The sequence below is a fragment of the Hemitrygon akajei genome, chromosome 1 (assembly GCF_048418815.1).
Source record: "Hemitrygon akajei chromosome 1, sHemAka1.3, whole genome shotgun sequence".
NCBI classification, from domain to species: Eukaryota; Metazoa; Chordata; class Chondrichthyes; order Myliobatiformes; family Dasyatidae; genus Hemitrygon; species Hemitrygon akajei.
In genome coordinates, this window is record NC_133124.1 from 162866389 (window position 1) to 162988284 (window position 121896).

The 121896-nt window shown below is 48.0% G+C and overlaps 1 protein-coding gene across 1 annotated transcript; it reads right to left on the reverse strand.

Annotated features, from left to right (window-relative positions):
* Positions 1–35272: 35272 nt before the first annotated feature.
* Positions 35273–118991, reverse strand: LOC140725358 (von Willebrand factor A domain-containing protein 7-like). The gene is made up of 18 exons (XM_073040785.1): positions 118815–118991; positions 117159–118466; positions 77236–77415; positions 75786–76061; positions 69354–69447; positions 67439–67570; positions 66694–66874; positions 65786–65955; positions 64990–65102; positions 64186–64369; positions 63592–63734; positions 58692–58827; positions 58098–58250; positions 57269–57361; positions 51726–51994; positions 47639–47772; positions 42176–42329; positions 35273–36479 (listed from the first exon to the last, which is right to left on the reverse strand). Exons 1-18 carry the CDS (start codon positions 118989–118991, stop codon positions 36087–36089), a joined length of 4290 nt encoding a protein of 1429 aa, XP_072896886.1. The 3' UTR covers positions 35273–36086.
* Between the last annotated feature and the right edge of the window lie 2905 nt (positions 118992–121896).

Here is a 121896-nt window from a genome sequence, read left to right on the forward strand (position 1 = left end):
TCCCCATCTCTGTGACCCCCTCCGGCCCCTACACCCCTCCCCATCTCTGTGACCCCCCCCCCTCTGGTCCCTACACCCCTCCCTGTCTCTGTGACCCCCCCCCTGGTCCCCACACCCCTCCCTGTCTCTGTGACTCCCTCTGGCCCCCACACCCCTCCCCATCTCTGTGACCCCCCCTCTGGCCCCTACACCCCTCCCTGTCTCTGTGACCCTCCTCCCCCCCTCAGGCCCCTACACCCCTCCCTGTCTCTGTGACCCTCCTCCCCCCTCTGGCCCCCACACCCCTCCCTGTCTCTGTGACCCCCCCTCTGGCCCCTACACCCCTCCCTGTCTCTGTGACCCTCCTCCCCCCCTCAGGCCCCTACACCCCTCCCTGTCTCTGTGACCCTCCTCCCCCCTCTGGCCCCCACACCCCTCCCTGTCTCTGTGACCCTCCCCCCTCTGGCCCCCTACACCCCTCCCTGTCTCTGTGACCCTCCCCCCTCTGGCCCCCTACACCCCTCCCTGTCTCTGTGACCCTCCTCCCCCCCTCAGGCCCCTACACCCCTCCCTGTCTCTGTGACCCTCCTCCCCCCTCTGGCCCCCACACCCCTCCCTGTCTCTGTGACCCTCCCCCCTCTGGCCCCCTACACCCCTCCCTGTCTCTGTGACCCTCCCCCCTCTGGCCCCCTACACCCCTCCCTGTCTCTGTGACCCTCCTCCCCCCTCTGGCCCCCACACCCCTCCCTGTCTCTGTGACCCTCCCCCCTCTGGCCCCCTACACCCCTCCCTGTCTCTGTGACCCTCCCCCCTCTGGCCCCCTACACCCCTCCCTTTCTCTGTGACCCTCCTCCCCCCTCTGGCCCCCTACACCCCTCCCTGTCTCTGTGACCCTCCCCCCTCTGGCCCCCTACACCCCTCCCTTTCTCTGTGACCCTCCTCCCCCCTCTGGCCCCCACACCCCTCCCTGTCTCTGTGACCCTCCCCCCTCTGGCCCCCTACACCCCTCCCTGTCTCTGTGACCCTCCCCCCTCTGGCCCCCTACACCCCTCCCTTTCTCTGTGACCCTCCTCCCCCCCTCTGGCCCCCACACCCCTCCCTGTCTCTGTGACCCCCCCCCCCCCGGTCCCTACACCCCTCCCTGTCTCTGTGACTCCCTCCGGCCCCCACACCCCTCCCCATCTCTGTGACCCCCCCCCCTCCGGCCCCTACACCCCTCCCTGTCTCTGTGACTCCCTCCGGCCCCTACACCCCTCCCCATCTCTGTGACCCCCCCCCCTCTGGTCCCTACACCCCTCCCTGTCTCTGTGACCCTCCTCCCCCCTCTGGCCCCCACACCCCTCCCTGTCTCTGTGACCCTCCTCCCCCCTCTGGCCCCTACACCCCTCCCTGTCTCTGTGACTCCCTCCCTGTCTCTGTGAACCCCTTCAGTGCCAGAATCACATTCACTGATCCGATGACGTACTGTCGCTGCCTCTTCCCGATTCCACATCTGAGATCCTGAATTCCACACTCCTTGGCAGAGCCTCAGTTTGTTGTACCTACAGAGACTTGTCTTAAATTTCTGGTCAACTGTAAACACAACTAGAAACCTGCTTTGACATTAACACATACACATCTCCAGAGAAAGGCACTGTTCAAATCCTCTCTGCGGCTGAAGTCCCAAGAAATCACTACAGAATTAACCATTCGAAGGATTGTCCATTATTTACAGAAATAGATCACCACACAAATCCCCCCTCTCCCAACTCGTCACCCCAGCGGAGTAGAGTCTATTTGCAACATCTGTGTCATTGCTCTCAAAGCAAGGTGCCACACAGCGATATGACCAGGCTTCAGTTCCCGATCGAGCGAGGGGTAAAGACTCAGACCCCACTCTTCACCCTGCCCAACTGAGGCCCTGAGGTCTTTCATGTCGAGTAGAGTGGGGCTTGGGTTGATGTTGCCCCTTTTCCGCCCCTCCTGCAGTGCGCTCTCCTCACCAACTCTCCCAAATTGTGACTCTCCCTCCTTTCATCCCCTCCCACATTGTGGCATTCCCTCCTCACGACCCCTTCCACAGCGCTGTGCTTCCTCCGCACCTCCACTCCCCTCCCTCATCACCACTCCTCCCGAGTGCTGCGGTCCCACCTCGCAGCCCCTCATGCAGTGCAGCACTCCCTCCTCACCACCCCTCCACAGTGAGGTGCTCCCTCCTCACTGCCCCTACCACAGCGCTCCCTCTTTACTACCCCTTCCAGAGTGCGGCACACCTGCCTCACAGCCTCTCCCTCCTTACCGTCTCTGTCACAGCAGAGTGCTCCCTCCAATTCAATTTTGTGACTGTGTTTTACCCACAACGTGTCTTTTTATTGGAACATCAGCCAACGCCCCATCTGTGTGGTGACAATCCCTCCTCACTTCCTATTCGCCTATACGCCTTCTTGCTTCTCCAGACTGGGCTGGGCTGTTAAAGGCACAGTCCCTGGGTGAGGTTTAACCACATCTTTCCTACACTGGGCAACAAGAACTGCACAAATACTCCATGTGAGATCTCACGAGTGTCTCACACAGCGATAACGTGACATGCTCAGTGCCCTGACTGAAGAACGCCAGTGTTCCAAGCTCAGCACTGGTCACAACATCTACGGGGATGTGAGAATGAAGATCACAGAAACCAGCCTCCCCTCCAAGGACACTGTCTACATCTCTCACTGTCTCAGTAAATCCACCAGCATAATCAAAGACCCCACCCACCCTGCCTGAACATTCTCTCTTCTCCCCCTTCCATTGGGCAAGGTACAAACGCCCAGAAGCATATACCACCTGGGTCAAGGTCAGCTTCTACCCCACTACAATAAGACTATTAAAAGTTCCCCTAGTACGATAAACTGGAGACCTGACCTCACATTTGACTACGCTATGACCACGTTTCCCTGCACTGCACTGTCTCAGGTAACTGCTGCACTTTACTCTGCATTCTGCCTTCATTTACCTTGTTCTACTCCAAACCACTGTGTAATGACACGATCTGTAGGAACCGTCTGCAAAGACAAGATTTTCCCTTTTCCTTGGCCTATGTGACAATAATAATCAATAGTTCAATGATTCCAGTCAATATCAGAAAATGCAGACAATATACAACCTGACATCCTTGAAACAGAAAACCTCAAAGAATGAATAACAGAAAAAAAGATAAAACCCCAAAGCCCCCTGCCCCACCCCATGCACAAGCAGCATCAACCCCACTCCCCCTCCCTCTCCCCCAAATTATTCCAGCATTCTCACCACCCACCATGCAAGCAAAAGCAAATCCCCCAAACAGAGACCATGGTCTACAGTCCGTCAAAAACAAACTGTTACAAAAGCGATCACATTTACAATTCCTGTACCCAGAGCTCCGGTTGATGAAGGCCGGTGTACCAGATGCTTCCTTTCCCTCCCTGTCCTCCAGCAATGCTGCTTTCAGGTCATTATGTACCTGTACCTGTGTTCTACATCACTTCCCCGGTCCCGGCTGTTTACTCTGTAAGTCCTACCCTGGTTTAACTGACCAAAGTAGAATAGCTCACACGCGGCTGAGTTAAGTTTCACCTGCCATCCCTTGTTCACTTTCCCTGTTGAGCTGGGTCTTAGACAACGGTGTTCTCTGTCCACCACACTGACAATTCTGGTGTCACCTGCAAACGTAGTTATTTATTTAGAGATACAGCATTGGCCCTTCGAGAAACTCTGACCCAGCAACTCCACAACCCCGATTAACACAAACCTAATCATGGGACAAATTACAATGACCCAGTAATCTACCCAGTACATCGTTGGAAACCGAAACACCCGGAGAAAACTTGAGAGGGTCTTCATTTTCCCTGGTGTTTCACCACACTGATTACTACACGGGACAAGTGATTTGCTTGGCTCGATTTACCGACTGAATTACCTCGTGTTGGGTTACACGTCTGAAGTGTAGACCGATCCGGGGCGTCAACTTCCAATCTCAGTTTGTCAATCCAGAGGGTGGTATGAGTTCTGTGTGGGCTGTGGGCTGCGGGATCTCAAGGAGTGACACAGTCGGAGAGGGAGGCAGTAGAACTGGTGACAACCAGTGGGCAACGGGAATGATGGAGGCTCAGTTTGCAGTGCTGATCTTAGTGTGGTGGAGGGGGTAGAGGGGTTGGAGGGTGTGGAGGGAGTGGAAGGCAAGGGGGGTGGATGGGGTACAGGGTTGGAGGGTGTGGAGGGGTGGAGGGTGTGGAGTGAGTGGAGGGGTTGGAGGGGATTGAAGGGGTGGAGTGTGAAAGGCTTAGAGGGGTTAGAGGGGCTGGAGGGGGTGAAGGGGCTGGAAGGGATGGAGGTGTGGAGGGGATGCGGGGAGGGGTGGAAGAGGTGAGGAGTTGTGGGGTTGGAGTAGGTGGAGGGATGGAAGAGATGGAGGGGAGGGGAGGGGCTGGAGGGGTGGAAGGTGTGGAGGGTATTTTTTCCCTCCAAACATACCTTTGCTCATTGTGGCCAAAAAGTTCTAGTTTAGCTTCATCAGTCCACAGGACTTGTTTCTAACATGTATCAGGCTTGCTTTAATGTTCCTTTGCAAACTCCTGATGCTGAATTTTGGCTGCAATGGGCAAAGGTATGTTTGGAGATAAAATGGTGCAGAATTTCATAAAAAGTACACCTCTCCACCTGTTAAGCACGGGGGTGGATCGATCACACTTTGGGCTTGTGTTGCAGCCAGTGGCACGGGGAACATTTCACTGGCAGAGGGAAGAATGAATTCAATTAAATACCAGCAAATTCTGGAAGCAAACATCACACCGTCTGTAAAAAAAAGCTGAAAATGAAAAGAGGATGGCTTCTACAACAGGATAATGATCCTGAACACACCTCAAAATCCACAATGGACTACCTCAAGGGGGGACCAGCTGAAAGTTTTGCTTTGACCTAAACGTCATTGCAAATCCGTGGATAGACCTCAAAAGAGCAGTGCATACAAAACGGCCCAAGAATCTCACCGAACTAGAAGCCTTTTGCAAGGAAGAAATGGGCAAAAATCCCCTAAACAAGAATTTACTGGCTACTGTTGGGGTTAATTCGAGACTGCCATTACAGGTCAGGAGTGGCTCACGTAATAGCAGGAGGCCGGAATGCGAGGGAGGGGGGAGCGAAACTGGGGACCCCGCTACATCGAAACTACTAGTGTCACGCGATTCAGTAAACAAAAGAAACAGGTAACTCGTGAGCATATGGCTGCGGGCCAATAAGATGGACACAAGTGCCCGATATTACCTAATATGCAGCGGGGGGTTGTGCTGGGGGGGAAAGGGATATAAATAAGAGAAGATTGTAAGGGGAAGTCGGAAAGCGCGCCTTCTCCAGCGACTCCGTCGATTCGCTGTGCCAGTTACGATTCTGCCAATAAAGCCACGTTTTGCTATATTCCGATGTTGGTTGTCTCTCTTCCAAACGAACACAGGGCATAACTTGAGCCCAACATTTGGTGACCCCGACGTGGGGAGGGAGAGACAACACAGGCTGGCGGGTCCGACAGCAGACAACTTGCGGCCGCAAGCTCGACTAAGGTCAGGAAGTGCCTGTTATATCGAAGACTTCCACTAGATAGTTAAATCACTGAGTTAGATCTTGTCTGCTGACGGACCCTCACCAACCCCAAATTACCCTGGGAGAGATCATTCCCGGTGCAGAATCGTGACTGGTAAGTACTAACTCTTATCTGTTTTTAGGAAGATCCTCCGCCCGTGGAAAAGTCTTCTGAGTGAGGGTACCCGCCGCCCACGATGGGCATAAAAGTCTCAGGAGTGAGGAGGAGAAGAGAAAAGTGTCGCGGTACACCGTAGTACACAGGGATACTGACGGCGCCTACCTTAGACTGGTTGTTAAGAGGAGACATCTCCCACGCGAAGGTCAGGTTTTGAAAGGCGACCGTCCCACATTTGATCCTCTCTGTGTACTAGGGAGCCATGGAGCACTTCAATTTCGAGTTACCGAAACTCAGCCATTTGTGTGTTGAGTAACAGTATATGAGAGTTTTTAGAAATATGGTAAAATTGATAACTGTGCGAGTTCAATAATCTAACAGTGAGCAGCCGCAGGGGTCGGACACCATCAAGGTAGGAGTGGAAGTGTTCCTCCGAGGCCCGGGGAAGCTCACCTGGAACGGAAAACGGTGGCATGGTCCATACCCTGTCACCGAGGTCTCCAACAGGGCATTAAAAGGTAAGAAGGGAGGGGAACAATAACTGGCATCATTTTCTACTGGCTAATTAAGACCTCTGGCAAGTGGGGAGCGTTTCTGGGACAGTCGGCTCTAGGACTGTATATTTCAATTACTATCTTTATTACGTGTGGTTGTTGTTGCGGGACTATAGATCGAGCCTTGACCGGAAAGGATGGAACTCCACCGGCGTACCAGGCACCCTTGTTCCCGGTGGAAGGGGAGGAAACGGCCCTCCCGGAAAGCGGACGCGCTATGGGAGGACACGGACTGAAATGGACCATGGCAAGGGGGGGATTGTGAATTTGTTCTTGAATAAGTTTTCTGAAATGTTGCATGCTACTTGTAAAAATTGCGGATGTTTAGGGAACCCCTACCCATATTTTGTGACCCTAGGTCGGACAAATCAGGATAAGCAAATATAGAGGACACGCCAAAGAGTGCCGGGGGACGCTCACCTCCCTGCCTGATCCCGGCAGCCGCGGAAAAGCTTGTAAGGGATGTGGCCTCTGGGAGGCCAAGGGAGGGAGTGTTAGGGTTAATTCGAGACTGCCATTACAGGTCAGGAGTGGCTCACGTAATAGCAGGAGGCCGGAATACGAGGGAGGGGGGAGCGAAACTGGGGACCCCGCTACATCGAAACTACTAGTGTCACGCGATTCAGTAAACAAAAGAAACCGGTAACTCGTGAGCATATGGCTGCGGGCCAATAAGATGGACACAAGTGCCCGATATTACCTAATATGCAGCGGGGGGTTGTGCTGGGGGGGGAAAGGGATATAAATAAGAGAAGATTGTAAGGGAAAGTCGGAAAGCGCGCCTTCTCCAGCGACTCCGTCGATTCGCTGTGCCAGTTACGATTCTGCCAATAAAGCCACGTTTTGCTATATTCCGATGTTGGTTGTCTCTCTTCCAAACGAACACAGGGCATAACTTGAGCCCAACACTACAGAAAGTGATACTTGCCAAAGGGGGTGTTACTAAGTACTGACCATGCAGGGTGCCCAAACTTTTACTTCGGGCCCTTTTCATTTTGTTATTTTGAAACTGTAAAAGATAGAAATAAAAAAGTAATCTTACTTAAAATATTACAGAAATGTGTCATCTTTAACTTCATGCCTTTTGGAAATAAGGTCATCTTTTACTCACTTAGCTATTCACAGTAACAGAACTTTTGACCGGAGTGCACAAACTTTTGCATGCCACTGTACCTAATGAAGGAGCCTCTGAGGGTTCTCTGCATTGTATTGTTGCTTTTCCCTGATACTACCCTGATGTACTGTACAGTTGCGATGATATGATCGGGATGGATGGTATGCATCCATCTTTCAATGTTTTCCATTGAAAACAAATCTTTTCATTGTACCTTGACAAATTTGACAACACCAAAGCAATTTACCAGTTTAAATTTACACACCTTGGTGCTGAGCCTACATGTATGTCGCTCTAGTCCCCACAGACTATTGGGAGCCAGATAGACCGAGGAATGAGAAAGATGGTGAATCTACCCAGTAAGGACACCATCTTTCTCATTCCTCGGTCCTACAAGTTCCTGGTTGGTTGACCCCTCGTATCTCCTTCCCTGAATGCTGTCATATCATTCTCCCTAATCAACAGTGTCACACCCTCACCTGAGTCTCCTGTTTAGACTTAATGTTTCCTCGGTAAAGCTGCCAGCACAATCCCAGACCCGACCCGTCCCCGATATTCTCTCTTCTCCATCCCCTCCCATCAGACACAAGGTAAAAAAGCCTGAAAGTGTGAAAGCATCTCCCTCTCCTTTCTTGATCTCACTGTCCTTATCTCTGGAGACAGCTTATCTACTGATGTCTATTATAAACCCACGGACTCTCACACCTACCTGGACTCTACCTCTTCCCACCTTGTTGCTTGCTAAAACGCCATCCCCTTCTCTCAATTCCTCCGTCTCTGCCGCATCTGCTCTCAGGATGAGGCTTTTCATTCTAGAATGAAGGAGTGGTCCTCCTTTTTTTCAGAGAAAGGGGCTTCCCTTCTTCCACCATCAATTCTGCCCTCAACCACATCTCTCCCATTTCATGCACGTCTGCTTTTACCCCATCCTCCTGCCAGTCTACCAGGGATAGGGTTCCTCTTGTCCTCACTTACCATCCCACCAGCCTACGTGTCCAGTGCATAATTCTCTGGAAATTCTGCCATCTCCAGCGGGATCCCATCACCAATGACATCTCTCCCTCCCGCGCCTCTCGCCCACCTGCTCCACCCCACTTTCTGCTTTCTGCAGGGATCGCTGTCTATGCGACCCCCCTTGTCCATTTGTCCCTCTCCCTCCTGGCACTTAATCCTTGCAAGTGGAACAAGTGCTACACTTGCCCCTACACCTCCTCCCTCACTACCATTCAAACTCCAAACGGTCTTTCCAGATTAGGCAACCCTCCACCTTTGAGTCTTATTTGTTACCAGAGTGGAACTTTTTTTTGGAGAAACATCAGTGAAACTAAAGAACTGATTGCTAAAGGGGAAGGAGGGTGTACTAAACATTCCTTCCACAGTGAGCTTATGTTTCCCTGGCCCCATGAGCACTTTCTTTGTTGGGATTAGCGTAAAGTCTGTTTTTATTTACACCAGTTTTGTGAACAGAGATTTGGGGATGGCTGAGACATCTGCCCCAGTGTCCATTTTGCAGCCTTGTCTACTTGAATCTGGACCCCCCACGGAAAACTCTCTCTCTGTCTGAATCATGGTCTTCTTTGGTCTCCTGAAGAACTGTTTTTGAGTGACATTGGCTTTTATGATGGCCAACTCTATTGCATTGGTGGCATTTCACTTCTTTTGCTGGACAGAGCACTTTGATGTGAAATGGAAAGTTGCCGCATCTACTGCAGTTGGACATTTTATCTGCTCTTTATTTTGCTTGTCTGGTGTTTGAACTGAGCTCTACTGTCTCCTCTTTCTGGAATCTTTCTGACTGCACCTTGTTGTGCCCTGCTTTTTGTACAACTTCTACTTTACCTCAGCATCATTTTCCTGCCTGAGTTCTGCCTACAGCTGACAAGCATTCTCACTCTGCCTGACCATAGTAATTGCTTTCTCTGATGTGAGATTTGAAGTCTCTCTGGCAACTTGGGTGTCTAGCCTGACAACAATCCTGTCTCTAAGGTGATCAACTCTCAGCTTTCCCTATGAACAGTTGTCTGACAGCAAACAATGCCTCGATTCCCTGGAATTGCAAACCAGTGAGTCTTACTTCAGTCAACTCACACAAAATGCTGGTGGAACGCAGCAGGCCAGGCAGCATCTATAGGGAGAAGCACTGTCGACGTTTCCGGCCGAGACCCTTTGTCAGGACTAACTGAAAGGAAAGATAGTAAGAGATTTGAAAGTAGTGGCGGGAGGGGGAAATGTGAAATGATAGGAGACCGGAGGGGGTGGGATGAAGCTGAGAGCTGGAAAGGTGATTGGGGAAAGTGATACAGGGCTGGAGAAGGAAAAGGACTTCAGTGGTAGGCAAGAGGGTTATTAGAGACAGGATTTATGAGCATTTGCAGAACCACAGTCTGATTACGGATTGTGAGGAGCAGGTTATGCCTCACGAGCAGGATTGATATTTTGAGGATGTGATAATGGATATTGATGAAGGTAGCACTGTGGATGTGGTGTATGTAGATTTTAGTAAGGTGTTTGATAAGGTTCCCTGTAGTAGGCTCATTCAGGAGGCATGGCGTTCTGTGTTGACTGAAGGCAGAGGATGGTTATAGATGGAGCATACTCTGCTTGGAGGCCGGTGACCAGTGGAGTTCCACAGGGATCTGATCTGGGACCCCAGCTCTTTGTGATCTGAATCTGGATGAGGAAGTGGAAGGGTTGGTCAGTAAAATTGCAGATGACATGAAGGTTGATGGAGCTGTGGTTGCCGTAGGTTACAATGAGAAGATGCAGGGCTGGGCTGAGAAGTGGCAGATGGAATTCAACACAATAACTGTGAAGTGATTCATTTTGGAAGGTTGAATTTGACGGCAGAACACAGGATTAGATAGATAGATAGATAGATACTTTATTATGGCAGGATTCTTAGCAGTGTGGACGGACAGAACGATCTCCATGGTCCCTGTCTATAGATCCCTCAAAGTTGCCAAGCAGATTGATTGGATTAAGGCGGTATGTGGTGCATTTGCCTTTATAAGTGGGGATATTGAGTTCCAGAGCTGCAAAGTAATGTTACACCTCTGTAAAACCCTGGTTAGACCACACATGGAGTATTTTGCTCAGTTCTGGCTGCTCATTATAAGAAGAAAGAGGAAGAATTAGAAAGAGTGCTTAGGGGATTTACCAGGATGTTGACTGGATTAGACAGCATACTTTCTGAAGAAAGGTTAAATGAACCTTATGGTCTTCTCACTGAAGAGAAGCAGGAAGAAAGGTCACTTGACAGAGAAAATGATTAGAGTGATAGATCGAGTGGTGAGCCAGACTTCTTTTCCTCAGGGCAGAAATAGCTATATGAGGGGAATAATTTAAGCTGATGGGAGGAATGTAGAGGGATTGTTAGAAGAAGGTTTTTTTTTACACAGAGAGGGGTGGATGTGTGGAATGCATTACCGGGTTGGTGGTAGACGCAGGTTCATTAGGGACATTTAATAGACTCTTAGATAGGCATATGGATGATAGAAAAATGGAAGGATTTGTAAGAGGGAAGGTTCTGATCTTAAAGTAAGTTTAAAAAGTTGGCACAACGTTGAGGGCTGAGGGCCTGTACTGTGAAGTAATGTTCAATGCTGTGTCTCTGTCGATCTTATTCTCTTCTATTTATAAAGTGTGGGATCTTTCCAAACCACATCCAGCCAATTTTGATTAACTTGACACATTTGCCACTTATGTTTGCTCCTCTGCCACATTAGAATCACACCATCTAGACAAGCACATTTAGACAGACACTTGCACAGCAAGGCATTAGAACGATGAGTTGTTAATGAAGAAAAGGAATTGTACAAATGGTGAGAAAGACTATCAAGGTCATGATGGGTCAAATGGCCTGCTGTATTTCCTCCATTCTCTCCTTTCACACGTTCCCAGGGTCAGATGCAGTATGGAGGGAACCTCACTCTGTGTCTGACCCCGGGAGTGTGTGATGGGACGGTGTGGAGGGAGTTTCACTCTGTGTCTGACCCCGGGAGTGTGTGATGGGACGGTGTGGAGGGAGCTTCACTCTGTGTCTGACCCCGGGAGTGTGTGATGGGACGGTGTGGAGGGAGTTTCACTCTGTGTCTGACCCTGGGAGTGTGTGATGGGACGGTGTAGAGGGAGTTTCACTCTGTGTCTGACCCTTTTTTTTAAATTACAAAATCCTTTATTACAAATATCGGTGCTATACAATATATACAAAACAGTGGCAATCACAATAACTAAACTACAACTAGACAATAGACATTACACCAAAATGTTGCCATCTCTATCCACGATGGCATTTACACCCCGCGGAGCCCAACGGTCTCGAAACTCCTCTAAGGTCGCCGTGGACTGCGCATGTTCCTTTTCAATATTTACCCGGGCACGAACATACCCTCTAAACATTGCCAGGGTGTCTGCCCGAGGAGATCCTCCCGCCACCCGTTTCCAAGACCTTCGGATGGCGGATTTCGCCAGCCCCAGGAGCAAGTTGACTAGGACATCCTCATCCCTCCATGCCCCCTTCCTTACTGGATGACCATATATAAACAGGGTGGGGCTAAAATGCAGCCAGAAGGCGAGAAGCAGCCCACGCAAATACGCAAAAAGAGGCTGCAGCCTCGCACACTCCATGTACATGTGGTACACGGTCTCCTCCAGCCCGCAGAAGTGGCATGCGGGTGGGAGATCCATGTACAAACTAAAAAACTTATTGCAGGGCACCGCTCTATGCAGCACCCTCCAGCCGAGATCCCCCAGGTGCATGGGAAGAACCCCCTCGTAAAGGGACTTCCAGTGGGGACCCGCCTCACCTCCGGGTGGAAAGACCGACCGCCATGGCGTGTCGGGACGGTGGACAAGGGCAAGGAAGTGGAGGGTGTGGAGCAGCAGCCCATACAAATACCTCCTACTTGCATCTCTGAATGGGACTGTGGGTATCGATGAGAGACGGCTCAAGTTGTGTGGACACGGCTCCCGGAGAAGATTGCGGGGTCTGGGCCCGACAAGCAGCTCGGCCTGAGTCGGTCCACACAACTAAGCCGCACTGACATCCACTGAGGTAGGGCAAGGGTCCGCCAGGACCCCGCCCTCCGCCTGAGGAGGGGATTCCCGGCCTGAGGCGACCATGTTCCAGACTCTCAGTAGGTCCTGATAGAAGCCGGGCAGACTCCGCAAAGCAGTACGGCTGACGCCCGCCGGTGGTAGCCGCATGTCTTCGTGAAGACAGCAGCCCCTCCGGAGGAAGAAAGTCGCCAACACGTGCCACCTGGGAGGGTGCTCGGCGTCCAGGAATCTCTGCAGAGTCCTGAGGCGGAGAGCCGCCAGTCGCGTTCGAACGCACACCAGCGACTGTCCGCCCTCTCCCACTGGGAGACTCAAGACCGCTGCAGAGACCCAGTGTTTCCTGTTGCCCCAGAAGAAGTCCACTAACTTCCTCTGCATTCTCGCAACAAACGGGGCAGGAGGGGCCAAGGTGACCATCCGATACCACAACATGGAGGCCACCAGCTGGTTTATGACCACCACCCTGCCTCGATAGGAAAGCACCCTGAGAAGGCCTGACCAGCGCCCCAGCCGGGCCATGACTTTCGTCTCCAGGTCCTGCCAGTTCGCCAGCCAGGTCTCCCCAGAAGGACTCAGGTAGACTCCCAGATAGAGGAGACGTCTAGTGCTCCACTCAAAAGCTCTCATCTCCTCCGGCAGGGAGTCCACCTGCCACTGACCCACTAAGAGTCCGGAACATTTCGCCCAGTTGATCCTAGCGGAGGATGCTGCCGAGAAAACTTCTTGGCACTCGCGCATCCTCCGCAGGTCATTGGGATCTGTCATCATGAGGAGTACATCATCGGCGTAGGCCGACAGGACGACCTCCATGTCCGGTTCACGCAGAACCAGACCTGTCAGCCTTCGCCGTAGGAGGCTCAGGAATGGCTCGACACAGCTCGCGTACAATTGACCGGACATGGGGCATCCCTGACGTATTCCTCTCCTGAAGGGAATGGGCGCTGCCAGTGATCCATTGACCTTAACAAGGCACTCCGCGGCAGAGTATAGGAGCCGAACTCGGGCCACAAAATGTGGTCCGAGTCCAAAGGCCTGCAGAGCGCCCACCAGGAAACTGTGGTCTACCCGGTCAAACGCCTTCTCCTGGTAAAGAGAGAGAAACGCTGCCCGGGACCCAGTCTCCTGCTGCAGGTGGATCAGGTCCCGTACTAGGTGGACATTGTCCTGGATGGAGCGGCCCGGGACCGTGTAAGATTGGTCAGGGTGAATCACCTGTCTCAGTACTGAACCAAGACGGTTGGCCATTGCCCGGGCGAAGATCTTGTAGTCCGCGCACAAGAGGGAGACCGGGCGCCAGTTCTTTAGCAGGCGAAGGTCTCCCTTCTTGGGCAGCAGGACCACAACAGCTCTCCGCCATGAGAGGGGCATTTCCCCGGTGGCTAGGCTCTCCTCTAGAACAAGGCTGTAATCGACCCCCAGGACATCCCAAAAAGCCGGATAAAACTCCACACTCAGACCATCTAAACCACGGGATTTACCCCTCCGGAGTTGCCGAAGGGCAGTAGACAGCTCCTCCCGAGTCAGGGGAGCGTCCAGACGTGCTACGTCTTCTGGGCTGACCTTTGCTAAATCCTCCCAGACCTCACTGCACGCCCCCGCATTTGACGGATCTGGTGAGAATAAGGACCGATAGAAAGTGCGGATTTCTTTGATAATTTCCTCAGGATCCGTGATGGAGGAGCCATCAGCAGCCAGTAGCTCCACCAGCTGCTTTTGAACTTCCCGTCACTTCTCCAACGAGAATCTTGCAGCATTTGGATCCGCGACCTCACATATGCACCTCGGGACTGCTGAAGCTGCAGATGCCTGAGTGCGTCCTTCTTCTCCTGGTATTCCTGCCACATTTGATGGTCTCCACCGGTCGGACCAAGACGGAACTCAAGGTCAAGCAACGCTCTCTCAAGCCGCTCAATCTCAGAGCCCCGCCTCTTTGTCGACCCCCTAGTGTACTCCCGACATAAAAACCGGATGTGGGCCTTGCCCACATCCCACCACAGCCGTAGGGAGCTGAACTCTCTCCGTCTCTCTCTCCAGGTGGCCCAGAACGCTCGGAATGAATCCCGGAATCGGCTCTCCTCCAGCAGCCGGTTGTTAAAGTGCCAATACCCGGATCCCACCCGAGGGTGCAGAGGAGTAAATTCCATCCACACAAGGTGATGATCCGAGCACGACACCGGCCGCATGGAGGACGCCGACACGCGGGAGACATAAGCCCGAGAGATATACAGGCGGTCTATCCGGGAACCCCCCTCTCTAGATCTTCTGGAGAAGGCGCTAGAGTCGGGGTGAAGATTCCGCCAGCTGTCCAGCAATTCAAAGGAGCCGACATGCTCCTTTAACTTTTTCGCCGATGCTGGGTCGCGTTGGAGGCCCGAGCGGTCCTCCACCTCGAGGGTACAGTTGAAGTCTCCCCCGAGGATGCGGCAGTCCCCAGGATCGATGGAACTCAGCAAGGTGGACAGCTGACAGAATAGGCGCGTCTGCATCACCCCGCGCCTCGGAGCATACACGTTGATAAAATGCAGCGGTACTCCATCGAGGCGCACAGCCAGGTGGAGCAGACGGCCGGGCACAACATCTTGGACTCCTACGATTTCTGGCCGGAAGGTTGGGGCCAACAGGATCGCCACCCCGCTAGAGTTGGAGCTGAGGTGACTCATGTAGACCCCGCCCTGCCACTCCAGGAGCCAAGCGGACTCGTCCCCCGGGGTGGTATGGGTTTCCTGCAGGAAACTCACCGCGTATCTCCCATCCCTGAGGACTGAGAGATTGTTATATCTGCGGAGAGAGCCCCTGCTACCGTTTACATTTAAACTAGCTATGGTAAGTTTCATATCGGGAGCACACTAGGCCTCAGCACCAGTCCCCTTCCCGCTGAGAGCGGTGGCGCCCTCAGCCGCACAATCCCGAAGAAAACCAAGAGCATTCTTTGCCTTCCGGCCCCGACTGCTACCATCGCTACCCTGTGACCCACCATCTCCCGAAGGAGCCAGGCTGTTTCTCACCCTGATGTCCCTCACCAGGTCATCCAGGAAGGATTTCAGCTGCCGTCTGTCATTCCCTGACACAACATTCTTCCTCCCCTTCCCTTTCCCCTTCCCCTTCCGTCCGAGGATGACTCGCAGGGACTTCACCAGCCTCGGCACACTAGGCCAGCGAAGCGAGGCGAGTTTAGGCCGATGCTTTGCACCCACGGAGGAGTGAATGAACTCTCTGATCTCCTCCACAGGTATCAATGGGGATTTTTCAGGAGGGGTGAGGATGTCCATTGTCTCACTATCAATAGCATCTCCCTCCAACCCCTCACTGCAGACAGATTCCCCATCTTCCTCCTCATGTGGTGTATAAGGTGGCTGCCCCTGTAACCCACACTGCACAGCGGGTACCTCCCTCAAACCTTCCCGCTCCACCGTCGCATCAGTCTTATCCACAGTTGCGACGATGGAGGGAAAGTCCCCAGGGACTCCCTGCAGGCCATTAGTCGATGGGGTCGGCATGCAGGGTATATCACCCTCCCCAGGAGACAGATATGAAGGGGACCCCAGCAGCTCTGGTCCAATGGATTCACCGGCAGCCTGATGCTGACTGTGAGAGAGCCTGGTCTCCTCTCCACTTGTCCTATTTAATACACTTGCCTCCAGGGAGGCGCTTACTGCTAAGTCCTGGGTGGAGGGCTCCAGGTCTGTTTTAGGTGCGCAAACAGGCCCAGCACTAGCTTCCTGCACAACCACACCACCCACCACAGGACTGGTGGCTACATCCGGGGATTCAGGGTTAGACACAACTTCCACCCGGATTCCCACCCCTTTCTGGGACTCCCCCTCATCTACATTCTCTGCCCTCTTGGGGGAACATTCCCTTCTCCTCTTCAAGCCGGAGGAGCACACAGGTGCGGGATTCACCGATGGGCCGGCACTCTCCGCTTCCATCACCCCGCCCGACTGTGCACTTCCCCGAGCCTCCCTCTCCACCTCAGGGCAAATGGGCGTGAGCTCTGCGGTCTCGGGGGCCGACTTCTTCATGTGTTTGGATTTCTTCCTCCCTTTCCTTCCCCGCACAGGCTCCACCCCGTCCCTCGCCTGAACCTCCCTGCACGTAGCCCCAGGAACACTCGCCTGAACCACAGGGGTAGGAGCAGAGACTGGAACAGACGTAGGAACAGGGACAGGGTTAGAGACAGGGTCAGGGGCAGGAGCAGGGGCTGGCACAGGTGTAGGAGCAGGAATGGGATCAGGGGTAGAGTTAGCTGGGGCACTGGTTCCCGAACTGGACTCCCTGGGTTTTCGGGTGTTCGGACAATCCCTCCGAAAGTGCCCCACCTCCCCGCACGCATGGCACCGTGGGCGCTCAGAGCTCCAATACACCTGATAATCTACCCCCTCGTGCCGGACAGTAAACCGGCCCTCAACTTCGTCCTCCTTTTCCAGCTGCATGAATACCTGTCGCCGGAAAGAGATTACGGTCCGGAGGGTGCGCCTCCTGAATTTGTGCCTGATGGCAGTTATTTCTGACCGTACTTGCCCCAAGCGTGTTAGTGCGGGAAGCAGGTCTTCGTTGGGGATGAAAGGCTTTACGTGGCCGAGGACGATGCGTTGTGTGGGAGCTGTCACTAGCTCCATCTGTAAAAAGATGTTCTCCACCGTGATCCCTCTACTGAGGGCCCGATGCACCAACTCATCATTCCTCAGGTAAAACACTGCCTTCCCGAACTCTTTCTCGGTGGCCAAAACACCATCTCTCCCCAACAAGTCCTCCATAGCCTCCGCGCACTTTCCCAGGGTAGTTCCAGTTCGCAAAATACATTGCACCCCGCGTTCAACTTTCACCGTCCGAAACAGGGCTTTGTCCGAGGCTGGAGAGGCAGCCGCCTTGGCATAACTCCCCGAAGGCCTGCGACTCCCTGTAGACTGGTCCGGCATGTTACTTCTGTGTCCGAATCGAGAGTGATACGGTGGTGGTGCTGCTTATAAAGTCCTGGAGCGAGTTGAGTAACTGGCGGGAAAAGTTTGTACTCGACAATACCTTGCTGGCTCAGTGCCAGAAATTCCCACGCCAGGAAAGGCTCCGTTAGTCCTGCAGAACTTCCAGGCCGTGAGAGGTCGAGACGTCTCAAACGATGTTTCGGCTCCGACACCGAACGAGAATCCCGACGATAAAGATGGAAGGAGGTTGTCCCGATGTCAGTGGGGGAACAACGGAGTTTGTCTCCGGTATTTGGGGCGACCCGGATTCCCGGCGAGTTGCCAGCGGCCACAGCTGGGAGCTACGCAGTTCGAAGCCGTCAACGAACCTTGTCCAAACTGGCAGAAAAACTCCAAACGAAGCTTCCACACTAAACCAGCCGCTCACTTAGATGTTCAAGAGACGTTTCAAACCAATTTCCAAGTAAATCAGGACCTTCATAAAGCAGTTTTTCCTCGATTTCTCCCAGCGCAATCAGAACAGCTCCTCTCTGTGTCTGACCCTGGGAGTGTGTGATGGGACGGAGGGGAAGGAGCCTCACTCTGTGTCTGACCCCGGGAGTGTGTGATGGGACGGTGTGGAGGGAGCTTCACTCTGTGTCTGACCCCGGGAGTGTGTGATGGGACGGTGTGGAGGGGGTTTCACTCTGTGTCTGACCCCGGGAGTGTGTGATGAGACGGTGTGGAGGGAGTTTAACTCTGTGTCTGACCCCGGGAGTGTGTGATGGGACGGTGTGGAGGGAGCTTCACTCTGTGTCTGACCCCGGGAGTGTGTGATGGGACGGTGTGGAGGGGGTTTCACTCTGTGTCTGACCCCGGGAGTGTGTGATGAGACGGTGTGGAGGGAGTTTAACTCTGTGTCTGACCCCGGGGGTGTGTGATGGGACGGTGTGGAGGGAGTTTCACTCTGTGTCTGACCCTGGGGCTGTGTGATGGGATGATGCAGTAGGAGCATATAACAAGATGTTTCTCACCTAACTGGGGACATCCTGAGCCCTCACCTCCTCAATTCCGGCGGGAGACATTCTCTTAACCCACTGTTGTTGGTGTTGTTTTCGCTCTGATCAGATACACCTTCACACACAGGCAAAAGACAGCAGAGTTCGTCGTTGCCACACCAGCAGTGTTCAACAGCTCACTGGACAACAGAGCCGAATGATCTTACCATAGAGACCTTGAGTCGTTCATCATGGAAACAGGCCCACTGGCCCAACTGATCCATATCCAACCAAGATCCCATCTGCCTGTGTTCAGCCCATATCCTTCTGAACATTCCTATCCATGTCTCTTAAACATCATCAGTGTGGAGTAGCTGTCGAAATAACATCTTGGCAGTTCATTTCATATTCCTGCCACCAATTGGGTGTGAATAAGTTACCCCTCAGGTTCCAATGAAATCTCTCCTCTCACCTTAAGCATGTCCCTCTACTTTATTCCCCAGCCCTGGGGAAAAGACTGTTTATTCACCCTCTCCGCATGATTTTATACACCTCTGTAAGGTCACCCCTCATTCTCCTACTTTCCAGCGAATGAAGTCCCAATCTGCTCAACCCCTCTCCATATCTCAGTCCCACGAGTCCTGGCAACATCTTCCGAAATCTCCTTTGTTCCATTGCCACCCCACAGCAAACTAATCAAATCTGAACACGAGGAAATCTGCAGATGCTGGAAATTCAAACAACAACACACACAAAATGCTGGTGGAATACAGCAGGCCAGGCAGCATCTATAAGGAGAAGCACTGTCGATGTTCTCCTTATAGATGCTGCCTGGCCTGCTGTGTTCCACCAGCATTTTGTGCAAATCTGAACACGATAGTCCAAGTGCAGAAAACAGCAGTGTCTTGTTCATCTGTAACATCATGTCCCAACGACAGTACTCAGTGTCCCGTCTGATAATGATCAGCTTGCCAAATGCCTTCTTCACTGTCCTGTCTACCTGTGTCTCCACTTTCACTGAACCATGTACTCAGAACAGATGAGGGGCCCAGTGCATTATTCCACTGCATTCTCATTGAAAGGTTGGTGGGCATTCAGCCCATCCAGTAATCTACTGGCCCTACATTCATCCCCTCATCAACCAACCCATATCTCTCCCTCTTTTGGGAGACGTCTGCCCAACAACTCCCAGCTTATTTACCACTTTCCAAATGGCTTGATTCAAACTCCCCTAAACATGCTCCACACTGAGGTGAACCATCCAGGTCACACAGACAGACCAGCGACATCTCTGAAATGATCCTTGAAACCCCTTTCAAGTCATCTGGGCTTACAGAGATAGGGAGGGTGCAAGAGCTGAAGGGGTCACAGAGACACGGAGGGGTGCAGGGGCTGGAAGGGGTCACGGAGTCAGGGAGGGATGCAGGGGCTAGAGGTGGGTAATAGAGGCAGGAAGGTGCTCTGATTCCAGAAAGTGTCACAGAAACAGGGAGGGGTGCAGGGGCCAGAGAGGGTTTCATAGCGACGAGGTGGGCTGTAGGGACCAGATGAGTGAAGGAGACAGAACATTGACAAGCCTAGATAGAGCAGACAGAGGTTCTCACCGACCGAGCAGTGGTTCTCACCGACCTCCTCTATGCCAGTGAGACCTGGACTGTCTACAGCAGAAACGCTAAACAGCTCAACCACTTCCACTTGAGCTGCCTCCGCAGAATTCTCCACGTACGATGGCAGGACAAAGTCCCAGACTGGAACCGTGCATGGTGCTCCCGGTGTAGGTCTGACCCAGGGACACGGAGACTGGAACTGTGCACGGTGCTCCCGGTGCGGGTCTGACCCAGGGATACGGAGACTGGAACTGTGCACGGTGCTCCCGGTGGGGGTCTGACCCAGGGACACGGAGACTGGAACTGTGCACGGTGCTCCCGGTGTGGGTCTGACACAGGGACACGGAGACTGGAGCTGTGCACGGTGCTCCCGGTGTGGGTCTGACCCAGGGACACGGAGACTGGAGCTGTGCACGGTGCTCCGGGTGTGGGTCTGACCCAGGGACACGGAGACTGGAACTGTGCACGGTGCTCCGGGTGTGGGTCTGACCCAGGGACACGGAGACTGGAGCTGTGCACGGTGCTCCGGGTGTGGGTCTGACCCAGGGACACGGAGACTGGAGCTGTGCACGGTGCTCCGGGTGTGGGTCTGACCCAGGGATACGGAGACTGGAGCTGTGCACGGTGCTCCCGGTGTGGGTCTGACCCAGGGATACGGAGACTGGAACCGTGCACGGTGCTCCCGGTGTGGGTCTGACCCAGGGATACGGAGACTGGAACCGTGCACGGTGCTCCCGGTGTGGGTCTGACCCAGGGATACGGAGACTGGAACCGTGCACGGTGCTCTCGGTGTGGGTCTGACCCAGGGATTCGGAGACTGGAACCGTGCACGGTGATCCCGGTGTGGGTCTGACCCAGGGATACGGAGACTGGAACTGTGCACGGTGCTCCCGGTGTGGGTCTGACCCAGGGACACGGAGACTGGAACTGTGCACGGTGCTCCCGGTGTGGGTCTGACCCAGGGATACGGAGACTGGAACTGTGCACGGTGCTCCCGGTGTGGGTCTGACCCAGGGACACAGAGACCGGAACTGTGCACGGTGCTCCCGGTGTGGGTCTGACCCAGGGACACAGAGACCGGAACTGTGCACGGTGCTCCCGGTGTGGATTAACGCATGGATACCATTTGGGGAAGTGCGTAGGATCCATGTATGATTGCCCCATGGGGTAGGAGGCCACGAGAGACTAACTGACTCAGTCTCAGCAACATCAGCATAATTTTCATCCTTAGGCTTCTGAGCTGTTTTACTGGTGACTCCAGAAATGATAAATCACAGGTCAGGGATGTGACAACCTCCGTTTCTTCACTACACTACAGTACATGTGCAATGGTCCATCTCACTGGCTATACACAACACAGGCATCCATCAATTTCCTTCCACACTGTCCCATCACACACTCCCGGGGTCAGACACAGAGTGAAACTCCCTCCACACCGTCCCATCACACACCCCCAGGGTCAGACACAGAGTGAAGCTTCCTCCACACCGTCCCATCGCACACTCCCGGGGTCAGACACAGAGTGAAGCTCCCTCCACACCGTCCCATCAGACACTCCCAGGGTCAGACACAGAGTGAAGCTTCCTCCACATCGTCCCATCGCATACTCCCGGGGTCAGACTCAGAGTGAAGCTCCCTCCACACCGTCCCATTGCACACTCCCTGGGTCAGACACAGAGTGAATCTCCCTCCACACCGTCCTATCACACACTCCCGGGGTCAGACACAGAGTGAATCTCCCTCCACACCGTCCCATCACACACTCCCGGAGTCAGACACAGAGTGAAGCTCCCTCCACACCGTCCCATCACACACCCCCGGGGTCAGACACAGAGTGAAGCTCCCTCCACACCGTCCCATCACACACTCCCAGGGTCAGACACAGAGTGAAACTCCCTCCACACCGTCCCATCACACACTCCCGGGGTCAGACACAGAGTGAAACTCCCTCCACACCGTCCCATCACACACTCCTGGGCACAGACACAGAGTGAATCTCTCTCCACACCGTCCCATCACGCACTCCCGGGATCAGAGACAGAGTGAAGCTCCCTCCACACCATCCCCTCACACACTCCCTGGGTCAGACACAGAGTGAAACTCCCTCCACACCGTCCCATCACACACTCCCGGGGTCAGACACAGAGTGAAGCTCCCTCCACACCGTCAATTGGTACACACGGGGAAGAGATGAGGGATCTATTGGTAGTGAGCGGTGGAGGGAGTTTCCTTTGATAGCGAGACACCCACTCCTGAGAAATCACCGTTGATACCTGTGGAGGAAATCAGAGAGTTCATTCTCACCTCTGAGGGTGCAAAGCATCGGCCGAAATTAGCATCCCTTCGCTGGTCTAACATGCCGAGACCGGTTAAATCCTTGCGTGTCATTCTCAGACGGATGGGGAAAGGGGAAGAGGAATTCTGCGTCTGGGAACGACAGGCGACAGCTGAAATCCCTCCTGGATGACCTGGTGAGGGACATCGGAGTGGTGGTAAGTAGCTTTACTCCTTCGGGAGATGTTGGGTTGGTTGGGTTGGCACCACTCGGGCCCGGAAAGCAAAGAGAATTCTTGCTGTTTTCGGGGTAGTGTGGGGAAGGGCGCCACCTAGTGTACACCGACATGAAGCTCACCGCAGCGAGTCTGAATATAAATGGTAACAGGCGTTCTCTGCGCAGATTTAATACATTCTCATTTCTCCGGGACGGGACATATACGGTGAGTTTCCTGCAGGAAACCCATACCATCCCGCGGGATGAGTCCGCTTGGCTCCTGGACTGGCAGTGAGAGGTCTACATGAGCCACCTCAGCAACAGCTCTAGTGGGGTGGCGATCCTGCTGGTCCCAACCATCCAGCCGAAAATCGTGAGTCTAAGATGTCGTGCCCGGCCGTCTGCTCCACCTGGCCGTGCGCCTGGGTGGTGTAATTCTGCATTTTATCAATGTGAATGCCCCGAGGGGCGGGGTGATGTAGACGCGCCTATTCTGTCAGCTGTCCACTTTGCTGAGTTCCATCGATCCTGTGTCGTCAGATTGTGCACTAGAGTGGGCGACTGCCCTATGGTTCCAGCAATCTCCAATTTGCTGTGATCTAAAGATGTTCGCGGCCACCCTTGAACAGGTTTCTGACCACCCAGTCAGTGACTGGGCGGCCAGGGGAGGGTCCGATCTATTGTAACCTTTGCAATAGAGTTCTGGGCTCTGCCCTCTGAAAGCAACTGGGATTCAGAAGCATTCCTCATAACCTTTCACTGTGGCTTCTCTGAAGAAGTGAAGGATGAACTTGCCAGTAGGGAGAGGGGGTGCAGCCTGGAGGAGCTCGTTACCATGGCTAACTGGATTGACAACTGCTTGTGCAAGGAGGAGGGAATGCTGTATTCCTTATGCCACTCCAAGTCAGTCACTGAGATCACCAGCTCCTGAGCTTGCCCATTCTACTCAAAAGCCAGAAAATCACCCAATGCACTTAACTGATACCCGAGGAGAGGGAGAGACACATGAGACAGGAGCTTTGCCTTTACTGTGTAGCTATTGGCCAGCTGTGTCTCCTGCCCAGAGCTAGCAATAAAAGTCAAAGCTTGCTACTACCAGCCACCCTCATTTGGAACAAACCCAACGAGAAGACGATTGTGCTCAGCGCAGTTTGCACTCTGGTGCAGCTGATAACTTTCTCGACATCGAATCGGCTCAGGAGCTGTGCATTCCCTTTGAGGCCTGTCCCCTGCCCTGAAAGGTTCAATCGTTAAATGGGAAGATCATCGGCTCTGGAGTAATCAAATACCCAACAAAGCCACTTTGTTTGACCAAAGGGCAAACCACCATGAAACAATTTCTCTGTATCTCCTCGAGTCCTCCCAAGGCCCTCTGATCATTGGCTATCCCTGGCTGTGGCTTTGTGACCCACAGTTCACACTGGATCTCTTCCTCGTTGGAGTCCTGCACCTCTCCTATGTCCCCAGTGTCTGTGAGGCACCAAGAAACTGCTGCAGCAGTTGATGGGGTGAGACCCACAACCAATGTTGACTCCTCATTGGACCTTGAGTGTGTGACCCCTGAATATCATGATCGGAGAGAGGTGTTTGGTGAAGAGTGAGCTACTGAGTTTACACTCAGTGCCTTTGAACTTCTCCCTGTGACTGTTTCCTCTAGAGGAAAGCTCGAAGATTAGCTTCATTCGCCCTTCCACCTCACCAGCCAGTGCTGGTTTCTTCCTTATTTCCAAGATAGACATTGGCCTTCATCCCTATATTAGCTATTGAGATCTCAATAAAATTACCATTAAGAATTGTTATCTTCTCCCACTGATGTCATCTACATTTGAGCTTCTACAGAGAGCCACCAGAAAGACTTCTACTGCTATGCTATAGGTATTTCTTTTTAGCAAGTTGTTCTCGTTTCTGCAAAGCAAGGGAAAAGTTGATGTGGAAGGTTTAAAGTGTTGATTTAAATTCTGAGCTGGTTTTGGCTATTACAACATTGGCTGATAAATGTAGAAATATAACTGTGGAGAGCCAAAGTTATCGTAGGCTTGCGAATGTTCTCTGGAGTGAGGCTTACACCTGATGGGGAAGAAGAATGAGGCTTGGGCTGGGTAGACATCTCAGTTACTGGGTGAATTGCAGTGCTCAGATAGTATGAAAAAAAACAGACTGTAGAGGGCTTAAACGGTCCGACGGCTGGTATGCTGAGGTTATTCAAGGCGGAAAACCCTGGCGCCCCGGTCTGTAATAGTGTCGTGCTAACTTACAGTTGTGTGTTTGTATTGGTTTGTGAGTAGTCCTGGAGCCCTGCACATGTTTGTGTGTGTGTGGAAATGCACTGGTTGTGTGTGAGACATACTGTGCTGCAAGTGTGAATGTGTAAGTGTGTATTTACACGTGAAGTGTGCGTAACCTCACCAGGTTATGAAGCCTGCCAGCGACCCTCACCTGGTTTAGCCTGCCTGTCGTAGGGGTGCACCGGGTGTGGCTGCTATCACATGCAAACAGCTACTCAGCCACAGCTGAGAGCTGAGTGCCTGGTGGGGGCCAAAGGTGAGGGAACTGCCCCAGAATGGACTCAACAAGCCCCTCCCTGTGCAGCTGATACACCCTGGTGTATACCTGTCCTTGCAGGTGAAGTCAGCTCTGGTGGACTGGGCCGATGAGATCAATGGTGAGATCTGACAGCGAGGATGACAGTTCTGCAGTGTTTCAGAGAGAGCAAAGGGCATGACAAGGTGCAGAAGGGGTCATGGTCATCCATTGCAAGTAGGAAGACCCCAGTCTGTGATCACTGCTTGTCTCACTGGACCCTGGTTTCCAGTGTTAAAATGGAACTGCCCCAGTGCAATGGCTTTTCCTCTTGAAAACCTCTCCTGCCCAGGCTTCATCAGATAGGACGGACAACCAACACCACCTTCTCATTACTACCATCAGGGAGGAGGTACAGGAGCCTGAAGACCCACGCTCAACAATGTAGGAACAGCTTCTTCTCCACCATCAGATTTCTGAACTGTCCATGAGCATTATCTCAGTATTCCTTTTTTGCATTGTCTAATTTGTAATTTGTACAAATTTTGTCTTTGCACAGTACTGCTGCTGCAGCACAAACTTTACATTAGTCAGTGATAATAAACCGGACTTTGATTCTGAAACATATTAGACAGAATGTAGAGATTGCTGATGCAGTAGCAGCAATCTTCTGTTGCTCCAACTCTAATGATCCCACTATTTCCAACCTGTCTTGAAACCTCCTCTTTAATTGTGATAATTTTTCCATTATGGCTACATCAAGGGGTGGCAGAGGTACTGAAAAGGACGATCCCCTGCTTCTTCGAATTCTATTATGGATTTGCTGAAAAGTTATACGTGAGAAGACTCTGAGAAGTTTCAACAATTCAGCTCTGAGTTTAAACAAATGGAGGGTAAATTGGACTCTGTACATGATAAACGTATAAAAAAATAATGAAACAATGTTGTTGTCTCTGGAAACAGAAGTGGATGAACTGCAAAAGCTTTGTGAAAAGCAATTGAAGTCCAGAGAAAAGTTAAGACAGAAGATTATCAACATAGAAGATAGATGTAGAAGGGACAACCTACGGGTTCTGGGTCTCGAAGAATTAATCGAAGGTAATCATCCTATGGAATTCTTTGAAAATTTTCTGCAAGAATTATTTCCGGAAAGTTTGGCATCTTTGCCTATGATTGACTGAGTTCACAGGTCCTCCCGTATTCCGTTCTCCTAACAGAGATAGACCAAGATCCGTAATTATTGAATTCATGAATTTAAAACAAAGGATCTGTTAATACGTGAATCTCGTCGAAGAGGCATGATTCCCTATTATGGTGGCAAGATTAGAATCATGGAAGACTATCCGGCGGAGGTTATGCAGGAACGTGCTAAGTTCAAAGAAGTTATGGCTGAATTTTTTAATAAGGGTTTTAAACCCTCCCTTCGCTACCCAGCCCATCTCAGAATCACACTTAAAAATGGTTCTTTCGAATGGTTTCAGTCGACTGCTGAAGCACAGAGGTTTTTAAAATCAGAAGGCTAGCTGCTTAGTCTGTCCTTACATGAAAACACAAGATTAAATGGGAAACTTTTAATTTGCAATTCCTGTCGAAAGGGCATGATTCGTTATAAAGTGGAATATTAAGATTCTCGAAGAATATTTGCTTGAGGTTATGCAGGATTGTGCTAAGTTTAAACAAGCTTTGTTGGAATTTTTTTTATTAAGGGTTAACCTGTCCCTTGGCTACCTTATTTGTTTGAGAGTCTCATTAAAGATGGACCCTTCGGACGGTTTCATTGGAATGCTGAAGCTTAACGATTATTTTTTTCAATTTGAAAGCTAACTGCTTATCTTGTTTTTTTCATGAAGATATAAGATTAAATGTTTAATGACTTTCAGTATGAATAACGGCAATTTTTACTTTTGGCAAACCTTTGTAACCAAATTCCTTTTATATTTTTTTAATACTGTATTTTTGAAATACGAGAATTGATTCTCTTGTCTGGAAATTGTTTAGGCTCGGTTTAAATATAAACAAACTGAAACTATTTGGAGCGATCACCAGGTTTTTTCGGGGGTTGTCTATAGTTATAGATGCTGACTTTCTATTGGTCGACTTTCTTTCTTTGGGAGGTGGGCGGTGGGATGGTTTTTCCTCTCAGAAGCTGTTTTCAAATTTTTTTAGCCAACTTGTTGCTTGGTTACCATTTCTCAAGGCTTATGGATTGGTTTTAACTTACATTTTGATCCTTTCTCTAAATGATTCTAAAATTTGACCAAACTATTAATCTGCTCAGTTTTAACGTGAAATGGTTAAATCATTCTGTCAAACATAATAAGATTTTTGCTTATATCAGGAAATTTAAGGTCCCTATTATTTTTTTTGCAGGAAACTCACAACGCAAATGTGATAATCTACATTTTCTTAGCCATTGGGATGGACTTTGCTTTCATTTGTCTTTTCAGGCCAAATCTAGAGGAGTTTAGATTCTTATAAATTATACACTTTCCTTTGTCCAACATAAAGTAGTCTCTGATACTAATAGACATTTTGTTATAGTTTCAGGAAAACTAGATAATAAATTAATAGTATTTTCCAATGTGTATGCCCCCAATGTAGATGATCCAGGATTCTTTGAGCGTTTTTTTTGTTTCTACCAGATCTGAGTCTTTATTCTTTGGTGATGGGAGGAGATTTTAACTGCTGGTTGGACCCAGTCTTAGACCAATCATCTTCTAAACCAGCGTCTCTTAACAAATCAGCTTTGTTTATTCTATTTTTTTATTGCAATGTGGTATTGTTGATATTTGGCGTTTCTTACATCCTTTAGATAGGGAGTACTCATTTTTTTCCCACATGTTCATCATACATATTCCAGGACTGATTTTTTTTATCGATAGTCAAATTATTTCATCAGTTCATTCCTGTGAATATAAAGAGACTGCTGTTTCAGAACATGCTCCTGTATTTCTATCTTTAAATCTTCTTGGTTTTTCTCAAATAAACAGGTTTTGGTGTTTTAATACAACTCTGTTATCTGATAAGGAATTTTAAAGATTTCTAGAGAGGTATATTATTTTATTTTTTGTAGAAAGGAAGAGACTTCTAATTTTATTGTATGGGACTCTTTCAAGGCCCATATTAGAGGACAAATTATCTCTTATACTGTGTGTGTCAAGAATAAAGCTAATAAAGAAAGAATTGAATTAGCCAATCAACTGAAACAATTAGATCAAAAATATGCTATAGCTCCAGATCCTGTTTTATATAAAAGACGTGTTGAAGGTTAAACTAAATACAATCTTCTGTTAACATACCCAATTGAAACTCAACAGTTCGTTCCTGTGAATATAAAGAGATTGCTGTTTCGGATCATGCTCCTGTATTTCTATTTTTTAAATCTTCCTGGTTTTCCTTAAACAAACAGAATTTGGTGTTTTAATATAACTTCTTAAAGATAAATCTCAATTTTACATTCACGGAGATAAATCAGGTAAAGTATTAGCCAACCAATTAAAAACTTCTGTAGTTAAACGACAAATTAAAGAAATTTACAAAACTAATGGTGATAGGACAACTGTTCACTCTGAAATAAATGATACCTTTAGAGAATACTATTCTAAACTTTATAGTTCTGATTCCCCTAAAGATAATACTGTAATGAACAATTTTCTAGATCAGATAAATATCCTTGCACTTTCTGCAGATAACTGTAAACAGATGGATCAACCCATTTCTTATGAGAAAATTACCGAGGCTATACGTTCATTACACTTGGGGAAGGCGCCGGGCCCAGATGGGTTTTCTGGAGAATTTTATAAGGCTTTTTCTTCATTAATTATACCACAGTTACACTTATTCTTTTTGGATTCTGTCAAATTGGGTAGCTTGCCTCAACCTTTCTTTGAAGCCTCTATTTCGCTTATCCTAAAGAAGAACAAGGACCCAAGTGAATGCTCTTCATATAGGCCAATTTCATTACTCAATGTTGATACTAAAATCCTCTCTAAAATCCTGGCTCATAGGATTGAAAATATTCTACCTTTTATTATTTCTGATGACCAGACTGGTTTTATTAAAAACCTGACATTCCCATTTTAATATACACCATGTATTAAATGTTATTTATTCTCCATCCCAGGAGATATCGGAATGTGTGATATCCTTAGATGCTGAGAAGGCCTTTGATTGGGTTGAATGGAATTATTTATTTAAAACCTTAGAAAAATTTAATTTTGGACCAGATTTTATTCATTGGATTAAATTACTTTATTTATCTCCTTCTGCCTGGGTTGTTACTAATTTTCAAGATTCCAAACCATTTAAACTTCATCGCAGAACTAGACAAGGCTGTCTGTTGAGCCCTTTGCTCTTTGATCTAGCTTTAGAACCTCTCGCTATTGCTTTTCGAGAATCTAATGATATTTGTGGTATTTTAAGGAGAGGTATTACTCACAAAATGTCACTTTACGCAGATGCTATATTGCTGTTTATCTCTAATGTTGAGACCTCATTACCTAGCATACTTTCTTTACTCTCTTATTTAGCCAGTTTTCATGATATAAATTGAACCTACGTAAGAGTGAATTATTTCCTTTAAATAATTTAGTATCAATTAATACTAATCACCCTTTTAAAGTTGTCAGAAATCAATTTACTTACTTGGGTGTAACAATTACTAAGAATTACAAACACCTGTTTAAAGAAAACTTTCTTACTTTATTGAATCATGTAAAAAAGATATCATTAATTTGGTCACCTCTTTCAATATCGCTGATTGGATGAATTAATTCTATTAAAATGAATATTCTACCTAAATTTATATATCTTTTTCAGGCTTTACCTGTTTTTATTCCTAAATCTTTTTTTGACTCTCAATTCTATTTTATCCTCTTATGTTTGGAAAAATAAACATCCTCGTTTAAATAAAATTCATTTTCAAAAAAGTCTAGAGGTTTAGCCTTACTTAACTTTAGGTTTTATTTCTGGGCAGTTAATATACAATATCTTACGTTTTGGCTGTATTATATTAATCGTGTAGACTGTCCAGTATAGGTCTCTTTAGAAGCGAACTCTGTTAATAAATTTTCTATTATTTCTCTTCTTGAATCCTCACTTCCTTTATCTGCAAGTAAACTAACTGATAATTTAATAGGTAAACATACTCTGAGGATCTGGATACAATTTAGAAAACACTTTGGTTTATTGACATTCTCCCTTTCAAGCCCCATTTATTCTAATTTTTTAAAACCCTCTATGATTGATTTAGTTTTTAAGGAATGGGACAGGTTGGGTATTAATTGGTTTTGGGATCTGTTTGTTAGAGGAAACCTTTGTTCATTTGAAACATTGTCGGCTAAATATAGTTTACCTAAAACTCACTTTTTTAGATATTTACAAATTAGAGACTTTTTAAGATCTCAATTTCCTATAAGCTCAGATAAGAACTTACTAGACGTAATTTTTAGTTTGACGCCTTTTCATAATGGTTCAATATCTAAGACTGATGGTATGTTACTGGAGATGAGGAATGTTCCTTTAGACAAAATTAAGAATCTTTGGGAACACGATTTACAGACATCGATATCTGAGGAAACTTGGAATGAAATTTTTAAACTGGTTAATAGTTCATTGCTATGTGCTCGTCATTTCCTCATACAATTTAAGGTGGTACATAGAGCTCATATGACTAAGGATAAGCTATCTCGTTTATATTCAGATATATCTCCCTACTGTGACAGATGTAATAATGGAGAAGCTTCATCAGTTCATATGTTTTGGTCCTGTCCTAATCTTGCAAAATATTGGAAGGAAGTTTTTCAAATTCTTTCCTTACTTTTTAAAGTCAATTTAAAGCCAAACCCTCTGACGGCCCTTTTTGGTATTGTTGCAGGACAAGATATTAAGCTGAAGGCATCTGATTTACGTATTTTGGCCTTTAGTTCTCTTAGAGCTAGGAGGATGCTTTTGTTTAAATGGAAATATGTTCTTCCTCCTACTCATGCTCAATGGTTATGTGACGTTATCTCATGTTCAGATTTAGAGATTTCTGAATCTCGTAAGGACTTTCAAACATTGTGGGGACTTTTTCTGAATTATTTTCAAAACCTTCAATTTGTTGTTTAAACTCAGATGTTGGCTATTATTAATTTTTATTATATAAGAAGGTATTTACCTTCTTTTCTCCTTAATGAACAGTTTCAGTCTTGGTATGGGTTAGATTTGTTTTTCTTTTGTAATAAATTAGTATAGTTTAATATAACTATTGATTAACTTATATGAATACGGGGTAATGTAATTGTTATTATGAACAGAGATAATGTAACTGATGGTTTTAAAAATCTTTTTCTGACCTCTTGTATACACTTTCTTGTACTCTGTATTCATCTATGTAGAAACTAATGAAAACATTGGAAAGATAAACATAATGTAAATTACAGGCAGAAGAAAAGAAAAGCTTACAAAAGGTTCAGAGAGCTAGATAATGTTAGAGATCTAGAAGATTATAAGGCTAACAGGAAGGAGCTTAAGAAGGAAATTAGGAGAGCCCAAAGGGGCCATGAGAAGGCCTTGGCAGGCAGGATTAAGGAAAACCCCAAGGCATTCTACAAGTATGTGAAGAGCAAGAGGATAAGATGTGAAAGAATAGGACCTATCAAGTGCAACAGTGGGAAAGTATGTATGGAACTGGAGAAAATAGCAGAGGTACTTAATGAATACTTCACTTCAGTATTCACTATGGAAAATTATCTTGGTGATAGTAGTGATGACTGAAAAGCTTGAGTATGTAGATATTAAGAAAGAGGATGTGCTGGAGCTTTTGGAAAGCATCAAGTTGGATAAGTCACCGTGACCGGATGAGATGTACCCCAGGCTACTGTGGGAGGCGAGGGAGGAGATTGCTGAGCCTCTGGTGATGATCTTGCATCATCAGTGAGGATAGGAGAGTTCCGGAGGATTGGAGGGTTGTGGATGTTGTTCCTTTATTCAAGAAAGGGAGTAGAGATAGCCCAGGAAATTATAGACCAGGGAATCTTACTTCAGTGGTTGGTTAGTTGATGGAGAAGATCCTGAGAGGTAGGATTTATGAACATTTGGAGTGGTATAATATGATTAGGAGTAGTCAGCATGGCTTTGTCAAGGACAGGTCATGCCTTATGAGCCTTATTGAATTTTTTGAGGATGTGACTAAACACATTGATAAAGGAAGAGCAGCAGATGTAGTGTGTATGGATTTCAGCAAGGCATTTGATAAGGTACCCCATGCAAGGCTTATTGAGAAAGTAAGGAGGCATCGGATCCAAGGGGGCATCGCTTTGTGGATCCAGAACTGGCTTGCCCACAGAAGGCAAAGAGTGGTTGTAGACGGGTTATATTCTGCATGGAGGTCAGTCACCAGTGGTGTGCCTCAGGGATCTGTTCTGGGACCCTTACTCTTCATGAGTTTCATAAATGACTTGGATGAGGAAGTGGAGGGATGGGTGAGTAAGTTTGCTGATGACACAAAGGTTGGAGGTGTTGTGGATAGTGTGGAGGGCTGTCAGAGGTTACAACGGGACATTGATAGGATGCAAAACTGGGCTGATGGAGTTTAACCCAGATAAGTGTGAAGTGGTTCATTTTGGTAGGTCAAGTATGATTGCAGAATATAGTATTGATGGTCAGACTCTAGGCAGTGTGGAGGATCAGAGGGATCTTTGGTCCAAGTCCATAGGACATTCAAAGCAGCTGTACAGGTTGACTCCGTGGTTAAGAAGGCATACGGTGTGTTGGCCTTCATCAATTGTGGAATTGAGCTTAGGAGCTGAGAGGTAATGTTACAGCTATATAGGACCCTGGTCAGACCCCACTTGGAGTACTGTGCTCAGTTCTGGTCACCTCACTACAGGAAGGATGTGGAAACCATAGAAAGGGTGCAGAGGAGATTTACAAGGATGTTGCCTGGATTGGGGAGCATGCCTTATGAGAATATGTTGAGTGAACTCGGCCTTTTCTACTTGGAGCGACGGAGGATGAGAGGTGACCTGATAGAGGTTTATGAGATGATGAGAGGCATTGATCGTGTGGATAGTCAAAGGCTTTTTGCCAGGGCCACAAGAGGACACAGGTTTAAGGTTTTGGGGAGTAGGTACAGAGGAGATGTCAGGGGTAAGTTTTTTACTCAGAGAGTGGTGAGTGCTTGCAATGGGCTGCTGGCAACAGTGGTGGAGGTGGATATGATAGGGTGTTTTAAGAGACTTTTGGATAGGCACATGGAGCTTAGAAAAATAGAGGGCTATGGGTAAGCCTAGTAATTTCTCAGGTAGGGACATGTTTGGCACAAATTTATGGGCCGAAGGACCTGTACTGTGTTGTAGTTGTTGTATATATAATATGAATTTGTGGGAATCAAAATAAGATGAATTGATTAGAAACAAGATAAAATCTGCAGATGCTGGAAATCCAAGGAACACACACAAAATGCTGGAAGAACTCAGCAGGCCAGGCAGCATCTATGGAAAAAAGTACAGATGACGTTTCAGGCTGAGACCCTTTGGTGGGACATGGGGAGAAAATAAGGAGTAGATTTTAAAGGTGGGGGGGAAAGAGAAACACAGGGTGAGAAGTGAAACGGGGAGGGGTGGGGATGAAGTAGAGAGCTGAGAAGTTGATTGGTGAAAGAGATACAGGGCAGGAGACGGGGAGTCTGATACAGAAGGCCGTGGAAGAAAGCAAAGGGAGAGGGAGGCGATGGGCAAGCAGAGATAAGGTGACAGAGGGGATGAGGAATGGAGAAGGGGGGCCATTATTGTAAATTTGAGAAATTGATGTTTATGCCATCAGGTTAACATATTGTTCCTCCAACCTGAGTGTGGCCTCATTGTGACACAAGAGAAGGCCATGGACTGACATATCGTAATGGGAATGGGAAGTGGAATTAATATGGGTGGCCAATGGGAAATCCCATTCTTTTGATAGACAAAGTGTGGGTGCTTGGCGAAACGATCTCACAATCTCCGTCAGCTCTCACCGTTTTGCAAGAAGCTACACCGGAAGCATCTTTCTTTATTCAAAGAAAGGGGCTTCCCTTCCTCCAACATCAACACCGCCCTCAACCGCATCTCTTCCATTTCATGCACGTCTTCTCTTACCCCATCCTCCCGCCACCCTAGCAGGGATATGGTTCCTCTTGTCCTCACCTACCACATCCAACACCTAATTGTCTGCAACTTCTGCTGTCTCCAATGGGATCCCACCACCAAGCACATTTTTCCCTACTCCCCTCCCCCCACTTTGCTTTCTGCAAGGATGGCACCCTATATGACATCCTTGTCCATTCATCGCTCCCTACCGATCTCCCTCCTGGCACTTATCCTTGGAAGCAGAACAAATGCTACACCTGTCACTGCTGCTCCTCCCTACCATTCAGGGCCCCAAACAGTCCTTCTGGGTGAGGCGACACTTCACCTGTGAATCTGTTGGGATCATGTACCGTGTCCGGTGCTCCTGGTGTGGCCTCCTGTAGATCAGTGACACCCAATGTAGATTGGAAGACCACTCCACCGAGCATCTATGCTCCGTCCACCAGAAGAAGCAGGATTTTCCAGTGGCCACCAATTTTAATTCCACCTCCCATTCCCATCCCGATATTTCAATCCCTGGCCTCCTCTGCTGTTGTGATGAGGCCACACTCAGGTTGGAGGAACACCACCTTATATTCCATCTGGGTAGCCTCCAACCTGATGGCATGAACACTGATTTCTCTAACCCGGTAATAATCCTACTCCTTCACCATTCCCTTTTCCCTCTTCCCTCTCTCACCTCATCTCCTTGCCTGCCCATCGCCTCCCTCTGGTGCTCCCCCCACCACTATTTTTTTCTTCGTGGCTTTCTGTCCTCTCCAATCAGGCGCCCCCTTCTCCAGCCCGGTATCTGTTTCACCAATCAACTTCTCAGCTCTTTACTTCAGCCCTCCCCCTCCAGGTTTCACCTGTCGCCTGGCATTTCTCTCTCCCCTCCCCCCACCTTTTAAGTCTACTCCTCATCTTTTTTCTCCAGTCCTGCCAATGGGACTCGGCCCAAAACGTTGACTGTACTTTTTTCCATAGATGCTGTCTGGAACTGTCCATAGGAACTGAACAGTTCCTCCACCATTCTGTGAATGATTTGTATCTGTGAATGAATATCTATTGCTGTATCATTGTATTGTTGACTTTGCCCACATCATGTGCCTTTAACTAGCTTAACAATGTCAAAGCAAAAGGTGAGCATGACAAAAAAAAAACAAAAATAGTGGAAGATCTCCCAGATTGGAATAATCGTCCAGGAAAATCAAACAGCAAATTCAAGATTTGATTTGGAAAACAGGAATTTTAATTTGGAGTTTTGTGTTCGACATCAGACAGTGTACAGCATAGTGAAAGAAAATCAAAGATCCCCACCATCTGGGCCATGACATCTCCCGGCAGCTCCCTACAAGGTTACAAACTAGTCACCAAACACTAACAAACCTCTTCTGATGTACTCTTGAAAGTGTTCTGACTGGTGACATCACGGTCTGGTACGGCAATTCGAATGCTCAGGTCAGTAAGAAGCTGCAGAGATGTGCAAATATTTCCATGCAGAGAATGTGGGTGCATTGAACAAGCTCCCAGACGTAGGGGTTGAGACAGGAGCATTAACAATATTTAGAAGAAGCTTGGACAGGTACGTGGAAAGGAAAGGTCTGGAGGGATGGGGCTGGCTTAGATGCAAATCTCGGTCAGCGTGGATCAGATGGGCCAACATGTCTGTTTCCAGTCTTTGTGACTCTGTGACACTTGGACCGGTAAATGGATAGGAGAGATTTAGAGGGATAAGAGCCAAACATGGGCAAATGGGACTAGACGGATGAGAATCTCGGTCAGCATGGACCAGATGGGCCAAAGGGCCTGTTTCTGTTGTGTAGGGCTCTATGAAATTGGACAGATGCACAGATCGGAAGTGTAAAGGGATATGGGACCAAATGCGCGGCATCTGTTTCCTTAAGAATCGGGAGCAGTATTAGGCCATTCAGCCCATTGAGTCCCTCTGCCTTCCCCAGCTCAACAACTGTGACCTCTGGAAGGTGTGGGAGAGGGAATTTCTCCCTGAGTTTTTGATTGAGGGATGCGTCTGGTGGGGGAGGGGTGTCCAGACAGAGTGCCCAGGGAGCAGGTTGGGCAGATCCTACATTCAGAGCAGCAGAGAAGTGGCAATGATAGAGAGGCTGAGGAGAGTAGCGGCCCCACCGGAAGCGGTGGAGGGCCCGGCCCGACTCCGGGCCTCGATGAAGCAGCTGCCCACATTGCCAGAGGCGTCCACCCCGAGCAGGGTGATGGAGGGGTGACAGCAGGTGGAGTTGTACTCCACCAGTGTCAGCCGGAACTCCCCTTCCTGCTCCTGCTCAGTGGTCAGGTTCCCTTTGTCATGGCGAGCCCGGACACTGGCCCAGTCAGCGCCTCGCTCGGAGAACTCAGCATGGAGGCCCCAGGTCTGCTCGGCGCAGTCCACCTCGTGCTCCTTCTTCGCAGGGCAGTGGCCGGTCAGTGTGGTGGTCCGGCAGGTAGGAGGGTCCGTGTCCACATTCTGTGGGTGTAGAGTCAGGATTAATAAGGGAATGTGGGGTGCATTCAGTGGGCACATGGCACGTGTCACTGCCCTTCCCATAGTGCGCCCTCCTCACCATCACTCCCAAAATGTTCCTCCCCAACGCCACTCCCAAAACATTCCTCCCCAACACCACTCCCAAAACGTTCCTCCACAACGCCACTCCCAAAATGTTCCCACCCAACGCCACTCCCAAAATGTTCCTCCCCAACGCCACTCCCAAAACATTCCTCCCCAACACCACTCCCAAAACATTCCTCCCTAACGCCACTCCCAAAATGATCCCACCCAGCGCCACTCCTGAAATGTTCCTCCCCAACCCACTCCCGAAATGTTCCTCCACAACCCACTCCCAAAACGTTCCTCCCCAACACCACTCCCAAAACGTTCCTCCCCAACGCCACTCCCAAAACGTTCCTCCCCAACGCCACTCCCAAAACGTTCCTCCCCAAAGCCACTCCCAAAACGTTCCCTCCCAGCGCCACTCCCGAAATGTTCCCACCCAGCGCCACTCCTGAAATGTTCCTCCCCAACCCACTCCCGAAATGTTCCTCCCCAACCCACTCCCAAAATCTTCCTCCCAATGCCACTCCCAAAATGTTCCTCCCCAACCCACTCCCAAAATGTTCCTCCCCAACCCACTCCCAAAATGTTCCTCCCCATGGAGAGTAGAGCTCCCTCCTCACTGATCATCCCTGGTGAAAGATTGACATGGATAGAGAGATGGAATGAGAATGAGAGCAGGTGATGGAGAGAATGTAACAGGAACACAGAGAGAGGGAGAGACAAAAGAGGGAGAGAGGAAGGGTGCAGAGGGAGAGAATGGGAGAGGATGAGGAAGGGGAGAGAGGGACAAATAGAGAGAGGGAAAGGGTGGAAAGAGGAAATGTAAAAATGGGAAAAGATATCAAGAATCGGAGACAATGAAAGGGAGAGGGAGACAAAGCGTGTGGGGGACAGAGAGAGGGGTGAAAAAGAGTGGGAGAGCATCAGAGGGAGGGAGGGTGATAAAGAGGGGTATAGAAAGTGGGAGAGTGACAGTGAGAAAGGAAGGAGGGTGAGAGGAAGAGGGGTACAAAGAGAGTGGGACAGGGGCGAGAGAGATAGAGAGTGGGAGAAGGAGTCACAGGGAGAATAGAGGGAGAGTGGGGAGTGTCAGAGGGAGGGAGGGAGGGAATGATAAACAGGGGTACAGTGAGTGGATGAGAGAGAGAGGGACAGAGAGAGAATGAGGGAGAGGGGAGTACCAAGTGCACAGGAGAGCAACAGAGAAAGAGAGGGATGGGGAGAAGGAGAGAGAGGAGGTAGAGATGAAGAGTGAGACACGAGGGAGGGTGAGAGGAAGAAGGGTTCGAAGAGTGGGAGAGAAACGAAAGAGAGAGGGAGAGAGATAGAGAGTGGAGACAGAGGAGTGTGGAGCGACTGGTCGACCACCGTGGGGGTCCCAGGAGGCGGGTCGAGGAGTTTGGAGGGGATCGAATACCAGAAGACTTCAGTAATTGAGCTCCAACGATTGTGCACGAAGTGGTTTGGACTTTGATAAGTTTGGCGCCTTTTCTTTTTTTTCTCTTATTCATATATACTGTATCGTTAGTAATCGCTTAGTTATAGTAATCTTTATAAATTGTACTCATTTAATCGCATAAGGTGTACTGTCTGTTTTTGGGCGAGGCGGGGACATCACACAGCATCCACACCAGCTGATTACCCAGTTTGGCGGGGCCGAAGGCTGCTCCCCCTAGACTAGAACGAGTTTGAGCGATGCCTGAGGTGACCCAGGGGTTACATTGTGGGTGCGATCGTCCGGGATTGATTTCTGTGGAAGCTGTGTGATCGCCCTCTTTAAATTGTGTCTGCGGCGAAGAGCTGGTGTGCTATTGCCGGTTATCTCTGCATGTGTGTTGGGTGGGGTGGCTGCTGTTGGTAGCCCGGGGGTCGTTGTTCGAGTTCCGACTAGCGCTGACGAAATGGTGGTGGTACCATGGGTTGTCCGTACTGTTTGGAGAGTGAGGAGTGACAGGTTGGGATGTTTCAACTATGGTGGGCTCCGCCCGGTTGTTGGAATAATGTCCAGCCCTAAAGGGGCGGAGCAGACCTCTCAGTTCTTGGGTGAGTGGCAGTGCTTGGCTGAGGGAAAGCGACAGGGATTGGTTGAAAGTTTGAGTAGGCGGGCTGGTAGCCTTGTTAGAATTGTCGGGCGCAATTATCTCGAAGTGACAGCTGCCAGTTCTGGGAAAGTGTGGGAAAATGCGTGTGGTTCGACTGGAAGTCAAATGCCGCAGCTGGGGGGCTTATCATATCCGTGGCAGGAGATTGGTGGGAAGTTCTTAGGGTATCCCTTTTGGTTAGGAGGGCAGATAAATTGCTTGCGGAGACAGGGGGATTTGTCAAGGGGATCAGTTGTTCCGTTGATCCGAGAGATGTCGGGAAACTTAGAGGAGGCCCAGTGGGGGAACGGCTTGGGGTCTCTGGGGGAGCACGTTCCCAGCAATGTACCAAGGAACTCCCGCAAGGAACAGACCCTATTCCTGAAGGCTTAGAGGGACCACGCACTCAGGTGTTGTTACGGATGGATGGAGGTCAAGTTAAAGCCATCCTCGGCACCGGGGCACCGGTTAAGTTGCTGTACAGTTTGTTTTATAACCGTTTTTGGAAGCCTTTACCCTTGATGACATTGACGACACTGGAGATTTGGGGTACCAGTGCCGGTGATTATAAAGACGACGGTTGTTGGTCAGTGAAAATGGAGTTCTTAGAGGCAAATGTGGAGGTGACTGAGGTTCGTGAATCGTTGATGCTGATGTGTCCGGACACTGTTGAGACGGGCAGCGTTTCGGTTATGGAGAGAACCAATATCCTGTTAGTGCGCTTGGGGGCCTGCCCGGAGGAGGCGGGTGAGAGCTGTTTGGAGGCATTGTCGATGCACCCAGAGTTTCGAGCTGCTTGTGCGGACGTGTGTAGCAGCATTGGGCCGATACCGAATTCAAACCAGAGCCGGTGGTGGTATGGCCTGGAGGAGTATCTGAGGGTGAGACCCTCTTAGTGGACGCTGCGAAATACCACCAGGGAGGGGAGTTGACTGCTGAAGACACCTCGGTGAGGCAGAGGTTGCGGCGACTGGCCCCTACAGAGTGGCAGACGTAGGCAGCGTGTGTGTGGATTATATTGGGCCGTAGAGGCGATGGCCTATCTGAGTGGTGCGAAGAGGTTTAAGGTGCTGGATCTGAGGAGTGGATGTTGCCAGATCCCGATGAGTGAGGCCGCCAAGGAGAAGACGGCGGTTAAAAGTTTCCTAGGAGTCTTTCCGGTCCGAAAAAATACCACAGGGTATCTCCGGAGCCCTTGCAACCTTCCTGCAGGGCATGTGGAAGACCATGGGGGTGTGGAGGCTTTTGGAATTTTGACGTATGTGGATGATCTCCTGGTATTTGGATTTGCCTCAGGAGAATATGAAGTGAGGTCGTTGCTGGAGCGGCTGAGAACTACAGAGTTAAAGTGTTTTCTGGACAGGTGCCAGGGCTGGCGAAGGTCGCAGCTCGTGAGTGTCTGTCTCTATGGAATCAAGTTTGAAATTAAGACTGAGAGACCGGAGAGAGTGATCTGGACCCATTTGAAAGATGTACAAGTTGGAGAGAATGAAGAAAGTTGTTTGACTGAGGGCCACAGCAAACTGAGAGCCTGGAGAAGGTAGTTTGTGGAGGTGAAGAAATTGCGGACAAATCTCGGAAGGGGGAAGCGGTAGCTTGAAGGGAACCTGAAGATGACCATCAACAGTTCAAATGAAGTGCAAAACCTGAAGGTTGATCTGGAAGAAGTCATGAGGAGAAAAAAAGAAGCTGGAGAGAAGTGCAGTGAATACTGAACTGGAGGGTGACCAATCTTTAACTGCTGCTTTTCAGGTCGGGGTGGAAGAAGCTGTTGGAGTAACTGCATTCCAGATTGAGATGGCCGGGATGCAGGAGTCAGAACTGCTGAGCCAGGGGCCAGAGAAGATGATAATCTCAATTGCAGGAGGCTGAAGAGACTGCAGGAGCAGTGCAGGTCACGTGTTTCCGTTTGGAGAAGATCAAACAGCAGCTACTGATCAAAGAAATGAGGAAGAATACGGATTCAAAGGCTGATGGCTGGATGTGTGGTACATGCTGCCTTTTGCTGACTTTCCCTCGATTGAGGAAGAGACCTTTGGCCCTTCTTCCACTGAGTCAGGTGTAGTGGGGAGGGTTAGCTGTGTGCAGTGTGGGGTATGAGTGAGAGGTTGAAAGAGGAGTTGGTAGTGGACCCAAGGTATCCCCAGCTGTGTCCTAGCCTAAGGGTTTAGGTGAGGGGGGTACGGAGGTCTCAGAAGGGTTAGGGAACGCCCAGATAGTTGGCCTATATAGCTCCTAAGGAACAGGGCGTGAGGTTTACTGTGTGGGGAGGAGATGTCACTGCTGGTGTTTGGGTTATGGTGTGTTGGCAGGAAAGGTGACGAGTTATCTAATAGTCATGAGGACATGACTTTTATTTGGTGGGGGGAGAGTGTAACGGGTTTTTTTTTTCTTTTTCTTTGTTACTGTGTATGTAATCAAAATGGCGTCTTTGTTTGTTACAAGTAGGAATCCTGGCGCCTGTCTTAATGGTAGGAATGCTATTGTCTTTGTTATGATAAGTGCTGGAAGCTTGTTTGGGACTGTAAACTGATTGTTGGTGGGGACTTTTGGGAGTCGGGTGCGATGGAGTGACAGAGAGAGGACGGAGTGCTGGAAGCCGGGTGACGGAATGGACCCCGAGCGGGGGTCCCCGGCCCAAGGTTTTCGGTGATGAGAGGAGACGGAGACAGAGGAGTGTGGAGCGACTGGTCGACCACCGTGGGGGTCCCAGGAGGCGGGTCGAGGAGTTCGGAGGGGATCGAATACCAGAAGACTTCAGTAATTGAGCTCCAACGATTGTGCACGAAGTGGTTTGGACTTTGATAAGTTTGGCGCCTTTTCTTTTTTTTCTCTTATTCATATATACTGTATCGTTAGTAATCGCTTAGTTATAGTAATCTTTATAAATTGTACTCATTTAATCGCATAAGGTGTACTGTCTGTTTTTGGGCGAGGCGGGGACATCACACAGCATCCACACCAGCTGATTACCCAGCTTGGCGGGGCCGAAGGCTGCTCCCCCTAGACTAGAACGAGTTTGAGCGATGCCTGAGGTGACCCAGGGGTTACAAGGGGGAGAATTAATGGGAGACAGAGATGGGGAGGGGGCCGGGGAGAATTCATTGATTGAAATCTTTCCTAAACCCCCAGATGCTTTGGGTGTTGTCTCGGGACCGTCCCCCCAGCTGAAGGACCTCCCCATGTCTGGGGGATGGCCCTGTGTTTGGGGGATCTCCCCATGTCTGGAGGATGGCCCTGAGTCTGGGGAATGTCCCTGCGTCTGGGGGATCTCCCCATGTCTGGGGAATGTCACTGCGTCTGGGGGATCTCCCCATGTCTGGAGGATGTCCTCATGTTTGGGGAATGTCCCTGCGTCTCGGGGATCTCCCCATGTCTGGGGAAGCTCCCTGTGTCAGGAGGACATTCCTCCTGTGCTCAGACCCCTGGTGTGTTTGGTGTCAGCACCTTCATTTACATCCCTCAATTCCCCCCACTGGTGGGACGAGGGTGCTGATGTTGTGGAAATCCCTTCACCCTGGGACGTACCCGCTCTGTGACCGTCAGCTGGAGGACGGCGTAGGTGAAGTCGATGTCGGACTGAGCCTCGAGCGTCACTGTGACCAGGGTTCCAGCTTCCACGTTGGTGGGGGTGGGGGTAGTCAGGTTACCCTCTGCAGACTGGTTCTTTCCGACGTACAGTCTACAGGGGAATGAAGTTCCATCACCTCAATGTACTCCACAATTCCTGATTCAAGCAACCGTGGACAGAACAGTTCCCAAGCCCATGGGGATGAGATTTCATGGGACAGTCACGTGCACCCCACACACAGCATTGTGCCCCACCTCACTGCCCCCTCACAGCACAATGCTCCCTCCTCACCGGCCCTCCCAAGCACTCCCTCCTCTCCGCTAATCCCACAGCGTCTCCCTCCTCACTGCAAATACCACAGCGTCTCCCTCCTCACCGCTAATCCCACAGCGTTTCCCTCCTCACTGCAAATCCCACAGCATCTCCCTCCTCTCCGCTAATCTCACAGCACTCCCTCCTCACTGCAAATCCCACAGCATCTCCCTCCTCAACTAAACCCACAGCATCTCCTTCCTCACCACTAATCCCACAGCGTCTCCCTCCTCACTGCAAATACCACAGCATCTCCCTCCTCTCCGCTAATCTCACAGCGCTCCCTCCTCACTGCAAATACCACAGCATCTCCCTCCTCTCTGCTAATCCCACAGCATCTCCCTCCTCACCGGCCCTCCCAAGCGCTCCCTCCTCACCGCTAATCCCACAGCGCTCCCTCCTCACCGCTAATCCCACAGCGTCTCCCTCCTCACTGCAAATACCACAGCATCTCCCTCCTCACCGCTAATCCCACAGCGTCTCCCTCCTCTCCGCTAATCCCACAGCGTCTCCCTCCTCTCTGCTAATCCCACAGCATCTCACTCCTCACCGCTAATCCCACAGCGTCTCCCTCCTCTCCGCTAATCCCACAGCGCTCCCTCCTCACCGCTAATCCCACAGCGTTTCCCTCCTCACTGCTCCCGGTGTGGCCTTTTATATATTGGTGAGACCCGACGCAGACTGGGAGACCGTTTCACTGAACACCTACGCTCAGTCCACCAGAGAAAGCAGGATCTCCCAGTGGCCACACATTTTAATTCCACGTCCCATTCCCATTCTGATATGTCTATCCATGGCCTCCTCTGCTGTCAAAATGAATCCAAACTCAGGTTGGAGGAATAACACCTTATATACCAGCTGGGTAGCCTCCAACCTGATGACATGAACATTGACTTCTCTAACTTCCGTTAATGCCCCTCCTCCCCTTCTTACCCCATCCCTGACATATTCAGTTGTTTGCCTGTTCTCCATCTCCCTCTGGTGCTCCCCCCTCCTTTCTTTCTCCTGAGGCCTCCCGTCCCATGATCCTTCCCCTTCTCCAGCTCTGTATCACTTTCGCCAATCACCTTTCCAGCTCTTAACTTCACCCCACCCCCTCCGGTCTTCTCCTATCATTTCGCATTTCCCCCTCCCCCCACTACATTCATATCTCTTACTATCTTTCCTTTCGGTTAGACCTGACGAAGGGTCTCGGCCCGAAACGTCGACAGTGCTTCTCTCTATAGATGCTGCCTGGCCTGCTGTGTTCCACCAGCATTTTGTGTGTGTTGTTGTTTGAATTTCCAGCATCTGCAGATTTCCTCGTGTTTGCTCTTTAAATTCACTACTGCGAAGCCTCTGCCAGTGATGCCTACACTGAAGAAGTTTAAATCTTCTCTTCGACGGGAGTTCAGTGAAACTCTCTCTCGCTGCTCCCCATCTATAATTCCTTCAGCCCTTCAACTTTTCGATCATATTTTGACCCAGACCCGCTATTACAGCCACATATTCTTCCTTGGAACGTGTCTCCGCCGCCAACTGACTCCAGTTGGCTTCAGGATCCGTTTTCGAGCTTCTCAATTTGGACCTTCTGAGGAGCCCAGGTACTCACATTTAATTGACTCTGCCTCCCGTTGTTTCTCCTGTCGGGCTCTGAGGGCGACACTCTCCGCCATGAGAAGGTACCTGGCGTCCCTATCACAATCCCTTCCACGCCTCCGGGACACCTTTTTCTCCATTTGCAACGGACCTGTCCGTTATTTCATCCTCCGTTGGATCCATGCGTACAATCGCCGTTACTTTGAGTTTATCACGTCCTGCAAGGATCTCAAGATCTTCCATCTACAGACCCCAGAGCATGGTCTTCGTATCGCGTCCCCGGGCCCGGTAGTCCATCTCGGCTGCCCCAGTGACCCAGGGCATATTGAAAACCCGGACTCCAGCACCATCACCGCGGCTTCCAACGACCATGGACAGATTCAAAGCGATTGTGCAACCACCGACTGCGACTCCAGCCTTGAACTCCAGATCGGGTTTTCACTTGCTGCGATTGTGTCTCCTGTCTCCCCTTCCCCCACCACCACTCTGCAACCCCCTCTCCCTCAGATCCCATCGTCAGCTCCTGGGCCCTCAGAGGCTCCATCTTCCTCTCACCCCAACCCTCCCCTCTCCACTGACACCACCAGCCTCCCTAAACCTTCTGATCCCATCTCTCATCCGTGCCGGGGCTTTACCATCCTCTCCGACTTTCAGCTCTCTCAGGCAGAGCGCTCTGTCCTCAGTAAGGGCCTCACATATGTCCCTCTTCGCCCACACCTCAGCGAGTTCTGCGTACGCCATGATGCCGAACTCGTCTTCCGCCGGCTCCGTCTTCGAGCTTACTTCTTTAGCAAGGACTCTCCTACCCCCACCGATGACCACTTCTCCCGTCTTCAACCCTCTTCCTCTTCATGGACACCCTGCTCTGGTCTTCTGCCTGTTCTGGATCTCTTTATTGCTAATTGCCGACGGGACATCAACCGTCTCGACTTCACCACACCGTGTTTCAATTCCGACCTCTCTCCTTCCGAACGATCTGCTCTCTGCTCCCTGCGCGCCAATCCCAACCTTAATATAAAACCCGCTGATAAGGGGGGAGCTGTTGTAGTCTGGCGTACTGACCTCTACCTGGCCGACGCACAGCGACAACTCTCTGATACCTCCTCTTATTTACCCCTTGATCATGACCCCACTAAGGAGCACCAGGCCATTGTCTCCTATACCATCACCAACCTTATCAGCTCTGGGGATCTCCCATCCACTGCCACCAACCTCATAGTTCCCACACCCCGCACTTCCCGTTTCTACCTCCTACCCAAGATCCACAAACCTGCCTGTCCAGGTAGACCTATTGTCTCAGCTTGCTCCTGCCCCACTGAACTCATTTCTGCATACCTTGACACTGTCTTATCCCCCCTTGTTCAATCTCTTCCCACCTATGTTCGTGACACTTCTCATGCTTTGAATTTTTTCAATGATTTTAAATTCCCTGGCCCCCACTGTCTTATCTTCACCATGGACGTCCAATCCCTATATACCTCCATTCCCCACCGAGATGGTCTCAAAGCTCTTCGCTTTTTTTTGGATTCCAGACCTAACCAATTCCCCTCTACCACCACTCTCCTCCGTCTAGCGGAATTAGTTCTTACTCTCAATAGTTTCTGCTTTGGCTTCTCCCACTTCCTCCAAACCAAGGGTGTAGCCATGGGCACCCGTATGGGTCCCAGTTATGTCTGCCTTTTTGTTGGCTTTGTGGAACAGTCCATGTTCCAAGTTTATACGGGTATCCGTCCCCCTCTTTTCCTTCGCTACATCGACGACTGCATTGGCGCTGCCTCCTGCACGCATGCTGAGCTCGTTGACTTCATTAACTTTGCCTCCAACTTTCACCCTGCCCTCAAATTTACCTGGTCCATTTCCGACACCTCCCTCCCCTTTCTTGATCTTTCTGTCTCCATCTCTGGAGACGGCCTATCTACTGATATCTACTATAAGCCTACAGACTCTCACAGCTACCTGGACTATTCCTCTTCCCACCCTGTCTCTTGCAAAAATGCCATCCCCTTCTCACAATTCCTCCGTCTCCGCCACATCTGCTCTCAGGATGAGGCTTTTCATTCCAGGACGAAGGAGATGTCTTCCTTTTTTAAACAAAGGGGCTTCCCTTCGTCCACCATCAACTCTGCTCTCAAACGCATCTCTCCCATTTCCCGCACATCTGCCCTCACCCCATCCGCCCGCCACCCCACTCGGGATAGGGTTCCCCTTGTCCTTACCTACCACCCCACCAGCCTCCAGGTCCAACGTATAATTCTCCGTAACTTCCACCACCTCCAACGGGATCCCACTACCAAACACAATTTTCCATGCCCCCCTCTTTCTGCTTTTCGCAGGGATCGCTCACTATGTGACTCCCTTGTCCACTCATCCCTCCCATCCCTTCCCACCGATCTCCCTCCTGGCACTTATCCTTGTAAATGGAACAAGTGCTACACCTGCCCTTACACTTCCTCCCTCACCACCATTCAGGGCCCCAGACAGTCCTTCCAGGTGAGGCGACACTTCACCTGTGAGTCGGCTGGTGTGGTATAATGCGTCCGGTGCTCCCGGTGTGGCCTTTTATATATTGGTGAGACCAGACGCAGACTGGGAGACCGTTTCGCTGAACACCTACGCTCAGTCCGCCAGAAAAAGCAGGATCTCCCAGGGGCCACACATTTTAATTCCACGTCCCATTCCCATTCTGATATGTCTATCCATGGCCTCCTCTATTGTCAAAATGAATCCAAACTCAGGTTGGAGGAACAACACCTTATATACCGGCTGGGTAGCCTCCAACCTGATGGCATGAACATTGACTTCTCTAACTTCCGTTAATGCCCCTCCTCCCCTTCTTACCCCATCCCTGACATATCTAGTTGTTTGCCTGTTCTCCATCTCCCTCTGGTGCTCCCTCCCCCCTCCTTTCTTTCTCCTGAGACCTCCCGTCCCATGATCCTTTCCCTTCTCCAGCTCTGTATCACTTTCGCCAATCACCTTTCCAGCTCTTAGCTTCACCCCACCCCCTCCGGTCTTCTCCTATCATTTCGCATTTCCCCCTCCCCCCACTACATTCAAATCTCTTACTATCTCTCCTTTCAGTTAGTACTGACGAAGGGTCTTGGCCCGAAACGTTGACAGTGCTTCTCCTTATAGATGCTGGCTGGCCTGCTGTGTTCCAGCAGCATTTTGTGTGTGTTGTTGGTCTCATCTTTTATATTCTTGGCTAGCTTTCCTTCATGTTCCATCGTTTTTCCCAAATTGCTGTTTAATTGCCTTCTGTGGATATATAAATGCTTCCCAGTCCTCTACCTTCCCACTAACTTTTCCTCTGTAACTCACTCGGCACCCCGTCCTCACCACCCAACGTGATCTCTCCTTGCCGCGCACCCCCCCCCCCCACAGCAGCATGTGCCCTTCTCAGTGCCCCTCCCACAGAGTGGACTCCCTCCTAAAGAAGGCACTCACTGATTTCCACCCTCATGCAGTGTGGCGCTCACTCAGATGCGAAAATGGGGGGTGGGGCTAATGGGGGTGATTTGTGTTCCCACCTCAGAGGGTTTCCACTTGTGACATTTTGATCGTCAGCCAGAGAGATATCGTACACAGATCCCGGACCAGCATTGGAAATGTTGAAGCGGATGGTAATGTTTTCACCTGCGATAAAGCTGGGATCAAACATGACCTGAGACACCCGAGGAAGAAACATCATAAATCAATAACCAATCACCAACATTGATCAAAGATCAATAATCAATCACCAATCAGAGCAAGCTCAGTGTAGAGGGATCCACCTTGTGTCTGAGTGTGTGATGGGACGGTGTGGAGGGAGCTTCACTCTGTGTCTGACCCCGGGTGTGCATGATGGGACGGTGTGGAGGAGCTTCACTCTGTGTCTGACCCCGGGAGTGTGTGATGGGACGGTGTGGAGGGAGATTCACTCTGTGCCTGACCATGGGAGTGTGTGATGGGACGGTGTGGAGGGAGCTTCACTCTGTGTCTGACCCCGGGAGTGTGTGATGGGACGGTGCGGAGGGAGATTCACTCTGTGTCTGACCCCGGGAGTGTGTGATGGGACAGGGTGGAGGGAGCTTCACTCTGTGTCTGACCCCGGGAGTGTGTGATGGGACGGTGTGGAGGAGCTTCACTCTGTGTCTGACCCCGGGAGTGTGTGATGGGACGGTGTGGAGGGAGATTCACTCTGTGCCTGACCCTGGGAGTGTGTGATGGGACGGTGTGGAGGGAGCTTCACTCTGTGTCTGACCCCGGTAGTGTGTGATGGGACGGTGTGGAGGGAGCCTCACTCTGTGTCTGACCCTGGGAGTGTGTGATGGGACGGTGTGGAGGGAGTTTCACTCTGTGTCTGACCCCGGTAGTGTGTGATGGGACGGTGTGGAGGGAGCTTCACTCTGTGTCTGACCCCGGTAGTGTGTGATGGGACGGGGTGGAGGGAGCCTCACTCTGTGTCTGACCCTGAGAGTGTGTGATGGGACGGTGTGGAGGGAGCCTCACTCTGTGTCTGACCCCGGTAGTGTGTGATGGGACGGGGTGGAGGGAGCCTCACTCTGTGTCTGACCCTGGGAGTGTGTGATGGGACGGTGTGGAGGGAGCCTCACTCTGTGTCTGACCCTGGGAGTGTGTGATGGGACGGTGTGGAGGGAGCTTCACTCTGTGTCTGACCCCGGTAGTGTGTGATGGGACGGGGTGCAGGGAGCCTCACTCTGTGTCTGACCCTGGGAGTGTGTGATGGGACGGTGTGGAGGGAGCCTCACTCTGTGTCTGACCCTGGGAGTGTGTGATGGGACGGTGTGGAGGGAGTTTCACTCTGTGTCTGACCCCGGGAGTGTGTGATGGGACGGTGTGGAGGGAGCTTCACTCTGTGTCTGACCCCGGGAGTGTGTGATGGGATGGTGTGGAGGGAGTTTCACTCTGTGTCTGACCCCGGGTGTGCGTGATGGGACGGTGTGGAGGAGTTTCACTCTGTGTCTGACCCCGGGAGTGTGTGATGGGACAGTGTGGAGGGAGCTTCACTCTGTGTCTGACCCCGGGAGTGTGTGATGGGACGGTGTGGAGGGAGCTTCACTCTGTGTCTGACCCCGGGAGTGTGATGGGACGGTGTGGAGGGAGTTTCACTCTGTGTCTGACCCCGGGTGTGCGTGATGGGACGGTGTGGAGGAGTTTCACTCTGTGTCTGACCCCGGGAGTGTGTGATGGGACAGTGTGGAGGGAGCTTCACTCTGTGTCTGACCCCGGGAGTGCGTGATGGGACGGTGTGGAGGAGTTTCACTCTGTGTCTGACCCCGGGAGTGTGTGATGGTACAGTGTGGAGGGAGCTTCACTCTGTGTCTGACCCCGGGAGTGTGTGATGGGACGGTGTGGAGGAGTCTCACTCTGTGTCTGACCCCGGGAGTGTGTGATGGGACAGGGTGGAGGGAGCTTCACTCTGTGTCTGACCCAGGGAGTGTGTGATGGGACGGTGTGGAGGAAGCTTCACTCTGTGTCTGACCCCGGGAGTGTGTGATGGGACGGTGTGGAGGGAGCTTCACTCTGTGCCTGACCCCGGGAGTGTGTGATGGGACGGTGTGGAGGGAGATTCACTCTGTGCCTGACCCTGGGAGTGTGTGATGGGACGGTGTGGAGGGAGCTTCACTCTGTGTCTGACCCCGGGAGTGTGTGATGGGACGGTGCGGAGGGAGATTCACTCTGTGTCTGACCCCGGGAGTGTGTGATGGGACAGGGTGGAGGGAGCTTCACTCTGTGTCTGACCCCGGGAGTGTGTGATGGGACGGTGTGGAGGAGCTTCACTCTGTGTCTGACCCCGGGAGTGTGTGATGGGATGGTGTGGAGGGAGATTCACTCTGTGCCTGACCCTGGGAGTGTGTGATGGGACGGTGTGGAGGGAGCTTCACTCTGTGTCTGACCCCGGTAGTGTGTGATGGGACGGGGTGGAGGGAGCCTCACTCTGTGTCTGACCCCGGGAGAGTGTGATGGGACGGTGTGGAGGGAGCCTCACTCTGTGTCTGACCCTGGGAGTGTGTGATGGGACGGTGTGGAGGGAGTTTCACTCTGTGTCTGAACCCGGGAGTGTGTGATGGGACGGGGTGGAGGGAGCCTCACTCTGTGTCTGACCCTGGGAGTGTGCGATGGGACGGTGTGGAGGGAGCCTCACTATGTGTCTGACCCTGGGAGTGTGTGATGGGACGGTGTGGAGGGAGCTTCACTCTGTGTCTGACCCCGGTAGTGTGTGATGGGACGGGGTGGAGGGAGCCTCACTCTGTGTCTGACCCTGGGAGTGTGTGATGGGACGGTGTGGAGGGAGCCTCACTCTGTGTCTGACCCTGGGAGTGTGTGATGGGACGGTGTGGAGGGAGTTTCACTCAGTGTCTGACCCCAGGAGTGTGTGATGGGACGGTGTGGAGGGAGCTTCACTCTGTGTCTGACCCCGGGAGTGTGTGATGGGACGGTGTGGAGGGAGTTTCACTCTGTGTCTGACCCCGGGTGTGCGTGATGGGATGGTGTGGAGGAGTTTCACTCTGTGTCTGACCCCGTGAGTGTGTGATGGGACAGTGTGGAGGGAGTTTCACTCTGTGTCTGACCCTGGGATTGTGTGGTGGGACAGTGTGGAGGGAGATTCACTCTGTGCCTGACCCTGGGAGTGTGTGATGGGACGGTGTGGAGGGAGCTTCACTCTGTGTCTGACCCCGGGAGTGCGTGATGGGACGGTGTGGAGGGAGCTTCACTCTGTGCCTGACCCCGGGAGTGTGTGATGGGACGGTGTGGAGGGAGTTTCACTCTGTGTCTGACCCCGGGTGTGCGTGATGGGACGGTGTGGAGGAGTTTCACTCTGTGTCTGACCCCGGGAGTGTGTGATGGGACAGTGTGGAGGGAGCTTCACTCTGTGTCTGACCCCGGGAGTGCGTGATGGGACGGTGTGGAGGAGTTTCACTCTGTGTCTGACCCCGGGAGTGTGTGATGGTACAGTGTGGAGGGAGCTTCACTCTGTGTCTGGCCCCGGGAGTGCCTGATGGGACTGTGTGGAGGAGTTTCACTCTGTGTCTGACCCCGGGAGTGTGTGATGGGACAGGGTGGAGGGAGCTTCACTCTGTGTCTGACCCCGGGAGTGTGTGATGGGACGGTGTGGAGGGAGCTTCACTCTGTGTCTGATCCCGGGAGTGTGTGATGGGACGGTGTGGAGGGAGCTTCACTCTGTGCCTGACCCCGGGAGTGTGTGATGGGACGGTGTGGAGGGAGCTTCACTCTGTGTCTGACCCCGGGAGTGTGTGATGGAACGTTGTGGAGGGAGCTTCACTCTGTGCCTGATCCCGGGAGTGTGTGATGGGACGGTGTGGAGGGAGCTTCACTCTGTGTCTGACCCCGGGAATGTGTGATGGGACGGTGTGGAGGGAGCTTCACTCTGTGTCTGACCCTGGGAGTGTGTGATGGGACAGTGTGGAGGGAACCTCACTCTGTGTCTGACCCCGGGTGTGTGTGATGGGACAGTGTGGAGGGAGCTTCACTCTGTGTCTGACCCCGGGAGTGTGTGATGGGACGGTGTGGAGGGAGTTTCACTCTGTGTCTGACCCTGGGAGTGTGTGATGGGACGGTGTGGAGGGAGCTTCACTCTGTGTTTGATCTGACCGTGAGTTTGGTACTGCTGATGGAGGTGACAGATGGACTCTGCCTCCGGAAAATCCTCCCAACCTCCTCCATCCCTTCGAGCAGCACCAAGAACTCTTGCGATGGAAAACTCAGGAACTCTGCCAGGAAAGTGCCGGTCTCTGAGGTCGGAGTCAGGGCCTCCTTACTGAGTGTCCTCCCCTGGAAGTCCAGCAGGGAGATGTTCTTGGGCTGGTGGGATGGGTAGTTCTCTAACCCCGTCATTGTGACCCTGAGTGTGGCTGGTTCACCTGGACCAAGGACCAGAGACGATAATTAAACACTGATTGACAACGATTCCCTTCAGCTTGGATGCCCTGCACGATAACAGACACTGGAGTACAACGAATCCCTGCTGACCACTAACTGCCCATTTATGCTTAACCGTGTTTCATAACCCCCACTTTCCTGTCAACTCCACCCCCCTCGGCTGTACCCCTCACCCTCACACTCCGGGGGCAGGTGGAATTCACAGTTGCTGATTAACCACCCACCCTGCCCCCTACACACACACAGACCATCACGGGGGACGGGTCTCACACATAAACACAGTACCAGAGAGCCTGTGACACTCTGTCTCGGTCCAAGCCAGTGCTCGATCCCTGGAACTGTGTCTGACACGGAGTTCCAGCCTCATCTCCATGGCTGGGGTGACAGGGTTTCATGCCGGACCAGCACAGACCCTGGCTTATCGGATGTCTGGTGAACTTCTCAAATTCTTTTTCATTCATTTTGTGGTTGAAGAGTTACACAAGGGCATCAGGAACCTTCCCATGAATGGCATTAGGAGTCCTGGTGAGTTTAAAGCTGGGGTTCTTAATGTGGGGTTCATGGACCCTCAGGGGTCCCTGGACAGATTCCAGGGGGCCCATGAGCTTGGATGGGAAAAATATTCGGTAGGTCATGTCAGCTGAGATCGGCCCCGTGGTTTGTTCATCCTGCAGCATGTGGGAAATCAGGGATACTTCCAGTGTCCCTGACGACTATATGTGCAGGAAGTGTGTCCAACTGCAGCTTCTGGCAGACCGCATTGAGCATCTGGAGCTGCGATTGGATTCATACTGGAGCATCCGCGATGCTGAGAAAGTCGTGAATAGCACGTTCAGTGAGTTGGCCACACCACAGGTAAAGGCTACACAGCCAGAAAGGGAAGGGGTGGCCACTAGACAGCATAGCAGTAGGCAGGTAGTGCAGGAGTCCCCTGAGGTCATCTCCCTCCTAAACAGATATACTGTTTTGGATACTGTTGGGGGAGATGTCTCATCAGGGGAAGGCAGCAGCAGCCGAGTTCATTGCACCATGGGTGGCTCTGTGGCACAGGAGGGAAGGAAAAGGAGTGGGAGAGCTATAGTGATAGGGGATTCGATTGTAAGGGGAATAGATAGGCGTTTCTGCGGCCGCAAATGAGACTCTGGGATGGTATGTTGCCTCCCTGGTGCAAGGGTCAAGGATGTCTCTGAGTAGTTGCGGGACATTCTGGAATGGGAGGGTGAACAGCCAGTGGTCATGGTGCACATAGGTACCAACGATATAGGTAAAAAACGGGATGAGGTCCTACAAGGTGAATTTAGGGAGTTAGGAGATAAACTAAAAAGTAGGATCACAAAGGTAATAATCTCTGGATTACTACCAGTGCCACGTGCTAGTCAGAGTAGAAATAGGAAGATATTTCGGATGAATACATGGCTTGAAAAATGGTGCAAGGGGGAGGGATTCAAATTTCTGGGGATTGGAACCAGTTCTGGGGAAGGTGGGACCGGTATAAACAGGACGGTCTGCACCTGGGCTGGACTGGAACCAATGTCCCAGGAGGAGCGTTTGCTACTGCTGTTCAGGAGGATTTAAACTAATGTGGCAGGGGGATGGGAACAAGTGCAGAGAGACAGAGGGGAGTAAAATGAGGGTAGAAGCAAAAAGTAGTAAGGTGAAAAGTAAAAGTGGCAGGCAGGCAAATCCAGGGCAAAAAACAAAAAGAGCCACTTTTCAACATAATTGTGTAAGGGCTAAGAGTGTTGTAAAAACAAGCCTGAAGGCTTTGTGTGTCAATGCGAGGAGCATTCGTAACAAGGTGGATGAATTGAATGTGCAGATAGTTATTAATGAATATGATATAGTTGGGATCACAGAGACATGGCTCCAGGGTGACCAAGGATGGGAGCTCAACATCCAGGGATATTCAATATTCAGGAGGGGTAGACAGGAAAGAAAAGGAGGTGGGGTAGCATTGGTAGTTAGAGAGGAGATTAACGCAATAGAAAGGAAGGACATTAGCCTGGAGGATGTGGAATCGATATGGGTAGAGCTGCATAACACTAAGGGGCAGAAAATGCTGGTGGGAGTTGTGTACAGGCCACCTAACAGTAGTAGTGAGGTTGGGGATGGCATTAAACAGGAAATTAGAAATGCGTGCAATAAAGGAACAGTAGTTATAATGGGTGACTTCAATCTACATATAGATTGGGTGAAGCAAATTGGTAAGGGTGCTGAGGAAGAGGATTTCTTGGAATGTATGCGGGATGGTTTTCTGAACCAACATGTCGAGGAACCAACTAGAGAGCAGGCCATTCTAGATTGGGTATTGAGCAATGAGGAAGGGTTAGTTAACAATCTTGTCGTGCGAGGCCCCTTGGGTAAGAGTGACCAGAATATGGTGGAATTCTTCATTAAGATAGAGAATGACATAGTTAATTCAGAAACAAAGGTTCTGAATTTAAAGAAGGGTAACTTTGAAGGTATGAGACGTGAATTAGCTAAGATAGACTGGCAAATGATACTTAAAGGGTTGACAGTGGATATTCAATGGCAAGTATTTAAAGATTGCATGGATGAACTACAACAATTGTTCATCCCAGTTTGGCAAAAGAATAAACCAGGGAAGGTAGTGCACCCGTGGCTGACAAGGGAAATTAGGGATAGTATCAAGTCCAAAGAAGAAACATATAAATTAGCAAAAAAAAGCAGCTCACCTGAGGACTGGGAGAAATTCAGAGACCAGCAGAGGAGGACAAAGGGCTTAATTAGGAAAGGGAAAAAAGATTATGAGAGAAAGCTGACAGGGAACATAAAAACTAACTGTAAAAGCTTTTATAGATATGTGAAAAGAAAAAGATTGGTCAAGACAAATGTAGGTCCCTTACAGTCAGAAACAGGTGAATTGATCATAGGGAACAAAGATATGGCAGACCAATTGAATAACTACTTTGGTTCTGTCTTCACCAAGGAGGATTAAACAATCTTACGGAAATAGTAGGGGACCGAGGGTCTAGTGAGATGGAGGAACTGAGGGAAATACATGTTAGGAGGGAAGTGGTGTTAGGTAAATTGAAGGGATTAAAGGCAGATAAATCCCCAGGGCCAGATGTTCTGCATCCCAGAGTGCTTAAGGAAGTAGCCCAATAAATAGTGGATGCATTAGTGATAATTTTTCAAAACTCCTTAGATTCTGGATTAGTTCCTGAGGGTTGGGGGGTGGCTATTGTAACCCCACTTTTTAAAAAAGGAGGGAGAGAAAAACTGGGGAATTATATACCGGTGAGTCTGACATTGGTGGCGGGGAAAATGCTAGAGTCGGTTATCAAAGATGTGATAACAGCACATTTGGAAAGAGGTGAAATCTTCGGACAAAGTCAGCATGGATTTGTGAAAGGAAAATCATGTCTGACGAATCTTATAGAAATTTTTGAAGATGTAACTAGTAGAGTGGATAGGGGAGAGCCAGTGGATGTGGTATATTTAGATTTTCAAAAGGCTTTTGACAAGGTCCCACTCAGGAGATTAGTGTGCAAACTTAAAGCACATGGTATTGGGGGTATGGTATTGATGTGGATAGAGAATTGGGTGGCAGACAGGAAGCAAAGAGTGGGAGTAAATGGGACCTTTTCAGAACGGCAGGCAGTGACTAGTGGGGTACCGCAAGGCTCAGTGCTGGGACCCCAGTTGTTTACAATATACATTAATGATTTAGACGAGGGAATTAAATGCAGCATCTCCAAGTTTGCGGATGACACGAAGCTGGGCGGCGGTGTTAGCTGTGAGGAGGATGCTAAGAGGATGCAGGGTGACTTGGATAGGTTAGGTGAGTGGGCAAATTCATGGCAGATGCAATTTAATGTGGATAAATGTGAGGTTATCCACTTTGGTTGCAAGAACAGGAAAACAGATTATTATCTGAATGGTGGCCGATTAGGAAAAGGGGAGGTGCAATGAGACCTGGGTGTCATTGTACACCAGTCATTGAAGGTGGGCATGCAGGTACAGCAGGCGGTGAAAAAGGCAAATGGTATGTTGGCATTCATAGCAAGAGGATTTGAGTACAGGAGCAGAGAGGTTCTACTGCAGTTGTACAAGGCCTTGGTGAGACCGCACCTAGAGTATTGTGTGCAGTTTTGGTCCCCTAATCTGAGGAAAGACATTCTTGCCATAGAGGGAGTACAGAGAAGGTTCACCAGATTGATTCCTGAGATGGCAGGACTTTCATATGAAGAAAGACTGGATCAACTAGGCTTATACTCACTAGAATTTAGAAGATTGAGGGGGGATTTTATTGAAACGTATAAAATTCTAAAGGGATTGGACAGGCTAGTTGCAGGAAGATTGTTTCTGATGTTGAGGAAGTCCAGAACGAGGGGTCACAGTTTAAGGATAAAGGGGAAGCCTTTTAGGAGCAAGATGAGAAAAAACTTCTTCACACAGAGTGTGGTGAATCTGTGGAATTCTCTGCCACAGGAAACAGTTGAGGCCGGTTCATTGGCTATATTTAAAAGGGAGTTAGATATGGCCCTTGTGACTAAAGGGATCAGGGGGTATGGAGAGAAAGCAGGTACAGGGTTCTGAGTTGGATGATCAGCCATGATCATACTGAAAGGCGGTGCAGGCTCGAAGGGCCAAATGGCCTACTGCTGCACCTATTTTCTATGTTTCTATGTATTTAATGTACTAATAGAGACACAAAAATGATCACAGATTAGTTTTATATATTTTGATGACTGTATTTCAATAGAATTGTTTTCTTTGTAATCTTGTGTATTTTACATTATATATTGAAATACATAATTCTGAGAAGGGGTCCATAGTCTTTAGCAGACTGGCAAATGGCTCCATGGCATAAAAAAAAGGTTAAGAACCCCTGGTTTAAAAGAACAGGGAGTCTCTATCATCCCTGTCTCTCTTCCTCTCCCCACCCCTCTTCTTCCATCTCTCTCTCTCTCTCTCTCTCCACCCATCTAATCCCTTTCTCTCTCTTTCACCCTCCCAGTCCCATTCTTTCTCTGACTTACTCACCACTCCCTCCCTCTCCTTCTCTCTCCCTCTCCTGCCTTTCCACTTTCTTTCCCTTTCTTCTCTCCCCCTCTCAGGAGATGATGAAGGGTGGGAAGTTGCTCTGGGAACAGATGACGATGGCTCTCATCCCGGGATGTCAGGAGTGAACTCATGTGTGTGGCGATAGGATGTGTGAGGGAGGGGAGGAGTGCGTGTGTGGGTGGGGTGGAGTAGCAGCGGGGGATCAGAATGACGCTGTTGGTTACCTGCCAAGGGTCGGCCAGTCACGGTGACCAACCCGGGGTGGGGACCCTCGAAAGCCTCCACAAACTCGTACAGGAAATCCACGACACTCTGTCCTGGGGGTATAATATAGTATAATATTTTAAATATTGTTGTTTTTTCAGAGCAGGCGGTCAGAACGGGTATTGTAATCTCATAACTGTCCCTGTTTCACTCCTATTACTGTCCTATTTACATCCCAATTACAGGACGTATTAAACTCTTATTATTGTCCCAGTGACTACCCATTATGGGTCCTGAAACAGATACATTATAACCCCTTTATACACTCCCATACTGCCCCCATTATATCCCTGTTACGGGACCTGTTATTTCCCTATTAGAGTCCCTCTATACACCCACATTACATTCCTCATTACACTCCCCATTCCCCATTACACTCCCATTACAGTCATATGGCAGTCCATTATACACCCATTACAGTCTCCTTTGCACACTGTAATCCCTTGGACACTCCCTGCTGGAGGGGGAGAAAGAGGATCAGGATAAAGAGCAGCAGAGCACAGAAAGAGAAGTGAAAGTGAGAAAGAGGGAGGTTGAGAGTGAATGGGAAAGAGAGGGGTGGAAGAGAGGGGTGGAAGAGAGAGAGGACATGAAAGGGGTGATGCATCAGACAGAATGTGGAAAAGCAGAGAAACAAGAGAGAAGGAGAGGCAGAAAGGAGAAAGGTGAGAGAGAGGGTCAGGGAGAGTGAGGGGAAGGAGAGAGAGGGAGGCTGGAAATTGAGTTAATTCAGGACACTGAAGTTCAGAAGAGAGACAGACCGGATTGGACAAGGTGGAGTGCAGACACCTGTCACTTTCACCGTGTACGGGGTCCCCGACTGTACAGTGAGGCTCCATTCGCCGAGCTCAGGCTCTACGTTCAGCGTCATGATGAAGAGGTCTCCCAGGCGCTCAATAGTTGCCAGTGTCCCCGAGGAGTTAGAGTGAGGCTGCTGAATACCTGCAGAGAGAGAGGGAGGGAGAGGCCGGTCAGTCATCGCATGACAGGTCACTCACAACTGGAACAGGATGATTCCTGGGTGGGGTCAGAGATGGAGAGGGTTTAAGGGCCAGAAGGAGTCATAGAGATGTCGAGGGATGTAGGGGGGTATGGAAGCCGGTGGGGGGGTCATCGTGAATGGAAGGGGTGTAGGGGCTGGAGGGGGTCACAGAGATGGGAAGGTGCAGGAGCTGAAGAAGGGAGACCCAGAGAGAGACGGGGGTGTAGAAGCAAAAGGTGGTCACAGAGATGGGGAGGTGCAGGAGCTGAAGAAGGGAGACCCAGAGAGAGACGGGGGTGTAGAGGCAAAAGGTGGACACAGAGATGGGGAGGGGTGTCGGTGCCAAAAGTGGTCACAAAGATGGGGAGTGGAGGGGTGTAGGGACTGGAGTCTCTCCTCACCTCTTGGACTGGAGATGTTGAAGTTGGCCGGACTACCAGACAGGAAGATGGTGACGTTCCTCAGTGCTCCATCCACATGGAAGGGGAAGACGTTTGTGAGGTGATCCGTGTTTCCGTCTCGCTGAAGGATGGTGACCTGAAACAGGATACCATGATCCCCTGACCTTTGCCCTCTGACCCAATCCCTCTCAACTACCCCTCTCTCCTCCACTCCACCTTAAACTGACCAATCTAATCTGTTCAGGTAGGGAACAATATAAAGAAGAGTTTTGCTGTGACTCCATTTCTGGGAAACAATCCCATCAGGACCAGGCCATTCTGCCCTTCAGTTGATGCTAGAAATCCCTCAAGTCGCTATACCCATTAATTACCAACACTGCCACCTATTCACCTTGGAATGAGTTTCCCAAGAGGGAATCCCAAAGCTACCCTGCCTCCCTTCCCAATCTCACAGCTAAGTAACAAAATTCCAATCTGGGATTTCCAACTCCTTCTACCAGGACTTTGCCAACTTTGGTTCTGGCCTCTCCGTGTCCTCCAGCTGCATATTCCCAGACACCTGCCAATTCTGCTCGATTTCCTGATGGGGGCATTTCCCGTTTACCCAATTCCTGGGAAATCAGTGTCGATCAGTGTCAGACTCTGATCCCAAGAATCTCGATGGGACAGCTGTGTCTCATCTCCAGGGCTGCTAATAGTGCCCTGGGACAATCTCTCCCTGTTGTCCTGTGATTCTCAGCAACAGCTTCACTCTCCTCCACTCTGTGAAGGGGACAGAGTGGTATAGGGAGAGGATAGAGAGGAGGGTGAGGGGGAATGGGACAGGGAGGGAAAGAGAGTGGGAGGAGAGGGAAGGGAAGAATGGGGCTGAAGTGTTTGGGAGCTGGAGGTAGGCTGAGAGGCATAGGAGGGGGTTGTGATTAAAGGAGGGAAGAGGGCAACGATGAGGTGAGGAAGTGGGAGAAAGAGGTAAGGGTGGTGGTGAGGGTGAGGAGGACAGTTTTGAGGGTTAGTGAATGAAGAGAATGGGAGGATTTAGTAAGATTGGATGAGGGGGATTTTGGCCTGGTTGAAATTTGAAGACATTTACATCCTAATGATAGAGATTATTCTTTTTTTTCACATGTTCACAAAAAATGTTCGGGAATCGATTATTTTATAGCTGATCCCCAATTTCTGTCCAAAGTCCAGAAATGTGAATATGATGCTATCATTTCCTCAGATCATGCACCTTTAAACTTAGTTTTTGAATCGAATGATGTTGTTATTGCAAATTTGCCCTGGCGTTTTCCAGAAAATTTATCACAAAGTTCGAACTTTGACAAATTTATTGAGACTCAGATAAAAGAATTCTTTTCTTTTTAATAATACAGGAGATGTGTTGAAATTTATTATATGGGATACATTTAAAGCATAACTGCGTGGTCAGATAATCTCCTATTCAGCTAAGCTTAAGAAACAGACAAAAACAGAGTTAGGTAAGATTTCAAAACAAATTAAAGACTTGGATAATATTTTTGCAATCTCTCCTAACATTGATTTATTCAAACAAAGAGTTGAACTCCAATCATAATATTATTATTAACTTATCCTATTGAAGGAAATTTGCTTAAATTGAAAAGTCAATTTTATGTGTTTGAAGATAAAAATAATAAGCTATTAGCATCTCAATTAAAAGCAGCTAGAGCTAAAAGACAAACTTTCAAAATTCATAAGGGAGATGGTTGTTTAGCATGTAATTATGAAGATATTAATAAAATTTTCAAGACTTTTACATTAAACATTATAAATCTCAGTTTCCAGTTGATTCTTCTAACATGATTGCCTGTTTACAAAAGATTGATTTTCCTCGAATTTCTGTTGAAGATCAACAAACTCTTCATGCTCCTATTACTGAGAGAGAAATTCAGAAAGCTATTTTTTCAATGCAATCTGGCAAAGCTCCTGGACTGGATGATTATTCTGTAGGATTTTATTTAAACAATTTGAAAAATTGCTTTCTCCACATATGTTGAAAATGTTTAAAGGTTCATTTTTGATAGGAGAGTTACCTCCCACATTTTATAAAGCTTCTATTTCTCTAATTCTTAAGAAAGATAAAGACCCTAAATCTATATATGAAGACTGTGCTTCATATAGACTGATTTCATTATTAAATGTGGATGCTAAAATTCTTTCAAAATTCATGGCTAATCGGCTGGAAAATTCTATAACTAAAATTATCTCTCAAGACCAAACAGGTTTTGTAAAGGGCCGTTGTTCCTTCTCTAATGTTTGTAGACTGTTAAATGTTATATATTCATACTTTTCTAAGACTCCCCAATGTGTTGTCTCTCTCAATGCTGAAAAGGCATTTGACAGAGTTGAATGGAAATACTTATTTAATGTTTTAGAGAAATTCAGCTTTGGTATTAATTTTAATAAGTGGATCAGAATAATATATAAAAGCCTATTGCAACTTTTATTACTAATAATTGCAGATCTCCTTTTATCGGCTTTTGCGGGGTACAAGACAAGGATGTCCGTTAAGTCCCTTGTTATTTAATTTGGTGCTGGAACCCTTGGTTATTGCACTTCGTGAAACTAAAGATATCCATGGAATTCTCATAAATGGGACTATTCATAAGAGCTCCCTTTATGCTGACAATCTCTTAGTTTATATTTTGAATCCTGAAGAATCTATTCCTAGTTTATTGAAACTATTAAACGAATTTGGAAAGTTTTTGGGATATAGAAACCTTCATAAAAATGAATTATTTCCCCTAAATGATTCTGCTTCTATATATGATGACATTCCTTATAGAATTACGGACTCTTTTAAATATTTAGCTGTTATTATCACTAAAAATCATAAAGACCTTTATAAAGTTAATTTGTCTCCTTTAGTAGATTTTATGAAGCAATTATTTTGTAGACGGAATCCACTTACACTTTCATTAGCTGGCCAAATTCATGCAGTTAAAATGATGATTTTACCAAATTTTATCTATGTATTTCAAAATATCCCTTTTTTAAACCAAGAAATTTTTCGATCAGGTTGACTCTATGATTTCATCTTTAGTTTGGAATATTAAAAGACCAAGAATTGGTAAATATAATTTACAAAATTTTTTTAAAAAGATGGAGGTCTTGCTCTGCCTAATTTAAGAATATATTATTGGGCTGTTAATATACATTATATGTGGTTTTGGTTATATTGGGCTGATAAAAATGAACGACCACCTTGGGCTGATTTGGAATTGAATGCTGTGAAAAAGTTTCACTTAGCCTCGTTATTAGGAGCTTCTCTACCTGTACAATTAGCCAAAATTACTAATTTAAATTTATACCCTGTGATTAAGCAGCCACTACAAACTTGGTTTGAGTTTTGTAACTTTTTTAATCTCAAAAAATTTAGACTTTTTAGTTTAATTTATCGAAATTATTTATTTAAACCTTCATTAAGTGATCCTAACTTTCTTCTTTGGAGAAATAAAGGAGTTTATTCCTTCACGGATCTGTTCCAGGATGGCCGATTGATGGCTTCTGAGAAATTGGTGACTAAGTATTTTCTCACGTATTCACATTTCCTGCAATATCTTCAGGTAATTTTCCATATATACAGGATTCTGACCTGTTAGATATTATTTTAAAAATGAACCCTTTAGTGAAAGGAAAATTTGTAATTTATTGTTACAACAGCACAATTACCCTTCACTTAAGATTAAGCAAGATTGGGACAGAGAGCATAACATGACCCTGATAACAGAGGATTGGTTGTGGATTTTGAAATTGGTTAACTCTTCTTCGATCTGTGCCAGTCACTCTTTAATTCCATTTAAAATTATACATTGTTACTATTTGACAAAGGAGAGACTGTCTAAAATGTTTCCTAATGTTGATAGTCAGTGTGACAGATGTAAAACCGAGACAGCCACATTGACACATATGCTTTGGTCATGTTCTGTATTGAAACATTTTTGGAAATCTATTTTTTTAAAGATTAATTTACAACCTAATAAACTGACAGTTTTGTTTGGTATAATCCCTCTATATATTCAAGGTATTTCTCCATCAGACCAACATGTAATTACATTTGTTACATTATTGGCCAGAAGGGCTGTTTTGTTGTAATGGAAAGATGCTTCTGCTCCTACTTTGATACAATGGTTCTCTCAGGTGATGCTATGTCTTAGTTTGGAGAAGATCAGAAGTCAAACTTTTGATCCTCGATTTGATTTTGAGAAAAGCTGGGGTTCATTCGCCCGCTACTATCATCTGATTTGAGTTAATTAATGTGGTTTCCTTCCGATTTTTCTTTAAATGGATTTGAGTTGGCGGATTGGTGTTTTTCTTCTATGAAAGCTTGTGTGATGTTTTGCTCCGGGGTTGTGCTCCCAATGGGGTTTTGTTTTTGTTTTGTTTAGTTAGTAGGGTTTTTTTCTCTTAGATAGTAGGGGTTCTTTTTTTTCTTTCAAAAAATAATCTTAATGCTATTTTTTCTTCTTATTATTGATATATTGCTCAGCTTTGTTAATCAGTTATTTGCTAATTTAATTCTTCATTGTACATAATGACAAGTTGATTTGATTACTTTAATGTATTTTTGTTGATATTTAATAATAATTAATTTAAAAGATTTCAAAAATGAAATGGGGGAGGAGGGAACAGGAAAGTGTGGAGGAGGTGAAGGAGTGTACATTAGGAGGAGGGAGGAGAGGGTGAAAGGTGATGATGGGTTGAGGGAAGAGTGGAAGAGGAACAAATGTGGAGGGAGTAAGGAGGAGGGGTTGAGGAAGAGGGCTGAGGGTGAGGGAGGAGAGTGAGGGAGGGGGTGAGTAGGGGTTGAGGAGGGGGAGGAGGGATGTATGAATGAGGAGAGGTTGAGGTAGGGAGTCACTGAGAGGGGACTCGATGTTACCAGCTCTCCCGTGATGGATCCCTCGACGATGGCGGTCAGGTTCATAATCTGGTCCCTGCTCACCTGCACCGCCAACCCCCCCCGAGTCCCGGGCCAGACCCTGGTACAGTGCGATCCCGGGATTGGGCTCAGTGCCGCGCCGTCTGCGGGACAGGACGTTGGTCAGGAAGAAGGAAACCTAGGGGTAGAAGTGAGGGGTGAGTCCCAGAGGGTCAGAACACACAACATGCACGTGGTATCGTCACTGGAACATTGGTCACGCTTCCATATCATGCATCCTGCACACGATGTCACAGAGAATACATTTCAGTCTACGTACAGCTGTCACATAAACTTCAATCTTGATACAATATGTAACTTCATGTCCATACATGGACATACAAAAGGATCACAGCCCATGATACCACGTCAGGCAATTGAAACATGGTATGACATCATGGCATTGACCTACAGTGTCATATTGTAGAGTGGACACGATACTACATATCAAAGGCACTTGGTAACTCATCAATCCACACCCGACCCACCCTGGCCCCATCTCCTCATGTTGAGCACGGTGGGTGAAGCTTCACCCCACCCCAGGGCCTGGCCCACATGACCAGTGCCGATATGCAGTTGGCTGGGAGGACAGGACAGCATTCTCGGGCAGAGAGAAGGTTACCTTACACTGGGTGCGCTCAATCAGCGCCTGGACGGTGGGAGCCAGATGAAAATCTTTGGCTGGAGCGTCGGTGAAGACGTAGATGTAGGAGAGAGGCAGCGAGTGGGTGAGGGCCAGCTGCAAGAGAGGGCAGAAGTCAAGGTTTAGAGGGCATGGACGACAGGAAGGGATCCCACACGTAGAGAGACCCGATGATCACACACACTGAACCCACATATCCCAAATGTACAGAACACTCACAGACACCCACAGTCACTTACAGTCACTTACAGTCACACAGTCAATATAGACACTCGCAGACACTTACAGACACACACACACGGACACACATATCCCAAATGTACAGAACACTCACAGACACCCACAGTCACTTACAGTCACTCACAGTCACACAGTCAATATAGACACTCGCAGACACTCACAGACACACACACACGGACACACATATCCCAAATGTACAGAACACCCACAGTCACTTACAGTCACTCACAGTCACTTACAGTCACTCACAGTCACACAGTCAATATAGACACTCGCAGATACTCACAGACACACACACACATGGACACACATATCCCAAATGTACAGAACACCCACAGACACCCACAGAGACGCTCACAGTCACTATAGTCACTCACAGTCACACACAGACAATCATAGTCACACACAGTCACTCACAGACACACAGTCAATATAGACACTCGCAGACACTCACAGACACACACACACGGACACACCTGCAGTGCGGACAGGGACATTTCCGGTACATCTCCCCCTCCCTCGGCCGTTAACTGCTGCAGACGGACAATGAACTGATCGGGGTCGTGTGTCTCAAATACTGGCCCGAACTCTGGGGAACAGAGAGCATCAGTGACAGGAACAGAGTGACGGGGTAGTGGGGGGATGCGGATGGGAGTGTGGAGGTTGTCCCCATTCCCTCTTCATCCAGTCCCCCTCACCCCTCCTCCTCATTCCCACCTCACTCCCTCCTACTCACCCCCTCCTCCTCATTCCTTCCTCACCCCTCCTCCTTAACACCTCCTCCCTACTCCCTCCACATTGGTTCTTCCCCCTTTCCCCTCACCACCTTCCAATCAACCCTCCTCCTTTCACCTTCCCTCCCTCCTTCCCAAAGGACCCACCCTCATTACCTCGTCCCCTTGCTACTATTCAACTTCCCTCACTGAAGCCTCCCTGTCCCTTCCCTCACTGACCCTCACCATATCATCTGACCTCCTCGCCCTCACTCTTAACTCTCCCTCTCTCTTCCTCATGCATATTCCTCATCCCTCCCTTCAATCACATCATTGAGTAGATTTAAAGCAGAGGTTGCTAGTTTCTTGATTGGTCAAGATTTGTGGGGAGAAGAGGAGAGTGGGATTGAGACGGAAAATAAATCAGCTGTGATGGAATGATGGAGGAGAGCAAATGGGTCGAATGGCCTAATTCTACCATTCTTGTGGCATTATGGGGCAAGAAGGTCATCGTAACACACTCAGTGAGCAGGGAGAGGTGGAACTGCACTGGACTCACCCGGATCGTTGAACGGTACCAGGATGTAGGAGGAGGGCTGGAATCGGGAATTCCGGGTCCTCTGCACGATTTCGATTGTCCTCTGCTTGGCTGCCTCGATGCTGTTCCGCATACTGCCTGTGGTGTCAATGACGAAAGAGATGCCAGAGGGAGGGTCCACGCAGAGGAACCTGCAGAGAACAGGGGTGATTCACCCAGGTCCATAGCCAGCCCTACACCATACCCCATCTCTGTGACCCCTCTCTGTCCCGTGCACCCATTCCTGTCTCTGTGACCGCCCTCCAACCCTACACCCATCTCCATCTCTGTGACCCCTCTCTGTCCCGTGCACCCATTCCTGTCTCTGTGACCGCCCTCCAACCCTACATCCATCTCTGTGACCCCTCTCTGTCCCGTGCACCCATTCCTGTCTCTGTGACCGCCCTCCAACCCTACACCCATCTCCATCTCTGTGACCCCTCTCTGTCCCGTGCACCTGTTACTCTCTCCAGCCCCTACCCATCTCCATCTCTGTAACCCCTCTCTGTCCCCTGCACCCATTCCTGTCTCTATAACCACCCTCCCTCCAGCCCCTACAACCATCTCCATCTCTGTACTCCCTCTGTCCTCAGCAACTGCTCCTGTCTCTGTGACAACACCCCAGCCCTACACTTCTCCCCATCTCTGTGACCCCTCTCTGTCCCCAGTGACCCCCTCTAGCCCCTACACTACTCCTGATTTCTCTGTAGCCCTTTTAGCCATAAATCCTCCCCAGCTCTCTGATCCCCACAGCCCTCCCTGGGACTCTCTCTGGCCCCTGTACCCCAACCTGTCTCTGTGACCCCCCACCAGATGCTACACCCCTTTCCATCTCTCTGGACCCTACATTCTGATTCGCTCCGATATTCCCAAGAGGCAGGGATCCGTACTGCAGGAATTTCAGGTCACCGACTGCATCTCGAATATCCAGGAAGAGTTCAAGGGAGGCCTGTGTAGCGATTGCCGCTGCCCGAAGGTGTTCGTGTCCATGAGGAGACGAGAGTGTATCCTTGTTAATCCCACCGAACCCACGCACAGTCTGATCCCATTTCCCACCGTGACTGCACTTGCCTGGAAAGAGGAAAATCCTGGGAATTCACCACATTCTTAGCTGCTGAGAGTTATCTCTCTGACACCCACAGCTCTCCCTGTCTCTGTGACCCCCTTCGGCTCCTTTACCCCTCTCCATCTCTGTGACCCCCTTCTGATGCCAATATCCCTCCCCGTCTCTGTAACCGCCCCCCCACTGGCTCCTACACCCTTCCCTGTCTCTGTGACCCCCCTCCAGCTCCTACACCCTTCCCTGTCTCTGTGACCCCCCTCCAGCTCCTACACCCTTCCCTGTCTCTGTGACCCTCCACCAGCTCCTACACCCTTCCATGTCTCTGTGACCCTCCTCCAGCTCCTACATCCCTCTCCATCTCTATAACCCCCTCTGGCTCCTACACCCCTCTTTCTCTGTGACACCCCTGACCCCTACACCCCTCAGCATATTTTTGATGCCCCCCAGCCCCTACATCCCTCCCTGTCTCTATGACCCTGTCCAGGCCCTACTCCTCTCCCCGTTTCTATGACCGGCTGTCCCCTGCCACATTGTTCCACCTCTGGGGTTTTGCTGTCTGCCTCCACTGTTACCTTCGGGCTTGCTGGAGAGTATGAGACTGAAGTAGCCGGTGGTGATGAGTTTGCGACTGATGATGTTGGACTGGATATTTTCCTGGCAGCTTTCTGGGCTGGAGCATTTCTGGCAGGTCTTGTCACCTCTCCCTGCAGCAGGAACAGGAACACTGGGTCCATTGCCCCCTCAATGTGCCAATTTCCCCCCTTCTCACCATCCTCCTCAAGTCCCCCTCATCCCCATGCTCAGACCCTAAGTGACTACAATGTTCCAAGTGTGACCTCACCAATGTTCTCCAGAACAAAGAACACTACAGCACAGGCCATTTGGCCCACAAACTTGTGCTGACCCTGTAACCTACTTTGTTCAGTCTAACCCTCCCCTCCCACATAACCCTCCATTTTTCTTTTATCCACGTGTTTCTGAACACCCCTAATGTTTCCCTCTCTACCACCACCCTGGCCGTGCATTCTGAGCACCCACCACTCTCGGTGTACTTCTGACATCCCTCCTACACTTTCCTCGACTCACTTTGAAGGGATGTCCTCTGCTGTTAGCCATTATCTTATCACCTCTCATCCTCCTTTGCTCCAAAAAAAGTCCTAGTTCGCTCAACAGTTCCGTATTCTCTAATCCAGGCATTGTGCTGGCAAAATCTCTGCACCCTCTCCAAAGCTTCCACATCCTCCCGAGAATGAGACCAGAACTTCAAATGAGTTGGTTTGATGTGGTGGTGCAGCTCATGGGTTGGGATGGTCTGATCCATGCTACATCTCTAAATAAAATTGTAAAAATATATATTGGCCTCTCCCACCCTCCCTGGCAGCTCATTCCACACACCCACTGCTCCCTGTGTAAAAATCATACCTCTGGTAGATTCATTCCTGCCCCCCCCCCCCCTGTACATTCCTCCAGTACGAGAATGCCCCCTCGTATCGGCTATTTCCACCCTGGGAAAACGTCTCTGACTATCCTCTCTATCTCTGCCTCTTACCATCTTGTACACCTCAGTCAAGTCACCTGTCATCCTTCTTCACTCCAGAGGGAAGAGCCCGAGCTCGCTCAACCCTTTCACATAAGACAAGCTGTCTAATCCAAGTATTGTCATTGTAAACCTCCTCCTATCTGAATGTCTAAAGCTTCCCTGTGCTTCCTGTACTAAGGTGACAAACTGAACACCGTCTGGAGGCGCCAGTGCAGAGGATCGGAGGGAACTGCAGAGGGTTAGAGTCTCAGCGATCTCCATCACGGGAACAATCCTCCTCCCCAGTGAGAAAAAACAACTCCAAAAGGCAATTCCTCAGAGGGTGGTGTCTATCACCAAGGAGCCCCACTGTGCCCCCTTCCCATTGCCACCATCAGGGAGAAGGTCACAACCTCGACTTTTCAGGAACAGCTTCTTCACCTCTGCCATCAGATTTCTGAACGGTTCATGAACCCATAAACAGCAGTTTTATTTTGCTCCCTTTATTATCCTATTTATTTATTTATGCATTTCTTATTGTAATCTATCATAATTCTTCATTTATTGGACTGTACCGCTCCTGCAAAACAACACATTTCACGGCATATATCAGTGATGATAAACCTGATTCATTCATGGATTTGCTCTTGCTCATTCTAACTTTACTGTTCATTTAGAGATACAGCACGGAACAGCCCACCGAAACACACTAACTCGTTACTCACCAATTTAACCCTCGCCGAATCACAGGACAATTTTCAATGACCAGTTAACCTACTAACCCGTGTCATTGGACTGTGGGAAGAACCCGGAATACCGGGAGGAATCCCACATGGTCACGGGGAGAACGTACAGCCGGCACTGGAATTGAACTCAACACTCTAGACGTCCAAAACTGCTGCGCTAGTTGTGAGAAACCATTCACCGTCGTCGGCAAGCGTTAATCCGAAAGGCTGCGGCCCCCTCACCTGCTAGATTCCCGATCGTCCCACTGGAATCGATGAGGTTCCTGTTCGGACTTTTATAGCCCAGCTCCACCCAGTTGCTGTGGCTGTAGAAATCCTGAAGGAAAAAGGCACTTGGAGTGATGTGGACAGTTTAAAAAGAACGAGGTTAAACTAGAAAGAACATGATTTACAAGGACGTTACCGGGACTCGGAGGCCTGAGTTCCAGGAGGAGGTTGAATAGATTAGGACTTCACCTCAGGATATTGAAAGGAGATTTGATAAAGTTATACAAAATTACGAGGATTTAGATAGGGTCGATGCAAGCAGGCTTTTTGCACTGGGGTTTGGGTGAGACTAGAACTAATGTAAACATGACAGATTGTGCAGATGCTGGAAATCCATAGCAACACACACAAAATGCTGGAGGAACTCAGCAGGTCAGGCAGCATCTATGGAAAGGGTGAAGCAGTCGATGTTTCGGGCCAAGTCCTCATGAAGGGTCTTGGCCCAAACGTTGACTATTCTTGCAGTCCTGATGAAGGGTCTCAGCTCGAAACATCGACTGTTTATTCCTTTCCATAGATGCTGCCTGGCCTGCTGAGTTCCTCCAGCATTTTGTGTGTGTCGGTCTAGAACAGGAGAACAGGGGTTAAGGGTGAAGGAGAAGACATCGGAGAGTGAGGGTGACCTTAAGAAATGTTTAAGATGAGGAGAGGCAGAGATAAGGTGGGCGGTTCCAGTCTTTTCCCCAGGTTAGGGCAGTCTAAAACTGTGTGTAATGTGAGAGGGGAAAGGTTGAAAAGGGACCGAAGGTAAATTTTTCATCCAAGTATTTGGAACGAGCTGCCAGAGGAAGTGGATGAGACAGGTAGAATAGTATCATCAAAGAAGCACTAGGACAGGTAGGTACAGGACTGTGCAAAAGTCTTAGGCACGTATATACTGTACAGCTAGGGTGTTAGTGCCAACACTATTTAGTGCTTTTTTGTTATTCTGTGTTATTCAGGACACTTTTTTGTCCTGATTTTATTGATTTATACCTTTACTCCAGAACTGTTATTTGAATGTTTGATCCTGTTTATGCCTACTTATGTTTTAATAATTGATAATGGTTAGTCGGCTGAAATTTATAAGCTGGAATGTAAAGGGATTAAAAGAAGGAAGGTGTTTTCCCATCTTAAGCAACTCAAAACTGACATTGCCTTCCTGCAAGAAACTCATATTTGAATTTTCAACAATTCTCGTCTTATGTCAAGGTGGGTGGATCGGCATTTCCATTGCTCTTTCCCGGCCAAAGCCGGGGGGTTTCTATCCTTATAATCAAAATGCTCCTTTTGAGCTCCACAGTAATATATCTGATACAAATGGTCATTTTATTATTGTTTCTGGCCAATTATATAATACTAAGGTAGTATTAGCTAATTTGTATGCTCTCAATTCAGATGATGTGAACTTTTTTGAACATTTTATTCTTTATTACCTGATTTGAATTTATATTCTCTTATACTGGGTGGTGACTTTAATTGTTGGTTAGATCCAGCTTTGGATCGATCGTCCTCTGTTCCGAGGTTACCTCCTAAATCTGCTTTAGCTATTCATTCTTTCCTCTCTAACTATGTTATCTCCGATGTGTGGCATTTTTTTCATTCTACTGAGAGAGATTATTCCTTTTTTTCACATGTCCACCATACTTTTACTAGAATTGATTATTTTTTAATTGATAATTAGCTTATTTTATTTGTTCACTCTTGTGATTATCAGAGTATATTGATCTCGGATCATGCTCCAGTTACTTTGTCTTTAAATTTCCCCGGTCTCCCTCAAATGAATAAACATTGGCGCTTTAATCCGACTTTGTTATCTGATGGTGACTTTGTAAAATTTATGAAGGATCAGATAACTTTTTTCTTAAACACCAACACGTCATCTGAAATTTCATCCCAGGTTGTCTGGGATGCTATGAAAGCATATTTGAGGGATCAAATAATTTCATATACAGCGAATCTCAAAAGAAAGACCCATTTAGAGCGATTGGATTTGATCAGTCAGATTAAAGTACTAGACCAACTATATGCTCAGACTAGAAACCCTGAATTGTACAAGAAGCTAGTAGAACTTCAAACTAAATATGACCTTATCTCCACACAACCTGTTGAATGTCAACTTCTTGAAAGCATGGGCTGTTTTTATACTCATGGTGGTAAGTCTGGCAAGTTTCTAGTTAATCAATTGAGACGCTCTAAAGCCAAGCAACACATTACAAAGATTCGAATTTAGAATGGGAATAGTACATCGAATCATTCTGAAATTAGTGACTCATTCAAGAATTTTTATTCTTGACTTTACACCTCTGAATCTTTAAATGATAATATTTCCGTTTTTTTAAAAAAAAAGTTTGAGTATTCCTTCGCTCTCCTCTAACTTTAAAGCAAAACTTAATGAGCCAATATCACTAGAAGAAGTATCTTCTGCCATTTCTGCACTGCCGTCGGGCAAATCTCCTGGACCTGATGGGTTCTCTGCGGAATTTTATAAATCATTTTCCTCACTTCTTTCATCTCAGTTACTTTTAGTTCTATCTGATTTGTTTAAACATGGCAAATTGCCACTATCATTTAATGAGGCATGTATTATTCTTTTACCTAAAAAAGGTAAAGATCCAACAGAGTGTTCCTCCTATAGGCCGATTTCTTTGTTAAATGTTGATGTTAAAATGTTGGCCAAAGTTTTGGCCCACAGATTGGAGAATTTTTACCTTCTATTATTTCTGATGACCAAACCGGTTTTATTAAAAATCGTCTTCCCTTTTTTTATATATGGTGTTTATTTATATTTTGTATTCACCCTCAGTTTGGACTCCTGAATGTGTTATTTCTCTTGATGCAGAGAAAGCGTTTGATTGTGTAGAGTGGAATTAACTTTTAGCGGTTTTAGAAAAATTTGATCTCGGTCAAAGTTTTATTTCTTGGATTAAATTGTTATACCTATGTCCCACCGCTTCGGTTTTGACCAACTCTCAGCAATCCCAGTCTTTTAGCCTTAAACGTGGCACCGGTCAAGGATGCCCTTTAAGTCCCCTCCTTTTTGATTTGGCTATAGAGCCACTGGCGATTGCATTTCGAAGTTGTCCTGAACTGACAGGGATTGGGGTGGGGGTGGGGAGCGTTGAGCATAAAGTTTCTCTTTATGCTGATGATTTATTACTTTTTCTACCAAATCTGTCCATTTCCTTACCTCCAATGTTTTTACTTCTTGATCAATTCAGCCAGCTTTCTGGCTATAAACTCAATCTACACAAGATTTCCAATTAATAAAGAAGCACAAGCATTAGTATTTTGTGACCGCTCTTTTAAAGTAGTTAATAATCAATTTACTTACCTTGGCATTACAGTTACAAGGAATTTCGATGGCACCGGGCAAAATATCAGTTAGGCACAGACTAGATGAGCCAAACGGCCTGTTTCTGTGCTGTAGTGCTCTATGACTCTAATTTCAAAGATCTTTTTCATGAAAATTTTGCTAATCTTTTGAACTCTACAAAACAGAGATGATCACAATGGGCAACCTTATCTATGTCTCTGGTAGGTCATGTTAATGTTATTAAAATGTATATCCTTCCTAAATTTTTATACTTATTTCAATCTATTCCAATTTTTATTTCTAAAGCTTTTTTGACTCCTGAGATTATATTATTTTGTCCTATCTATGGAAGGGCAAACGTTCTAGACAATAAAATTTACCTCCAAAAATCTAAAAAAGAAGGCGGTATGGCTTTACCTAACTTTCGTTTATCCTATTGGGCAGCTAATATTCGCTGTCCTACTTTTTGGTCCTTTTTCATAACCAGTCTGATTGTCCTAAATGGGTGGCAATGGAGTTGAACTCCACTAAGGATCTCTTTATTCCTCCACTTCTTGGATCTGCACTCCCTTGTCGCCTGCCTAGACTAATTGTAAATCCTCTTATTGGACATACTCTGAGAATATGGGCCCAGTATAGAAAATTTAATGGTCTTCATGGTTTCTCTCTTGAGTCCTATCTTGCATAATCATCTTTTCTTACCTACCATGCAAGATTCAACATTTCATGATTGTTATGGAATGGGCAATAAGCACTTTGAAAAGCTTTTCATTGATAATCGTTTTGCAACTTTCCAATACCTTTCTGCAACGTTCAATCTACCTAATGCCCACTTCTTTAGATACCTTCAAATTAGACATTTCGTCAATCCTTTATTATCCAATTTTCCTGTGATGCCCGAGAAAAACGTTGTAGACCTGATTCTTTCTATTAATCCATTGGCAAAGGCTTAATATCTTTTATTCATGATAAATTAGTGACCCTAAGGCATGCCCCCTTTGATAAAATTAGAATGGCTTAGGAGCATGATTTAAATGTTTCTTTATCTGATGCAGTTTGGGACTCAATTCTCAAGTCAGTTAATTCAACCTCTCTTTGTGCTCACCACTGTCTTTTACAGTTTAAGGTTGTACATAGGGCTCACATGTCCAAATCTAAATTGTCCCAATTTTACCCTGACATTAATCCAGTTTGTGGTAAGTGTAAAGGTGGTGTGGCTTCTCTTATCCATATGTACTGGGCCTGTCCTTGTCTAGGGAAATTTTGGAGAGAAGTTTTCTTAACCTTATCTCATATTCTTAATTGCCACTTTGAACCTAATCCTCTGATTGCTCTTTTTGGTACCTTGGGTGAGGCAGATATACATTTGAGTCTGACTAAACATCGAACATTATCTTTTGCCTCTCTTTTGGCTAGATGCTTAATTCTTCTTAGGTGGAGAGATGTTGCCCCACCCACCCATGCTCAATGGTTTAATGATATTATGTCCTGTTTAGACCTTGAAAAAATTCATTATTCACTTCTCAACTCGGACATAAAGTTTCACAAGGTGTGGGGACCTTTTCTTGAATATTTTCGTAACTCCTCTTTTGAATAAATCTATTATTTTTAATCCCTTACTTTCAGCTTTTTTTTTCTTTCTTTGGTAGTAGGCATTAGGAGGGGGGAGGATACTAACTTTATATGGTTTTATTTTGGGTGCTCTTTCATCACTGTTTTGAATTATATAATTGTTATGTTTATTTTGCACTGTATTAATCTTCATTTTGCTGTTGGGTTTTTGCTGTAGGAATTGTAGAAATGCATTAAAAATCAATCAATAATAATAATAAAATATAGCTAGGGTGTTAAAGACTTTTGCACAGCCCTGCAATGACTTTATGTATTGCACTGTAATGCTGCATGAAAGAACACATTTCATGACGTGTGTGATGATAAAGCTGATTCTGACATGGATCTCTGTTGTGGACTGAGAGTGGGAAGGGGGCAGAGAGAGGAGAATGATGGTTGGGGAGAGGGGAAGGGAGAGGGGATGGAGCACCAGAGAGATCAATAAAGCAATTGCATAGAATCAGATGACCTTGCCTGATGTCTCAGGGCTGGGTATGTTTGCACCCATGCACCCCCTGCCCCCGGCATTCCTTCTCTGCCACCTGTCCTACACTCCCTCCTGTGGCACTCCACCCCGGCCATTCTCAACATCCAGGTTTACAAACTCACCTTCCATTCCACGCTGACAAATACACTACTTTGGAAAGATCTTAGGAACCCTAACTATAGATATGTGCCTAAGACTGTTCTGGGTCTGAAGGAATATGGACGGAACGCAGGGAACTGGGATTAGCTGGGTCAGCATATTGTGTTTGGGCTGAAGGGCCTGTATCTATTCTGTATACAGGCTCTTCAGCCCTTCAATAATTAAATTGAATTATTTTTATCCCTGTCAACATGGGCAGTTTTAATACCATTTATATATCACAACACAATATTGTGATGACAATACTGTAACACACACTCCTTGTCAACCTCCTCCGCACGACATTCTCCCTCCTCTCCATCCCTGCGGCAGCACTCTCTCATTGATAACCCTTCCTGTACACTCACTCACCGCCCATATCAGGAATTCCCCACTCACCGCCCCATCACAGCATTCCCCCTCACCGCCCATATCAGGAATTCCCCACTCACCGCCCCTCCCACAGCATTCCCCCTCACCGCCCATATCAGGAATTCCCCACTCACCGCCCCTCCCACAGCATTCCCCCACACCGCCCATATCGGGAATTCCCCACTCACTGCCCCTCCCACAGCATTCCCCCTCACCGCCCATATCGGGAATTCCCCACTCACTGCCCCTCCCACAGCATTCCCCCTCACCGCCCCTCCCACAGCACACCATCCACACCATCCCTCCCGTTCTGCACCCTCCTCAACAACCCTCCCATGGAATTCCTTCCTCACTGCCCCTCCCACAGTGCTCCCACCTTACCACCCTTTCCACAGTGCTCCCTCCTCATGCCCTCCCATGGAATTCCCTCCGCACTGCCCCTCCCACGGTGCTCCCTCCTCACCGCTCCGAGGGCTGGACCTACCTGTAGTGTGTGGAGAGTGGAGCCCATGGACGACAGTGCAGAGAATCGTTTGTCCTCCAGTATAGCCCTCACCACACTGGCCTTGCCCCTCAGTAGCAGCTTCTTGCCCTCCAGGATTGTCTCCGAATCAAAATGCCTCTCACTGGACAGCGCATACGCCACGTCCACCAAGGTGTTGGCCGCCCCCATCACCTTCATGCACTGACTGAACCGTCGGACAGATACCGGCTCTCCATAGTATATGGCAAAGAGTCTCTCTGCTGTCAGGTCACGGCCCTGTGGAGGAAAAGCCTTGTATTAATGTTCTGCACTTGGGGCAGACCACTGCACAGTTCCAGTCTCCGTGTCCCTGGGTCAGACCCACACCGGGAGCACCGTGCACAGTTCCAGTGTCCGTGTCCCTGGGTCAGACCCACACCGGGAGCACCGTGCACAGTTCCAGTCTCCGTGTCCCTGGGTCAGACCCACACCGGGAGCACCGTGCACGGTTCCAGTCTCTGTTTCCCTGAGTCAGACCCACACTGGGAGCACTGTGCACGGTCCCGGTCTGTGTATCCCTGGGTCAGACCCACACCGGGAACACCGTGCACGGTCCCGGTCTCCGTGTCCCTGGGTCAGACCCACACCGGGAGCACCGTGCACGGTTCCAGTCTCCGTGTCCCTGGGTCAGACCCACACCGGGAGCACCGTGCACGGTTCCAGTCTCCGTGTCCCTGGGTCAGACCCACACCGGGAGCACCGTGCACGGTTCCAGTCTCCGTGTCCCTGGGTCAGACCCCCACCGGGAGCACCGTGCACGGTTCCAGTCTCCGTGTCCCTGGGTCAGACCCCCACCGGGAGCACCGTGCACGGTTCCAGTCTCCGTGTCCCTGGGTCAGACCCCCACCGGGAGCACCGTGCACGGTTCCAGTCTCCGTGTCCCTGGGTCAGACCCCCACCGGGAGCACCGTGCACGGTTCCAGTCTCCGTGTCCCTGGGTCAGACCCCCACCGGGAGCACCGTGCACGGTTCCAGTCTCCGTGTCCCTGGGTCAGACCCCCACCGGGAGCACCGTGCACGGTTCCAGTCTCCGTGTCCCTGGGTCAGACCCCCACCGGGAGCACCGTGCACGGTTCCAGTCTCCGTGTCCCTGGGTCAGACCCCCACCGGGAGCACCGTGCACGGTTCCAGTCTCCGTGTCCCTGGGTCAGACCCCCACCGGGAGCACCGTGCACGGTTTCAGTCTCCGTATCCCTGGGTCAGACCACATCTGATTTAATAGTCTCATATCCCCACTTTGGATGGATCCATCATTGATGACATTCCCAACAACGTCCATGTCACATGTATTCTGGGAAACAGACTGCAAATACAGAATCCTTTTGTGTAATCCACTCTCACTCCCCTACACAGCCTCCCCATCCTCCTTCCAGTCAAAGAACTGAGCACAGATTAATGCACCCTCACTTACATCAGCCTGGAAGATACCCTGGGGCACAACGTTTCCTCGCGGACTGGGAACTTGCTGGAAGACCGTGAGGATGGCTTGGAGGGCAGCCGTCTTGGTAATATTGTAATGTGTTCGGCTACCACTTCCGAAGTTTGGCATGAAGCATCGGATGAGCCCGGCAGCCACTAGAAGCAGGAAGACCTGCGGAAGGAATCTCACCATCTTGAGCTCTCCCCTGTAACACAGAACAAATGGTGACAAGGCTACTCAGCCCATCGGTGCTACCCCACTGCTTCATCACAACTCTCGACTGACAATCTCCATCTTCCAGCCCGTTTCCTGCTCACTTTAAAACAGATAATTCTATTTAAAACATCATAGGAAATCGACATTCAGCCCACAATATCTGTGCTGCTCACCATGCTGAATTAAACTAAATCCCTTCTACCTGCACGTGGACAATATCTACACATTCAATTGCCTATTTCAGAGCCTCTCAATCACGTCTGTTGCTTCTGCCTCCATCACCATCTTTGGCAGCACATTGCAGGTACCCAGCACTCTTTGTGTAAAAAATAATGCCCTGTCCTTCTTTAAACTTTCATTCCTCTCACCTCAATCTGTCCTCAAGTAGCTGACATTCAAAGTTCAAAGGAAATTTGTTATCAAAGAATGTTTATGTCACCATATGCTACTCTGAGAGGAGAATAATGGTAAGGTTATGTACGTGGGTTTATTGCCCGTTCAGAAATTCCAAACCAACACGTTTGTCCAATCTCCCCTTCAAACTCAGGTTTCCCTGATCAGGGTCACTTGAGACCATGAGAGGAGATGGTGGATGTCCGTAAGAGCATCTGAGGCATATCACAAGTTCTGGTTCTGTGACCACTGACACTGGGCACATTCTCTGATGAGTATTAATGATGGCTGAGCTCTCCAGTCTTGTGAAGACACTGCCCAGAAGCAGGCGATGGCAAACCACTTCCTGGAGAAAAGTTTGCCAAGAACAACCATGGTCATTGTCATGGAAACACTAACTGAGAACCCCCAGAGTGAATTCGAGTTTCATTTTAAGTGTTTATTAACATGACATCATGGAGAGTCTGCAGCAGTCTCCACCACCACCAAAACTGATTTTAGGTAAAACCGAGCTCATATTTATACAGCAAAACAAACAACTTCACATAACTTTGTTTGGCATCCCAAGGTTAGTACATGATCAATTGCTTAAAAGACATGTCAATTATCTCTCAGCGTGTCGAACAGTTCTTCCTGCTTCCTGTTATCAGGACTCATAATTTACCCCCAGGCGCATCCTCCCTCCTGGTTCCAGGGGTCTAGTGTCTTATATATTGGATTTCCAGGTACTGCACTTATCATCCAAGGTTATTCTCGACACACATCAGCTGTCTTAAGCCCAGCTGCTCCAGAATGGTCAAGTATCCCATCATACACTATATAACAATTACAGCATGGAAACAGGCCATCTTGGCCTCTTCTAGTCCGTGCCGAATGCTTACTCTCACCTAGTCCCACAGACCTGCACTCAGCCCATAACCCTCCATTCCTTTCTTGTCCAGATACCCGTCAAGTCTCCCCTCAACCTTCTACGCTTCAAAGAATAAAGACCTAACTTGTTCAACCTTTCTCGGTAACTTAGGTGCTGAAACCCAGGCAACATTCTAGTAAATCCCCTCTGTACTCTCTATTTTGTTGACATCTTTCCTATAATTCGGTGACCAGAACTGTACACAATACTCCAAATTTGGCCTCACCAATGCCTTGTACAATTTTAACATTACATCCCAACTCCTATACTCAATGCTCTGATTTATAACGGACAGTATACTGTTACGTACCCCGTAACTGGGTGTCTTACCAGCAAAGATAGAAGTGTCCGTTGGAGTCTGGTGATACTATTTTCAACAATATTTATTAGCAAAAATATACAAAATAATTTCAATGCGAATATACAGAGAATATACATTAGCAATACTAAACCTAAAAGTGTGGGTATAATAATAATAATCACTAATGAAACAAGCTCTATCGTTGTCTAGGGGATAATGAATTGTCAGATGGAAATATAAAGTTCAGTTCAGTTCATGCAGGCTGCCGTAGTTGTTTGTCAATGTGTTGCAATTGTTGGAGAGAGAGAGAGAGAGAGAGAGAACGTGTGAACAGTAACAGCTATTATCTTGCCAACCTTCCTTTACGATTTTGATCCATCGATGCGTTGTTGTTGTGGCCATTCATGTATGACCCCTCCGTCCTTTAGCTAGACCGTTCTTCCGTGGTGGACTCATCACCCAGGCAAGGGTGGACACACACACAAGCCCCCACCAGTCTCGCTACAAAACACTGTGAGTTAAAATTTACCGACCCTTCGTTTGGTCCCGGTCTCCCACCCTGTCTCGTGGGGTTTCTGATGCTCATTAGCGTTTCTCCTGGTGCGACTGAGGGGTGTTACCCCAGACCTCACTTTTATCCCCACTCACGGGGTCTCAGGTGTCAATCAGGTTGGGATGATGTAACCCATTAAACCAGCCCACTCTGGTTGCCCCCGGAGGGGTTTCACTGAATAGAACAGTACCAAGTAAACAATCCTTCTCCAAAAGACAATAGCAGTAATCAATGGTTCCGCTCCTCTTTTGTGAGCTGTGTCTCTCTCTCATTAACTTCCATGAGCTGTTATCAAATAACAACTGCCCTGGCAGCTTTCCTTTGTCTCTCTCACTTCCTTGATAGCAGCATCGAAATAGTAGCAACTTGTGATTCTCCAAAAAAGGGGGGGGGGCATGGGCGACTCTGCACCCCTCTGCCCATCAGAGTTGTTCATCCTTCATAACAATACCAAAAGCTTTCTTCACCACCTATCCACATGAGATTCCACCTTCAGGGAACTATGCACCATTATTCCTAGATCACTCTGTTCTACTGCATTCTTCAATGCCCTACCATTTACCCTGTATGTCCTATTTTGATTAGTCCTACCAAAATGTAGCACCTCACACTCATCAGCATTAAACTCCATCGGCCATCTTTCAGCCCACTCTTCTAACTGGCCTAAATCTATCTGCAAGCTTTGAAAACCTGCTTCATTATCCACAACACCACCTATCTTAGTATCATCTGCATGCTTACTAGTCCAATTTACCACCCCATCATCCAGATCATTAATGTATATAACAAACCATTGGACTCAGTACAGATCCTTGAGGCACACCACTAGTCACCGGCCTCCAACCTGACAAACAGTTATCCACCACTACTCTCTGGCATCTCCCATCCAGCCACTGTTGAATCCATTTCACTCCTTCAATATTAACACCTAACGATTGAGCCTTCCTAACTAACCTTCCATGTGGAACCTTGTCAAAGGCTTTACTGAAGTCCATATGGACAACATTCACTGCTTTACCCTCGTCGACTTTCCCAGTAACCTCTTCAAAAATTCATTAAGATTTGTCAAACATGACTTCCATGCACAAATCCATGTTGACTGTTCCTAATCATACCCAGTCTATCCAGATAATTATATATACCATCTCTAAGAATACTTTCCAGTAATTTACCCACCACTGACGTCAAACTGACAGGCCTATAATTGCTAGGTTTACTCTTAGAACCCTTTTTAAACAATGGAACAACATGAGCAATACGCCAATCCTCCGGCACCATCCCCATTTCTTTTCTTTTTAAATCTTTTTATTAATTTTAAGAAAAACATAGATGAAATAAGAATACAAAGTGTTTGAGAATACATAATTAATAGTTTAAATAGACAATCAGATATATAATAATCAATATATAAGGCCTCCCAAACTCAAAGTATTTATGTAAAAGAAACAGAAAAAGAAAAAAAAAACCAAAAAAAAAGAGAGAAAAAAACTAACCAACATGGGCCGTTGCATAATGTTAAATACATACAGTAGTGCCAATAACTCCGAACCTCCATCCAAATAATTAAGGATAATAAAAGTAAGGTTCAGGAAAACTCAGTTTAGCTCATATGAAAATGTTGAATAAATGGTCTCCAAGTTTCTTCAAATTTAACTGAAGAATCAAAAACCACGCTTCTAATTTTTTCTAAACTCAAACAAGAGATAGTTTGAGAAAACCACTGAAATACAGTTGGAGGATTAATTTCTTTCCAATTCAGTAAAATAGATCTTCTAGCCATTAATGTAACAAATGCAATCATTCGTTGTGATGAAGCGGATAAACGGTTATTTTCCATCATTGGTAAACCGAAAATTGCAGTAAAAGGATGCGGTTGGAAATTGATATTTAAAACTCTTGAAATAATATTAAAAATATCTTTCCAATAATTTTGTAAACAAGGACAAGACCGAACATATGAGTCAATGAAGCAACATCAGAATGACATCTGTCACAGGTTGGATTAACATGAGAATAAAATCGAGCAAGTTTATCCTCAGACATATGAGCTCTATGTACAACCTTAAATTGTATTAGGGCATGTTTAACACAAATAGAGGACGAATTTACCAATAATAAAAAATTTTCCCATTGCTCAGTAGATATAGGACAGTGCAATTCTTCTTGCCATTCCTTCTTAATTTTTTTCTGATACATCTGGCTGTAAATTCATAATCATATTATAAATGATAGCTACTAAACCCTTTTGACAAGGATTGAGGGCTAAAATTCTTTCTGTAATGTCCAATGGACATTCTTTCAAAAAAGACTTTAATTCATTATACAAGAAATTTCTGACTTGCAAATACCTAAAAAAATGGGTTTTAGGTAAATTATATTTATTAGATAGCTGTTCAAAGGACATAATGTTATCATCCAAAAACAGATCACGAAAACATGTTATACCTTTTGTTTTCCATAAAAGAAAAGCTTGATCCATAGATGAAGGCCGAAAGAAATAGTTAGATATTATAGGACATGATAAAATAAACTTACTCAAACCAAAAAATTTACGAAATTGAAACCAAATTTGTAATGTATATTTGACTATGGGATTAGTTATCTGTTTATTCAATTTGAATAAAGAAAAAGGAAGTGAAGATCCTAAGATTGAAATCAGTGAAAAATCTTGCACAGATTTACATTCCAAATTTACCCATTGTGGGCAAGCAGCTATAGTCAATTCTTGTGTCCAGAATATTAAATACCCTATATTAACTGTCCAATCGTAAAATCTTAAGTTTGGTGGAGCCAAGCCGCCCTCCTTCTTAGGCTTCTGTAAATATTTTTTGCCTACTCTAGGATTTTTGTTCTGCCACAAATAAGAAGATATTTTAGAGTCAACAGTATCAAAAAAAGATTTAGGAATAAAAATTGGTAATGCTTGAAATAAATATAAAAATTTAGGTAGTATCATCATCTTAATAGCATTAACTCTGCCAACCAATGACAAAGATAGTGGAGACCACCTAATAGCAAGTTGCTTGATTTGGTCAATTAAAGGTAAAAAAAATAGCTTTAAATAAATCTTTATGTTTTTTAGTAATTTTAATACCTAAATAAATAAAATAATCTGTAACAATTTTATATGGTAAATGTTTATAAATTGGAACTTGCATATTTAATGGAAATAGTTCACTCTTATTAAAATTCAATTTATAACCAGAAAAGTTACTAAATTGAGCAAGCAAAGAAGAAATAGCAGGAATAGATCTTTCACGGTCAGATATATATAATAACAAATCATCAGCATATAATGATACCTTATACGTCATCTCCCCACGGCTAATACCCAGAATATTGGGTGATTCACGAATAGCTATAGCCAAAGGTTCTAAAGCGATGTCAAATAGTAAAGGACTTAAAGGACAACCTTGCCTTGTACCACGAAATAGCTGAAAGAAAGGGGATCTTTCATTATTGGTAAAAACTGAAGCTAAGGGTTTATGGTATATTAATTTAATCCATGATATAAATTTTGAACTAAAATTAAAATGTTGCATTGTATTAAATAAATATGGCCATTCAACTCTATCAAATGCTTTTTCGGCATCTAAAGAAATTACACATTCTGGTATTTTAGATGAAGAGGTATAAATAATATTAATTAATTTTCTAATGTTAAAAGATGAATAGCGATTTTTAATAAATCCAGTCTGATCTTCAGAAATAATTCGAGGTAATATATTTTCTAATCTAATAGCCAAAATTTTACTAAAAATCTTAAAATCCGTATTCAACAAGGATATAGGCCGATAGGATGCGCATTCAGTAGGGTCTTTATCTTTTTTAAGAATTAAAGAAATAGAAGCTTCATAAAAAGATTGTGGTAATTTGCCTATACTTAATGCATCTTTAAAAATTTTACAAAGCCAAGGAGAAAGTATAGAAGAAAAATATTTTAAAAATTCTGCAGAAAAACCATCTGGACCAGAAGCTTTACCTGAATTCATTGAAAAAATAGCCTTTTCTATTTCAGACTCCGTAATAGGTGTATCTAAAAATACGCTATCCTCAACAGTTACTTTTGGGATATTCAATTTCCTTAAAAATTCATTTATTATAGAAGAGTCCTTAGTAAATTCTGATTGATATAAGGAATTATAAAAATCTTGAAAGGCTTTATTTATCTCTTTGTGGTCGATCGTCAGAGTACCATCTTGTTTACGAATCCTAGTCATTTGTCGTTTATCCGAAACAATTTTCAATTGGTTAGCCAATAATTTACCAGATTTATCTCCATATATATAGAATTGGGTTTTTGATTTAATTAACTGACTTTCAATCGAAGAGGATAACATCCCCATTTCTAATGACATTTGAAATATTTCTGTCAGAGCCCCAGCTATTTCTACACTAACCTCCCTCAAGTTCCTAGGGAATATCCTGTCAGGATCTGGAGATTTATCCACTTTTATATTCCTTAAAGGTGCCAGTACTTCTGCTTCTTTCATCATCATAGTTTCCATAACTACCCTACTTGTTTCCCTTACCTTACACAATTCAATATCCTTCACAGTGAATACTGAAGAAAAGAAATTGTTCAAAATCTCCCCCATCTCTTTTGGCTCCACACACAGCTGTCCACTCTGATTCTCTAAGGGACCAATTTTATCCCTCACTATCCTTTTGCTATAGAAACCCTTTGGATTTATTTTCACCTTACTTGCCAAAGCAACCTCATATCTTCTTTTAGCTTTTCTAATTTCTTTCTTAAGATTTTTTTTACATTCTTTATATTCCTTGAGCACCTCATTTACTCCATGCTGCCTATATTTATTGTAGATCTCTCTCTTTTTCCAAACCAAGTTTCCAATATCCCTTGAAAACCATGGCCCTCTCAAACTTTTAACCTTTCCTTTCAACCTAACAGGAACATAAAGATTCTGTACCCTCAAATTTTCACCTTTAAATGACCTCCATTTCTCTATTACATCCTTCCCATAAAACAAATTGTCCCAAGCCACTCCTTCTAAATCCTTTCGCACCTCCTCAAAGTTAGCCCTTCTCCAATCAAAAATCTCAATCCTTGGTCCAGTCTGATCCTTCTCCATAATTATATTGAAACTAATTGCATTGTGATCACTGGACCCGAAGTGCTCCCCAACACATACCTCCGTCACCTGACCTATTTCATTCCCTAACAGGAGATCCAACACTGCCCCTTCTCTAGTTGGTACCTCTATGTACAAAATACTATCCTGCACACATTTTACAAACTCCAAACCATCCAGTCCTTTTACAGTATGGGCTTCCCAGTCTATGGGTGGAAAATTAAAATCTCCCACAATCACAACCTTCTGCTTACTACAAATATCTGCTATCTCCTTACAAATTTGCACCTCCAATTTTTGCTCCCCATTAGATGGTCTATAATACACCCCTGTGAGTGTTACTACACCGTTCCCATTCCTCAATTCCACCCAAATAGTCTCCCTAGACGAGCCCTCTAATCTATCCTGCCAGAGCACCGCTGTAATATTTTCTCTGACAAGCAATGCAACACCTCCCCCTCTTGCCCCTCCGATTCTATCACACCTGAAGCAACAAAATCCAGGAATATTTAGTTGCCAATCACACCCCTCCAGCAACCATGTTTCACTAATAGCTACAACATTATATTTCCAGGTATCAATCCGTGCTCTAAGCTCATCCACCTTTCTTACAATGCTCCTAGCATTAAAATAGATGCATTTAAGAAATTCTCCACCTCTTACTCTCTGTTTATTCCTAACGATGCAAACAACTTTACTATCTTTTTCTTCCTTCTCTCCTACATCTTCGGTCTGAGCACTGCCCTTCTCTATCACCTGCCTATCCTCCCTCACACACTGTTTACTAGCTTTCTCTATTTGTGAACTAACCTCCTCTCTCCTAGTCTCTTCAATTTGATTCCCACCCCCCAACCATTCTTGTTTAAAGTCTCCCCAGTAGCCTTAGAAAATCTCCCTCAAAGAAAATTGGTCCCCTTAAGATTCAAGTGCAGCTCGTCCTTTTTGTACAGGTCACACCTGCCCCAGAAGAGGTCCCAATGATCCAGAAACTTTAATCCCTGTCCCCTGCTCCAATCCCTCAGCCATGCATTTATCCCCCACCTCATTCCATTCCTACTCTCACTATTGCATGGCACGGGCAGTAATCCTGAGATTACTACCTTTGCGGTCCTTCTTCTCAACTCCCTTTCTAACTCCCTATATTCTCCTTTCAGGACCTCTTCCCTTTTCCCACCTATGTCATTGGTTCCTATATGTACTAGTTTTAACCATTTCTACCAGAGCCGTGGAAAGACCATCATTGCCTATATCATACTACACGGCACATAATGAATGAATGAACAACTGTTTTGTTTGCCTGCACTGCACTTCCTCTGGAGCTGATAAGCTTTATTCTGCATTCTCTTATTGTTTTACCTTGTCCTTTCTTTTTACAATATTTTTATTCAGAAGAAAAAAAACAAGATAGATAACACATAAAAAAACACACAGATACATCTCCACATAACTTGTGTACATTCATATACTGTGATAAAATTGATCAAAATGTTGTAGCATTACACATAAAGGTATACCACTCTGTAATCAAAAATTTAAAGATAGGTCATACATCATAAAAGAATTTTTTTATATAAAAAAGTCAACCCCCTACCAACTACCAAAGAAAAAAGCTGATGGATGATAATAGATAAATTAGAAAAGAAAACATATTCGCTTAAGAAGAGAAGATAAAAATATACATAAAAGTCTGTGCACTGTTAAACTTTATAAATTGGAAAAGTAATTTAGGAAAGGTCCCCAAATATCATAAAAAGATTGTTTCGAATTTAAGACTGAGCAGTGGATCTTTTCTAAATTTAAATAAGACATAATATCACGTAGCCATTGAAGGTGTGTAGGAGGGGTAGACTCCTTCCATTTAAGCAAGATTACTCTCCTTGCTAAAAGAGAGGTAAAAACTAAAACCTGTAGGTTAGAAGTATTTAAAGTTATATCTTCATCTGCAATAATACCAAACAAGATAGTAAGGGGATTTGGGTCAAATTGGATCCTAAAAAGTTGTGAGAAGGTATGGAATACTTCCCACCAAAACTTTTCAATTTTAGGGCAAAACCAAAACATATGGATTAAAGAGGCATCAGCAGAGTTGCATTTATTACAAATTGGAGAAACATTCGGATAAAAACTGGACAGCTTCTGTTTAGAAATGTAAGCTCTATGAACCACTTTAAATTGTAGAAGAGAATGACGAGCACAGAAAGATGATTTATTAACCCGTTTAAGAATTTTATTCCATCTTTCATCAGAAATCTGACAATTTAGGTCAACCTCCCAACTTTTTTTTATTTTATCTAAAAAGTCTTGTCTAGATTCAATCAACAAGTTATATATACCAGTAATAGAACCATTAACAGAAGGTTTTAAATTTAAAAGATCGTCCAGTAAATTTTTATCAGGACCTATAGGAAAAGTAGTTAATTGTAAAAGTAAGAAATCTCTAATTTGAAGGTATCTGTAAAAATGTGTTTTTGGGAGTGCAAATTTAGTTGACAATTGGTCAAATGAAGCAAGAGATCCTGAGATAAACAGGTCCCAAAAACACTTAATACCTAGTTCATCCTAATCCTTAAAGACTTTGTCAGTCACGGAAGGGATAAAAAAAAATTAAGGAGAATGGGAGATAATAATGAAAAGTTTGCTAAACTAAAAAATTTCCTAAATTGAGACCAAATCCTTAAAGTTTGCTTAACAATTATGTTATCTATTATTTTATTTGCTAAAAAAGAAGAATATGATCCAAGAAGAGAGACAATAGAGGATTTTTTTTTTACACAATTAACTTCTAAGGACACCCATGATGGGCAATCTTTACGATAAATATAATAAGACCAGAAAGTAATATTCCTTATATTGGCAGCCCAATAGTAAAACCTAAAATTGGGTAGGGCTAATCCAACCATCTCTTTATTTCTTTATAGGTAAACTTTACTTAAACGAGCTTGCTTGTTATTCCAAATATAAGATGTTAAAATTGAATCTAAAGAATCAAAGTAGGTCTTAGGAATAAAAATAGGTAAGGCCTGAAAAAGATATAAAAATTTAGGAAGAATCTTCATTTTAATTGAATTAATTCGGCCAATTAGAGATAAAGAAAGAGGAGACCATTTAGAAAACGTCTTTTTCACATAATTCAATAAGGGGTTTAAGTTTTCTTTAAATAAATTCTTGAAGTTTTTAGTAATTGTTACACCTAGATATGTAAATTGACTTGTAACAACTTGGAACGGAAATTTGGCATTTGATGACATTAGGTCATTTAAAGGAAATAACTCCATTTTATGTAAGTTCAGCTTATATCCTGAAAAAGAACTAAACTGGGAAATTAAAGAAAGAACCGAAGGTAAAGAAGTTTCAGTGTTAGAGATAAAAAGTAAAATATCATCAGCGTATAATGAAATTTTATGAGTCATACCTTCCCTTAGTATACCAGAAATGTCCTTAGATTCTCGAAATGCTGTTGCTAAGGGTTCTATAGCTAAAGCAAAAAGTAAAGGACTAAGAGGGCAACCTTGTCTAGTTCCCCGCTGTAATTTGAGAGTTAGTAATAACCTGAGCGGTAGGAGACAAGTAAATTAATTTAACCCAACGAATAAAATTGGGCCCAAAATTAAACTTTTCTAAGGTCTTAAAAAGATAATTGCACTCAATCCTATCGAAGGCTTTTTCTGCATCTAAGGATAATATACACACTGATTTTTTTTGGATGGTGAATATATCACATTCAATAACTGACGTATATTAAAATGTGAGTAACGATTTTTAATAAATCCTGTCTGGTCATGTGATATAATAGATGGTAGAATATTTTCAAGTCTTCGAGCTAAGATTTTGGATAAGAGTTTTGCATTAACATTTAATAAAGAGGTTGGTCTGTATGAAGAACATTCAGCTGGATTTTTTTTTAAGAATAAGAGAAATAAAAGCTTCATAAAAAGATTGAGGGAGTTTACCTGATTTAAAGGACCCTGATAAAACAGAGGATAAATAAGGTGTAAGTAACGTAGTGAGAGTTTTATAAAACTCCCCAGGAAAGCCATCAGGTCCTGGGCTCTTATAGGTATTCATATAGGTATCATCTGAAGAAGAGTCAGACTGATACAACTTAAGGTAAAAGTCTTTAAATACATTGTTAATTTCAGAATGGTCGGATGTCTTAGTTCCATTATCTTTAAAAATTTCTGTGATTTGATGATTAACTGTAAAAGATTTTAAGCGATTGGCTAATAAACTACCTGTTCTATCCCCGTGAATGTAAAATTGAGTTTTATCTCTCAACAGCTGTTGTTCAATTGGGTAAGTCAGCAGAAGATTATACTTGGATTGGATTTCAACATGCTTATTATATATAGTTGTATCTGGAGATAGGGCATACTTTTGATCAAGATCTTTTAATATCGCTGCTAGGTCAGACCTTTCTTTGTCAGCTTTTTTCTTTATATAGGTAGAGTAAGAGATAATTTCTCCATGAATATATGCTTTAAAAGTACCAGCAGTATCTCCTTTAAAATTTTCTTTAAATAAAGAAGTAATATGGTTTTCCAAAAACTTAAGAAAATTTTTATCAAATAACAATGATAAGTTAAAATGTCAACTTCTATTTGGTACAGAGTAAACAGGTAATCGTAAAGCCAGAAGCACAGGTGCATGATCAGACAAAGCAGTCTCCTTATAATCACAGGATCGTACCAGTGGAAGCAAGTTTCTATCTATAAAAAATAATCAGTCCGAGAGTACATATGATGAACCTGAGAGAGATATGAATATTCCTTTTCTTGGGAGTGTAAAAAATGCCACACATCGAGAATACCACATTGAAATAGAAAAGATTTAAAAAGTAGGACTGATTTATTAGTGACAGGGATTTTACTTGAAGAGTGGTCTAATATAGGGTCAAGCCAAAAATTAAAATTTCCACCCATCACTAAGGAATACCGATTCAAATCAGGCAGAAAAGAGAAAAGATGTTCAAAGAACAAGGGGTCATCTATATTTGGAGCGTATACATTCGCAAATACGATTAGTTTATTCTCAAGACTACCTGAAACAATAACAAAGCGCCCATTTGTATCAGAAATTACATTATGTTGAATAAAAGATACATTCTGATCAAACAGGATAGAGACGCCTCTCGATCTAGATTGAGAGGGTGAGTGAAAATGTATACCCTTCCATCCTTTGAAAAAGCGTGAAATATCATCTTTACGAATATAGGTTTCTTGGAGAAAGATTATACGAGTTTTAAGTTTCCTGATATAAGAGAAAATCTTATTTTGTTTAACAGGGTTATTTAGACCTTTCACATTAAAGTTGAGTATATTAATAAAAGAATCCATCAAATATCCCTTAATAATGTATAAAAAGTAATCACAGACATGTAGATAGCGAATAAATAAAACAGTAAAAACCTCCAATCCACTTTCTGGAAGAACTCATTTCCCCCCTCCCTCCCCCCAAAGAGAAATATCAGCCAAGGGAGGCTGAAGGCTAATTCTAACGTTCCCAACCCAAAACTCCAGTGGCTCCAAAAAATATATATGTATAGCTGTGCTGAATAAACGATTGTAAATATATGTATACAAAAACAAAATATCAAAGTAAATTAGTTCGCTATTTACGAGAAAAAACCATGGAAAAATACAAGTATTAGTCTCGGTAAAAAGGAAAGACAGATAAGGAAAATCAATAAGTAAAACAACATATACTCGTGGGTGCAAAAAAAAGGAGTAAAGAAACATATAGAAAATAATTAGAAAGGGAAGCGGTTTAGATAACTTCCTACATGACTAATTTAAGGCATTCAAGGGAGAAAAAAAAACCAAAATGACAAAATGTAAAATAATGAAAAAAATCAAAAACCAGCAATAGAATATTGTATACTATTGAAAAACAGTAAAAGACCGAAAAGTGTATAAATAATCAAAAGATAGGAAAAATCTGAATGAATTTAAAGCAAAACACCCTATAGTTTCATTCCTCAGTGATTACTACATGTACACCCTACATAATTACTTTCAGTCAAATTACTAAAAGGAAGGTAAAAATAAAAGTAACACTGAGAGAGCATACACGAGGAAATCTGCAGATGCTGGAAATTCAAACAACAACACACACAAAGTGCTGGTGGAACACAACAGGCCAGGCAGCATCTACAGGGAGAAGCGCTGTCGACGTTTCGGGCCGAGAGCATAATGTTTTGTTTAAAAAGAGCTGCGAGAAAGTAACATGAGAGGACCCAAATAAAGGCGGAAAACAGCAAAAGAGAAATTGGATGCGGTCTGCCTGCATATTTTGCATAGTTTGAAAGATAACAAGGCGCCAGTTACTTAATCAAACAAATGATTAAAACTTCGTAAAACCAAGAGACCTTGTTATCAACAAAGCGCCAATTACTTGATTGAACACCTGAAATTAAAACATTTAGCATAAAGCAACTCGAAGTTGAATTTAAGCATGGAGACTTTGTAAAAATTTCTTAGCTTCTTAAGGCTTCGTAAACCAAGAAACCTTATTATCAGAAGTAGTAACCTTGAGTTTACACGGATCTCTGAGAGAAAGGCGACAGCCAAGCTTAAAAAGATCAGACATGATGCATATCATATTTTTTACTGAGTTAAGTATTGTATGTAATTAGTTTTGCTACAACAAGTGTATGGGACATTGGAAAAAAGTTGAATTTCCCCATGGGGATGAATAAAGTATCTATCTATCTATCTATGTATCTATGAGCTCTTTAAAAGCCTGTCCTAGCTCTTAGAACTTCCGGTGGATAATCTTGAACGATCCGAAACTGTTAATCACAAAATTGTAATATGCGTTTTTTCCTTGATTCACGAAGGATCTGTTCTTTAATCTGATAGTCGTAAAAGCGAATGATAATAGAGTGAGGTTTGGCAGGATCCCAATTAGGCGGGGTAACTCGGTGAATGCGCTCAAATTTTGGTAGTTCCAATAATATATCAGGGAATAAATCTTTCAGCATTTGAGCACAAAAATCGATAGGTTTTTCAGGAAGCCCAAGAATTCTGATATTGCACCTTCGGTTCCTGGTCTCCAAATCTGTTAGTTTCTTCAGTAACGCGTCGTAATTTTTAAGTTGTTCCTTAGAAATTTTCTTGGATCCTTCGATATCCTTCTGCAACACCGGCAGAGATTCTTCGTGTAGCTTAATACGAATTTCGTGGTCATTCACAGTCTGCTGTATACTTCCAAGTTTCCGATTAAGCGTTTTCAGTTCAGATTTAACCAGGTCGAAGGAATTCTGTAACAAGTCAAACTTGGATTCCAGGTCATCCAGTTTATCCAATTTTTCGAGTCTCTCTGACATTTGTTGAGACATTTCAGCCAAAGTCTCTAAAGTAACCTCTTTTCTAGAGTGTTTTCTACTCATGGTGCTCTCACCGAGATAGGTTTAAACAGCAAAGTAAGCGAATTATTTCTGAGCATGTAGCTACTGCAACCTACTCCATTACAGCCACCGGAAGTCTCCCCTCTTGTCCTATATGCAAAATAAACTTTTCACTGTATCTTGGTACAAGTGGCAGAAGGAGTTCAAGCCAGATAAGTGTGAAGTGGTTCATTTCTCTTTCAGTAATGGGGTGACCACAACTGAATGCAATTCTCCAGATGTGGCCTAACCAGAGTTTTATAACCGCGGGAGGAGTGGCGAGGAGGAAGGAGGAAGCATTGCGGGAAGAGGATGAGGAGGGAGTCTGAGTTCCTGAGCTATCTCGAATTGGGACGTGAACCTCTGCTGTGTCATAGGGCAATGCAGCACAGATACAGACCCTTCAGCAAATCCTGGTCACCTCTTCCACACCCTCTCCAAAGCCTACACACCCTTCCTGTAATTGGGTGACTAGAACTGCTCATCAATAACGATTTCGACAGAGTATTTTGGGCTGAAATGCTTCCCTGGATGATCCTCGGCTTTCTCAGTGCTGACAAGTCCAGACGTCGTCTAATACAAACAAACGAGATTCTGCAGGTGCTGGAGATCCAGAGTAACACACAAAATGCTGGAGGGACTCTGTTTCCTGATGGTGGAACACGAACTCATCATCGGCTCAACTATGACACTTCAATTAAACTGTCGGGGTTGAGAGCAGAAAATGAACAGGTGTTCAGCGCTGCCTGTCTGTTTGACTGATCTCTCTGTCTTCTCTCTGCTGCTGTCTGCTGGGAGGTGCAGGAGCCTTGGGTTTCGGGAGCAAACCCCGAAGCTACCGAGCTCCTGGGCAAGGTTCAGTCACCTCACCTCTCCGTGCAGGGCTCGCATTCGGGGACTCTGCAGTTTGTATTCAAAGTCTTTTGGTTTACTTTGTTTTTACTATTAATGCAATTTAATCAAGTTGCTTCAGCGCTGAACTGACTTTGTGGCTATAACCATCGGCTCAGGGCTGAACTGACTGTAGCTGTGTCTGTAACAATTGGCACAGGGCTGAACTGACTGTAGCTGTGTCTGTAACCATCGGCTCAGGGCTGAACTGACTGTAGCTGTGTCTGTAACAATTGGCACAGGGCTGAACTGACTGTAGCTGTGTCTGTAACCATCGGCTCAGGGCTGAACTGACTGTAGCTGTGTCTGTAACAATTGGCACAGGGCTGAACTGACTGTAGCTGTGGCTGTAACCATCGGCTCAGGGCTGAACTGACTGTAGCTGTGGCCTGTAACCATCGGCTCAGGGCTGAACTGACTGTAGCTGTGTCTGTAACAATTGGCACAGGGCTGAACTGACTGTAGCTCTGTCTGTAACCATCAGCACAGGGCTGAACTGACTGTAGCTGTGGCCTGTAACCATCGGCTCAGGGCTGAACTGACTGTAGCTGTGTCTGTAACAATTGGCACAGGGCTGAACTGACTGTAGCTGTGTCTGTAACCATCGGCTCAGGGCTGAACTGACTGTAGCTGTGTCTGTAACAATTGGCACAGGGCTGAACTGACTGTAGCTGTGTCTGTAACCATCGGCTCAGGGCTGAACTGACTGTAGCTGTGTCTGTAACAATTGGCACAGGGCTGAACTGACTGTAGCTGTGGCTGTAACCATCGGCTCAGGGCTGAACTGACTGTAGCTGTGGCCTGTAACCATCGGCTCAGGGCTGAACTGACTGTAGCTGTGTCTGTAACAATTGGCACAGGGCTGAACTGACTGTAGCTCTGTCTGTAACCATCAGCACAGGGCTGAACTGACTGTAGCTGTGGCCTGTAACCATCGGCTCAGGGCTGAACTGACTGTAGCTGTGTCTGTAACCATCAGCACAGGGCTGAACTGACTGTAGCTGTGGCCTGTAACCATCAGCACAGAGCTGAACTGACTGTAGCTGTGGCCTGTAGCCATCAGCACAGAGCTGAACTGACTGTAGCTGTGGCCTGTAACCATCAGCACAGAGCTGAACTGACTGTAGCTGTGGCCTGTAACCATTGGCTCAGGGCTGAACTGACTGTAGCTGTGTCTGTAACCATCAGCACAGGGCTGAACTGACTGTAGCTGTGGCCTGTAACCATCAGCACAGAGCTGAACTGACTGTAGCTGTGGCCTGTAACCATTGGCTCAGGGCTGAACTGACTGTAGCTGTGTCTGTAACCATCGGCTCAGGGCTGAACTGACTGTAGCTGTGTCTGTAACAATTGGCACAGGGCTGAACTGACTGTAGCTGTGTCTGTAACCATCGGCTCAGGGCTGAACTGACTGTAGCTGTGTCTGTAACAATTGGCACAGGGCTGAACTGACTGTAGCTGTGTCTGTAACCATCGGCTCAGGGCTGAACTGACTGTAGCTGTGTCTGTAACAATTGGCACAGGGCTGAACTGACTGTAGCTGTGGCTGTAACCATCGGCTCAGGGCTGAACTGACTGTAGCTGTGGCCTGTAACCATCGGCTCAGGGCTGAACTGACTGTAGCTGTGTCTGTAACAATTGGCACAGGGCTGAACTGACTGTAGCTCTGTCTGTAACCATCAGCACAGGGCTGAACTGACTGTAGCTGTGGCCTGTAACCATCGGCTCAGGGCTGAACTGACTGTAGCTGTGTCTGTAACCATCAGCACAGGGCTGAACTGACTGTAGCTGTGGCCTGTAACCATCAGCACAGAGCTGAACTGACTGTAGCTGTGGCCTGTAGCCATCAGCACAGGGCTGAACTGACTGTAGCTGTGGCCTGTAACCATCAGCACAGAGCTGAACTGACTGTAGCTGTGGCCTGTAACCATTGGCTCAGGGCTGAACTGACTGTAGCTGTGTCTGTAACCATCAGCACAGGGCTGAACTGACTGTAGCTGTGGCCTGTAACCATCAGCACAGAGCTGAACTGACTGTAGCTGTGGCCTGTAACCATTGGCTCAGGGCTGAACTGACTGTAGCTGTGTCTGTAACCATCAGCACAGGGCTGAACTGACTGTAGCTGTGGCCTGTAACCATTGGCACAGGGCTGAACTGACTGTAGCTGTGGCCTGTAACCATCAGCACAGAGCTGAACTGACTGTAGCTGTGGCTGTAACCATCAGCTCAGGGCTGAACTGACTGTAGCTGTGGCCTGTAACCATCAGCACAGAGCTGAACTGACTGTAGCTGTGTCTGTAACCATCGGCTCAGGGCTGAACTGACTGTAGCTGTGTCTGTAACCATCGGCTCAGGGCTGAACTGACTGTAGCTGTGTCTGTAACCATCAGCACAGGGCTGAACTGACTGTAGCTGTGGCCTGTAACCATTGGCTCAGGGCTGAACTGACTGTAGCTGTGGCCTGTAACCATTGGCTCAGGGCTGAACTGACTGTAGCTGTGTCTGTAACCATCAGCACAGGGCTGAACTGACTGTAGCTGTGTCTGTAACCATCAGCACAGAGCTGAACTGACTGTAGCTGTGGCCTGTAACCATTGGCTCAGGGCTGAACTGACTGTAGCTGTGGCCTGTAACCATTGGCTCAGGGCTGAACTGACTGTAGCTGTGGCCTGTAACCATTGGCTCAGGGCTGAACTGACTGTAGCTGTGTCTGTAACCATCAGCACAGGGCTGAACTGACTGTAGCTGTGTCTGTAACCATCAGCACAGAGCTGAACTGACTGTAGCTGTGGCCTGTAACCATTGGCTCAGGGCTGAACTGACTGTAGCTGTGGCCTGTAACCATTGGCTCAGGGCTGAACTGACTGTAGCTGTGGCCTGTAACCATTGGCTCAGGGCTGAACTGACTGTAGCTGTGTCTGTAACCATCAGCACAGGGCTGAACTGACTGTAGCTGTGGCCTGTAACCATCAGCACAGAGCTGAACTGACTGTAGCTGTGTCTGTAACCATCAGCACAGAGCTGAACTGACTGTAGCTGTGGCCTGTAACCATTGGCTCAGGGCTGAACTGACTGTAGCTGTGTCTGTAACCATCAGCACAGGGCTGAACTGACTGTAGCTGTGTCTGTAACCATCAGCACAGGGCTGAACTGACTGTAGCTGTGGCCTGTAACCATCGGCTCAGGGCTGAACTGACTGTAGCTGTGTCTGTAACCATCAGCACAGGGCTGAACTGACTGTAGCTGTGGCCTGTAACCATCGGCTCAGGGCTGAACTGACTGTAGCTGTAGCTGTAACCATTGTCTCAGCTGAACTGACTGTACCTTTGGCTGTAACCATCATCACAGGGTTGAACTAACTCCATGGCTGTGGACTCACTTTCAGGAGCTCTGCGGTTAATGCTCTGTGTGTTATTTATTTACTTTTTTATTGTTGGTATTATTTGATCTTTTTTTCACACATTGGTGTTTAACGATCTTTGTTGTGTGGGTTTTTTAAAAAACAGGTTCTGTTGTGTTTCTTTGTTTCGTGGCTGCCTGCAAGAAGAATCTCAAGGCTGTATATGGTATACATACTCCGATAATAAACGTACTTTTAACTTTGAGCCCTCTCTTTTGCGTTTATGCTGTCTTTGATTTCTCATCAGCCATGGTTGCCTCATCCTGCAGGTAGAATACTTCTCCCTGGACCATCTTAATGGTATTGGTCCGTGGCATAAAAAAGATTGGGATCCCCTGCTTACCTTAAGCTACTTAATCAAATCTGGTTCATTACAGTCCTGGATTGCCTTGTCCCTAGTGAGCTGAACCACGAGCTGCTCTAAAAAGCCATCTCATAGGCATTCTATAAATCCTCTCTCGGGATGCAGCACCAATCTGATTTTCCCAATCTTTCTGCTAATTGAAATCCCCAATGACTATCGTAACATTTCCCTTTTTACATGCCTTTTCTAACTCCTCTTGTAACTTGTACCACAACCTGGCTACTGTTCAGAGGCCCATCAGGGTCTCTTTACCCTTGTAGTTTATTCCCTCTACCCACAAGGATTCTACATCTTCCAATCCAATGTTACCTCTTTCTACCTACCTGCCTGTCCTTTCAATATAATATGCATTCTTGGATATTCAATTCACAATCATCAGCTTAAAATTTGAAGAATGTCAAATATATGCCCAAACTAAGAACCCTGAATTATACAAGAAGCGCGTTGAACTCCAAACTAAATTTAACCTTCTGTCCACTCAACCTGTCGAACGCCAACTTCTCGAAAGCAAGAGTCGCTTTTACATTCATGGGGATAAGTCTGGTAAATTCCTAGCCAATCAGCTGAGGTGCTCCAAAGCCAAACAACATATTACAAAGATCTGGAAGGAGAACGGAGACTTTACATCGGATCATTTAGAAATTAATGACGCATTCAAAAATTTTTATTCTCGGCTTTATTCCTCTGAATCCCTGAATGACAATATCTCTGTGGATCAATTTTTACAGAATCTGAATATCCCCTCACTTTCATCTGATTTCAAAGCCAAACTTAATGCGCCTATATCACTAGAAGAAATATCTTTTGCAATTTCTGCACTGTCCTCAGGGAAATCTCCTGGACCTGATGGGTTCCCTGTAGAATTTTATAAATCATTCTCTTCACTTCTTTCTCCTCAGTTACTTTCAGTATTATCTGACTCGTTTAAATACGGCAAATTGCCATCCTCTTTCAATGAGGCATCTATTATTCTTCTTTTAAAAAAGGGCACAGACCCAATAGAGTGTTCCTCGTACAGGCCGATCTCTCTGCTCAATGTTGATGTAAAGATCTTAGCTAAAGTGTTGGCTCATAGATTAGAAACCATTATTCCCTCCATTATCTCTGATGACCAAACGGGCTTTATTAAAAACTGTCTCCTTTTTTTAACATTCGGCATCTATTTAATATTTTATACTCAGCTCCAACTGGGACTCCTGAATGTGTTATCTCCCTTGATGTGGAGAAAGCATTTGATCGTATAGAGTGGAACTACCTTTTTGCAGTCTTAGAAAAATTTGACCTTGGCCAAAGTTTCATCTCTTGGATCCAACTGCTGTACCTGTGTCCTACTGCTTCTGTTTTAACTAATTTTCAGAAATCCCAAGTATTTAATCTCAAACGTGGCACCCATCAGGGATGCCCCTTAAGTCCCTTTCTCTTTGATTTGGCTATAGAACCTCTGGCGATAGCATTTCGAAACTGTCCTGAATTGGCCGGGATTTGGAGAGGGGGTGTTGAGCATAAAGTTTCTCTCTATGCTGATGACTTATTACTCTTTCTCTCAAATCCGTCTACATCCTTACCTCTAATGTTTTCACTTCTTGACCAGTTTAGCCAGATCTCTGGCTATAAACTCAATTTACATAAGAGTGAACTTTTCCCAATTAATAAAGAAGCACAGGAACTAATATTTTGTGATCTCCCTTTTAAAGTAGTCCATAATCAATTTACTTATCTTGGAATTACAGTCACAAGGAAGTTTAAAGATCTCTTTCGTGAAAACTTTGTCAATCTTTCATATGCAATAAAACAGAGTCTGGTACAATGGTCACCTCTATCTATGTCTTTGGTAGGTCGTATTAATGTTGTTAAAATGTATGTTCTCCCCAAATTTTTATACTTATTTCAATCTATCCCAATTTTTATTCCTAAATCTTTTTTTGATTCCTTAGACTCTATTATTTTGTCATATCTGTGGCAGAATAAGCGCTCTAGAATTAATAAAATCCACCTCCAAAAATCTAAAAAAGAGGGTGGCATGGCTTTACCTAACTTTCACTTATATTATTGGGCAGCTAATATACATTGTGCTGCCTTCTGGTCTTTCTTCCACGGTCAACCCGAGTGCCCTAACTGGGTGGCAATGGAGTTGAGCTCCACTAAAGAATTATCTATATCTGCACTTCTTGGCTCTGCACTCCCTAGCAGTCTGCCCAGATCAATAGCTAATCCTCTGGTTAGACACACTTTGCGTATATGGGCTCCGTTTAGGAAATGCTATGGTTTCCAGGGGTTTTCTGTTTCCAGCCCTGTCACACATAATCACCTTTTTTTACCTACTACGTATGATTCAGCATTCCATGTTTGGTATAGGAAGGGCATTAGACATTTTGAAGATCTCTTCATTGATAATCGCTTCGCTTCTTTTCAGCAGCTCTCTGTTAAGTTCAACCTGCCTAACGCTCACTTTTTCAGATATCTCCAAATCCGACACTTTACTGCTCCTTTAATTCCTAACTTTCCTGAAATGCCTGCAAAAAATGCTATGGACCTATTTCTTTCCATTAATCCACTAGGTAAAGGTTTAATATCAATTATCCAAGATAAACTAGCAGCCTTACGACGGGCCCCTGTGGATAAAATTAAAATGGCCTGGGAGCAGGATTTAAATATCTCCTTATCCGAGGAGAGCTGGGACTCAGTTCTCAAATCGGTTAACTCAACCTCTCTTTGTGCTCGCCATTGCCTCTTACAGTTTAAGATTGTTCATAGAGCCCATATGTCTAAATCTAAACTATCTCGATTCTACCCTGGCATTAGCCCACTCTGTGATAAATGCAAGAGGGGCGTGGCCTCTCTCATCCATATGTACTGGCTCTGTCCTAGCTTGGAGAAATTCTGGAAAGATGTCTTCACTACATTATCGGGTATTCTGAATCAGCACCTAGAACCAAACCCCTTAATTGCTCTGTTCGGTTTTTGGGGCGAGACAGATTTATGTCTGGGTCCGACCAAATGCCGAATACTATCCTTTGCCTCTCTCCTGGCGAGACGCTTGATCCTCCTTAGATGGAGAGATGTTGCCCCGCCCACTCATGCGCAATGGCTTAACGACATTATGGCCTGCTTGGACCTCGAAAAAATTCATTATTCAGTTCTTAATTCGGATCTAAAGTTCCATAAGGTCTGGGGACCTTTTATCGAGTACTTTCATAACCTTCCTCTTGACTAGGGATTTTTTTTCTTTTTTTCTTCTTCTTTTCGGTCCCTTGCTTTCAGCTCCCTTTTTTTTCTGGTAATAGGCATTATTATCCTCTGTTGCTAAGTGTATTCACAGTCTGGGAGTTTGACTGTCCTGACCTATACTCTCTATATTGTGTTGTGGTTGGTCTGGAGTTGTTTTTTTTTTCTTGTGTTGTGGGGCTTGGGGAGGACACTAAGCTTACTTGTCTTTAATTTAGGTGCTTTTTTGTTAAATTCTCTTCCTTTGTAGCATATTGTTATTGTATGCTTAATTTTGCACTGTATTAATGCTCCTCATTGGGATTTGGGGTTTTTAATTTGTAAAATGTTTTGAAAAACTAATTTTTAAAAATTTAATAAAATTTGAAGAATGATTACAAGAATGTTGCCAGGACTTGAAGGACTGGTGGGGCAGGCTAGGTCTCAGTTGAACCATTGAGTTCTGATTTGCTTGCCCTGATAATGGAACAATGTTGTTCAACTGGAAAGATCTATGCGGATGTTGCCAGGACACAATAGTCTGATTTTTAGGGAGAGGCTGGGCACGCTAGGCCCACTTTCTGAAGTCTTTTCCATCCTGGGCTCTGGTGTTTCCATACCAAGCCGTGACGCATACTCATTCCAGGAATCATCGCTGTAAACCTCCAATGGAGCTCGGTGCACATCTCATTTTGCCAGAGCATCCCAGACGTTGCCCTGTGTTACCAGATTCCTCCATGACACAGTTCAATCTCTTCTCCTGAAACCGCGTCACAGAGAACGAAAACAGGCCCTTCTGCCCAACCCATCCATGCTGACCAAGTTGCTCCCGTCTACTTAAACACTGTTAATTTACCTGCCTTAACCAGTTCCTCTGGCTCGTATCTGCAGCCATTTCACCCAGAATCTTCCCTGCTCTGAACTTTAACCAGTGTACTCTAATGAAAGATTCCCCCAACTCTGGGGACAAAGACTGTCACCACCCACCTTATCTATGGTCCTCATGGTTTTATAAACCTCCATAAGGTCACTCCTCAGCCTGCTTCATCCAGGGAAAGCAGTCCCAATCTGTCCAGGTGCAGGTTGACGGAACTTGGCAGAAGACCAGGTCAGCATGGACTGGATGGGCTGAAGGGCTGTAGTGCTCTATGACTCCATGACTTCTCTCTGTCCGTTCTTCCATTTACCAACCACCTTCTGCGTGAAGACATTCCCCCGTAGCTCCCTTCTAATACTTCCCCCTCTCTCCTGAGACCAGTGCTTGCCCTGACCCTGGGGAAAAAGTCTGTGTGCACTCACCCCATCTCTGCCCCTCGATATTTCATGCATCCCTCAGTCTCCTACACTCCGAGGAAAAATGTCCTAGTCTATCCCAGCTCCCCTTTTTACTCAGTAACTAAGTCCTGGTGAATCTTTCCGGTTTAAAGACATGATTCCTGTAGATGGGCGACCAAAGCTGAGCATAATACTCCATCTGAGGCCTAGTCTGTCCAACCAATCCCTCGAGTCTGGCAAAATCATCATGAGTCTTTCCAGTTTATTAGCCTCATTCCTATCGCTGAGTGACCAAAACAGAATGCAGTACTCCGAGTGAGAGATGTCTGGCCTCGCCCTATTAACTTAATCCCCCAAGTACGGGGCAACATTCTTGCAGATCTTCTTCACATCTTTTTCCAGTGGTGATGTCTTTCCTACACATATGTGACCAAACAGGCGTGCGATACGCCAAGCACGGCCCTCACCCGGCTTTGAACAATGGCAACACTTCTACCCTGTGAATAAGCCTTCAGAGGCTGGCTGTGCTGCATTTCTACAAGACGTGGGTAAGGCCACACCTTCCAGAACCTGCCCCTCACCGAGGGCAGCTTCCAAATGAAAGTCTCCTCCTGCTCTCTGGGGTGGCCTCATGATCCCGGGGATATCTGGTTTGAGCAGAGAGAGTTGGGAAGGATGGGTGGGAGTCTGGCCCTCGGAGAGGAATCAGAACGGCAGAAAGTGGAGAAGCCAGCCCAGTCCCCCACCGGCAAAGCCACCCCCACCATTGAGTCACTTACATCGTCTACTGTCTCAAGAAAGCAGCAACCTTCGTCAAAGACCCCCACCGTTCATGCCAGGCTCTCTTTCCCTCCTACCATCAGGAAGGAGGTGCAGGAGCCTGAGGTCCCACACCACCAGGTTCAGGACAGCTACTTCCCTTCAACCATCAGTGCGAGTAACTTCACTCACTCCCACACTGAACTGGACTCGATAACTCACTCCCACACTGAACTGGTTCCCCGACCCACACACTCACTTACAAGGACTCGATAACTCACAATCTCAGTATTATTTGTATTTATACATTAGTTGTTTGTCAGTCTTTGCCTGCTTTTGTTCAGAATTTCATATATTCCACTGTCTTTCTTTATCGTTTCTACTTCCTCCCCTTCAATCATTCGGTTCTCGAACCAACCGGCACAATTCTAATCACTATCCCTGTATAAAACACTAGGACCACGTTGCACTACACTGGACTTCGTTTTGCACTAGTTGTGTTCTGTCCAGTAAAAAATTGTGAGAATATTTGTGAATGTTGTGTCTCTGACTCTCTGTGCCTGTGGTGCTGCTGCAAGGGTTTCATTGCACCTGTACGTATGTGGGCCCTTCACCCCTCCCCATCTCTGTGACCCCCCCCCCCGGTCCCTACACCCCTCCCCGTCTCTGTGACCCCCCCCCCCCGGTCCCTACACCCCTCCCTGTCTCTGTGACCCCCCCCCCCCGGTCCCTACACCCCTCCCTGTCTCTGTGACCCCCCCCCCCGGTCCCTACAACCCCTCCCTGTCTCTGTGACCCCCCCCCCCCCTCTGGGCCCTTCACCCCTCCCTGTCTCTGTGACCCCCCCCCCCCGGTCCCTACACCCCTCCCTGTCTCTGTGACCCCCCCCCCCCCTCTGGGCCCTTCACCCCTCCCCATCTCTGTGACCCCCCCCCCCGGTCCCTACACCCCTCCCCGTCTCTGTGACCCCTCAGGTCCCTACACCCCTCCCTGTCTCTGTGACCCCCCCCCCCCGGTCCCTACACCCCTCCCCGTCTCTGTGACCCCTCAGGCCCCTACACCCCTCCCCATCTCTGTGACCCCCCCCCCCCGGTCCCTACACCCCTCCCCGTCTCTGTGACCCCTCAGGTCCCTACACCCCTCCCTGTCTCTGTGACCCCCCCCCCCGGTCCCTACACCCCTCCCCATCTCTGTGACCCCCCCCCCCCGGTCCCTACACCCCTCCCTGTCTCTGTGACCCCTCAGGCCCCTACACCCCTCCCTGTCTCTGTGACCCCCCCTTTGGTCCCTACACCCCTCCCTGTCTCTGTGACCCCTCAGGCCCCTACACCCCTCCCTGTCTCTGTGACCCCCCCCTTTGGTCCCTACACCCCTCCTCATCTCTGTGACCCCCCCCCCCCCCCGGTCCCTACACCCCTCCCTGTCTCTGTGACCCCTCAGGCCCCTACACCCCTCCCTGTCTCTGTGACCCCCCCTTTGGTCCCTACACCCCTCCCTGTCTCTGTGACCCCTCCTTTGGTCCCTACACCCCTCCCCGTCTCTGTGACCCCCCCCCCCCGGTCCCTACACCCCTCCCTGTCTCTGTGACCCCTCAGGCCCCTACACCCCTCCCTGTCTCTGTGACCCCCCCTTTGGTCCCTACACCCCTCCCTGTCTCTGTGACCCCTCCTTTGGTCCCTACACCCCTCCCCGTCTCTGTGACCCCTCAGGCCCCTACACCCCTCCCTGTCTCTGTGACCCCCCCCCCCGGTCCCTACACCCCTCCCTGTCTCTGTGACCCCTCCTTTGGTCCCTACACCCCTCCCTGTCTCTGTGACCCCTCCTTTGGTCCCTACACCCCTCCCTGTCTCTGTGACCCCCCCCCCGGTCCCTACACCCCTCCCTGTCTCTGTGACCCCTCAGGCCCCTACACCCCTCCCTGTCTCTGTGACCCCCCCTTTGGTCCCTACACCCCTCCCTGTCTCTGTGACCCCCCCCCTTTGGTCCCTACACCCCTCCCTGTCTCTGTGACCCCCCCCCCCGGTCCCTACACCCCTCCCTGTCTCTGTGACCCCTCAGGCCCCTACACCCCTCCCCATCTCTGTGACCCCTCAGGCCCCTACACCCCTCCCTGTCTCTGTGACCCCCCCCCCCCCGGTCCCTACACCCCTCCCCGTCTCTGTGACCCCCCCCCCCCCCCGGTCCCTACACCCCTCCCTGTCTCTGTGACCCCCCCCCCCCCCGGTCCCTACACCCCTCCCTGTCTCTGTGACCCCTCAGGCCCCTACACCCCTCCCCATCTCTGTGACCCCTCAGGCCCCTACACCCCTCCCTGTCTCTGTGACCCCCCCCCCCCGGTCCCTACACCCCTCCCTGTCTCTGTGACCCCCCCCCCCCCCCGGTCCCTACACCCCTCCCTGTCTCTGTGACCCCCCTCCCCCGGTCCCTACACCCCTCCCTGTCTCTGTGACCCCCCTCCCCCGGTCCCTACACCCCTCCCTGTCTCTGTGACCCCTCAGGCCCCTACACCCCTCCCCATCTCTGTGACCCCTCAGGCCCCTACACCCCTCCCTGTCTCTGTGACCCCCCCCCCCCCAGTCCCTACACCCCTCCCTGTCTCTGTGCCCCCCTCTGGCCCCTATACCCCTCCCCATCTCTGTGACACCCCCTTTGGTCCCTTCACCCCTCCCCGTCTCTGTGACCCCCCCCCGGTCCCTACACCCCTCCCTGTCTCTGTGACCCCTCAGGCCCCTACACCCCTCCCTGTCTCTGTGACCCCTCAGGCCCCTACACCCCTCCTCATCTCTGTGACCCCCCCTTTGGTCCCTACACCCCTCCCTGTCTCTGTGACCCCCCCCCCCCCCGGTCCCTACACCCCTCCCTGTCTCTGTGACCCCTCAGGCCCCTACACCCCTCCCCATCTCTGTGACCCCCCCCCCCTCTGGTCCCTACACCCCTCCCTGTCTCTGTGACCCCCCCTCTGGTCCCTACACCCCTCCCTGTCTCTGTGACCCCTCAGGCACCTACACCCCTCCCCATCTCTGTGACCCCCCCCCCCCCTCCGGCCCCTACACCCCTCCCCATCTGTGACCCCCCCCCTCTGGTCCCTACACCCCTCCCTGTCTCTGTGACCCTCCTCCCCCCTCTGGCCCCCACACCCCTCCCTGTCTCTGTGACTCCCTCCGGCCCCTACACCCCTCCCCATCTCTGTGACCCCCCCCCCTCTGGTCCCTACACCCCTCCCTGTCTCTGTGACCCCCCCCCCTCTGGTCCCTACACCCCTCCCTGTCTCTGTGACCCCTCAGGCACCTACACCCCTCCCCATCTCTGTGACCCCCCCCCCTCCGGCCCCTACACCCCTCCCCATCTGTGACCCCCCCCCTCTGGTCCCTACACCCCTCCCTGTCTCTGTGACCCTCCTCCCCCCTCTGGCCCCCACACCCCTCCCTGTCTCTGTGACTCCCTCCGGCCCCCACACCCCTCCCCATCTCTGTGACCCCCCCTCCGGCCCCTACACCCCTCCCCATCTCTGTGACCCCCCCTCCGGCCACAACACCCCTCCCCATCTCTGTGACCCCCCCCCCCTCTGGTCCCTACACCCCTCCCTGTCTCTGTGACCCTCCTCCCGCCTCTGGCCCCCACACCCCTCCCTGTCTCTGTGACTCCCTCCGGCCCCCACACCCCTCCCTGTCTCTGTGACTCCCTCTGGCCCCCACACCCCTCCCTGTCTCTGTGACCCTCCTCCCCCCTCTGGCCCCCACACCCCTCCCTGTCTCTGTGACTCCCTCCGGCCCCTACACCCCTCCCTGTCTCTGTGAACCCCTTCAGTGCCAGAATCACATTCACTGATCCGATGACGTACTGTCGCTGCCTCTTCCCGATTCCACATCTGAGATCCTGAATTCCACACTCCATGGCAGAGCCTCAGTTTGTTGTACCTACAGAGACTTGTTTTAAATTTCTGGTCAACTGTAAACACAACTAGAAACCTGCTTTGACATTAACACATACACATCTCCAGAGAAAGGCACTGTTCAAATCCTCTCTGCGGCTGAAGTCCCAAGAAATCACTACAGAATTAACCATTCGAAGGATTGTCCATTATTTACAGAAATAGATCACCACACAAATCCCCCCTCCCCCAACTCGTCACCCCAGCGGAGTAGAGTCTATTTGCAACATCTGTGTCATTGCTCTCAAAGCAAGGTGCCACACAGCGATATGACCAGGCTTCAGTTCCCGATCGAGCGAGGGGTAAAGACTCAGACCCCACTCTTCACCCTGCCCAACTGAGGCCCTGAGGTCTTTCATGTCGAGTAGAGTGGGGCTTGGGTTGATGTTGCCCCTTTTCCGCCCCTCCTGCAGTGGTCTCTCCTCACCAACTCTCCCAAATTGTGACTCTCCCTCCTTTCATCCCCTCCCACATTGTGGCATTCCCTCCTCACGACCCCTTCCACAGCGCTGTGCTTCCTCCGCACCTCCACTCCCCTCCCTCATCACCACTCCTCCCGAGTGCCGCGGTCCCACCTCGCAGCCCCTCATGCAGTGCAACACTCCCTCCTCACCACCCCTCCACAGTGAGGTGCTCCCTCCTCACTGCCCCTACCACAGCGCTCCCTCTTTACTACCCCTTCCAGAGTGCGGCACACCTGCCTCACAGCCTCTCCCTCCTTACCGTCTCTGTCACAGCAGAGTGCTCCCTCCAATTCAATTTTGTGACTGTGTTTTACCCACAACGTGTCTTTTTATTGGAACATCAGCCAACGCCCCATCTGTGCGGTGACAATCCCTCCTCACTTCCTATTCGCCTATACACCTTCCTATTCGCCTATACGCCTTCTTGCTTCTCCAGACTGGGCTGGGCTGTTAAAGGCACAGTCCCTGGGTGAGGTTTAACCACATCTTTCCTACACTGGGCAACAAGAACTGCACAAATACTCCATGTGAGATCTCACGAGTGTCTCACACAGCGATAACGTGACATGCTCAGTGCCCTGACTGAAGAACGCCAGTGTTCCAAGCCCAGCACTGGTCACAACATCTACGGGGATGTGAGAATGAAGATCACAGAAACCAGCCTTCCCTCCATGGACACTGTCTCAGTAAATCCACCAGCATAATCAAAGACCCCACCCACCCTGCCTGAACATTCTCTCTTCTCCCCCTTCCATTGGGCAAGGTACAAACGCCCAGAAGCATATACCACCTGGGTCAAGGTCAGCTTCTACCCCACTGTAATAAGACTATTAAATGTTCCCCTAGTACGATAAACTGGAGACCTGACCTCACATTTGACTACGCTATGACCACGTTTCCCTGCACTGCACTGTCTCAGGTAACTGCTGCACTTTACTCTGCATTCTGCCTTCATTTACCTTGTTCTACTTCAAACCACTGTGTAATGACACGATCTGTAGGAACCGTGTGCAAGGACAAGATTTTCCCTTTTCCTTGTCCTATGCGACAATAATAATCAATAGTTCAATGATTCCAGTCAATATCAGAGAATGCAGACAATATACAACCTGACAGCCTTGAAACAGAAAACCCCCAAAGAATGAATAACAGAAAAAAAGATAAAAACCCCAAAGCCCCCTGCCCCACTCCATGCACAAGCAGCATCAACCCCACTCCCCCTCCCTCTCCCCCAAATTATTCCAGCATTCCCACCACACACCATGCAAGCAAAAGCAAATCCCCCAAACAGAGACCATGGTCTACAGTCCGTCAAAAACGAACTGTTACAAAAGCGATCACATTTATAATTCCTGTACCCAGAGCTCGGGTTGATGAAGGCCGGTGTACCAGATGCTTCCTTTCCCTCCCTGTCCTCCAGCAATGCTGCTTTCAGGTCATTATGTACCTGTACCTGTGTTCTACATCACTTCCCCGGTCCCGGCCGTTTACTCTGTAAGTCCTACCCTGGTTTAACTGACCAAAGTAGAATAGCTCGCACTCGGCCGAGTTAAATTTCACCTGCCATCCCTTGTTCACTTTCCCTCTTGAGCTGGGTCTTAGACAACGGTGTTCTCTGTCCACCACACTGACAATTCTGGTGTCACCAGCAAACGTAGTTATTTATTTAGAGATACAGCATTGGCCCTTCGAGAAACTCTGACCCAGCAACTCCACAACCCCGATTAACACAAACCTAATCACGGGACAAATTACAATGACCCAGTAATCTACCCAGTACATCGTTGGAAACCGAAACACCTGGAGAAAACTTGAGAGGGTCTTCATTTTCCCTGGTGTTTCACCACACTGATTACTACACGGGACAAGTGATTTGCTTGGCTCGATTTACCGACTGAATTACCTCGTGTTGGGTTACACGTCTGAAGTGTAGACCGATCCGGGGCGTCAACTTCCAATCTCAGTTTGTCAATCCAGAGGGTGGTATGAGTTCTGTGTGGGCTGTGGGCTGCGGGATCTCAAGGAGTGACACAGTCGGAGAGGGAGGCAGTAGAACTGGTGACAACCAGTGGGCAACGGGAATGATGGAGGCTCAGTTTGCAGTGCTGATCTTAGTGTGGTGGAGGGGGTAGAGGGGTTGGAGGGTGTGGAGGGAGTGGAAGGCAAGGGGGGTGGATGGGGTACAGGGTTGGAGGGTGTGGAGGGGTGGAGGGTGTGGAGTGAGTGGAGGGGTTGGAGGGGATTGAAGGGGTGGAGTGTGAAAGGCTTAGAGGGGTTAGAGGGGCTGGAGGGGGTGAAGGGGCTGGAAGGGATGGAGGTGTGGAGGGGATGCGGGGAGGGGTGGAAGAGGTGAGGAGTTGTGGGGTTGGAGTGGGTGGAGGGATGGAAGAGATGGAGGGGAGGGGAGGGGCTGGAGGGGTGGAAGGTGTGGAGGGTATTTTTTCCCTGCAAACATACCTTTGCTCATTGTGGCCAAAAAGTTCTAGTTTAGCTTCATCAGTCCACAGGACTTGTTTCTAACATCTATCAGGCTTGTTTTAATGTTCCTTTACAAACTCCTGATGCTGAATTTTGGCTGCAATGGGCAAAGGTATGTTTGGAGATAAAATGGTGCAGAATTTCATAAAAAGTACACCTCTCCACCTGTTAAGCACGGGGGTGGATCGATCACACTTTGGGCTTGTGTTGCAGCCAGTGGCACGGGGAACATTTCACTGGCAGAGGGAAGAATGAATTCAATTAAATACCAGCAAATTCTGGAAGCAAACATCACACCGTCTGTAAAAAAAAGCTGAAAATGAAAAGAGGATGGCTTCTACAACAGGATAATGATCCTGAACACACCTCAAAATCCACAATGGACTACCTCAAGGGGGGACCAGCTGAAAGTTTGGCTTTGACCTAAACGTCATCGCAAATCCGTGGATAGACCTCAAAAGAGCAGTGCATGCAAGACAGCCCAAGAATCTCACCGAACTAGAAGCCTTTTGCAAGGAAGAATGGGCAAAAATCCCCTAAACAAGAATTGAAAGACTCTTAGCTGGCTACTGTTGGGGTTAATGTTAGGGTTAATTCGAGACTGCCATTACAGGTCAGGAGTGGCTCACGTAATAGCAGGAGGCTGGAATGCGAGGGAGGGGGGAGCGAAACTGGGGACCCCGCTACATCGAAACTACCAGTGTCACGCGATTCAGTAAACAAAAGAAACAGGTAACTCGTGAGCATATGGCTGCGGGCCAATAAGATGGACACAAGTGCCCGATATTACCTAATATGCAGCGGGGGGTTGTGCTGGGGGGGAAAAGGGATATAAATAAGAGAAGATTGTAAGGGGAAGTCGGAAAGCGCGCCTTCTCCAGCGACTCCATCGATTCGCTGTGCCAGTTACGATTCCGCCAATAAAGCCACGTTTTGCTATATTCCGATGTTGGTTGTCTCTCTTCCAAACGAACACAGGGCATAACTTGAGCCCAACATTTGGTGACCCCGACGTGGGGAGGGAGAGACAACACAGGCTGGCGGGTCCGACAGCAGACAACTTGCGGCCGCAAGCTCGACTATAGGTCAGGAAGTGCCTGTTATATCGAAGACTTCCACTAGATAGTTAAATCACTGAGTTAGATCTTGTCTGCTGACGGACCCTCACCAACCCCAAATTACCCTGGGAGAGATCATTCCCGGTGCAGAATCGTGACTGGTAAGTACTAACTCTTATCTGTTTTTAGGAAGATCCTCCGCCCGTGGAAAAGTCTTCTGAGTGAGGGTACCCGCCGCCCACGATGGGCATAAAAGTCTCAGGAGCGAGGAGGAGAAGAGAAAAGTGTCGCGGTACACCGTAGTACACAGGGATACTGACGGCGCCTACCTTAGACTGGTTGTTAAGAGGAGAAATCTCCCACGCGAAGGTCAGGTTTTGAAAGGCGACCGTCCCATATTTGATCCTCTCTGTGTACTAGGGAGCCATGGAGCACTTCAATTTCGAGTTACCGAAACTCAGACATTTGTGTGTTGAGTAACAGTATATGAGAGTTTTTAGAAATATGGTAAAATTGATAACTGTGCGAGTTCAATAATCTAACAGTGAGCAGCCGCAGGGGTCGGACACCATCAAGGTAGGAGTGGAAGTGTTCCTCCGAGGCCCGGGGAAGCTCACCTGGAACGGAAAACGGTGGCATGGTCCATACCCTGTCACCGAGGTCTCCAACAGGGCATTAAAAGGTAAGAAGGGAGGGGAACAATAACTGGCATCATTTTCTACTGGCTAATTAAGACCTCTGGCAAGTGGGGAGCGTTTCTGGGACAGTCGGCTCTAGGACTGTCTATTTCAATTGCTATCTTTATTACGTGTGGTTGTTGTTGCGGGACTATAGATCGAGCCTTGACCCGAAAGGATGGAACTCCACCGGCGTACCAGGCACCCTTGTTCCCGGTGGAAGGGGAGGACACGGCCCTCTCGGAAAGCGGACGCGCTATGGGAGGACACGGACTGGAATGGACCATGGCAAGGGGGGATTGTGAATTTGTTCTTGAATAAGTTTTCTGAAATGTTGCATGCTACTTGTAAAAATTGCGGATGTTTAGGGAATCCCTACCCATATTTTGTGACCCTAGGTCGGACAAATCAGGATGAGCAAATAGGGAGGACACGCCAAAGAGTGCCGGGGGACGCTCACCTCCCTGCCTGATCCCGACAGCCACGGAAAAGTTTGTAAGGGATGTGGCCTCTGGGAGGCCAAGGGAGGGAGTGTTAGGGTTAATTCGAGACTGCCATTACAGGTCAGGAGTGGCTCACGTAATAGCAGGAGGCCGGAATGCGAGGGAGGGGGGAGCGAAACTGGGGACCCCGCTACATCGAAACTACCAGTGTCACGCGATTCAGTAAACAAAAGAAACAGGTAACTCGTGAGCATATGGCTGCGGGCCAATAAGATGGACACAAGTGCCCGATATTACCTAATATGCAGCGGGGGGTTGTGCTGGGGGGAAAAGGGATATAAATAAGAGAAGATTGTAAGGGAAAGTCAGAAAGCGCGCCTTCTCCAGCGACTCCGTCGATTCGCTGTGTCAGTTACGATTCTGCCAATAAAGCCACGTTTTGCTATATTCCGATGTTGGTTGTCTCTCTTCCAAACGAACACAGGGCATAACTTGAGCCCAACACTACAGAAAGTGATACTTGCCAAAGGGGGTGTTACTAAGTACTGACCATGCAGGGTGCCCAAACTTTTACTTCGGGCCCTTTTCATTTTGTTATTTTGAAACTGTAAAAGATAGAAATAAAAAAGTAATCTTACTTAAAATATTACAGAAATGTGTCATCTTTAACTTCATGCCTTTTGGAAATAAGGTCATCTTTTACTCACTTAGCTATTCACAGTAACAGAACTTTTGACCGGAGTGCACAAACTTTTGCATGCCACTGTACCTAATGAAGGAGCCTCTGAGGGTTCTCTGCATTGTATTGTTGCTTTTCCCTGATACTACCCTGATGTACTGTACAGTTGCGATGATATGATCGGGATGGATGGTATGCATCCATCTTTCAATGTTTTCCATTGAAAACAAATCTTTTCATTGTACCTTGACACATTTGACAACACCAAAGCAATTTACCAGTTTAAATTTACACACCTTGGTGCTGAGCCTACATGTATGTCGCTCTAGTCCCCACAGACTATTGGGAGCCAGATAGACCGAGGAATGAGAAAGATGGTGAATCTACCCAGTAAGGACACCATCTTTCTCATTCCTCGGTCCTACAAGTTCCTGGTTGGTTGACCCCTCATATCTCCTTCCCTGAATGCTGTCATATCATTCTCCCTAATCAACAGTGTCACACCCTCACCTGAGTCTCCTGTTTAGACTTAATGTTTCCTCGGTAAAGCTGCCAGCACAATCCCAGACCCGACCCGTCCCCGATATTCTCTCTTCTCCATCCCCTCCCATCAGACACAAGGTAAAAAAGCCTGAAAGTGTGAAAGCATCTCCCTCTCCTTTCTTGATCTCACTGTCCTTATCTCTGGAGACAGCTTATCTACTGATGTCTATTATAAACCCACGGACTCTCACACCTACCTGGACTCTACCTCTTCCCACCTTGTTGCTTGCTAAAACGCCATCCCCTTCTCTCAATTCCTCCGTCTCTGCCGCATCTGCTCTCAGGATGAGGCTTTTCATTCTAGAATGAAGGAGTGGTCCTCCTTTTTTTCAGAGAAAGGGGCTTCTCTTCTTCCACCATCAATTCTGCCCTCAACCACATCTCTCCCATTTCATGCACGTCTGCTTTTACCCCATCCTCCTGCCAGTCTACCAGGGATAGGGTTCCTCTTGTCCTCACTTACCATCCCACCAGCCTACGTGTCCAGTGCATAATTCTCTGGAGATTCTGCCATCTCCAGCGGGATCCCATCACCAATGACATCTCTCCCTCCCACACCTCTCGCCCACCTGCTCCACCCCACTTTCTGCTTTCCACAGGGATCGCTGTCTATGCTACCCCCTTGTCCATTTGTCCCTCTCCCTCCTGGCACTTATCCTTGCAAGTGGAACAAGTGCTACACTTGCCCCTACACCTCCTCCCTCACTACCATTCAAACTCCAAACGGTCTTTCCAGATTAGGCAACCCTCCACCTTTGAGTCTTATTTGTTACCAGAGTGGAACTTTTTTTTGGAGAAACATCAGTGAAACTAAAGAACTGATTGCTAAAGGGGAAGGAGGGTGTACTAAACATTCCTTCCACAGTGAGCTTATGTTTCCCTGGCCCCATGAGCACTTTCTTTGTTGGGGTTAGCGTAAAGTCTGTTTTTATTTACACCAGTTTTGTGAACAGAGATTTGGGGATGGCTGAGACATCTGCCCCAGTGTCCATTTTGCAGCCTTGTCTACTTGAATCTGGACCCCCCATGGAAAACTCTCTCTCAGTCTGAATCATGGTCTTCTTTGGTCTCCTGAAGAACTGTTTTTGAGTGACATTGGCTTTTATGATGGCCAACTCTATTAAGTTGCCGCATCTACTGCAGTTGGACATTTTATCTGCTCTTTATTTTGCTTGTCTGGTGTTTGAACTGAGCTCTACTGTCTCCTCTTTCTGGAATCTTTCTGACTGCACTTTGTTGTGCCCTGCTTTTTGTACAACTTCTACTTTACCTCAGCATCATTTTCCTGCCTGAGTTCTGCCTACAGCTGACAAGCATTCTCACTCTGCCTGACCATAGTAATTGCTTTCTCTGATGTGAGATTTGAAGTCTCTCTGGCAATTTGGGTGTCTAGCTTGACAACAAACCTGTCTCTAAGGTGATCAACTCTCAGCTTTCCCTATGCACAGTTGTCTGACAGCAAACAATGCCTCGATTCCCTGGAATTGCAAACCAGTGAGTCTTACTTCAGTCAACTCACACAAAATGCTGGTGGAACGCAGCAGGCCAGGCAGCATCTATAGGGAGAAGAACTGTCGACGTTTCCGGCCGAGACCCTTTGTCAGGACTAACTGAAAGGAAAGATAGTAAGAGATTTGAAAGTAGTGGCGGGAGGGGGAAATGTGAAATGATAGGAGACCGGAGGGGGTGGGATGAAGCTGAGAGCTGGAAAGGTGATTGGGGAAAGTGATACAGGGCTGGAGAAGGAAAAGGACTTCAGTGGTAGGCAAGAGGGTTATTAGAGACAGGATTTATGAGCATTTGCAGAACCACAGTCTGATTACGGATTGTGAGGAGCAGGTTATGCCTCACGAGCAGGATTGATATTTTGAGGACGTGATAATGGATATTGATGATGGTAGCACTGTGGATGTGGTGTATGTAGATTTAGTAAGGTGTTTGATAATGGTCCCTGTAGTAGGCTCATTCAGGAGGCTTGGCGTTCTGTGTTGACTGAAGGCAGAGGATGGTTATAGATGGAGCATACTCTGCTTGGAGGCCGGTGACCAGTGGAGTTCCACAGGGATCTGATCTGGGACCCCAGCTCTTTGTGATCTGAATCTGGATGAGGAAGTAGAAGGGTTGGTCAGTATAATTGCAGATGACATGAAGGTTGATGGAGCTGTGGTTGCCGTAGGTTACAATGAGAAGATGCAGGGCTGGGCTGAGAAGTGGCAGATGGTGTTCAACACAGAAACTGTGAAGTGATTCACTTTGGAAGGTTGAATTTGACGGCAGAACACAGGATTAATGGCAGGATTCTTAGCAGTGTGGACGGACAGAGCGATCTCCATGGTCCCTATCTATAGATCGCTCAAAGTTGCCAAGCAGGTTGATCAGATTAAGGCGGTATGTGGTGCATTTGCCTTTATAAGTGGGGATATTGAGTTCCAGAGCTGCAAAGTAATGTTACACCTCTGAAACCCTGGTTAGACCACACATGGAGTATTTTGCTCAGTTCTGGCTGCTCATTATAAGAAGAAAGAGTGCTTAGGGGATTTACCAGGATGTTGACTGGATTAGACAGCATACTTTCTGAAGAAAGGTTAAGTGAACCTTATGGTCTTCTCACTGAAGAGAAGCAGGAAGAAAGGTCACTTGACAGAGAAAATGATTAGAGTGATAGATCGAGTGGTGAGCCAGACTTCTTTTCCTCAGGGCAGAAATAGCTATATGAGGGGAATAATTTAAGCTGATGGGAGGAATGTAGAGGGATTGTTAGAAGAAGGTTTATTTTTTACACAGAGAGGGGTGGATGTGTGGAATGCATTACCGGGGTGGTGGTAGACGCAGGTTCATTAGGGACATTTAATAGACTCTTAGATAGGCATATGGATGATAGAAAAATGGAAGGATTTGTAAGAGGGAAGGTTCTGATCTTAAAGTAAGTTTAAAAAGTTGGCACAACGTTGAGGGCTGAGGGCCTGTACTGTGAAGTAATGTTCAATGCTGTGTCTCTGTCGATCTTATTCTCTTCTATTTATAAAGTGTGGGATCTTTCCAAACCACATCCAGCCAATTTTGATTAACTTGACACATCTGCCACTTATGTTTGCTCCTCTGCCACATTAGAATCACACCATCTAGACAAGCACATTTAGACAGACACTTGCACAGCAAGGCATTAGAACGATGAGTTGTTAATGAAGAAAAGGAATTGTACAGATGGTGAGAAAGACTATCATGGCATGATGGGTCAAATGGCCTGCTGTATTTCCTCTATTCTCTCCTATCACACGTTCCCAGGGTCAGATGCAGTATGGAGGGAGTTTCACTCGGTGTCTGACCCTTTTTTTTTTAATTACAAAATCCTTTATTACAAATATCGGTGCTATACAATATATACAAAACAGTGGCAATCACAATAACTAAACTACAACTAGACAATAGACATTACACCAAAATGTTGCCATCTCTATCCACGATGGCATTTACACCCCGCGGAGCCCAACGGTCTCGAAACTCCTCTAAGGTCGCCGTGGACTGCGCGTGTTCTTTTTCAATATTTACCCGGGCACGAACATACCCTCTAAACATTGCCAGCGTGTCTGCCCGGGGAGATCCTCCCGCCACCCGTTTCCAAGACCCTCGGATGGCGGATTTCGCCAGCCCCAGGAGCAAGTTGACTAGGACATCCTCATCCCTCCATGCCCCCTTCCTTACTGGATGACCATATATAAACAGGGTGGGGCTAAAATGCAGCCAGAAGGCGAGAAGCAGCCCAGGCAAATACGCAAAAAGAGGCTGCAGCCTCACACACTCCATGTACATGTGGTACACGGTCTCCTCCAGCCCGCAGAAGTGGCATGCGGGTGGGAGATCCATGTACAAACTAAAAAACTTATTGCAGGGCACCGCTCTATGCAGCACCCTCCAGCCGAGATCCCCAGGTGCATGGGAAGAACCCCCTCCTAAAGGGACTTCCAGTGGGGACCCGCCTCACCTCCGGGTGGAAAGACCGACCGCCATGGCGTGTCGGGACGGTGGACAAGGGCAAGGAAGTGGAGGGTGTGGAGCAGCAGCCCATACAAATACCTCCTACTTGCATCCCTGAATGGGACTGTGGGTATCGATGAGAGACGGCTCAAGTTGTGTGGACACGGCTCCCGGAGAAGATTGCGGGGTCTGGGCCCGGCAAGCAGCTCGGCCTGAGTCGGTCCACACAACTGAGCCGTACTGGCATCCACTGAGGTAGGGCAAGGGTCCGCCAGGACCCCGCCCTCCGCCTGAGGAGGGGATTCCCGGCCTGAGGCGACCATGTTCCAGACTCTCAGTAGGTCCTGATAGAAGCCGGGCAGACTCCGCAAAGCAGTACGGCTGACGCCCGCCGGTGGTAGCCGCATGTCTTCGTGAAGACAACAGCCCCTCCGGAGGAAGAAAGTCGCCAACACGTGCCACCTGGGAGGGTGCTCGGCGTCCAGGAATCTCTGCAGAGTCCTGAGGCGGAGAGCCGCCAGTCGCGGACGTACATACACCAGCGACTGTCCGCCCTCTCCCACTGGGAGACTCAAGACCGCTGCAGAGACCCAGTGTTTCCTGTTGCCCCAGAAGAAGTCCACTAACTTCCTCTGCATTCTCCCAACAAACGGGGCAGGAGGGGCCAAGGTGACCATCCGATACCACAACATGGAGGCCACCAGCTGGTTTATGACCACCACCCTGCCTCGATAGGAAAGCACCCTGAGAAGGCCTGACCAGCGCCCCAGCCGGGCCATGACTTTCGTCTCCAGGTCCTGCCAGTTCGCCAGCCAGGTCTCCCCAGAAGGACTCAGGTAGACTCCCAGATAGAGGAGACGTCTAGTGCTCCACTCAAAAGCTCTCATCTCCTCCGGCAGGGAGTCCACCTGCCACTGACCCACTAAGAGTCCGGAACATTTCGCCCAGTTTATCCGAGCGGAGGATGCTGCCGAGAAAACTTCTTGGCACTCGCGCATCCTCCGCAGGTCATTGGGATCTGTCATCATGAGGAGTACATCATCGGCGTAGGCCGACAGGACGACCCCCATGTCCGGTTCACGCAGAACCAGACCTGTCAGCCTTCGCCGTAGGAGGCTCAGGAATGGCTCGACACAGATCGCGTACAATTGACCGGACATGGGGCATCCCTGACGTACTCCTCTCCTGAAGGGAATGGGCGCTGCCAGTGATCCATTGACCTTAACAAGGCACTCCGCGACAGAGTATAGGAGCCGAACTCGGGCCACAAAATGTGGTCCGAGTCCAACGGCCTGCAGAGCGCACACCAGGAAACTGTGGTCTACCCAGTCAAACGCCTTCTCCTGGTCAAGAGAGAGAAACGCTGCCGGGGACCCAGTCTCCTGCTGCAGGTGGATCAGGTCCCGTACTAGGTGGACATTGTCCTGGATGGAGCGGCCCGGGACCGTGTAAGATTGGTCAGGATGAATCACCTGTCTCAGTACTGAACCAAGACGGTTGGCCATTGCCCGGGCGAAGAAATTGTAGTCCGCGCACAAGAGGGAGACCGGGCGCCAGTTCTTTAGCAGGCGAAGGTCTCCCTTCTTGGGCAGCAGGACCACAACAGCTCTCCGCCATGAGAGGGGCATTTCCCCGGTGGCTAGGCTCTCCCCTGGAACAAGGCTGTAATCGACCCCCAGGACACCCCAAAAAGCCTGATAAAACTCTACACTCAGACCATCTAAACCACGGGATTTACCCCTCTGGAGTTGCCGAAGGGCAGTAGACAGCTCCTTCCGAGTCAGGGGAGCGTCCAGACGCGCTACGTCTTCTGGGCTGACCTTTGCTAAATCCTCCCAGACCTCACTGCACGCCCCCGCATTTGACGGATCTGGTGAGAATAAGGACCGATAGAACGTGCGGATTTCTTTGATAATTTCCTCAGGATCCGTGATGGAGGAGCCATCAGCAACCAGTAGCTCCACCAGCTGCTTTTGAACTTCCCGCCACTTCTCCAACGAGTAGAAGAAGGGTGAGCCGCGGTCCAAATCTTGCAGCATTTGGATCCGCGACCTCACATATGCACCTCGGGACTGCTGAAGCTGCAGATGCCTGAGTGCGTCCTTCTCCTGGTATTCCTGCCACATTTGATGGTCTCCACCGGTCGGACCAAGACGGAACTCAAGGTCAAGCAACGCTCTCTCAAGCCGCTCAGTGTCAGAGCCCCGCCTCTTTGTCGACCCCCGAGTGTACTCCCGACATAAAAACCGGATGTGGACCCACCACAGCCGTAGGGAGCTGAACTCTCTCCGTCTCTCTCTCCAGGTGGCCCAGAACGCTCGGAATGAATCCCGGAATCGGCTCTCCTCCAGCAGCCGGTTGTTAAAGTGCCAATACCCGGATCCCACCCGAGGGTGCAGAGGAGTAAATTCCATCCACACAAGGTGATGATCCGAGCACGACACCGGCCGCATGGAGGACGCCGACACGCGGGAGACATAAGCCCGAGAGATATACAGGCGGTCTATCCGGGAACCCCCCTCTCTAGATCTTCTGGAGAAGGCGCTAGAGTCGGGGTGAAGATTCCGCCAGCTGTCCACCAAGTCAAAGGAGCCGACTAGCTCCTTTAACCTTTTCGCCGATGCTGGGTCGCGTTGGAGGCCCGAGCGGTCCTCCACCTCGAGGGTACAGTTGAAGTCTCCCCCGAGGATGACGCAGTCCCCAGGATCGATGGAACTCAGCAAGGTGGACAGCTGACAGAATAGGCGCGTCTGCATCACCCCGCGCCTCGGAGCATACACGTTGATAAAATGCAGCGGTACTCCATCGAGGCGCACAGCCAGGTGGAGCAGACGGCCGGGCACAACATCTTGGACTCCTACGATTTCTGGCCGGAAGGTTGGGGCCAACAGGATCGCCACCCCGCTAGAGTTGGAGCTAAGGTGACTCATGTAGACCCCGCCCTGCCACTCCAGGAGCCAAGCGGACTCGTTCCCCGGGGTGGTATGGGTTTCCTGCAGGAAACTCACCGCGTATCTCCCATCCCTGAGGACTGAGAGATTGTTATATCTGCGGAGAGAGCCCCTGCTACCGTTTACATTTAGACTAGCTATGGTAAGTTTCATGTCAGGAGCACACTAGGCCTCAGCACCGGTCCCCTTCCCACTGAGAGCGGTGGCGCCCTCAGCCGCACAATCCCGAAGAAAACCAAGAGCATTCTTTGCCTTCCGGGCCCGACTGCTACCATCGCTACCCTGTGACCCACCATCTCCCGAAGGAGCGAGGCTGTTTCTCACCCTGATGTCCCTCACCAGGTCATCCAGGAAGGATTTCAGCTGCCGACTGTCATTCCCTGTCACAACATTCTTCCTCCCCTTCCCTTTCCCCTTCCCCTTCCGTCCGAGGATGACTCGCAGGGACTTCACCAGCTTCGGCAGGCTAGGCCAGCGAAGCGAGGCGAGTTTAGGCCGATGCTTTGCACCCACGGAGGAGTGAATGAACTCTCTGATCTCCTCCACAGGTATCAATGGGGTTTTTTCAGGAGGGGTGAGGATGTCCATTGTCTCACTATCAATAGCATCTCCCTCCAATCCCTCACTGCAGACAGATTCCCCATCTTCCTCCTCATGTGGTGTATAAGGTGGCTGCCCCTGTAACCCACACTGCACAGCGAGTACCTCCCTCATACCTTCCCGCTCCACCGTCGCATCAGTCTTATCCACAGTTGCGACGATGGAGGGAAAGTCCCCAGGGACTCCCTGCAGGCCATTAGTTGATGGGGTCGGCATGCAGGGTATATCACCCTCCCCAGGAGACAGGTATGAAGGGGACCCCAGCAGCTCTGGTCCAATGGATTCACCGGCAGCCTGATGCTGACAGTGAGAGAGCCTGGTCTCCTCTCCACTTGTACTGCTTAATACATTTCCCTCCAGGGAGGCGCTTACTGCTAAGTCCTGGGTGGAGGGCTCCAGGTCTGTTTTAGTTGTGCAAACAGGCCCAGCACTAGCTTCCTGCACAACCACACCACCCACCACAGGACTGGTGGCTACATCCGGGGATTCAGGGTTAGACACAACTTCCACCCGGATTCCCACCCCTTTCTGGGACTCCCCCTCATCTACATTCCCTGCCCTCTTGGGGGAACATTCCCTTCTCCTCTTCAAGCCGGAGGAGCACACTGGTGCGGGATTCACCGATGGAGCGTTACTCTCCGCTTCCATCACCCCGTCCGACTGTGCACTTCCCCGAGCCTCCCTCTCCACCTCAGGGCAAATGGGCGTGAGCTCTGCGGTCTCGGGGGCCGACTTCTTCATGTGTTTGGATTTCTTCCTCACTTTCTTTCCCCGCACAGGCTCCACCCCGTCCCTCGCCTGAACCTCCCTGCACGTAGCCCCAGGAACACTCGCCTGAACCACAGGGGTAGGAGCAGAGACTGGAACAGACGTAGGAACAGGGACAGGGTTAGAGACAGGGTCAGGGGCAGGAGCAGGGGCTGGCATAGGTGTAGGAGCAGGAATGGGATCAGGGGCAGAGTTAGCTGGGGCACTGGTTCCCGAAGTGGACTCCCTGGGTTTTCGGGTGTTCGGACAATCCCTCCGAAAGTGCCCCACCTCCCCGCACGCATGGCACCGTGGGCGCTCAGAGCTCCAATACACCTGATAATCTACCCCCTCGTGCCGGACAGTAAACCGGCCCTCAACTTCGTCCTTTTCCAGCTGCATGAATACCTGTCGCCGGAAAGAGATTACGGTCCGGAGGGTGCGTCTCCTGAATTTGTGCCTGATGGCAGTTATTTCTGACCGTACTTGCCCCAAGCGGGCTAGTGCGGGAAGCAGGTCCTCGTTGGGGATGAAAGGCTTTACGTGACCGAGGACGATGCGTTGTGTGGGAGCTGTCACTAGCTCCATCTGTAAAAAGATGTTCTCCACCGTGATCCCTCTACTGAGGGCCCGATGCACCAACTCATCATTCCTCAGGTAAAACACTGCCTTCCCGAACTCTTTCTCGGTGGCCAAAACACCATCTCTCCCCAACAAGTCCTCCATAGCCTCCGCGCACTTTTCCAGGGTAGTTCCAGTTCGCAAAATACATTGTACCCCGCGTTCAACTTTCACCGTCCGAAACAGGGCTTTGTCCGAGGCTGGAGAGGCAGCCGCCTTGGCATAACTCCCCGCAGGCCTGCGACTCCCTGTAGACTGGTCCGGCATGTTACTTCTGTGTCCGAATCGAGAAAGATACGGTGGTGGTGCTGCTTATAAAGTCCTGGAGCGAGTTGAGTAACTGGCGGGAAAAGTTAGTACTCGACAGTACCTTGCTGGCTCAGTGCCAGAAATTCCCACGCCAGGAAAGGCTCCGTTAGTCCTGCAGAACTTCCAGGCCGTGAGAGGTCGAGACGTCTCAAACGATGTTTCGGCTCCGACACCGAACGAGAATCCTGACGATAAAGATGGAAGGAGGTTGTCCCGATGTCAGTGAGGGAACAACGGCGTTTGTCTCCGGTTTTTGGAGCGACCCGGCTTCCTGGCGAGTTGCCAGCGGCCACAGCTGGGAGCTACGCAGTTCGCAGCTGTCAACGGACCCCGTCCAAACTGGCAGAAAAACTCCAAACGAAGCTTCCACACTAAACCAGACGCTCACTTAGATGTTCAAGAGTCGTTTCAAACCAATTCCAAGAAAATCACG

Coding starts and splice junctions, on each gene's coding strand:
- LOC140725358 (XM_073040785.1), bottom strand. CDS start 118,991: ATGCAGACGCGCCTATTCTGTCAGCTGTCCACCTTGCTGAGTTCCATC. Junction 63,735..64,185: donor TGCATATCGGCACTGGTCAT/GTGGGCCAGGCC, acceptor CCTGTCCCGCAG/ACGGCGCGGCACTGAGCCCA. Junction 42,330..47,638: donor ACAAGTGGAAACCCTCTGAG/GTGGGAACACAA, acceptor ATTCCCCTGTAG/ACTGTACGTCGGAAAGAACC.